Genomic DNA, 119,803 nt, shown 5'->3' on the forward strand with positions numbered 1-119,803 from the left:
GCTGTTTGATGCCCGTTCCCTTCTGGATAGTGTTTTCATGTTTGACTATACAGATTGTTAGAAGACTCTCCCTTATTTACTAGAAAACATCTGCCTCCCTAAAGTCTTCCTTCTACAACTGTATAAAATGAGAATTTTGGTATTTGACAGCTCTTCAGGAATTAGAAGAAACTTATTCCCTTGGAATCTACTGTTGGAAGACAAACATGCCCAGTTCTTTTCTTTTTAAAAAATATTTATTTGACTGTGCTGGGTCTCAGTTGAGGCACAAGGAGTCTTCCATCTTTGTTGTGAAATGCAGGATCTTGACTTGCAGCATATGAACTCCTAGTTGTAGCACGTGGGATCTAGTTCCCTTGAAACCATAGGTTCAAGAGTGGGACTTGAACCTATGTGCTGGGACTCAAACCCAGCAAAAACCCATTTGGGACTCGAACCCACGTGGCCAGTACTTGAACCCAGCCAAAACCCTGCATGGAATTAGAACCCAGCCAAAACCCATGGAACCTGGTTTCAGGACCTAATGAAGCTCAGGTTCTTGATGTCACATTGCAGAAAGAATCCAGTGAGAGACAAAGTAATAGGTAAGAAGTGGATTTATTCAGATTCACAGAGAAGCACACTACACGGATAGAGTTTGTGGGCCATTGCAGAGGGCAAGTGCTACAGCAAAATGCAGCATGGTTAGATTTTATGGGCTGGGTAATGTCATATGCTAATGAGTGGGAGGATTATTCCAACTATTGTGGGAAAGGGGTGGGAATTTCCAGTAATTGGGCCACCGCCCACTCCTTGGTCTTTTGACAGTGCCTTGGAACTGCCATGATTTAGGTCATACCTGAATGGTCTAGTGGTTTTCCCTACTTTCTTCAATTTAAGTCTGAATTTGGCAATAAGGAATTCATGATCTGAGCCACAGTCTGCTCCCGGTCTTGTTTTTGCTGACTGTATAGAGCTTCTCCATCTTTGGCTGCAAACAATATAATCAATCTGATTTCCGTGTTGACCATCTGGTGATGTCCAGTGTAGAGTTTTCTCTTGTGTTGTTGGAAGAGGGTGTTTGCTATGACCATTGCGTTCTCTTGGCAAAACTCTATTAGCCTTTGCCCTGCTTCATTCTGTACTCCACGGCGAAATTTGCCTGTTACTCCAGGTGTTTCTTGACTTCATACTTTTGCATTCCAGTCCCCTATAATGAAAAGGACATCTTTTTTGGGTGTTAGTATTAAAAGGTCTTGTAGGTCTTCATAGAACCATTCAGCTTCAGGTTCTTCAGCATTACTGGTCGGGGCATAGACTTGAATTACCGTGATATTGAATGGCTTGCCTTGGAAATGAACAGAGATCATTCTGTCATTTTTGAGATTGCATCCAAGTACTGCATTTCAGACTCTTTTGTTGACTATGATGGCTACTCCATTTCTTCTAAGGGGTTCCTGCCCACAGTAGTAGATATAATGGTCATCTGAGTTAAATTCCCCCATTCCAGTCCATCTTAGTTCGCTGATTCCTAGAATGTCAACGTTCACTCTTGCCATCTCCTGTTTGACCACTTCCAATTTGCCTTGATTCATGGACCTAACATTCCAGGTTCCTATGCAATATTGCTCTTTATATCATCGGATCCTGCTTCTATCACCAGTTACATCCACAACTGGGTGTTGTTTTTGCTTTGGCTCAATCCCTTCATTCTTTCTGGAGTTATTTCTCCACTGATCTCCAGTAGCATATTGGGCACCTACCAACCTGGGGAGTTCCTCTTTCAGTGTCCTATCTTTTTGCCTTTTCATACTGTTCATGGGATTCTCAAGGCAAGAATACTGAAGTGGTTTGCCATTTCCATCTCCAGTGGACCACATTCTGTCAGACCTCTCCACCGTGACCCATCCATCTTGGGTGGCCCCACATGGCATGGCTTAGTTTCATTGAGTTAGATAAGGCTGTGGTCCATGTGATTAGATTGGCTAGTTGTCTGTGATTGTGGTTTCAGTCTGTCTGCCCTCTGATGCCCTCCCTCAGTGCCTACTGTCTTACTTGGGTTCCTCTTACCTTGGACGTGGGGTAGCTCTTCTTGGCTGCTCCTGTGCCGCACAGCCGCCATCTAGTCAAGGCTATGGTTTTTCCAGTGGTCATGTGTGGATGTGAGAGTTGGGCTATAAAGAAAGCTGAGTGCCAGAGAATTGATGCTTTTGAACTGTGGTGTTGGAGAAGACTCTTGAGAGTCCCTTGGACTGCAAGGAGATCCAACCAGTCCATCCTAAAGGAGATCAGTCCTGAGTGTTCATTGGAAGGACTGATGTTGAAGCTGAAACTCCAATACTTTGACCACCTGATGCAAAGAGCTGACTCATTGGAAAAGACCCTGATGCTGGGAAAGATTGAATAGAAGGAGGAAAAGGGGACGACGGAGGATGAGATGGTTGGATGGTATCACAGACTCAATGGACATGAGTTTGGGTAAACTCCAGGAGCTGGTGATGGACAGGGAGGCCTGGAGTGCTGTGGTTCATGGGGTCACAAAGAGTCGGACACGACTGAGTGAGTGAACTGAACTGAACTGGAACTGCCATATTGGGAGCCTACCAAACTGGGGAGTTCATCTTTCAGTGTCATATCTTTTTGCCTTTTCATAGTGTTCATGGGGTTCTCAAGGCAAGAATAATGAAGTGGTTTGCCATTCCCTTCTCCAGTGGGCCATGTTTTGTCAGAACTCTCCACCATGACCCATCTGTCTTGGGTGGCCCTACACGGCATGGCTCATAGTCTCATTGATTAGGCAAGGCTGTGTAGTTCATGTGATCAGTTTGATTAGTCTTCTGTGACTGTGTTTTTCATTTTGTCTGCCCTCTGAAGGATAAGGATAAGAGGCTTATGGAAGTTTCCTGATGGGAGAGACTGAGTGTGGGGGAAACTGGGTTTTGTTCTGATGGGCGGGGCCATGCTCAGTAAATCTTTAATCAACTTTTCTGTAGATGGGCGGGGCTGTGTTCCCTCCCTGTTGTTTGACCTGAGACCAAACTATGGTGGAGGTAATGAAGATAATGGCGACCTCCTTCAAAAGGTCCTGTGCACACACTGCCTCACTTAGTGTCCCTGACCCTGCAGCAGGCAACCACCGACCCATGCCTCCACCGGAGACTTCTTGACACTTACAGGCAAGTCTGGGTCAGTCTCTTGTAGGGTCACTTCAGTATTCTTGCCTCGAGAACCCCACGAACAGTATAAAAAGGCAAAAAAATATGACACTGAAAGATGAACTCGCCAGGTTGGTAGGTGCCCAATATACTACTGGAGAAGAGTGGAGAAATAACTCCAGAAAGAGTCAAGAGACAGAGCCAAAGCAAAAACAATGCCCAGTTGTGGGTGTGACTGGCAATGGAAGTAAAGTCTAATGCTCTAAAGAACAATATTGCATAGGAACCTGGAATGTTAGGTCCACGAATCAAGGTAAATTGGAAGTGGTCAAACAGGAGATGCCAAGAGTGAACATCAACATTTTAGGATTCAGTGAACTAAAATGGACAGGAACGGGCAAATTCAATTCAGATGACTATTATATCTACTACTGTGGGCAAGAATCCCTTAGAAGAAATGGAGTAGCCCTCATAGTCAACAAAAAAGCCTGAAATGCAGTACTTGGGTGCAGTCTCAAAAATGGCAGAATGATCTCTGTTCGTTTCCAAGGCAAACCATTCAATATCACAGTAATCCAAGTCTATGCCCCAACCGCTAATGCTGAAGAAGCTGAAGTTGAACGGTTCCATGAAGACCTACAAGACCTTCTAGAACTAACACCCAGAAAAGGTGTCCTCTTCGTCATAGTGGACTGGAATGCAAAAGGAGAAAGTCAAGAAGATGTTGGCAATTTGATCTCTGGTTCCTCTGCCTTTTCTAAATCCAGCTTGAACATCTGGAAGTTCATGGTTCACATACTGTTGAAGCCTGGCTTGGAGAATTTTGAACATTTGCTCAAGACCAGAAGCTGACTGTGGCTCAGATCATGAACTCCTTATTGCCAAATTCAGACTTAAATTGAAGAAAGTGGGGAAAACCACTAGACCATTCAGGTATGACCTAAATCAAATCCTTTGTGATTATTACAGTGAAAGTGACAAATAGATTCAAGGGATTAGATCTGATGGACAGAGTGCTTGAAGAACTATGGATGGAGGTTTGTAACATTGTACAGGAAGTGGTTTTTCCTACTTTCTTCAATTTAAGCCTGAATTTGGCAATAAGGAGTTCATTATTTGAGCCACAGTCAGCTCCCGGTCTTGAGCAAAGTAATGCTCAAAATTCTCCAAGCCAGGCTTCAACAGTACATGAACTGTGAACTTCCAGATGTTCAAGCTGGATTTAGAAAAGGCAGAGGAACCAGAGATCAAATTGCCAACATCCGTTGGATCATTGAAAAAGCAAGAGAGTTCTAGAAAAACATCTACTTCTGCTTTATTGAGTAGGCTAAGGCCTTTGACTGTGTGGATAACAACAAACTGGAAAATTCTTAAAGAGATGGGAATACCAGACCACCTTAATACCTCCTGAGAAAGCTGTATGCAGGTCACGAAGCCACAGTTAGAACCAGACATGGAACAACGGACTGGTTCCAAATTGGGAAAGGAGTATGTCAAGGCTGTATATTGTCACCCTGCTTACTTAACTTATATGCAGAGTACATCATGAGAAATGCTGGGCTGGATGAAGCACAGGCAGGAATCAAGACTGCTGGGAGAAATATCAATAACCTCAGATATGTAGATGACACCACTCATATGGCAGAAAGTGAAGAACTAAAGAACCTCTTGATCAAAGTGAAAGAGGGGAGTGAAAAAGCTGCTTTTAAACTTAACATTCAAAAAACGAAGATCATGGCATCTGGTCCCATCACTTCATGGCAGAAAGATGAGGAACCAATGGAAACCATGACAGACTTTATTTTTTGGGGGCTCCAAAATCACTGCCGATGGTGATTGCAGCCATGAGATTAAAAGACGCTTGCTTCTTGGAAGAAAAGCTATGACCAACCTAGACAGCATATTAAAAAGCAGAGACATTACTTTGCCAACAAAGGTCCATCTAGTCAAAGCTATGGTTTTTCCAGTAGTCACGTATGGATGTGAGAGTTGGACCATAAAGAAAGCTGAGCGCTTAGGAATTGATGCTTTTGAACCGTGGTATTGGAGAAGACTCTTGAGAATCCCTTGGACTGCAAGGAGATCAAATTAATCAATCCTAAAGGAAATCAGTCCTAAATATTCATTGGAAGGACTGATGCTGAAGTTAAAGCTCCAATGCTTTGACCCTGATGCTGGGAAAGATTGAAGGCGGGAGAAGGGGATGGCAGAGGATGAGATGGTTGGATTGCATCACCAACTTGATGGACATGAGTGAGTAAGCTCCAGGAGTTGGTGATGGACAGGAAAGGTTGGTGTGCTGCAGTCCATGGGGTCGCAAAGAGTTGAACGCTAAGCGACTGAACAACAACAACATGCATGTCCATAAATGGGCTTGGGCAGTGGACAGAGTCCAGGCTTTAGCTGGCTGAACACATAGGGGTCAGAGTCCATTCAATCCTTGGGTGGAAAAATCCCCTGGAGAAGGGAATGGCAATCCACTCCAGTATTCTTGCCTGGAGAATCCCATGGCTACACAGTCCATGAGATCACAAAGAGTCAGACAGAACTGAGCAATTAACACACACACAAGGGAGTTAGAAAAGATTAACATTATCATCAGCATCATCAACCTCAGGTTCCAGTTGATCTGATGGTTGAGTGCCTGAGTGGGGGGCTTAAATTCTGCAAAATAGCTCAGGAAAGTGCTTCAGGCCAGTCTTTACCAAAGAACTAGAACTGGAAGTCTTCACAAGTGACCTGTTATCTTTGCTATTGTTACTTTTCTTGCCTGATAACATTTGATCTTTTTCCCCCTTAAGATCATTATTACTGAGGAATATTCAAGGGCAAGCATTGTGGCCAAGCTTATGTCACAAAATGGCTTCTCTTAGGGATTTCTCTGGTGGTCCAGAGGCAAACGTTCCGCTCTCCCAATACAGGGGCCCTGGATTCGATCCCTGATCAGGGAACTAGATCCCACATGCTGGAATTAAGAATTATCATGCTGTGACTAAAAGATCTGTGTGCTGATACTAAAATCTGGTACAGCCAAAGAAAATCGGTTTAAAAAAAAAACGGCTTCTCTTATGCCAAGAAACCCATGCCCGGTTCATTTTTTCTGGGGACTCCCTATCTTATCTGCTGACAGTAGTACCCACTTCTTGTCCTTGGATGTAGCTCCATACAGTAGGCAAAATGGAAGCCCCCCCAAACACGTCCACATCCTAGTCCCTTGAATATCTATCACCTCATATGGCAAAGGGTGTGAGTTATGAGAGGAGGAGTTTATCCTGCATTCTTCAGGTGGACCCTGAAAACATCAGAGAGAGGCTTGGGGATGCAAAAGTAGGAAGTCAGGAAACACCTGGAGTAACAGGCAAATTTGGCCGTGGGGTACAGAATGAAGCAGGGCAAAGGCTAATAGAGTTTTGCCAAGAGAACGCAATGGTCATAGCAAACACCCTCTTCCAACAACACAAGAGAAGACTCTACACGTGGACATCAACAGATGGTCAACACCAAAATCAGATTGATTATATTCTTTGCAGCCAAAGATGGAGAAGCTCTATACAGTCAGCAAAAACAAGGCTGGAAGCGGACTGTGGCTCAGATCATGAACTCCTTGTTGCCAAATTCAGACTTAAATTGAAGAAAGTAGGGAAAACCACTAGACCATTCAGGTATGACCTAAATCAAATCCCTTAGGATTATACAGTGGAAGTGACAAATAGATTTAAGGGACTAGATCTGATAGAGTGCCTGATGAACTATGGATGGAGGTTCGTGACATTGTGCAAGAGACAGGGATTAAGACCATTCCCATGGAAAAGAAATGCAAAAAAGCAAAATGGCTGTCTGAGGAGCCCTTACAAAGAGCTGTGAAAAGAAGAGAGGTGAAAAGCAAAGGAGAAAGGGAAAGATATTCTCATCTGAATGCAGAGTTCCAAAGAATAGCAAGGAGAGATAAGAAAGCCTTCCTCAGCGATCAATGCAAAGAAATAGAGGAAAACAACAGAATGGGAAAGACTAGAGATCTCTTCAAGAAAATAAGAGATACCAAGGGAACATTTCATGCAAAGATGGGCTGGATAAAGGACAGAAATGGTATGGACCTAACAGAAGCAGAAGATATTAAGAAGAGGTGGCAAGAATACACAGAAGACCTGTACAAAAAATATCTTCACGACCCAGATAATCACGATGGTGTGATCACTCACCTAGAGTCAGACATCCTGGAATGTGAAGTCAAGTGGGCCTTAGAAAGCATCACTATGTACAAAGCTAGTGGAGGTGATGGAATTCCAGTTGAGCTATTTCATATCCTGAAAGATGATGCTGTGAAAGTGCTGCACTCAATATGCCAGCAAATCTGGAAAACTCAGCAGTTGCCACAGGACTGGAAAATGTCAGTTTTCATTCCAATCCCAAAGAAAGGCAATGCCAAAGAATGCTTGAACTACCACACAATTGCACTCATCTCACACGCTAGTAAAGTAATGCTCAAAATTCTCCAAGCCAGGCTTCAGCAATACGTGAACCATGAACTTCCAGATGTTCAAGCTGGATTTAGAAGAGGCAGAGGAACCAGAAATCAAATTGCCAACATCCGATGGATCATCGAAAAAGCAAGAGAGTTCCAGAAACACATCTATTTCTGCTTTATTGACTATGACAAAGCCTTTGACTGTGTGGATCACAATAAACTCTGGAAAATTCTTAAAGAGATGGGAATACCAGACCACCTGACCTGTCTCTTGAGAAACCTGTATGCAGGTCAGAAAGCAACAGTTAGAAGTGGACATGGAACAACAGACTGTTTCCAAATAGGAAAAGGAGTGCGTCAAGGCTGTATATTGTCACCCTGCTTATTTCACTTATATGCAGAGTACATCATGAGAAACGCTAGGCTGGAGGAAGCACAAGCTGGAATCAAGATTGCCAGGAGAAATATCAATAACGTCAGATATGCAGATGACACCACCCTTATGTCATAAAGTGAAGAACTAAAGAGCCTCTTGATGAAAGTGAAAGAGGAGAGTGAGAAAGTTGGCTTAAAGCTCAACATTCAGAAAACTAAGATCATGGCATCTGGTCCCATCACTTCATGGGAAATAGATGGGGAAACAGTGGAAACAGTGTCAGATTTTATTTTGGGGGGCTCCAAAATCACTGCAGATGGTGACTGCAGCCATGAAATTAAAAGACGCTTACTCCTTGGAAGGAAAGTTATGACCAACCTAGATAGTATATCTAAAAGCAGAGACATTACTTTGCCAACAAAGGTTCGTCTAGTCAAGGCTATGGTTTTTCCAGTGGTCATGTATGGATGTGAGTTGGATGGTGAAGAAAGCTGAGTGCCAAAGAATTGCTGCTTTTGAACTGTGGTGTTGAAGACTCTTGAGAGTCCCTTGGACTGCAAGAAGATCCAACCAGTCCATCCTAAAGGAGATCAGTCCTGGGTGTTCATTGGAAGGACTGATGTTGAAGCTGAAACTCCAATACTTTGGCCACCTCATGCGAAGAGTTGACTCATTGGAAAAGACCCTAATGCTGGGAAGGATTGAGGGCAGGAAGAGAAGGGGATGACAGAGGATGAGATGGCTGGATGGCATCACCGACTCGATGGGCATGGGTTTGGGTAGACTCTGGGAGTTGGTGATGGACAGGGATGCCTGGCATGCTGTGATTCATGGGGTCGCAAAGAGTCAGACACGACTGAGCAACTGAAGTGAACTGAGGCTGGAGGACAGAGACACAGACAGCAGTGTGACCACAGAGCTGAGACAGCAGTCATGAGGCCACCAGCCTGGGAAGCTGGAAAAGCACGGGAAGATCCTGGCTTGGAGCCTGCAGAGGGAGCACCTGCCAGCACCTCGCTTTCAGACACTGGCCTCCAGACTGACAATGTGAGTTCCTATGGCCCCCACCCCCACCTCCGGCTTGTGGTACTGTGATTTGTCGTTGTGACAGTCACTGGAAACTCAGATGCTCCTGCACTGCTTCTCTGGTTCTCAAAAGGTCCATCAGCACCTCCCACTGAAACTGTTCACCTCACCTTGGGACTCTAACCCACATGGCTGGGACTTGAACCCCTTGGCTCCTCTTTGGCTCAGGCCCACCTGTCCTGGGCACCCCTCCCAGGGACAGCCCCTCCTGCCAGGCATGCTCACCCTCTTCCAATACTTTCACAGGTGCAGGTGGGAGATGGGCCTTTATATCCAGAAAGGCCGGGAATCTGCATCAAGTGGCCCAGGCACACACATGCTTATGTATACACACACATACAGAGGCATGTCAGACACAAACACGTGTGTACACACTGACATGCACACTTGCACATGCTCCTGCACACTGGTGCAGGTCCCCTGGAAATCCCGTCTAAGGTCACAGGCTGCTCTCCTAGACTGTGAGTTTCCTTCCTTCCCACCATTGCTCTGATTTTAGCAAAGAGGCAACTGATGACTGAAGCAGAACAGAGCTGACCAGAGTAGTCTCTGCCCGGTGTGTGGCCCAGCGTGGTCTGATTGTGCCTCATCTTTCCAGAGCCTCAGGCCTGCTCTCCCTGGATGTGGGCAGGACTGCAGACCCCCGCAGAGCCGTGGGAGTGGGAGAGACCTGATGAGTCCCTTGCCCCATTCCTGTGGTCCCAGCCCTGAAAGAAGGGCCCATGGTGGTGGCTCCCTCAGAAGCCCCCCTACCGAAAGTGACCAGACCCCCTTGGGCCCTTGGCTCCCCTGCACCCCCCAACCAGACTGGAAGCAGCAAGATGTGAGGGCCCAGCTTCCATCTCGTGCCTTAGCTCTATGCGCTCTGGACTGGACCCTAACTCCCGAGAGTATAGGACAGCTGCCCCCTCAGAGAGCTGGGGATCTCTCCAGGAAGGAAAGGGGCTCCTGAGCCATTTGTCTCTTTTAGCTCTAACCTGCCTGGCTGACCACATCAGATGGATGGGGTGCTGGTTTTGAAGCCCACAGGGACAGCTGTCCCATCTCCCACTCCCTTCCCGTCACCTGCCTGAGGCAATGGCAGGTTGGGAGGACCCTTGGGCAACCCCTGGACAAAATGAAGACTTTCTGAAAAGGCTTCAAGGACAAAGGACCCTGGTGTGGCCGAGAAGATGGGGTGAATGTCAGGGGGCCCCATGATGGAAGTTATCCCCATGTCCACACCCAGGCCTTTCCCTGAGCCCTTCTTCAGTGCTGAGACCTGTCCACCCTCCAGGGAACCAAGGCCGGGTGGTGTGGGCTCAAGGCAGCGGGGCTCTTGTCAAAAGGGGACAGGGCCTTGTGAAGGCTTGGCTGGTATAATGGCTCCCCTCTCGAGGTCCGATGAGTGGCTTGGGCTTCTGGAGGGTTCTAACAGTGTCCTAGGGTGAGCCCACAATGCATGCTGGCTCAGATGGCTGAGTACTTTTTTAGGCGGAGTGTGCTGGGGGACCTGGGAGCAGGGCACACTCAGAAATAAGGGTGCATCAGACACAATCTGCAACGATAAGGATGGAGAGACCAGGTGAGAAGGAGGACGGTGGCCAATCACCTGGTGCTGCTGGCAACCACAGGGAGGTGGTTGGGAGGGAGGAGGTCCACCCAAGCCTGCCAGGGAAGAGAGCCGCTTCCCAGGCAGGGCAGAGATGCTGGGGAAGCCTTTTCCTTGGAGGAGACGGCGAAGCAGAAATGACACTATACACAGGCTCAAGGATAACTCAGTTTTTATGGGTCAAGCCAAATGCAATGCAAAGTTGTTCTTGTTATTTTTTTTAACCAAAATAAATAAATCAGATTTGTCCCTGTGACGGGTCAGGGGAGCTGGCCTGTTGGCCTTGTGCTGCCCCTCACTCCTGCCCCTCCTCTCCCTCTCTGACCAGCTTTGGCACAGCAGAGAGAAGAATGCTTCGGAGTCTCCATCGCGTTGAAGGGAAGAGGAAAGGAGGTTGGCTTGGAGGTAAAGGGAGAGCAGGACCAGACGAGCAGCTGGCACACCGGCCCTGAGCGGCACCTCCTGGCCACACCCAGCCCCAGGTGGTGGAGTGTGCACGGCCCCGCACATGGCCGGGACCCTCTGGAGCGGTGGAAGTGGTCGCTGCAGAGAGGACCCTCCCACTCTGAGCCAGGTCAGTCTCGGGCCATCTCCCAGCAGCCGTCCCGCAGCAGTGCCCTTGGTCCACCGCATGGTGAGGGTCCTGCCAGAGCCCACCCACCCCACAAACCCTCAGACAGTGATGGCTCCTGCGAGGGGCTGGGGGCTCAGCTTGGGGAGAGAAGGCCACCCTTGTCCAGGTGCAGGAACCCCTTGCTGGGTGACCAGGTCTGCTGGCACAGGGGGATGCCGCATGAGGCCGGTCCTGTGGGGTGAGTTGGGGGGATGGGGTGGGGGCAGATCTGTCCCTCCAGGACACCTGCAGGGGCTCCCTGTCCTCCTCCCACTCCCCACTGTCTCCATGAAGGCTGCTCAGCTGGACAGAAGTTGTAGAGCCCAGGGGTCATCTGGCTTGGGGGGGCAGCCAAGCACAGGAGGGGGCAACAGCCTAGTTCCTAAGTGAACACGGGGCATGTGTGGTACAGATGGGCAGAGGTGCGGGCAGTGCGGAGGCACGATGCTTTAGTTGGAAGCAAGGGGCAGTCGTGAGGTGCAGGGCGGCCCAAGCAGCCCAGGCAGCATCTACGAGAAGTTCTTGAAGGCGTCCAGGTCGAAGGCTGTGTCCAGGAGGCGCTGAAGCTCTGTGAGGTGGGTCTTCTTGTTGCCGGTAGCTGGAGCTGCTGCTGGGTCCCGGCCAGCATACCTGAAGGTGGCGACAGTGAGCGGTGAGGGCCACCAAGGGGACTGGGGCTCGTCACCCTCCCCGGCCCCAGCTGACTGCCCGCGTCCTTACCACACAGGCTTGGCGCGGCTGATGGTGGTTCGCAGCCTGGGCTTCACATAATCGTAGTAGCCTTGGTTCTTGTGCTCCTCCTGGCACCAGGCCAGCTCAGCGTTGGGGTACTTCTGGACCTCCTGCAGCAGGAGGTCGAAGGGGAAAGGCGACAGCTGAGGGGAGAGAGAGAAGCTACTGTCAGGAGAAGATGCTCAGAGTGATGGGCGAGGCTGGTGTCCCAGAGAGGCTGGTGTCCCCAGCAGGGAGCTCAGTGACCCCTAAAAGACATGTGTACCAGAAACTCTGGGAAAGCTCGAGGGCCCGGACACCTGCACTGGTCTGGGGACCACACACCCTCACCTGCTCGATCCTGGTGATGGCCACCTGCTCCACCATGTCCCGCGCTTTGCGCTCTCGGGTGAGGTCATAGTACACTTTGCCAGTACAGAAGAGAAGTCTCTTGACGTTTCCTGGGTTCTGTGCTGCAGGGCCATCTTCTGGGATCACCCGCTGGAAGTGGGTTCCTACGAGAGAATCCCCATGGCCGGGGGGTTTGCTCAGGACTTGGCTGAGGATGTCGAGGGCCTTCCCTCCGTGAGGTGGGGCTGTACCATGGCTGACACCAGAACACGCGGTTTCTGAGGGTTAGGACGCTGCCCCTCCCACCAGCCTGTGATGTCCTTGAATTAATCCACACTGAGAGTGCCTAACAGGCATGGTAACCTCAAGAGCAAGTGACATCGGTTCATCCTTCAGAACGATCTGCCTCAGACTTGGGGGACAGCTAGGACTAGTAAAGCACCCCATGACCGCTCTGCTCAGACTCCTCCTGAGTTTACAAACACCAAAGCTTTCCACACTGGCAACTGTAGCAAATATTCAGATGCTCATGGCCTGAGAAGGCAATGGCACCCCACTCCAGTACTCTTGCCTGGAAAATCCCATGGACGGAGGAGCCTGGTAGGCTACAGTCCATGGGATGGCTAAGAGTCAGACACGACTGAGTGACTTCACTTTCACTTTTCCCTTTCATGCACTGGAGAAAGAAATGGCAACCCACTCCAGTATTCTTGCCTGGAGAATCCTAGGGACGGCAGAGCCTGGTGAGCTGCCGTCTATGGGGTCGCACAGAGTCGGACACGACTGAAGCGACTTAGCATAGCATAGCATAGCATAGCATGGCCTGAACCATCCCTCTGGGAACAAGGATGACTTCAGAAAGCTGCATTCAAAATGAGGGGTTCACTTAGTGACACATATGTAGCACACGACATGCTCACATTCATGCTACACACACAAATGCTAGGATTAGAAGGAAACTACCTTCACACACAAAAAAAGCCCAGATATGAGACACCCACTGTGAACATCATACTCATTGGTAAAAGGCTGAAAGCATTTTCTCTAAGATCACAAACAAGGCAAGAATGTCTGTTCTCACCACTTCTATTCAACATAACACTGGAATTCTAGCCAGGGCAATTAGGCAAGAAAAAGAAATAAAAGGTATCTAAATTGGAAAGGAATAAGTAAAATCATCCGTTTGTTTTATATGTAGAAACCCCTAAAGATTCCACACACACACACACAAACTTGTTAAAACTAATAAATGAATTCAGCAAAATTACAGGATAGAAAATTAACACTCAGAATTTAGTTCTATTTCTATGAACAATCCAAAAGTTAAAAAAAGAAAAAAATCCTATTTGAAACAGCATCAAACAAATAAAATCACTTAGGAATAAACTTAACCAAGAAAATGAAAAACTTGTACACTGAAAACTACAGAACATTACTGAAAGAAATGAAAGAAGATACCAATAAATGGAAAGTCATTTGTGTTCACGGACTGGGAGACTTAACACTGTCATGACATTAATACGACCAAAGCAATCTACAGATTCAATGCAATCCTTATCAAAATCCCAAGGACATTTTTTTGCAGAAATAAAATCCATCCTAAGATTCATTGTATCCCAAAGGATCCTAAATAGTCAAAACTATCTTGAAAAAGAAAAACAAAGTTGGAGGACTCATGTTTCCCAATTTCAAAACCTATTACAAAGCTACAATATCAGAGTGTGGTATTGGCACAAAGACAGATATACAGACCAATGGAAGAGAACAGAGTTCAGAAATAAAACTTCACGTATACGGTCAGATGATTTTGATGAGAGAACCAATAACATCCAATGGGGAAAGGACAGTCTTTTCAACAAATGGTGCTGGGAAAACTGGATACCCATATGGAAATGAAGCTAGGCCCTTACACCACACAGAAACACTGACTCAAAATGGATTAAAGGCAGACAAAGAGTTGAAATTATAAAACTCAAACACTGAATTTGACCAGGATTTCTTAGATGTGACTCCAGAGGCACAGGCAACATTAGAAAAAAATAGAAAAAGTGGACTTTATGAGAATTAAAAAATTTTGTACATCAGAAGACAACACAGGTGGAAGAAAATAGTTGCAAGTCATATATCTGATAAGGCATCTATATCCAGCAAATGGAGAGAAATCTCACAACTCAACAGCAAAATAAGCAACCCAATTAAAAAATGGGCAAGGACTTATGACATTTCTCCAAAGACAACATACAGATGGCCAGTAAGCACATGAAAAGACACTCAACATCACTAATCATTAGGGAAATGAAAATCAAAGTTGCAATGAGATACTACTTCATGGTCACGAGAATGGCTATTGCAAAACAAGGACAGAAACAGAAAACAGTACTACTGTTGGAAAGCCATGTAGAGAAACTGGAACCTGTGCACTCTTGGGAACCACTATGGAAAACAGTACGTTATGCTACAAGAGTTAGCACACGACCCAGCAATTCTGCTTCTTGGTATACATTCAAAGGAATCGAAAGCAAGGACTTGAAGAAAGATTGGTACACCCATGTTCACAGTAGCATTATTCCCAATGGCTGAAATGTGGAGGCAACCCAAGTGTCCACTGACAGATGAACAAACAAAAAGTGTATATACCATACACATACAGCTTTAGAACACTATTCAGTTTTAAAAAAAGAAGGAAATTCTGACACATGCTACGACATGGATGAATGCTGAGGATATCATAAGCCAGTCACATCAAGACAAATACTGTAAGATTCCACTTATATGCAGTTCCTAGAGGAGTCAAACCTATAGAGACAGAAGGCAGAATGGTGGGCACCAGGGGCTGGGGGAGAAGGGGTGATGGGGGAGTTGTTTTTCTTCAACTAGGGATCAAACCTGTGCCTCGTGCAGTGGAAGTGCTGCAGCTTAACCACTGGACTACCAAGGAAGTCCTGTGAATGTGTTTATTAATGTCACTGAACTGTACACTTAAAAGTGGCTAAGACTGTAAATTTTATATAATGCATATTTCACCATAATAATAATAAACAGGAAAAAAAACCAAAGACAGAATTTATCGTGATAGAAGACTAAAGGGGGCTCCATGGATGGCAGCAAGCGGGGATGTGCAGGGCTGCTGTGTGCTGCCAGCCACCTCTGCCTGCTATCCGGGTGAAATCGCAATGCTGTGGGCCTCACCCTACAGCACTGAGCTGGGTGTCATGCAGCAGGCCCTATCCACCCTGTGCCTTTCCTCTGTCCCTGGCTGCTGTCAGCCCCCAGGAGCAGTGCTCGGGCAGCAGGGCGAACTCTAACCTCGGACTCATTTCACTGCCTCTAAGAGGGTCTTAGGGGTGCACCCAGCAAAGGCTGTCGACCCTGGTGGGATAAGAGACATGTTGTTGGACCAAATGCACACAAGCTCTGATATCCTGGCTGCTGTGTTCAGTGGTCTTTACCCAATAACCAAAAATGTGGCAAGAACCGCAGTGAGACTGACAAGCCCCCTATACAGCAGCAGTTAAGACCCCCTCCAAATGCCCGGCTCCCTCGCACCTACCTGGAAGCATCTCGTCAAAGTTGGACCTGGCCTCGGGGTGCCGCAGCAGGGACTTCGGGGTGAAGATGATTAACTGAAACACAGAAGCACAGGCTCATGACAGACCAGGTTCTGAGTATTCCAGAAGGAGGGCAGCAAGGGGCTGCCCAGGCCCGTCTTCAGAACAGGCCCTCCTGCTGCCCTCCTGGCTCTGTAGTCAGGAGGAGCGCAGGTCTGAGGTGAAGAGGAAACAGGATGATGCTGTTTGCCTCTGGGCTCTCTTCCTCTGCCCCGAGATGCTGGGCTCTGCTCAGCTAGACACCCTCTCTTCCAGGACCCGCCCCAGTCTGCTCAGAACCCTTGGCACCACTACCCTATACCTGGGAAAGACACCTGAGCCTTTCCTGAGCGTCCCTGCCTGTGGCCCGGGCTGCCCTGTTCCATGGGCCTGCCTGGCCTGCACGGTGACTGGCAGCAGCAGGAGGCATTCTCCCTTTGGACCCTTCACACATACTCCCACTCACCCTTCAACACCCTACCCAGGAGCCTGCTTCCTGAGGACCCTCTGATCCTTCGTCCCCTGAGAGGGCTCACCTCTCCTCCAAGCTCAACACACCACCTACAACCACCCGCTCATAAGTCCATCCTCCCATTGGGCTGGGGCCCTGGAGTCCATTAGGCCAGGCCTCTCTGAACAGGGACACCCCCAACTGACCGGCTTCCGGAAGGGCAGGAGAATCTGGCGACGCAGCACATGGAAGAAGTTGCCAGGGGTGGAGCAGTTGACGACAACCCAGTTGCAATCGTACAGCTGATTTATGTCAAAGTTGGCTTCCTTAAGGTCCTGTAGCAAAGAGGGAAAAGGCCAGAGGCCCAGTGGCTCTAAGCACCCTGCTGTGGGAGGCACTGAGGCAGACAGCTTCAGAAGGCCCCGGGTCCCAGCCTCAGGCACCTCAGCTCCCTTGGAGATGCACACACAGGGGACACTGACGAGAGCTCAGCCAGCCAGCCCTAAGCTCTGAATGGAATTCTCCGTCCCACATTTATCCCTGTTTCTGAAAACTACTGCCTGGCCTAGGACAGACACAGGGTCTAGCTAAAACCAATTCAGATTTTCCTTAGAAACTGACTCCCAGTAATTTCCTCTCAACTCTTGAAGTTTCACTAAAATCACCCCAGAGTTCTTTCCTCTAAAATGTTTGCCTGGGGAACTCCCTGGCAGTCCAGTGGTTAGGACTCTGAGCTGTCACTCCCAAGCACGCGGGTTCAATCCCCGGACAGGGAACTAAGATCCTGAAAGCTGCAATAAATAACTTGCCTGAATCAAAACACAGACAGTACTACTCCCAAAAGCTTCTGCTGCAGGAAGCAGCCTGGTACTGTCTTCTATGCTCTGAAGAGGTCTCTCATTTCCAGGACACAAGCAGGCTTGGGCCCACCTATGACTCCTGAGAGGGACAGAGCAGTGGTACCTTCAGAGGTGCCCACAAACGCCCAGGTGGTGGCTACTTACCGGCAGGACATCTGGATCATCATTGCACATCTGCAGGAACCTCTCTGGCCTGGCGGAGGAATGTTCTGGGCCCTGGAACCAGACACACAAGTTACAAATAAGGAGCTTCCCCCATGCTGACAGCTGTATTCAGTACTTCTCTTCCTTAACCAACTTGCTCATTTCTGGTCTGAAAAACACCAAGTTATCGCTTTCCTGCTGATAGTTTAATTCCTTCTCCTCCTGCCTATGGAGTGGAGGGGGAGTTTCCACATCAGGACAGGGCCCAGCACTCCTGGCTCATCATGGCTTCCAAACCGGAGTGTTAAGAAAACCCCTCACAGGGCCTGGGGAAGGAGGTGGGGGGCACAGGGACCACCTGAACCTGAGAGGGCCCCAGCCACACCCCCACTTCTTATCCAGAATAGAGCAGGACCTGCCTCTTGCCTCCAAGGGAGGTGGGGAACACCAGCAGAGCCTGCACCATGCCAGTCTTGGGACCAGGGTCCCAGGCAGGCCCTTCCTAGGTCTGCCAGGGAAAGGGCGGGGGGCTCACCATGCCCTCCATGCCGTGGGGCAGCAGCAGCACGATGCCGTTCTGCCGCACCCACTTGGCTTGTCCCGGGCAGATGAACTGGTCGATGATGCACTGGGCTGTGTTATGGAAGTCACCAAACTGGGCCTCCCAGAGGACCAGGGCGTTAGGACTGGCCATGGCAAAACCCAGCTCAAAGCCTGCAGAGCAGGAGGAAGGTTGGAGACCAGACAGCAGTCAGCTGGTGGGTGGGAAGGGGAGGTGGGGAGGAGGGTGAGAAAGGGAAGGGGTGGTCGGGGAAGCAGTGGGGAGGGGGCGGCGGGGAGGACAGGGAGGAGGGCCTCGCGGGCCCCAGCGCTCACCCAGGACCCCGTACTCGGACAGTGAGCTGTTGCACACGGTGTAGGGGGCCTGGTTGGGCCAGAGGTGGTTCATGGGGATGCAGGTTCTCTTGTCCACGTTCTGGTCGTGCAAGACGTGGTGGCGATGGCTGTGGCAGAATAGCACAGATTAGCAGGCAGGAGCCGGCCCTGCACACGGCTCAGACTAGACCCCATGCACAGCCACTGCTGGGGGCACAGAGCCTGGCTCTTAACAGAAGCACCTAATCAGAGCAGGAATAGGGTGCCTCTGGGCCTGAGACAATGGGATCTAATGACTGCTTCCTGGCAGTGATTTTCTTCTGGAAGACAAACACCAGAGCCCTTCTTTTGCGTCTCCTCCGCTCTGAAGGGCCCACAAGAACACCAAGGCCATTACCTAAAAGTGCCCCGCTCCACATCCTGGCCGCTCAGCCGGATATGGATGCCCTCCTTCAGTAGGGAGCCAAAAGCCATGTACTCCGCCAGAGCCCAGTCCACAGTCCTGTTCTTCACCAGCTCCCCACGGGTCTTCAGGATCCGGCTCAGTCCTGCAGAGACAGACGGTGTTCCCCAGCCGCCCCGAACACCCTTTTAGGACAAGAGCTCCCTGTGGCCCCAGCTTCTGGGGTCCAGAGTTGCCAGAAGAGTGGCGTCCAGACCAGGGAGGCTGTGACATCCCATCCCTTCATCCACTGCTCTGCTGGCTGAGGACCACACCGGGGCAGGTGTGAGGCGACAGGGCTACCCTCATCCAACCACCCTTGCTTGGTCTTGAACGAGGCAGGAACCTGAGCCAGGTTGGGGACCAGTCTCAGGCCAGAGGGGAGTCGGCACTACTTCGAAGGCCCGGGCAGTGGCAGGGGGGGGTGCCCTTACCTCCGTGAATGGTGAAATCCTCCACAGGCACAGAGCTGGCCACGTTCCCAATGTGTGTGAGAATGTCCTCCGTCAGGCCCGTGGAGGGGCAAGTCATGCTCCTCGGCTGCCCGTCCAGGGTGAAGAAGCCTGGGACAGAAAGGGCAGGCTGACATAAGGAACCGTGGACATGTGAAATGCTGCTGAGAGGTGGCCGAGATCTTCCCTTGAGAGTGGCAGTCGGGGGTCTGATGCTGGGACCCATGGGGTGTGGGTGGAAGGGGTTCACCAGTGGCATGCCTCACTCACCAGGCCAGGGGGAGTCCAGCCAGTGCTTGATGTGCAAGATCTTTTCGTCCTTGGACCTGGTGAAGGCCTCCTCACAGATCTTGTCATACTTGGAGATCTCCTCCTAGAGGATCGGGCACAGCGCAGCCATCAGGGCCGCTCTGCACAGGGCATGCTGGGCATCCAGCCAGCACACACCGAGCCAGCGCAGACCAGCACTTTTCCCGTGCAGAGTCCCTCAGACCCCACGGACCCCCGGGTTCTCCTCCCAACACGCATCACCTCTGGGAGATCTGTGGGAAGGCTAGTACAGTGTTTCCATCCCAGTGGCTTCTTTTCCACTGCGGGCTATGGGTCCTGCTCACCCTCCCTCTAGTCTTGCTGATGAACTGGTCTAGTTCTCGGGCTCCGAGCACAGCCCCAGGAGGACTGAACCTGAGTGCCATCTTGGCACCTGCCCCCGATCCCAGCACCCCCCTCATTCACAGGCCCCTGATTCTGCTTGCTCATGACCTGCACTGCTCTCTCTGTCACCCTGCATGGGGCTTCCCTCTCATGACCAGCCAGAGAGACCAGCTCGCAGCTGGGTCCCTCACCACCCTCTCACCCCCTCACCCCTCTGCACTGGGCTCCGTGGGCCTCAGAAGCCAAGGTGAAGTCCTCTCAGGACCCACCTCCCTCATGGAACTAACTCCTCAGTAGCCTGGACCTTCCAGGTTATGTGCTGAAATGCTGTAGTTGTAAATATTTCACATGTTCTCACTTGGATCCTAAGTGCTCTGCAAAAGTGAGCACTGGTCCTGTGGCGGGTCTTCTCCATCCCTCCTTGGCTCTGGAAAGGCCCACCAGGACAGAGCCAGGGACGTACCTCGTACTCAGGCTGGTTGACCACGCCCTGTGACACCAGCAACTCTGCGTACTTCTGCAGCACGGGCTTCTGTTTGCGGATCTGCTTGTACATCAGCGGCTGGGTGAACATGGGCTCATCCATCTCGTTGTGGCCGTTGCGCCGGTAACATACCTGGGCATGCCGGGAGACCTCAGCATCAGGGTCCATGTCAGTCGGGACCCAGGACCTATGAGGACCTGTCCCATTTCTCCTAGTTGACACCTCAGTTGACCTCCTCTAGAATTAGCATCCTATCTCTCCTTCACACACTAGAATTGCTTTGACTGTCCCCAGAGATGAAACAAGAGTGACCTGGGACTATCTTGGGACAGGACCCCAACTGCCTTCTTGCCCAGGTTGAGTCACCCAAACCAAAGACACAGGAGCTCTCGGGAGGGGAAGGGAGGTGTCCCCTGGCCCTAGGGAGCCCTAACCCCTGTCTCCAGGACACAGGCTAAGGTCACTCACCAGGTCCACCACCACATCCTTGTGGAAGGTGCTCCTCCACTCGGCTGCAACTTTGCACACATACATGACTGCCTCTGGGTCATCCGAGTTCACGTGGAAGATAGGGGCATTCACCACTCGGGCCACATCAGTGGGGTAGGGCGAGGAGCGGGCCATGCGCGGGTCTGTGGTGAAGCCGATCTGCAAGGGACAAGCAGCTTGGCCGGGGGCTTGGGAACACTGCTAAGCATTAGCGGGACAGAAGTAGGGTGGGCCAGGGCAAGCCTACCCCCAGGCCGATGGCACAGTGGGGACAGGGCTGGAGCGAGAGTGGGTATGTCTAAGGGTGAGGGCGGGGCTAATGGCAGGCAGGGCAGAGCCGAAGGCCACCTGCTAGAGGTCACTTGGCTGCATGTGGCCTACTCTGAGACAGTCACTAAAGCGCTATTTAAAAAAAAAAATTTTTTTTTCTCCCTATTCTGGTAACAAAATTCATACATGTTGAACAGAGTTGGGAAGAGAGTATAAAAATTAAAATCATCTATAGTCTACTGTGTCAGTGTAAATATCTTGATGCTTTCCTTTCTAGATGATTTTCCTTGCACGCATACGCACGCTAATATAAATATAAAATTTCAGATCCTATTATTTCTACAACTTTGAACTCTGTTCACTAACACAAGTATTTTTTCTTTGAAAAGAAAATTTAAAGGTCTCATCACTTAGATACATTAAAACTTAATCATATATTTGTAATTTTATAATCTGCATTTAAAATTTATTTTCATGAACTACTTTAAACATCCAGAAAGTATGATACTACATGGCCCTGAAAGCAGCGGACATAGTTTCCCCATGTTGCTATATGTATTCCACATGTCCATAAACAATATATAGATATCTTCTTAGGTTTGTTGTTGCTGTTTAGTTGCTAAGTCGTGTCCAACTCTTTGCAACTCCAGGGACTGTGGCCCACCAGGCTCCTCTGTCCATGGAATTCTCTAGGCAAAAATAATAGCAGTGGGTGCCATTTCCTTCTCAGGGGATCTTCCTGACCCAGGACTGTAACTCGAGTCTCCTGCACTGCAGGTGGATTCTTTACCACTGAGTCACCAGGGAAGCCCCTTCTTAGGCTTACTGATTATTAAAATTAAAAAGGCTTACTGGTATCATTTCAGGCTCATGAAAAAGTTGGAAGCTACAGAGAACTCCCAGATTCTTTATTCAGATTCAACAACGGTTCCCATTTTGCCCCTTTTATTATTCATGCTCTTTCCGTTACACACACGCACTCACACACACGCATTTTTTGTGAACCATTTTCAGGTAAGTTGAAGACTAAAAGACCATCCCTAGTGCTTAAAACATGGACATTACCTTACCAGCCATAGTGCAGTTCTCGGTTCAAGCAGTTTAATATTATAGAATATTGTTATAAGACCCCTCAGTATACACATTTCATCAATAGTCCTAATGATATCCAGTCTTTCCTGCCTCAGCCCAGCACCCAATCCAGCACTTCATTGTGCATTAGTTGCCACCTCTCTGTGGTCTCCCTTAATCTGGAAGCCTCCTTACTTTTTTTGGTTTTCATAACATTAACATTTTGGAAGAGTATTTCCATGTCTTTTAAACTACAGAGATATACATTCTATGTACCTTATATATGGTAGCATACTCTATATGGTGTACGGATTCTTTGCAACTTGCTTTCTGTTCAAATTTACATTCATGGTTCATCCAGGTTGAAACATGGACCTCTACTTTCCTAGCAGAGCTTGGTGAAATCTAAGTACTAAATGGTACCACAGTTCATTTATCCATTCACCTGTTGGTGGATGTTTTTTCCAACTTATGAATAATACACTGTTACTGTACACATTCCTATACAGGTTTTTTCCAGCAAATACTTGAGTTACCTGCAGTCCTCCTAGGAAGGGAAAACTAAACTACAGGGTCTGAGCTCTACACTCGAACACCCCCAAGCGCTCTCCAAAGTGGCTGGGCCACACACCCTTCCCCAGCAGCAAGGGTGCCCTGCATTTTCACTCACCATACTGTGACTTGTTTCACCAGCATATTTTAATGATTATATAATACTGTTTCGAAAAAGCAAGAGAGTTCCAGAAAAACATCTATTTCTGCTTTATTGACTATGCCAAAGCCTTTGACTGTGTGGATCACAATAAACTGTGGAAAATTCTGAAAGAGATGGGAATGCCAGACCACCTGACTTGTCTCTTGAGAAACCTGTATGCAGGTCAGGAAGCAACAGTTAGAACTGGACATGGAACAACAGACTGGTTCCAAATAGGGAAAGGAGTATGTCAAGGCTGTATATTGTCACCCTGCTTGTTTAACTTCTACGCAGAGTACATCATGAGAAACGCTGGGCTGGAAGAAACACAAGCTGGAATCAAGATTGCGGGTAGAAATACCAATAACCTCAGATATGCAGATGACACCACCCTTACGGCAGAAAGCAAAGAACTAAAGAGCCTCTTGATGAAAGTGAAAGAGGAGAGTGAGAAAGTTGGCTTAAAGCTCAACATTCAGAAAACTAAGATCATGGCATCTGGTCCCATCACTTCATGGGAAATAGATGGGGAAACAGTGGAAACAGTGGCAGACTTTATTTTTGGGGGCTCCCAAATCACTGCAGATGGTGATTGCAGCCATGAAATTAAAAGATGCTTACTCCTTGGAAGGAAGGTTATGACCAACCTAGATAGCATATTTAAAAGCCAGAGACATTACTTTGCCAACAAAGGTTCGTCTAGTCAAGGCTATGGTTTTTCCAATGGTCATGTATGGATGTGAGAGTTGGACAGTGAAGAAAGCTGAGCGCCAAAGAATTGCTGCTTTTGAACTGTGGTGTTGAAGACTCTTGAGAGTCCCTTGGACTGCAAGGAGATCCAACCAGTCCATCCTAAAGGAGATCAGTCCTGGGTGTTCATTGGAAGGACTGATGGTGAAGCTGAAACTCCAATACTTTGGCCACCTCATGCAAAGAGTTGACTCATTGGAAAAGACCCTAATGCTGGGAAGGATTGGGGGCAGGAGGAGAAGGGGACGACAGAGGATGAGATGGCTGGATGGCATCACCGACTCGATGGGCATGGGTTTGGGTAGACTCCGGGAGTTGGTGATGGACAGGGAGGCCTGGCATGCTGCAATTCATGGGGTCGCAAAGAGTCGGACACGACTGAGCAACTGAACTGAACTGAACTTAATACTGTTTCCTACAGTTTTGTCAAAATTTATACAAAGACTTGTTGGTTTTGATAAACATTCTTAATACAAAAATAGTTTGCATTTGATGGCTTCCTTAGGAGAAAAATGTAGAAGGGGAAATCCTAGGTGTGTTCTTAGAGAAACGAGAGCGTCAGCCAAGCAGGCCTCTCTTTTCCTGCTACAGATCTTAACTGACCCCACATCATGACAGATGGTACCAAAAACAGCAGAAAGACCGAAAAAAACATTGTAAAACTGTAGGTTTTTACAGAAGTCTGAGAGTTCTTTATTTATGATGAATTGCTTTTACATAAACTCCTTTATCACACTGACTAAAGAAAAGATTAGAACTAGTCAGACACTGATGAGAACATTAAAAAATGATGTACCAGTGAGAATTCTGATGAACACATACAGAGACTGTGCACAATCCCATGGTCTATCTGGGACTCCCCACAGGGAGATGTGGGTGGGCACCAGGCATCATAACATGCACGTTACAGCTAGAACCTCACAGAAAGTGAACTGCTTTGAAGTTTTGAGATCTCAGTCCCCCAGACCCTCTCCCCAATATCTGCCACTGTTACTGACTTCTGTATCTTTAAGCACATATGGTGGGTATACATGCACCCACTGACACACTCACTCACACACACACACACAGAAAGAGCTCTACTCTACATTCTGCTCTACTTCTTTTCCCCCATTTAATGCATCTTACAGATGATTTCAACAATATATACAGATCCATTCTTTCACACGGCTTTATTACACTGTGGTTGCTGTTAACTTACATTAGTGCTTATTTATGCAAGCGTGCTAAGTCACTTCAGTCATGTCTGACTCTTTGCGACCCCATGGACTGTGGCCCACCAAGCTCCTCTGTCTATGGGATTCTCCAGGTAGTAATACTGGAGTGGGTTGCCATACCCTCCTCCAGGGGATCTTCCTGACCCAAGGATGGAACCTGTGTCTCTTATGTCTCCTGCAATGGCAGGTGGGTTCATTATCACTAGCGCCACCAGGCTCTATCCTAAACACTCTATGTATATGTATATTGATTTATATGTATTAATTCATTAAAGCTTTGTTAACATATGTATAGATCTATCATAAATTACTCACCAGCTTCCTACTGATGCAGTGGTACAAGTTTTGGTTTCCAGTCTTGCTGCAGCAGTGACAGCTTCCCCACAATGCCCCTCCATATGATTATTTATTTTAGCTTTATATATTTATGTCTTTCTTCCAGTTTCATTAAGATATAAATTGTGCAGCAGTGATACACACACACACACACAGACAGACACACACACACATACATATTATGACTGAACTGTATGGCTTAGTTCCCTGGATCTTAGTTCCCCAACCAGGGACTGAACTCGTGCCCCCCTGGAGTGGAAGCATGGGGTCTCAACCACTGGGCTGCCAGGGAAATCCCCTAAACAAAATTTTAAAAGTCTTTGGCACTTCTCCTGCCTGCCAGGATCCATAAGAGATTATCAAGTAGATTCTGCCATCAGAATATATAATCCAAAAAAAAAAAAATCTCCTGGGATGAATTCGTCTGACTCTGGAGACTACGTATAGAAAAACTTTTCTCTTAAAAACAAAAACCAAAACCAAAACCTCCCTGTGTCTTGGGCTTCCAATCCCTTTCAATGATCTTTGCTGTACTCTTTCCAGACTGAAGACCATGCTGCTGGCAACTCAGCTCCTACCCAACAAGCACTAAAGACTATCTGTGCTTGGTCATCTGTATAAAACACAGTTCAGTGATGCACTGTTTTTTAGACATTTCTCTTTCTTTGGCGTTTTTCTAATACTGTTTTTTAAAAGAAGCAATTCAAGTATCAACTCTCAAGCAAGCTATTCAACTCTCTGCTCAATTTTCTTCTGTGTAAAATGGGAATGATAGCACCCACCACATGGGTAAGACAGGGATCATGCTTTAAGTTAGAGGCTGTGAAGTCACTAATTTAGTGTCTGGCACACAGCAGGCACTCAATAAGCAGTAGCTGTTATATTGTGTGTTACATTCATCCTCAATGCTTCTCGTCTTGTTTGTGTTTGACATTGTACATTTTAAGTTCTTAGGCATTCACTATGTACTGACTACCACATTTACTTTCATGTTTAAATCTTTCCTTCTTCCTCTCTATTTCTTGCTGGGACAGTTGCAACTGTTTGTCTTCCTCTAACTCATTCCACATGTATCAACAAACCATCTTCACAAATCAAACTGTCTCATCACTTCCTTGCTTCGGTCCTCCGAGGACCTCTCAACACATCTGGAGTAAGACCCTCTTTCTTGGGGGCCATGTGGAAGCAGCTAATGGCTGCTTTCTCTCAAAAAAAACTCTCAAACCTTAGATGTGACAGCCTCATCACCTCCCTTGGACAGAAGGGATCCTTCCCTGACTTGCTCTGCTGCCCCCTAACATTTGCCTACCTGACCTTGCATTTCCACCTAAAGGTCAAATCCTCAGAGAAACATCTGCAGGCTAACCCAATACCTGGTAGGCCCCTTGCCCCCCTCACCTAGAACTATAAGCTCCATAATGACAGGGAACGTGCCCTTTCTCTGCCTGTTACCTGACACAGTGCCAATACTTAAAGGTACTCAAATATCTGTTATAGTGAAAGTTCACACAAGTTGGTGAGATGAACTCTTGCATGCATGGCACAGGAAATAACAGATATAACCATAATATGTTTTAGAGTTGGGCAGAGATATTTACTTATAAGAATGTTCAACAAGCGTTATTTAAAACTGTGAAAAATGAGAATCTTAGTTAAAAGTCTAACAACACAGCAATATGTTTTATGAAACAACCTATAATGTATATTGTCATCAAAATTAATATTTTAAGAATATATAATGACATGAGAAAACACTGTGGTAAGGAGTGGATGTAAAACTGTGTATATAGAAGCCCAGTTTCTTAAGAAAGAAAAGCCATCTAAATGCTTGTGGGTCTAGAAGAAAATATTCTAAAATAATATCACGCTCTTAAAACAGCATAATTAAAATCTCTCTACTTTAAAGAAAGTATCCTGTTTGTCCAAGTTTATTAATCAGAAAACAACAAATGTACTAAATGATAAGAACATGCCCCTCTAAGTAAGACTGATGTGAGCACAGAAGCCTCAGGACACAGTCTAATTGCTGCTGTGGCCTCCTTAGCCTTCTCTGCTGCAAAGACCCCAGAGCCACCCAGGTTACCTGGTTGTTGACGACCACGTGGACAGTGCCATGAGTTGTGTAAGATGGCAGGTCACTCAGGTGGAAGGTCTCGTAAACGATGCCCTGGCCAGCAAATGCAGCATCCCCATGCAGAAGGATGGACATGACCTACAGATCAGGCAAAGGAGAACCCAAATCTGACGTGGTCCTGGCCACCATGTCCACAAGGCACGTAGGAGAGTACGTCCTGATTCACTTTTCAAAAAATGATGTAGTATTTATTTATTTTTGGCTGTGCTGCGTCATTGCTGCTGTGTGGGCTTTTCTCTAGTTGCAGAGAGTGGGGGTTACTTTCTAGTTGTGTTGTATGGGCTTTTCACTGCGATGGCTTCTCTTGTTGCGAAGCACAGACTCTGTGGCACAAGGGCTCAGCAGTCGTGGCTCCTGGGCTCTAGAGCATAGCTCAATAGTTGTGGCACACAGGCTTAAATGCTCTGCAGCATCTGGGATATTCCCGGCCCAGGGATCGAACCCATGTCTCCTGCACTGCAAGTGGGTTCTTTACCACTGAGCCACCAGGGAAGCCCCAAAATGATGTATTTTGAGATCATTTCAAACTTAGACCCCCAGGCCCCTCCCAGACCCCTCCCCTGTGTCCCACCATGTGTTCCAGGTGGTGTGCTCCATGTCTGCACACCTGCCACCCCACCACCATCTGCTGCAGAGCCAATGCCCACCGCCCCTGAACCCACCACACAGGACCCTTTCATAAGGAAAGCAATGCTGGCCCAGAGCCCATCCTCCCCAGATCCCGTGCAGAAGTGCTCTCAGGGCCACGCCTCTTCAGCTTCTCCGACCTGGAGCAGCCCCTTGTCTCTCCTGTCTCCACATTCTGGACAGGCCTTGGGCTCCAACAGTCCTTTGTGAACAGACTCAGGAACGGTGCATGCCACACCTGGGCCACCCGAGGTGGCCTGCACCATGTGAATGCGGACAGGTAGTTGTCCAGGTTTCTCCCTTTAAACTCACCATTTCTCCTTGGTAAGGAGCACAGTGAGGAGAACCTTTACATCCTGCTCCTCACCACACCCCCACCCACCCAGCAGCCTCCACGGCACCTCCCGGATGCTGCCAGGTGTCACCCCTACCTTTATGCACTCGTGTTACATAACAGCGTTCTCTCCTCGACTTTTATTTGTATTAATATGTGCTCACAGATTCCTGTTGTATTCAATGGGCTATAATGACTAATATCAGTAGTTACTTTGACACTCACATTGTCCCGGACTTGGCGTGGGAGCCCCATGCCGTCTGAACAGGCCTTGGGGTTCACGGGCGGCGGAGGGGGCTCCCTGCTTTCTGGCGCAAGAGCTCTTAGGCTCCTGCCCAGCCCTGGAATCGGACATTTCTCTAAGGAGCCTGGTTCCTTCAGTGGAGGGTCGCATTTAAGACTATTTGTGTGTTCATTACTACTAGAACATCATCACTTCTAGGCTCTTTCAGCCCAGAGCCAAAAAATGGATACTAAGTTCACGTACAGAGATTTCTAGATTTATACACTATATAACTACAACACCTCCAATTCCAATCCTTTTTCTGTGCCTTCCTCCTTCCACATTTATAAACACCTCCTGCACCGTGAGACACCATTCCCACTGTCCTCAATACATTACCTGCTGGCTTGGTACCCCCATGTCCCTGCCACCCCTATTCGTTGATGCCCTCTTGCCATGTGTCCTCAGCTCCTGTCACCTCCCTGGTCTTCACGCCAGGAAAGGAAGGTCCATGCACTCTTCAGAGACAAAAATCTAGATTCTTTTTGTAGCAGACCTTATGTGTCCTGCCACGGTGGATGCAGGAGTGCTCTCTAGGACAGGTAGAAATAGACACAAGTGTTGGGTTTGTACAGGGACCGCCTTGAGGAGGGAAGCTTTGCCAGGTCCCAAACAACAGGGGGACACCGCGCCTCTCCTTGATCACCAGGATGCAAGTCTCTTCTCTGCAGAGCCTTCTCTATACAACCTCGGCCTCCTGCCTTTGGGCACTTCAGGCTAGCCTCCCCTCTCCTCCCTCTATTTCTCTTGATCTTCTGGTGAAGCTGTACTGGGCCACTTGCCAGGCTACTTCCCATCCCTGTAGTCTCCAGTGTGCCACCGGCTGCTGAAATCATACTCCTACCTACTCCTGCTAGGAGTAGGTTTCTGCCTGTAGCACTGGGGAGCTGTTTTCCCACATGAACGTCCCAAGGGCCAACCCTGAGCCCAGCTGGGTCAGGCTCAATCTTGCACCAGAACAACCTTGGCTACATTTATAGAAATTACATATTTTTTTTCTGAAACACTGAAGGTTATGTAACAAATACTCCAGCTTCCTGGATTCTGGGTTTAACAGAAATCAGATAATCGCCTAGAGGTTTGGGATGAGTAGCAAGGACGGCAAGTGTGGAGGACTGGTGAGGTCTGACCCGTCCACTGAGCAGGGTAAGGATGGGCTCAGAGAGAGGGGTAAGGCTGGAGGCCTGTGGGCACGGGCCATTCACACTGGGAAGGGCACACCCATGGACCGGGCACTCCCTCAGACAAGCACCTGGCAACCACATGGGGCTAACCAGCCTCTCCTGGCCTCACAGGATTGATTGCTGCGGTCATCTGGAGCATGTTAGATATCCTCCATCACTTTTCTCTAGTTATTTCATTACTTTTCAGGGTGTTTCCAGCATTCTGAGCAAGCGATACCTGAATGGCTGTGTCTATAATTTATGAATGTGAATATCACATAACGTTTTCTACAATCTTGTCCACCCCCCGGCCACAAATGCCCGGGCAAGTGTCCTAGCCACGGACAGCAGAAATGCTGGAGGTACCAGTCACTGAGGTTGCTCTCCTCCCATCCCTCCCCTGCCACAGTGTCACTGGTGGCCTCGGGGGCTGCACAGGAAGCCACTTTCTGCCTGTTTGGAGTTTCTGTGGCACTGTCCAGGCTCCTAAGCCCAGGGAAGTAACTCTCATGTCCCAACATCCTCCCCATGGGCTATACTCTTTCTCTGTGGTGCAGGAATCACTTCCTATTCCCAATGCCACCTCCGGCTGGGACTCCATTACCCTCAAACCATCCAAACACAGTATGAATAGGGTTACAGTGTCTTGAATAAAGAACCTACTAAACTAATAATTGGCTCCACCTCTAAAAAGTCTGAGTCTCACCAGGGCATCCTTCGGCCAGGCTGCCTCCCACCCACTTCCTCCCTGCTCTGCCCATAGCACCTCCCCCACCTGCCACCATCTTTGTCCATCTTTCATCTCCAAGGAACATTCTTTTCTTCCCATCTACTTAAGTCCTGCTGTTTCTTTAATTAAATATGACAACTATCTGCTCTATCAATGAGAAGATTTGACTGCCTTTCATTCCACTTCCTTCCATACCCATGTATCTCTCTTCTGAAGTTCTTTACCAGTTAACCTGCAGCTTTACATCACAATGTGTATGTTCTATCAGCTTTCTCACATGTGACCCTGTTTCTAGGAAGAATGGATGCTTGAGAGCACGGTGGTGAGGCTGACTTCAAACACACCCCAGAATGCTCACACAGACACTACAAAAAGTTGATTTTCCTGACTGCTTGGCTTTGAGGTTGTCATTAGTAAGAACAATATAATTTGTAAAAGACAGACTTATACTTTGAGATCAAACAAGGACAAACAGTTACAATCCATTGAGGATTTCTATATAGCAGGAGGCTGGCTAATCAACATTAAGCATTTACTATCACATATCTGGAAAATGCTGGTACTAGGGCCATCCAGACCTCGAGCTATTCTCCACCTCTGTACTAGGACAATCCGGACCTCGAGCTGTTCTCCATCTCTGTACTAAGGCCATCTGGACCTCAAGCTGTTCTCCATCTCTAAACGGTGCCACCCTAATACTGACTGGGCCATCTTTCCTCCTATCTGTCAGCTTCACAATTCCTCCTTTAGGCTCACCCATACCTCTTCCATAAGACCCTCTCCTCTTATTCAGTGACAAAACCTCTTTGACCATCATGATTATTTTGCAAGACTAGCTTCTCCACTGATGTGGTGACAACGAAAGCAAACTACTCCCCACCTAGCCCTGGGAGGGGCTAACTTGGGAGGAAGCATATCTGTAACTGGGACTGGTTTACTACTGCTACTCTTTGGAAGTCCACTCAGAACATTTTGTTTGATTCCAGAAACGTGAGGTCTGGGGCATGCCTGTGGCTGTTGAGCCTGTCCTGGACTGTCTGGCCTCCTGGACTGTCTGGCCTCAAGACTGCCCCCGGCCAGCCCATGTGGTCTCACCTTCTTCCCCTCGGTGTCCCCGCAGTAAAACTGCTCAGCTTTGGTCTTGCCCATCACCACGGGATCGGCAGCCTCCAGGTGGGAAGGGTTCGCCACCAGCGACAGGGTGATGTTCCTGTCAGTCACACGGTTGATCCGCCGGTGATACATGCCTAGGTGGTACTTCACATCTCCAGAACCCTGCCAGCACAAACAGTGAGGCTTTTACCTAGGCAGAGAGACGCTTGCTCTCTGTGACAGCCCTGTCCTGTGTTATTTCTACACCCATAACTCTCATTCCTAGAAGGATGGAAAGGCTTTTTCCAGAATGGCTTCACCCAGGGTACAAGGAGGAGGTCCCTCAACTAGAGGGCCACATCCCCACCCCCGGCGGGGAGAACTGTGGGGGCTGCCAGGCCTCTCATCTCTCTTTTCTCTAGGAGGTCAGCCACTGGCCACTTCCTGTTTTTGTGAGTGGTATAGAGGATCCCAGACCCCATAAGTCCTTCTGGAGAAATAAATGAAGCCAGGGTCTGGTGTGGGTTGGAGCTACGTTAGTTTCTAAAAGAAATCAGGTGTCTCACCTCATCAGCTGCCTCCAGCTTTGAGTCGAACTGACAGAAAATCTGCTCCAGCTCCTTCCTGATGACGTTTGCAAGCACATTCAGCCTCCCCCTAGACACACAGGAGTGAGCAGGGCCTGAGCTGGGCCCTGGGCAGCAGACAATGCTGTTTTACCCCCTTACTCCCGTGAGGGACAGGCAGTGCCTCAGTCTGCAGCCCAAGAGGAGCTGAGCCCAGAGCTGATGGGGGACACTTGGCCTCTGCTTGCCTGGCATCCAAGGCCGTGATGAGGTAGGAGGAAGAAAAGCAGAAGATAGAGAGTGCTGCCAGCCTGCAGTGAACGCTCCATCCTCGGCCTCCTCTGCCTCCTCAGCTGAGGTCTCTGCTTCGTGTCACCAAGCCACCTACCCTCTAGGTTAACCTCCCTCCCCTGTGATCCCAACATGGTCATGAGGCCAAGATGTCTGTCTACAACCACCTATGGCCTCGAGTGTGACACTGACTGCCCAGTGAGGGGTTGCTGTGACGATGGTCATCTGGGGGCAGGGATTAGGGTTACTGTATACCAGGCTTGCCCAGTGCCCCGCCTCTGTGCTCCGGACGCTCACAGAGTGGCCAGGTACCTGTGTGGCATCCCCATGATCACGTAGTCCACTCCATTCTCACTGGACTTGTCAATGATGGTCTTGAGGGCAGGAATCAGTACCTCGCAGCCTTCCAGACCAAAGCGCTTCTCAGATGACCACTTCCGCTGCAGGAACTCCTCAAACCTGGACAGAAACTAAGCCACCCTGAAGAGGCATGTCAGCAGGGACAACCTTGCTCTCAGACAGCTGTGGCCACGCCCCAAAACCACCCAACCCCATCAACAGACTGCACCACTCAGACGGGGCCAGTGCAGCCCTGTACCTGGTGGAGCGCACGAGCCGGGCCAGCAGGGTTCGCTTCTCCTCGTTGGTGAACTGCATGACCCCGGGTGTCTCGAATTTCTGCCGGATCCACTGGCACTGCTCCAGGTCATTGATGAACATGAATTCTACCCCAATGTGCTGGCAGTAGGCCATCTATATTTAATGCACACACACACAAACACACAATCAAGGGGATGTTCACCCAGGTATGTTTACTGCCCACTTAGCCAGAAGGTTGGGAGGAACAGGTGGCCTCCACTTCAGATGCAGCAGAGCTAGCTGTGACCTGGGGCACCAGGCCTGGGCCCGGGACCTCCTCTCTGAACTTGGCCATGAAATGCTTCCTCCACGTAGCATGGAGCCTAGCGGGCAGGGAAGGGAGAGTGAGAACCCCTGGGTCAAGGTATGCTCCTTTCATGGGGGGAGGAGAGAATCACCAGCCTGGGGACAAGGAAGCTGCTGGGAAAGGCAGCTTCTCTGACCTCAAGGTCAGACTGTGCCCAGCACTGTGAGAAAAAAAGGCCCTGTGCTGCTGGTGGATATCATAGCTCAAAGGCCACTTAACTGTAGGCGGGCTTTCAAATTCTACATCCTTCTTTTAACAATTGACTCCTCTTGGGGATATCAGGCTCTACAGAAGCATGACTGCACATATACAAAAGAAAGCGTCCTGAACAGAGCAGGCACTTCGTGACACCACTCACATGTCACAGCTGGGAAGGAGGCCGTGCATCCTGTTGAAAGCCTAGGGTGACCTGGGCAGTATGCATGCCAGAAAATCAGAGTGAGAAAAAATAGGAAAGGCACGGGAGAGCCGAGTGTCAGAGAGGCAGCCCTCTGGGAACCCCTCATGGGGACTGTGCTGAGCAGTCTCTGGCAGGGCACTGCGCTGAACTGGGGGCCCTCTCTCGTCTCTCCTGACACTGACCAGACAGAGGCGTCTGCTGGGGAGCCATCTGGAGGGGCCCACACAGCCTTCCTGAGCCAAGTGATCAGTATTTCTCTCCCCCATCACCTGTCCTGGGGTCAGAATGAGGGGCCAACAGCAAACCCCAATCAGTGTTGGAATTAAAGAAGATATGCCCTGATGTGACACTAAGTCTTAATTAATTAATATTTTGGCCATGCCACACAGCTTGTGGTATCTCAGTCCTCCAACCAGGGATCAAACTGTGGCCACAGTAGTGACAGTGCTGAAGCCTAACCACTAAGCCACCAGGAAACTCCCAACAGTAAGTTTTAGGGCCCACAAATGCCCTTACATGCCTTTGCAGAAGCCATGCTGACCAAGCGTGCTGGGTTCTGCTTGGTGGTTCTGTCTGTGATCCTCTTTGGTTTTCACAGCTAACATGGAAACTGGCTGGCATGTTGTAGGGCAAAGATGCGCCTGGCATCCCAGTGGTGGGCCCAGACCTGACACCAGGTCCCTGCTCTCTTACTCCCGCCTTCTAGAGCAGGGGTGAGCACCTCTGCACATTAGCTCTGTGATAATGAAACAAAGGGACATTTGCCTGAACTCAAATAAAGGCCAACCACAACACTCTCGCTATCACCCTAGCCAAGAAATGAAAAGAAGAAATGGAGCTGGGAAAGACCTTGATGTTTAAGGTACTTTCACTAACCCCAAATCCTATTTCCCTGATGATACTTCACATGATAAACCGCGAACTTCTAAACTGGATGTACAAGAAGCCCAGGGATGGGGTGTGAGGGCCTGCCTACCCTGACTTCAGAGCCAGGGAGGGTCACCACTTCCACCTGAGCTATACAGCTCCCTGATCTACTAAACTGCAGAAGATGGCGTATTTCTGCACAAACACACTTGAGAAAACTCAGCCCAGACACAGTTTGTAAACATGAACCTGGAATCTTCCTCCATGAGCTTAAAATGGATGAGTCTTCCTTGGGACCCAAGTTTGAGCTGCAAGCCTAGTAGAGAGGAAAGGAAGGGGTGGAAGGAGAGGGGAGGGGAGGGGAAGAGGGAGAAGGAAGGGAAAGGCAGAGAGAAGGGGGGGGGGGCTCTCTCCTCATCTTTACACACCGAGGCAGGAGAACCCCACCCATGCTCCTTATGCCTGACTTACGCTTGATGGGGCAATATTTCCATTACTGAACAATTAAAAGCTCAAAGGAAACTATTACACCAAAAACAGTATGTTTCTATCATTACCAACATGAATTCAGCTATTAACTTGGAACACATAGTTACTGGGCTCCTGGATCATGTTTTGTCTTTCTTGTCTTGGCTCAGTCCCCAGAAGGGAAGGGCAGGGAGTTTCAGGTGCTGACTCTTAGCTTCTCTATGTTAGGAAGACAAGAAATTGCACTTGTTCTAAATTTTCAAAGAGCTACAAGTTGACTATTATGTCATGGGACCAAGAGCACACCAAGTTCTGTCAGGTTACATAGCAGCCTAGTGTACGCACGTATCATGTGTAAACATACCTAATGCACCATCATCGGGTAACTTAACACAATATCTGTAAACCATGAGAATGAGGTATTCCATGCTACGACAAGCTGGAATGGGAGGCTCTCTTGGAAGAGCCCTGGATGTGGGGCCCTCCAGGGATAGGGGTACTATGGCTGGGACCCCTGGAGTACAGGTCCAACTATCCCACAAGAGCCCAACTCCTGGGCTCTGGCAGACTTGAAATGAGAGGCGCGCAGGGCTCTCTGACCCTTTCAAATGCTAGAATCAGGACAAATGGGGACTCAAGCAATCACCTGCAAACACAGCTATGTATCCCAATTTCTAGATTTGTAAAAATGCATATTTCCAGGCTCCAAAACTGGAACTGACTCAATTGGTTGTGGGTGGGCCAGGGCTTTCCCCAGGTGTTCCTATTCAAGCAGGCTTGCAAACAGCAGTCTTTGTTTACCTAATGCTTTACAACACATTTTTTTTAAGTCTTAGAAGCAAATTTTGCTTTTTTTTTTTTTATGGTTGATTGTAAAAATACAAAAACACGGATTTTCATCAATAAAATAGCAAAAAAATAAGTTTCTTCCCTTACATTAAAAACATATATAGGATCAAGGGAAAGAAAACCACCTAGTCTGGAGGCTTCCACAAGTTTTCACAAGTTCCCTGGAGCTTTCAGAAAACAGCCCAGCTTTCTCACCTCCAGGCGTCGGATGATCTCCCGCAGAGGAAGAGCAGACTCCTGCCCTCCAATGAACGTGGTGGTGGGCAGGTGGAAGACCTTGTCCAGGTCAGACTCGTCCAGACCGTAGAATCCTGCCGGGGGGAGGAGAGAGGGGCACAACCACACGGGGGCCACCGTTTAGGAAAAGGGGAAGGGGCTCCCCAGAGGAGAGAAAAGAGAATAGAAAAATCATAAAACCTCTGTTATATGTGAAAATAAATACTATCTTATAGCCAGAGACACGAACTTTAGCAACAAACCAAGCTGAGTATATTACTGGCATCATAGGAAAATGAGAATAAAATTCATATTACGCATATATTAGTCCAGTGCACCAATTATTCATAATTTAGAAAAAAAATGTATTTCAAGGTCCCAAAGACACAAAGCAGTTTAGGTTTGAAAAGGCATTAGGTAAGTCAATCAGAAGGCAAGTGAAAAATAGTTAACGAGAAAATTCAAGTAGAAAATGAGGAACTGGATTAGAACTAGGTCACCTACACCTATGTCTTAATGGCAACAACATTTGGTGGTGGTGAGTGACAGGAAGCTAGGAGACTGAGAAGTGAGGGACAGTCACCAAGAAGCTAAGGAGCCTGCAGGGAGAGCTGCCGGGCAGCAGAGCAGAGGCTCCCACAGCCATCTGATGAAGGATGGTGCCTTCTCCTGGAAGAACTCTAACTGCACATAAAAAACCATTCTCCAAACAGCACTTAGCATTCACAGATCTGATGCTCGCTCTCCCCAGTCCAATACTGACACATATTCACTGACTAATCGCTAAGGAATTTACTGTATCACTGACTATCACCGAATCATCATTGCTATCTGCTGAGCACCACGAGCATGGTGCCTCTCCATCTGAAAGCATATTTCAAGCTGATGAACACGTGGAGCAGGGGCTTTTTTCCAGGCATCAGACGCTTGTTTCATGTTGCAGTAAATATCAAAGGGGAAGAGACCTGGAGGAAAACTGTCAGGGGACACTACATTAGGCACCCTCTCCCCAGAACACTGGCTGGAGTGAGGAAAGCTGCAGTTCACAATCCCAGACTTCATGAAACATGAAACTCTAACCGAGCATCCAGTCTCCAACACCTGACTGTGCAAGATCAGACCTTCTCCCATTTCCTGACCTAATTAAGTGTAAATAAGAAGCAGGGCCCATTAAGGAACTCAAAGAGTTGCTTGCAAACACAGCTGTGTATCCAAATCTCTGGAGAATCTGGGAGAGTTGTAAAAATGCACATTTCCAGGCTCTAATGCCAGACCTTGACTCAACTGGTTATGGGTGGGCCATGAAGCTCCCTTTCCCAAGCTGGCTTGGGAATGACAACCTTTATTCATCTAAAGCTCTTGGGAATGACTACCTTGATTCATCTAATGCCTAGGATCCTTTTTTTTTTTTTAAGCAAAAGCAAATTCTGTTTTTCAACCTCTCCCCCTTTTTAAAATTAAAACAAAAACAACCTGGCCTTTTCACCTTGGGGTGGTGGTAGTGATGGTTGAGTGGCTTGGTTATGCTATGCACCTGTTTCCTGCTGTTATTCTATCAAGAATGAGGATGGGCCATCACATGGGTCTGATCAAGCATGGCCCTGGCCATTCATAGCCCAGCTCTCAGCATTTAGGAGGAAAACCAGAGTTACTTGGGGGGCATTTTTCCTAGCTGGTGGAAACACGTAGCAGTGGGGGCTCAGGGAACCAGAGTATCCAAAGAGAGCACATTCTGTCAGGAACACTTTGATTGTGGAGTTAACCAGGTGACCTGTGTGTCCCAGAGAAGAATGTGGGCTTGTTGTGGAGCCCTCACCGTATGTGTGATGCTTCACTTCCCCCACCCTGAACTGATCATTCTTGGACTCAGTTGCTTGGATCATTACTGAACTTCAAAGCTGCCAGCCCTGCTTCTGAGTCCCTCAGTCATTTGATAACTTAAATCTATAGATGTCAGCTTCTGGGAAGGTAGCATAGACATATTCCTACCTATTCTCCCACTAAGTGCAACTTAAAACCACAGATATCGCATACAAAACAAACGTAAGACAATGCCAAAGGGTGGAGTAAAAGGCCAACCAGCCAAGGAGGTCCCTTGGGTTTCCTTTTGGGCTCCCATATCCGAGACCTGGAGCAAAGAACATGGAAACTTCTACTGGTGTAGATTAAAAAAAGAGCCCCAACAAAAGCTGCTCTCTTTAAAGAACCAGGAGAAGGCCAACCTAGCCAAACAGAAAACTAGACTGTAACTGCTCTATTCCACCCAAACATACATAACACACTGCAGCCCCATCGACACCCATGCCAGGCTACAATGCACTCTGACCTCTGACCCTACTTAAGGCTTTCAAAGAAGGCCCAAGAGGAAGCCTAAATTTTCATTCCCTCTGGGAGGGAATGCACTGGTCCATCCCCCTACCCCAAAGTCAACAGAGACTTTGGGGCCCAAAACATCCATCCATTCCCACTGGGGAGTAGTGGGCCCCTCCCTACCACAGCAGTGTTTGGAGGAGCCCCGCTATAACAAACATTTAAACAAGATCCCAAGTCTTGTAATACCCAAAATGTCCTGGTTTCAATATTAAAAAAAATCACTTATAACAAGGATCAGGAATATATCAGATTGAATGAGAAAAAATAATCGACAGGCACTAACACCAAAATGACACAGATGTTAAAATTATCTAATTAGAATTATCTCCTTCTCAAGGAGTCATTATCAAATTATTTCAGTGAGCAATTAAAACATGACAGAGACATGAAAAAAATTAGGTCTCAGTGTAGAAAGTCTCTTCAAAAATTGAAGATACAAAGAAGAACCAAATGGAAAATTCTGAAATTGCAAAATATAATAAACCAAATGAAAACTCAGTATGGCATGAGCAGAGGACAGAGGATCAGTGAACTTAAAGGCAGAACAATAGAAATGAACCAATCTGAAGAATACAGAGAAAACAGACCAGGAAGAAAAAAGGGAACAAAGTCCTGGGGACACGTGATGCTGTGACAAAAGATTTCAAAGTTGTGATGATGAATCCCAGAAGGAGAAGAAAAAGAGGGAGGCTGAAAACTTTTCAAATATGGCAAAAGACTTAATCCACAGGCTCAAGAAGCTCAGTGAACTCACAGAATAAAGCCAACGAAATCCATGTTGAAATATGTTACAATTAAACCTCTGAATTTAAAGATAGAAAAAATCTTGAAAGCAGCCAGAATATAGTGACACTTTGCCTAGAAGGCAAAACAACTTAAATAACACTGGATTTCTCTACAGAAGTCATGGAAGCCAGAAGGAAATGGCACCACATATACCAAGAGCTGAAAAAAAGAACTGGTTCCCCAGAATCCTATATATAGTGATAATATCCTATAGAAATGAAGGAGAAATCAAAACATTTTCAAATGAAAATAAACTAAGAGAATCTGTCATCCTAAATGAACAGCTAAAAGAAGTTATAAACAGAAGGGAAATGATTATCAGAAGGAATGAGACAGGGGACTTCTCTGGTGGTCCAGTGGCTAAGACTCTGTGCTCCCAATGTAGGGGGCTTGGGTTCGATCCCCGGTCAGGGAACTAGATCCCATGTGCTGCAACTAAAGATACCAAGTGCCACAACTAAGACCCAACAGAGCCAAATAAATAAATAAATAAAAAGGAAGGAATGAGACAGGAGGAAGGAAGAAAGAATATGGAACTAGAAAATACAAGTAAACAAAACAGACTTTCCTTCTCCTCCTGGGTCTTCTTAAGTATGTTTGACAATTGAAGCAAAATTTGTTAATACTATCTGATGCTGTTCTGAACACATGTAGAGAAAATATTTAACAAAATTACATATTATATGTGGAGAGAATGAAGGGATGTAAAGGGAGGCAAGTACACTTTACATGAACTGGTAAAATGATGACATCATTAAATTGCGACAAGTTATGTACATGAAATATCATATACCTACACAACCACTAAAAAGGCTAAAAGACACTAAAAACACAAAGAGATATGATCAAAACGACTTTATACAAATAAAAATGGAATTTTAAAGTATAGGTTTAAAAATCCAGAGGAAGTCAGGAAAAAGAAAAGAGATGTAAAGGGACAAACAAAATGAAGGATAAAATGGTAGACTTAAGCCCTAACATATCAATAGTTAAATATAAATGATCTAAATATACTACTTAGATGACAATGATTGACAGAGTGAATTAAAAAAATAGGACCCAACTATATGCTTGTCTACAAGAAACTGACTTTTCTTTAATCAATAATCTATAAGGTCTTACCATAAGGACTTAGAGAAAGAAGGAAAAAAAAAAAAGAAAACCAACACAAAGAAAGCAGAAGTAAAGAGATGATCAAGATAAGAGCAGAAATCAATGAAATTGAAAATAGCAAAACAGAAAAATCAATGAAACAGGTGATTGGTTCTTTGGAAAGATCAGTAATACTGACAAACTTGTAACAGCACTAACAAAGAGAGAAGACACAAATTACCAACATCAGAAATAAAACAGGGTATCACTATAGACCCTCCAGATACAAAAAAAGATACTAAGGGAATACTGTGAACAACAGACACATTTGACAACTCAGATACAAACAAATCATTCTTAGAACAACACAAACTGCTGTTATCTACCCAGTATGAAACAGACAATTTGAATGGCTCTGTAATTAGTAAAGAAATTGAATTCATAAATATAAAAAGCTTCTGAAAAAGAAAACTCTAAACCCAGATGGTTTTGCTGGGGAATTCTACTGAATGTTTAAAGAAGAATTAATACCAATTCTACACAATTTATTTCAGAAAAAGTGTAGGAAGAAAACTTCTCAACTTACTTTATGAAGTTAGAATTACCCTGATACTAAAAACAAAGACAGAAAAAAAAAATTATAGAACAATATCCCTTATGAATATAGATGCAGATATATATATATGTGTATATGTCTATACACACATACAGAAACAGCAATATGCAAAAAGAATTATATACTATGACCAACTGAGGTTTATTCCAGCAGAGTCTGGTTCAACATCTGAAAAAACAATCAATATAATCTACCATTGATCAGGAACAAAGCAAGGATATTCATTCCCATGACTCTTGTTCACCACAGTACTGGAAGATCCAACCAGGGCATTAGGCAAGAAAAGGAAATAAAAATGAGATGATCATCTATCCAGAAAATCCTAAAGAATCTACCAAAAAAATAAAAGTCCTAGAATAAGTAAGCTTAGCAAGGTCATAGGGTACTACATAAACACAATCAACAGCATTTCAAGATATAAGTAACGAACAGGTGGACATTAAAAATTTCTTTTAAAAGGGAAATACTGACAAGTAAATCTAACAAAACATGTACAGAACCTGTATGTTGAAAACTACAAAAAGTTGATGAAAGAAATCAAAGATGATCTAAATAAATAAGACATACTATGTTCATGGATTGGAACACAATATAGTAAAGATGCTAACTCTCTCTAAAAATTGATCTACAGGTTTAACACAATTCTTATCAAAATGTCAGTAAGAGTTTTCATAAACATAGACAAGCTTATTCTAAAATTTACAAGGAAAGAGGCCTTAGAACAGCCAAGGCAATTCTGAAAAAAGGAAAATAAAGTTCAGCAGCTATAGTAATTAAGACGATGTGGCACTTGTGGAGAAAGACACTTATTAAGGGAAAGAATAGAGAACCCAGAAACAGACTTACCAAATAAGTCCAACTGATTTTTGACAAAAGTGTGAAAGCAATTCAATGATAAGAAAGACAAACTTTTCAGTTAATGGTGCTGGAGCGGTTGACGTTCTCAGGCCAAAAACAAACCAACCTTGATCTAAATTTATCTTATTCAAGAAATGAACTCAAAATGGATCACAGACTTAAATGCTAAAAACCATAAAACCTTTAGAAAAATACAAAGGAGAACATCTTCAGGAACTAGAACTAAGAAAAGAGTTCTTAAACTTGATACGAAAAGCACAATCCATAAAAGGGAACATTGATACACTGGACTTCAGAGTTTAAAACTTTTGCTCTGGAAAAGACCCTATTAGCCAAAGAACAGAAACTACACAAAGGTCCTTCAATGAGAAATTGGTTAAAACAACTGTGGGACACCTATGGCAAGGAATGTTACTCAGCAAATAAAAAACTAGTGTTAGAAAATCATGCTGATTGAAAAATACCAATTCCAAAATGTTACATATTGTGATTCATACAACATTCTTGAAATGACAAAACTATAGCAATGGAAAACAGAACAGTGGTTGCCAGGGGTCAAACATGGGGGGAGGGGACGGAAGGAGAGTGAGTGTGGCGACAAAAGGGCAGCTGAGGTGATGCAGACATTTGTGGCTTGACTGCTGTCAGCGTCAGCATCCTGGTGTGAGGTACAAGATGGTACCATTGGAGGAACTGGCTAAAGGGCACGTGAGAATGCCTCTTTTATTTTTCATATCTGTATATGAATCTATGATTATCTCAAAATGAAAAGTTTGATTAAAACTGGAGTCTCACAAATATTATCAGTAAGATGGAAGAAAACGAGAACTTCTGAGTAACGCCTGGCATGGAAGGAAGACTAGCCACTAGGGTGAGTGACAGCAGGCAGAGGACCCTTGGGCACCCCACTCTGGATTCTTCAAAGGTACTCTGCCCAGAACCAAGGGTCATTAAGAAGTCCTTACTTCATTAAGTAACTTTTTATCAGCTCTTTACACATGGGAAGATCAAAAGAGAAACTGTGTCAAAAATGCCCAGGAAGCAGAATCTGAAAGAATCCAGAGTCCAGTCAAAGGCACAGTGCAGAACATGGAGGAAAGGATGTGCCAACATGCAGAACATAGTGTGGCCTCAGGTCCCCGCTGGCTACAGCAGGAGCTAGAGACAGCCTACGTCGAAGATGGAAGCTCAGCGAAGCGATGGTGAGACACATGTGAAGGTGAAAACGCTCTTCAGAACACAAATGGACAGAAGCAAAAATGACACAGTAAGTAGGTCTACCTGCTGGGTAACAGCTACAGCTAAATGATAGGGAAAACATATCTCAAAATAATGAACAAACTTCAAAACACTCGACAGAGTTGTGTCAACTTTCCCCAAATTGCATGCTGGGGAAAGTTGCACGTCCTGTTCAAATGAAGTCCTCAGCTCCAGAAAAGTGAAAGGCTCATTATTTTCATACCTCCTACTGTTAGCATTCGAAGTCGTTCCTTGAAAACTGCAAGATCTGAGAGGCAGAGTGGGATAGCATGGGTGAGCGCAGAGGGAAAAAGACAGGTAAGAGTTAGTTTTGAAAAAAAAAACCACCCAAACACCCAAACCCTACACCACTGCAGTAACGGGTAGCACAAACACTGTCACACAGACATAGACACTGAAGGAGAACAGGGGGGTGGGTGGGTATGGTCTGAGAGTGACTTTGGTGAACATGGAAATGGTTCATGAACAGCTGGAATAAGGTGAATCTGAAGGAGGGAGGGGCTGCTTCCTGAAACTGAGAAGCCACTGCGTGTGGTGGCTGAGACCTCCTCACGTCCCCATCCTGAACAAGTGGCTGACACAGAGCTCTCCTGGGAAGTTGAATCTACCCAGTCTAGACTGATTCGAGATGAAAAAACTGGGGAAAAGAAAATGGAGAAGCCTAGTTTTTAAGGCCCATTCCTCAGAACTGGAGCGTCAGGTGGCAGACTAGACCCTAAAGCTCAAGCTCCTTCTAGATTCTAAAGAGTGGAACATGAGTCCTTGGACTCCCCTCTCGAGAAGGCGGAACCAGGATGGAGGAACTCGGTTGCTGAGAACGCAGACCAAGAGCCACAGGCCTGCACAGCTGCACACACTCCTGCCCACACCTGGAAGCTTGCCTGCGCTGGTTAAACTCAAGATGTTGACCTGGACACACAAAACACTTGCTGACCCTGCTTTCCTGGGTACGTGGGCCTGATGACCGAGGGGTCAGAGCGTGGTCACCAGCACTGTGGCTGCTCCCCACCTTGGCAGTGCAGCAGAAGGCCAGACAATGCACCCTTGGATGCTGATGGCAAGAACTCTGACTCAGAGAGGACAGGACGCAGGGACGCCAGCTCTTAGTGGGTAAAGCTCTCCTCTCCCTCAAGGACAGTGAAGGACCACCAAAGACCTCAGAGCCAATGGCTCTTAAGACAATGGAACACCTGGGCTCTGCACAAAAGCAAGGATGCACTGCTTAAGGCAAGGATGAAGACTCTTCATTTATTCCTTTTAATCCTCAGAATCAAGACATAGGACCATCCCAAAGAGCCATCAGTGCTGCCTATAGGACTCCCCCCAGCCTCAAAATGAACTGTGAATGTGTATCGGTTAAAGAAATCTAAAGGCAATATGATCAAAAGTTTATAACTGCTCACTCTGGGTACTGGGCATGTAGTTTTATCTGCCCTTCTTGAGTATTTTAAAAATAAAATGTGAACAAAAGACACAAACCAAAGGAAAGTGTTAACAGTAGATATTCTGGTTGTCACTTACAGACAGCACATGGGATTCCCTGCACCTGAGTACTTGAAAACATTTTTAAAAATTACTTCTTGATGAGCACAAGACACTCTGCTGGAGAGACAGAGCGGCTGGGATTTGGCCAAGGTGTTTCCAAGGGAAACATAGCTGGCAAGAAGCAGGGATGCGATGCTAGGCCTGGGTGTGTCTTGGTCTGCCAGCTCCTGGGCATACAGGAAGGAGGACACCTCTGCAGGCAGACGTGCATGTGCCCACCATGACCTTAGCTTGGCTTGCCCACCTGAGTCACTTGGGCGATCTGATCCCAACTCTTCACTCGGAGGTCTGGTGGCACCCCAGGCTGCACACAGCATTTATTGGTATAAATGCTATGTAAATTGCTCTCCACTGCTCTGAAATTACTAAAGTAGATTAAAATTCACCTCTGTTTTTAGCTCATTCTTCCCAGCCATCAAGGGGACAAAATTCAACCAGAAAGAGCACTGCGGAAGGTCAGAAGGGTGGGGAGACTTCATGTCCTGCTGTGCTGGGGATGAACTAATCCACTTAAAGTAGCAAAAATGTTGCCATAATGTGGACTTCTGAATTGTCCTTTTAACTATGTAACTCAAGTTCATTTCCTAAGATTGACAATTTGCAAACACTAATGGTAAACAGATGTTTCATGCCTTCTTTAATTTTATTTATAGAATTTGTTTTGAGTTCTCCTTTAATTATGTTTCAATTTGACATTTAAGTACATTTCAATCTTTTTCTGTCACTGTGAAGAGTTATACTACAGAATCCATACAGAAACCACTCCATGGCATTTTAAAGCTGGAATCTAACTCAAATGCTGCACTTGGAAGAGGAGAGCAAATTGAGGGTGAGAGTTAACAAGAACTTTCTCCACATCCTCACCCTGTCCAGGGCAGTCCTGCTTGGCCCAGAGACAAGACTTCCTGATGCCCCTTCCCCACTCCAGCGAAGTAAAGACTGGATGCCAGTACAGGACTGGAGACTGGAGATGAGAGTGCACAGGCTGCCTGCAACTGATCGGTTTCTACTTAAGGTGGCAACAACTCTGACCCCTGACAAAAGCCACACTCTTGATCCTTCCTTAGGGTCAACCAGGAGAGGCCTTGCTAGGAAATCTGATCTGGCCTGGGGACTTCCAGCACCTCCCTAGGGAGGAATGTGGATCATGTGACCAGGCATCTCAGGTTGGAGCTCCCAACCCTCTTCAACTGGATGGGCGTAGGCTCAGCCTGGCTTAAGTTAAGATGCATTTCTAGGGACCTGGAACCCAGCCCCTAACATAACACATCCTCGCAAAAGGTCTCCTGCTTCTAGCAGTCACCGCACAATTCTAGAGCATAACCCACACCTAAAAAAACCCAAACTGTTCTACCATTAATTTTTAGATTTTCATAATAAATAATCACTAACCCCACCACCTCAACTATATCTGTGCTGCATTCATAGTACAGTCTGTGTGCACACGTCTGACGGTAACCCTGACAGGCTGGGACCACCCTGGAGCTCTGCATGGCGGCCAAGTCTGCTGTCTACCTGCTACCTGTTAATTCTCTCTTCTCTCAACCTGTCATTGCAGGGGTTGTGAGTATTTGGGTAAGAACTCAGTAGAAACTTTTCACATTTTCCACTTTATTTAAAAAAACTCTGAGGGGACATCAGCCCCGCTCGCCCTGCGTATCTGTGCTGGCCAGCACTGCCCTTGGGAACAGCTTCCTGCCTTCAGCCAGGGCTCGAAGCTGCTCCTCTACCCCTGTGCTGCCCCCAGTCACATTACCAAGTGCTCTCAAATGGATGGGGAGTAGTCACCGCCTGGGCCTTGGTTTCCCCACAAGGGAATGGAGAAATTGTGCTGCATCTACCAGAGAGAGGTAAGACAGCTGGAAGCGTCGTGAGAGGGATGCAAACTTGAGGACAGTGCTGTGTGACACAGCATACCCCTGCAGTCACTCACTCACTCAGACCAACATGCGGGCCACGCTCACCATGCCGCGTGAGCTAGCCTGCTTTGTTGTCACTCAGGCTTCACCCCAGTCCTTACTACTAACTATGGCACCGACTCTGGGTTATTTGCTCCATTACTCTATCTCTAAATATCCATTTTTTCCAGAGACGTCAGCAGCTATCTATCTAAAAAGACTGTTAATAATCACAGTAGCTCACACCTTCATGGAACTTAGTAAGCTCTAGGCACTATTTGAAGGAGTTTACTTAATACTGCAACAACCTTACAGGTGAGAAGACAGAGCTAGTCCTGGCCGAGTCCGGCTTTCCATGTAGGAAGCTGGCTTGAGCCCAGGCCTGAGGGTCGGATGAGATGATGGGCAGGAAAGCACTCTAGGGACTATCTAGTGTCCCCAAACAGAGTGCTTCTGTTCATCCAGCTGTTTTTGTAAAGACCTACATACATCAAGGGTGAGATAATTCAAGACTAATTTTCCTACAGATGCAAATATCAATATATATTGGGTTTACACTATTTCCATGACTTTTCTATCACACTATTTTGAATTCTCAGGATGAAATGCACTTTTCTCCTGCAAAGGAGGGGGCTGCTCCTCAACTTTCTCTTGACGTTTCTGACAGGCTCCAAGCCAGAGGATGAGCTCAGGAAGCGCTGGGGCCACCTCTGTGTGTCTCTGGTTTATAACATCCTCCTGCTGGTTCACCCTCACTGTGTTGATGCTGCACTTTAACAGAAGCACAGATACTTGGGGCACTAATTCAGAGCTGACTGTAAGGGGAGATCAAGATGGCCTAGAAAGGACCCAAAAGAATGACAGAGGCCCTATCTCTGTGCCTGCCCCATGAGAGCTGTGAACTGAGGAGGCGGGCAGCATCAACAGGGCTGGGGGCTCTCAGGCTTCACAGACTCCTGGGCTGGGACAGCCTGGGGGCTTCCAAGAAACCCTTCCCAGTGGAGCCAGTGGTGCATCCCACCCTGACCAACCTCAGGTAGGACAGACAGGAGCTCTAGGCTCCCCAGGCAGTTCCAGTGAATTGGGAACCACTGGGAAAGGTCTGATCAGTTATCAAGAACCTGGCAATCAGGGACGGCACAAGAACAGGGGAGATGCAGCGTCAGACACCTCCCACCCCCGCCCCATGCCTTTCTTGTTTAAATGCTTGACTGTGCACAGGAATACCAGCCTCTGTGGCCCATGCCCTGCCGGGCCCCACAGTCAGGGTCCTTCTCTGGAGAGACAGCCCCAGGGCATAGGACCTTAAGCTGTTCCTCAGGCAGCCAGTGCTTGGGGGCTCACAGGCCTCCCAGGTCGGGTGGGGGTGGGAGGTCTGCCCTGCCCCAAGCACCTGGAGGGGACTTGTGGTGCCGATGGGCTTCAGCACAGGTGAGTGCTGGTTGGGTGGGGTCTGGGTGCTTTGGGGGCTACGTGGTAAGAAAGAGGAGAGAGGCTCCAAGTATCCTGGGGGACAGTGGAGAGAAAAGCCAACCTCTGGGGTGCACAAAGCTGTCACCACTCAATAAAGCAGCAGGGTTCAACTCACATCCTATCAACAATCTGGACTGGCCCTATTTTATATTCAGAAGAGCTGATCTAATCTTTCTTCCAAAACCTTTATGCAGTTACAAAGTAGAGGAAACCCTGTATCCTCTAGGAGTGTTTCCAAAATGAAGATAGAGCAGAGAAAAACCTCTAACAGCAATCCTGGGGCCAATGCTATTTTAACTCCAGTATTACCTGACTAGCGCCTGACCTCTCAACTCACAACCAGACTCGCCTCTGGGGGGCATCATAAACTATTATTCAGAGGAGGTAAATTCTGTCCCCTCCCAGAGCAGCGTTAGGCAGGTAGGTAATCATCAGTTTTATTAGCATGCACAGTGTTTCTCGTAAACAACCTGGCTATTTAAAAATTAGTCATGTCATCATTTCTGCAGCATAGGTTAGCAGCACGGTGACTTAGAGCAGGTTAACTTCTGAAAGCGACCACAGGTGTGAGCCCCGCCCGGCCCCTGTGCTCACAACAGAACGGGTACGGGGGTCATGGCTACAACCGCCTGTGTGCCACATGCGCCTCCCTGCGCGTGGGATGCCTTCCAAAGTTTCCTCAGTGTGATCACCGGCATTTGAGAATCGAGACCCCAACTGCACCCCTTGCTCTGGAATTTGCCCCGTCAAAGGCAGGCTGCACTGTGCTTCAGGGCGTGTGACAATGATTCTGAGCAAGGCCCCATCTGGGCACAGGCTGCGCTGCACTGCCCTGAGATTTGGAAACTGAAGCCAGATGTGCTAGTCTCTGGAATATCTTGGGGACCCGCCTGCCTGGGTGGGTCATGTCTTCTCTGTGCCACTAACCTTTTCTGCCCCCAAATTTCACTTTCCAATTTTCAGGCTTAGACAATTGAGCTCATAGGATCTGGCTGAAAAGCTGAGATTAAAAATAACTTGCCCAAAACTCACTAAGGCTGCATGACTTATAAATGTCAAGTGATCAGAACGAAGGAAACTTAAGAGTCTTTCCCTTTCGCCTGTGGACATCCTGGCTGCCACGAGCTGGGACACACAGAGAGGAGCCAAACAGCGCAGTGCTGGCCGCTCTCAGACCCTCACCAAGTTTGTCTGTGGATGAGATAATATCAGCGGGCACGGACGAGTCCAGATCAGCATCCAAAATTCCCAGGGGGTCCAGCTGTGCTACATGGTGCCCTCGTATCTACGAATGGGCCAGCGATGGAGAGGGAAGGACACACACAAAAGGACAGGAGAAAAAAAAGAGGGAAGGGGTAAAAAAAAAAAAAAAGTAAAATTACATTAAAATTAGTGTTTACAGATTCATTCTCACCCACGTTTGAAGAAACAGTTACCGGAGCATCATCAAAATTTACACAACTAATTCCGAGAGGATCAAGTTTTGCAATGTGGTGACCCCTGACCTGGAAGCAATAATACAAGCAGTCATTAAGCAGGTCCTGTGGGCTGTGAGGGGGGGTAAAAGTTACATTTGATCAAACCTTTTCCTGAGAGCCCAAAATAAGCCTCAGAATAGTTTATTTTAAACTATTCCCCCAAAATAACCCCAAAATAAGCCTTAGAATAGTTTATTTTAAATATTGGGCATAAAAGGCTTCCTAGGTGGCTCTAGTGGCAAACAACCTGCTTGCCAGTGCAGGAGACATAAAAGACACAGGTTCAATCCCTGGGTTGGGAAGATCTCCTGGAGAAGGGCACGCAACCCACTCCAGTATTCTTGCCTGGAGAATCCCATGGACAGAGGAGCCTGGAGGGTTACAGTCCATAGGGTTGCTAAGAGTCAGACGTGACTTAGTATGCAGGCATTGGGCATAAAAGCACTTCTATAAAAAAGGGATAAACTTCTCAGGTTATGATAAACTTGGCAGTCTAAAAGGACCCATTTCCTGGGATCCTGACACAGTCTTCCTGGATAAACAGAAATGGGAAATGCTTGGGACTTTAACTTGAGTGTGAAGCCACTCAGCTTAGAACACCCTGAAGTCCCTCAGAAAGGTGCGGGTGGCACTGCTGTGGGGTCAGGGCAGTGGGCACAAGAGCAGGCAGCGGCACCAGGGACCGCAGAGTCTGATCGGAACTGTTTACAAACAAAAGGACAGGGAAAATCCCTCCCAACTTCCAAATTTGTGTCTTTAAGTCTTGGACATTTTATTCAGTTTCCTGCTAGCAATTTGGGAAGAGGAACAGCTGTTACGAAGTCACTGAAAGACTGAAGAAATGACTGAGGCTGAATGAGTCAGGCAGTGGTCAGCACACACCAGCTGTGCCTCTTTTCTGCAGAAACGCCTGCTGTGAACAGCACCTGAGAACACATGGCTATCTATTCTCACTTGCCTTCGGGAGAAAGCCTGACTGGCCAGGCTCCCCCAGCGGGACAGATCCACTCTGTGCTGCCTGTCCTGACACTTGTAACAACTGACCAGGTGGGCAGAGGAGAACAGTCCATATGGCCGTTTCCAGGAAAGAGAACAGTGAAGGGATGAGCACTCCACAGTGGGACTCCCCTGTGAGGTTGCAGCGATGCCAGGAGAGGCAGCAGGGGAGCCCAGATTCTGGGGGCTCCCAGAAGGGCTCCTCTGGGCCCAATTGCTCCTCCTCTCCTCCTGAGAACTACTCACAGAGCAGATGGTAAGATGTGAATCCCAGGCTCTTCTCCACTCCAGGCAGATATCCTGGAAGGGGCTTCTGGGCTCTGAGCAAGGCCATGGGATCCACTGGTTCTGCCCAACCCTCCTCCAATGGGAATGCTTGTGGAAAGATGGCCCCTCTGGAGGCTCAGCTGCCCCTCCCTGCCTTTCCCTGCTTCCATGGGCTCTGCTTCTGTCCCCAAACCCTACAGGTTTACCGTCTCTTTTTGTATTTGGGTGTTAGCAACTGAGAAGGGGCAGTGCCTGAGGGAAGAGCACACCCTCAGGGTCACTGCTCCCTCCTGGGGATCAGCAGTTCCCTGGCCACGTGGGCATGGAGTGAGCTTCCCTGACCACAAATCATTCCTGCCAACTCATGGAAAGAAATACGGACAGGCGCCACGGGTGGCAGAGGATCTGCTCAAATGGCAAGAGGATGTCTGGGCTCCTTTTCTCTTGTCATATTTCATTTTTGCCTCCCTCCACCCCAGAGCAGGGAAAGAGTACCTAGCGTTTGGTAGGGGGTGAAAGTTAAACGACTACCTTCACTGGGTCGGCAGGGTGCCGTCACAGACGGCCGCCCACCGCCACCTTACCTGGTAAGCCCTGATGAGTGACTGCACCGCCAGGTGATCCTCCACCAACTTGTCCACGTTGGGCTGGGCCTCCACCAGGGGCCGTGCGCTGGCCACAGCGGACAGGGAGCCAGGGCTCAGGGGGAGTGGGCTCTGGTAGGCGGTGCCTGGGGGCGCTCCGGCATTGGTGTTTCGGAAAAAAATGTCCCATGACTGAAGACAAAGAAGGAATACACATGTCACTCCACTGCTCTCCTAAGGCCTAGGATGCATTTTTAGCCAAAAAGAGAACTTCTCTTGGCAGGTAAGTCCTGATTATGTCCATCTACCAGTAGGCTGGCTCTGTCAACATCTTCATACTCTGGACAGCTTGCTTCTACCCTCACAGGGTGGGTCTCTCAGAGGCTGGGTCCCTGCTTTCATCATTCCCTCGTGACGGGCCTCCTCACCCTTCAACCCCATGACGCACATGCCCTCCCATCAAAACCCCCAAGACCCAAGGCCAGGCACCTCTGCTCCACTTGCATGTGCCAACTGCTTCCACACAGGCAGCCCAGGAGGGGGTGACTGGAGGCCTTCCTGCCCCATCTGTTCCCTCCTGGTTATCTAGAAGACCAATGTTCTTGGCACTCTTGCCTGAAGGGCTACAACTGCCCCAGATCCTCAAACCCCCACTGAACCTCCTGAGGAGGACAAAAGGTATTTAGGGCTGCTTTCTAGACTCCAGGGGCTTGGCACAGCCTTCAGGGCCCAGGCCTACCTGCTCATGCTCACTCCTTGAAAACAGAACAGAATCAGGGCCTGTATGTGAGAGGCAGTCCAGGGCTCAGATGTGTGAAGCCTCAAGGATCCCCTCACTGACCCCTAGAGAAATAGCCATGTCTGTACTTCAGGAGGCTGCTTGGGAATTACGGGTTCAGGCTGGGTTATCAGGGGCAGAACCTTAATTCTGAGCTCTGAGATCTTGGCAAATAACCTAAATTTATTTGCTCAGTTTTTTTCATCTGTAATGAGAACAACAAAAAAATCTATATTCTTCACAGTTTTTTTTTTTTTTTAAATAAAGACTAAAGGCATTCAGCACAAAATCTGGTAGGCAGTTCATATTACTGGTAGTAACTGATAATACTACTGGCTTCAATTTCCTTTGTGCTAATGTGAACTAACTCCTCTTCCTATTATTTTTGACTATTTTGTGTAGGATCCTTTTTTTTTTTTGTCCATGCTGTGTGGCTTGTGGGATCTTAGTTCCCTAACCAGGGATTGAAACTGTGCACCCTGCAGTGGAAGTTCGGGGTCCTAACTACTGGACTGCCAGGGAACTCCCTGATTCAATTTATAATTTGCACAGATACTGTGAACTATAATAGCTTATCTCAGATGAAGATGTGAGGTTTTAAAAAAATGTAGAGGTCAGAAAAACTAAGATTTAATAAAACTTCATTGCAAAAAAATATATAGTAAAACTCAAGCAGTTTAGACCCTGGAGAAGGAAATGGCAACCCACTCCAATATTCTTGCCTGGAAGATCCCATGGACGGAGGAACCTGCTGCGCTGCAGTCCACGGGGTCGCAAAGAGTCAGACACGATTTAGCGACTAAATGACAACAAGCAGTTTAGAAACGTGAAAACACTGTCTTTCTTCTCTGCCATGCATTTTTCCAGTTTCTAAGATTCTTCTGTCAATGAACTCTGGTGAGACTCCTTGAAAAAGCTGGAGAGGAGAAACTTCACTAGATTTGTGTGCACCTTCCTAGTAAGTGCGACCAAGATGTTGTTCAGCTGGGCTTGTCTGGGAGCTTGCGCAGGTACCGAATGGGTCTGTGTCTGGGCAGAAACCTTGAGATTGGTCTTGAAGGTCTGGCTTTTTCGGGCAGGTTCTTTATGACGTGTAGACAGATGACTTGGACAGTCCAAGAGACGGCTGTGTGCTACTGCCAGTCACAACCCTCTTGGGATGGGCACCGGCCTGGACCATCACACAGGGCAGCCCGGCCTCTCACTAAAAGTGTTTCTGAGGGGAGTGCTCCAGAGCATTTATATCATTCTACAATAAGAACATATTCCTTTTGTATTCAGAAAAATTAATTTAAAAAAATCCAACTATTAGGGAGATGATTGTACAACATGGTAAATACACAAAAAACCAGAACTGTATACTTTTTATGTGAATTCTATCTCAGTAACAATTTTAAAATGCTTTAACAAATCTCACTATTCAAAATTTTACTGTTTTTACCGTTCTGGTTACTTTTTAGTTTGTCAGTTGATGGTAAAAGGGAGATCTGGGGTTCTCTCGTGGCGCCAGCCGTAACACCGACTGTAGAGAACCTCACATCATGCAACCTGACAACCAAGGGCATTCTTCATCTGGGGCATGGAACTCCAAGACCAATCTCTCCCTCTGAGTTCTCTAACAGGAGTAAAAGCAGTATGTCCACCAGAGAAAGCAACTGACTTACTCCTGTGACAGAAAAAGAGAGTATGTCTCAGGATCAGCAGCCTAGGGCAAGGTAAGGCTGCCTTGAGCTCGGCATCCACCTGGTTCCTTATTGAGGGCCTAAGGAGCAGACATGCTGGACACCCCCAAACATTTCCAACTTTGTGGAGCTTGAACAGCAGGCCATGCAAGCTCCATGCATTCTGGGAGCAGCTCTGGCTCCCACCCATGCCTCCAGTAACCGAGGGCCTGGACTACATGGAGCCCCGCTCACACAGCAGGCAACAGGGAAAGAGTCAGCCCAGCCTTGCACGGCAAGAACCAACAGCCTTGTAAAACCCGATCTAGTTTCTACTTTGCCCCCAGCTGGTTCTGGCACTGGAGTCCCCACCCTTACTTGTGTCCACACTGAGTCCTGCTGTGGACACACACCCTGGGGCTCTAAGGGGGGGTGGGGCTGTGCCCTGGAGGGCAGGGCATGACCCTGAAACCAAGGAGCCTCTGGAGAGCAGCGCACTTTCTTCAGGCCTTAAACACCATCTTCTGCCTCACAGAATACATGAAGACGTGTCTGAAATGCAGTGGCAATTGCCCAACATCAAGACCTTGGGTAGAGAGGGTCCCCTGGCTGCACGCCGACCCCTCATCCTGAGGGGTATCAGCTGCTAAGAGATCCAGAGCCAAAAGGCACAGCAAAAACCACAAGTTCATCTCTCTTCAGAAAAATCAGCTTTGACTAACGAGAACAGTGTTGGCAGCTGAAGGGGTGGGGTGGGGGGGCAAGTTATCACACTGATGCTCTGAGCACCTGGCATGCCAACCACACCCTCCTGGGAGAAGTGCAGGCAAGCAGGACTGACAGAGTGGCCACCAGGCAGAGATGCTGATCAGGTTAAGTGAGTCAGAGCAGGGCAACCCAAGTATAAACAGCATCTCTCAGGCTGGCTTACCCTTGCCAAAGCCAGCAAACAAAAAAATCAAAGAATTCCCAGGGCTGACACCCGGAGGGCACAGGCCAGGCAGACAAAGGCTATAGGACTTTCCAGTCCAGGACCAGAGAGGGGGGGGAAATCGCAGTTATCGGGCCTCCTCTCTCTGACCTTCTTTTGTGCTTGGGATAAAACTCCAGGTGATTTTCAATTGGCTGAGGACAACAACGACGGAAATTCTGCTCAAGCTGGAGGCAGTCAGAAAAAACTGGTTCATACCGGTATTGCAGAGAGCTGGGAACCATTGGGAAAGAATATGCCAGGAATGCAGCGTCCTTTCCTGTAATTCACCCCCACCACCAGCACCACCAGCACACAGCAGCTGGTGTGCAGGTCTGCTCCCCTGCAGCTTGGCCAGGCCCTCCCCCATGAGTTCCAGGCAGGAGGGGCGGGCACCTGTACTCAGGTGACTGCCCAGCCAAGGAGCCCACCCCAACGACCAGCAAGCCCCCCTTCACCAGATCTGATCACTTGGTGACAGAAAATTGTTGGTGGCACAGTTTGCAAAACCTTTACACTGCAACTTAAAAACAGGTAAAGTTTAATGAAGTCAGACCTCAAAAAAAGCTGATTTTAAAAAGGCTGTGAAACATTGTAAAGCAATTATACTCCAATTAAAAAAAAGAAAAAAAAAGGCTGTGGCAGTGAAGGTTTTTGTGGCTTGCAGGTTTCACCAGCCCTGGCACTCTGAGCCACGCTTCCTCTCCCTGCTGCACTGTTTCCCAAGGTGCCCCTTCTACCCCACCTCCCCCACACCTGACCTGGCTTCTGCATTCATTCAGTCGTCTGCACACCGCACCCCACCCCCACCCACTCCTGCTGCCCAGGACACTCATCTCCAAGCTGTGATGCCCGAGATGTGATGCATAGCTTTGTCACTATCTGGAGAGGATTTCCCTTTGGATAATCGCAGCTCTCATGTGTACACAGCTCAGCTTGACACTTTATTTACCTGTGTGCGTACCTGCTGCCAGTTCTGACTCTCTCCCTGGCAGCAGCTTCCCTGCTGTCAGAACCAAGTGTCTGCAGACCTACTGCAGGGACAGGTGACCATGAGGCTGAAGTGATGGGTCAGTGTGGGGCCCCTTCCCAAATGAAGAAACAGGTGACCACGAGGCTGAAGTGACGGGTCAGTAGGGTGCCCTTTCCAAATGAAGAGAAAGCTTCAAGAAGAGGATGCCTGTGTGGTCCATGTGCCCCCTGCACCTAGAGCTTTACAGCCTTGATGGCATGGAGGTGAGCAGTCCTGGCCCTCAGAGGAGCTGTGGGGCTGGCCACCAACCTCCCATGAGTGGGTTTAAAGCCACCAACTTGTTGCTGAAACAACTTAAACCAAAACATGATAGATTTCAAGTACAAATAAGGATAACATTCTGGTTGAAACGAAACCAAAGTTCTTATGTTTGCTTTTAGATAACTAAAAGCATTTAACTGTAGTACATGAAGCTTTGTTTTCAAAAGCCCTCACTCACTATACGGCTCCATAAAACCTCCCAGACTTCTTACACAGGCCTGATGGGTTTTCCCTGAAGTCATCAGTCCTCTTCTCCCCTATTAGGGGGAGCTCTTCAAAGCTGCAAACACTTCTCTAACGTCTAAGGAAGTTGGTCTGGTGCCTGGCACGTAGGAGGTGCTCAACATACCTGCTGAGTTAAGGTCAGACAGGACCAGGCTCCTTCACATCCTGATAGGTGTGGTGTCAGATGCAATGTCAGGTGCGCTGGTAGTGCTGGTGTGATGCGAGGTGCTGTGCTCAGTGGGGTATCAAAAATGGTGCTGGGGGTGGTTTCAGATCCAGTGTTACATGGGACGCCCGGTATGCTGTCTGGAGAGGTACTAGGTATGGTATCAGGTATAATGCTAAGTGCTGTGCTATCGGAGTATCAGGTGCAGTGGTGGATGTGGCGTCAGCTCTAAGAACGTGGAGCGTCCAGAGTCCTCATCTCAGACGAGGTGCTGACCTCAGTGAGGGTGGCAGTGCTAACCGGGGGACACGGGCATCAGCGGTTCAGTGAGGCAAGCAGACTTTACCCTGTTGATTGTCAGCAGATTGCAAGAGTCTCAGGGCCAAGTTCCTGACTGTGAAGGTCACAATAGAGACTTGTTCACGAAGGGTTTGGTTTTGGAGGGGTTGCAAACACACTACCACAGGCCCTTTCCCCTGCTTCAAAGGCCTCCAATTTGTGTCAGATATGTGGGCCAGCGCAAGTGTGTGACCTCACAGGGCCACACACACATTGAGCCCACAAGAGGGGGCCTGCCTGCTGCCTGCCCACTCATGGCGGGTTGGGAGCCCCAGTCTTGCCCCCTGCAGGCTGGGTGAGGGTGCAAGTCACTTCAGCTGTCTGTGCCTGATTCCTTGCCTATAAAAGTACAGAGCACAGACTACTTAGGAGGACAGCCCTGTATTTGTATAGCGTTTTATACCCTTAAAAAAAGCACCTGCAGGTATACTCATATTTGTTCAAGAAACTGATGATCAAAGCTTAACCCTAGGGTTACTTAATGCTTCTTCTAGCTGCTCAATTCTGTGACTCTGGGTTCTGGACTGACCAGACTGTTTTCTCTTGTCCAAAGTCCCCTTCTGATGCCACTCCTGCCGCCACACTGCCGTCTCCACCCTCACTATGGAACAGTCCTCACCCACCCGCATTAGGCACCCTGGTACGGAACATGATGTCACCTGATAGCCACCACCACCCTGTGCTGGGCTCTCTGCCAAGGACACTGACGTAAAACCACCCTGGGCAGTGGGTGCGGGAGCCTCTGGCCACCTCTTGGATGGACCAAACCCCAGGCTCAAAGGCCATCACAATTGATAAACGAATGACTGCCAGGTCTGGACGTCAGACCCCAGTACTGTCACAAACAACTGTTTCACTGTGTTCTGATGCTGACAATGCTTTTTAACTGCCACAAACATGAGCTTCAGGGGAACAAGTGACCAAGGAAAACTCACGCATGGCCAAATAAGGGTTTGGCGTGTTCAGGCTAATTCAGTCAAATAAATGTACAGGCAATGGCTCTAATACTTTGGCCACCTGATGTGAAGACCTGACTCACTGGAAAAGACCCCAATGCTGGGAAAGATTGAAGGCAGAAAGAGAAGGGGACGACAGAGATGGTTGGATGGCATCACTGACTCAATGGACATGAATTTGAGTAAGCTCCGGGAGTTGGTGATGGACAGGGAAGCCTGGCGTGCTGCAGTCCATGGGGTCACAGAGTTGGGACATGAATGAGTGAACTGAACTGAGTGGCTCCTGGAGCCACAGACGGTCACCCATGACTTGCTGGCCAACAGATGCGGCTCCTCAAGGATCCCAGTGCCCTGGAGAGAGTGGGCACCTCTCTGAGGCTGTCTGTCTCCCTAGTCACCCCACACATGGTTCCTCCCCCTTAGAAAGTGTACAAATAAAGCACCCAGCTTTCTGTGCACACCAGCCCAGCTACCATATGGAGCTGAATGATTCATGTCTCTGCACTGGGCAGTGTCTACCACCCTCCTGGTGTGCGCCATCTGTGCTAACTGCTGGGCTCCATGCCTTTTCTGAAAACACCACATGTGACTGTCCTAACGTCCTGACGAGATGATGCCCAGGCTGAGGGGAAGAGGCCGCCCTGGGTGGACTGCCACAGAACCTTCACCAAAGGTTTGTGCTTCAGAGCTAAGCAGTCTTGAAAGATATGCACAATGCTGGACTTCAGACCCCTCCAACCAAGGCAGGGCCTTGTTCAAACCATCCCCAGCTGAGGACGGGCAGGGCCATGCCCCGACCCAGCTCACTGCCCACCATCATGTCTAGGAGGAACCAGTATCTGGGCCTGCCAGACCTGTCACTACAGAACTATTTCTATAGTTAAAACCAGGGGCTCTGCTTGGGGATTCCTCAACCACAGAAGCCAAGTGAATTGTGCTTGATTAGAGCAACGCCATGTTTTTTTTAAAACCACAGTGTTGTACAGGCGAGAAAACATCTCCAGACAAATTCTACTATCTTCTCTCTGTATCCATGTGCCGGTAAAATGCAAACACACAGGATTCGCAAAGAAAAGCCATCCTGGCTTAGCCCTAACTGCTGATAGGGGAATGATGCTTCCTGAGTTTCCGCTCCAGACTAAGGGTGGTGGCCCCATCATATCATTATAGAAAGTACTGTGGTAAGCTGCCCAGTGGCCACATGTCCTTCCAGGTCCACACAAAGGCCCCATGCAGTGGTTGTGAGGCTCCTCCATTGGAGGCATGTCCCTGGGGACTGACCTGAGATTTGCTTTGACCACAGCCATGGGTGGGAGTGGCAGTGTGTAAGTTCTGGGTGTGGCAACCAAGGCCAGCAGGCACTCCTCCCCTCCCCACTCCTCTCAGAGATATGCTGAGGCCTTGTGAGGGGGTCGCTCTGGTCCCTGGATGATGGCAGGGCCCAGTGAACAGCTAGCACCAAACGCCAGATGTGAGGGGGTCCTTTGTGAGGCTGCAGCCTGGCTGAACCACAGCTGCACGGGAGCTGGGAACCAGGAGAAAGATTTCGCTGGTGGTGTTTTGAGTTGCTAGGTTTTAGGGTTATTTATTTCATGAACACTCACAGAAACCAGATTTTTATTGCAGGAAAATATTATATGCAGGACATGCGTGACCACTCTCACGAGCAGTCTTCCTGGGATTCCTCAGCAAGTGAGAGCCCATGCCCTCTGCCTGGCTGTCTGCAGCCAACAGTGCATTCTGTCAACTCAGTGTTACAACTTCTGAGGGCACCCATGTGGGACCACAGGCACATCTGATCCCCCATGTGCCTAGTGGGCACCCCACCTGGAGGACTCAGCCCAGCCAAGCCAAGCCTCGGGCCCAGAGAGAACTGTATGTCTGCGAGTCATGACCACTTAGAGAGAAGGCCCTAAACTTACAACCTGCTCGCGGACAGCAGAGCCCAGAGCCTGGCAGACCCTCAGTGGGGCCTGGCACAGATGGAACAGGAAGAGCCACTGGCCTAGAGGCTCTGAGCTAACGCTGATCACCAACCACCACAGCTCCTTTCTGGGAAAAGCCCCAAAGGACCCCTCCCTCTGACAATGTTTCCTTCCTTCCTTTCTCAGAAAGGAGGCGCTGGGAGAGTGGCCCAGGCGGAGCACACCACTCCCTTCTCAAGAGCGAACCCAGCCCCAAGGATGATGCTCCTTTCTTGCTTCTGGTGTCCTCCTTCCCCTTGTGGGCACTCTGGATCCCTCTCTGCAGTTATCACTGACATTTAAAAACCCCCTGTTTTTGCTTAACATACAGTGTGAAAGGGTAATCATTAAAAAGTCACGCTCCCAAAGATGCAGCACGCTTTTATTCCAAGTCCACCCTCCTCTCCCACAGGCTCAGCTCTGTCAGCACCTCACCCTCTTCCAACCCCTGAGGGGTCCACGCCCCTATGGCGCTTCACAAAATAAGCAAACACTCCTCTGCTTGACCCCTGGGGCCTCTCAACTCATGTCGCAGCTCAAACTTTTGGTTTTCAGCTCAAACTTTTGGTTTTCACGTGCTGCCTTTGGCTCCAGGCACCAAGCCCCTCAGGACCCTCTCGAGTACTGAGTGCCCCCCTCCCCGACCCTCTGTTCCTCTGCAGTGCCTTTCCTGGGCACAGGCACAGTGTCCCTGGTCAGGCCCCTTCCTTACCCCTCAAAGTTCAGTATGACTGGCACTTCCCTTCAGAAGCTGGAGGGGTTTACCCTGTGTTCTAACTGTGCTTTGCTTATAGAATTTTCACAGGACTGCGAGCTAGAGGGCCCTGAACGCTCACACCTCCTGACAGCAACTCAGTCCTCCAAAAAAAACTGTTGTGAGCTGCAAACTGCCACACATGTAAAGTGAAGGTGCTGCTTCATGACCCCTACACTTTTTAAAGGTGCAAATTTTATTTCCCTGACTGCATAAACACGATCCTTTAAGAGTAAAATACCATACTGAAGTTAGGGAAGATATTCTTAGCGGTTTAGTTGATTTAACACAAAAAGTCACCAGGGCTGAGATTCCTCCTGATGTAGGAAGCTCAGTGCGGAGGAACTTCAAAATGCAACTGAACAGCCTTGCTCCGAAAGCCCATTAAGCATACCACGTGCATGTTCTTCTCCAAGGCCAGCAGAGAACTAGAGCACACCAGGGCTGTTTTTAAAGTGCAGCCAAGGCAGTTTCAAGTAGCAGGATGAAAAGGAATGGTGTCACTGCATACTGGGGACAACGCATATCTGTTTCTGCTTGGCTTGTCTGGTTCAATTACAGAAAATTACAGGATTGTGTTTCATGAGCAGGGAAGAAAGAAGGAGAACAGCGTGGGCCTGAAGGGCGGCGTGGCCAAGCTCAAAGAGGTGGGACCGAGAGTCTGGAATTCACACCCTGAGTCCCTACAGAGGTCCTGTCATGACCATGCTAGACAAGAGAGCTGTTATTACACTTGGCAGCAGGCTGACAAAACGCAGGAGAGGAAATGGACTCAGCAGAGGAGGAAGACAGGTTTTCAGGAAGTGGGCAGAGGTCACTCAGAAGGCCAAGCAGGGGAAGCAAGCTCTAATGGACAAAGGACAGCGTGCAGGCCCAATCAGAAGGGGCAAAGAGGGTACCTCGGGGAGGAGAAGGCACAGGGCCTGACCCTGGGTCCTCCTAGGCAGGGCTGACACCACATGATGCCTGTGGGTGGGGTCCTCTGAGGGTTCAGCAGCTCTCAATTACCTGTTTGTCTAAAACACTAACAAGGACAATGTGGCTTTGACTCTGTATTTTAGATGTAATTAAAAATAAGACGCCACAATCTAACTTATCCCCAACATGGCCAAGACATTAATGAGGGGGGGCTTTGCATACTGACAGACCAAGCCCAGCTGAAGGTTCCTAAAAGGGTCATGTAGTGAGCTGCACTTGACAAGGTGTTTAAGACTGAAGTGCAGAGGCTGGACTGGAGAAAACGATGGGGAAGAGATGGCTGTCCAGGAAAGGACCACACCAAAGGATAGGAAGACAAGAGTACAAAAGCAGATCCAGGGCCGATCAGGTAACTGGGCGCAGAGGCGCAGGGAGTGCCCGGGGGCTTTGCACCCCTGAACTGTTCGATTACCAGAAACATAACTTTCATAATTAGACATCCAGAAACAAAAGTCTTCTTTAAAAATAGGGATACAACAAAACTATAAAGTAAATTATAAAGTCAAAAATGAAATACAGACTGAGAATCAGACTACAGTATTAGAGAATTATCTTGCTAATTTTGTTAGGTATGGTTAAGAAACCATTCCCTTGTTAGAGTCACTCAGGTACATTTATGACAGAAATAATAATGGTTTGAGATTTGCCTTAATAAACCCAAGTGGGGAGTATTTTACAAAACAAACCAACAAACAGAAAAATAAGTAGGGAAGGAATAGATTTTTAAGGACTGGCAAACTGTAGAGAGCTACTGAAGCCGGGTACTGGGTCTCCTCGTGGAAGTTCATTTTACACTTCTGTCAACTGGGGGGGAAAAAAGCACAATGTTAGAGTTGTGAGTTACATTTTACTTGGAGCAATGTGAGCACTATAGCCAGGGAGTCAGCATTTCATATAGTTCTGAGAAACTGCTCCAAGGAGGTGCGGGGGTGGTCACTGTATTTGTAATTTTGGTGAAGGGAGAGTATATGCAACCAAGCACTTATTTTTTGCAGAAGGCTGATGCTAATCTTGTGAAGGTTACTGCTAGTCACGAGGAGCAGACGTCACTATGAAGGAATTTAGTGCTTTTCTAGATATGAGGAGATGAAAGAACTGGGCTCATAAAATCTTCCCTGGAAAATAATCTAACTACCTGAAGACCTGTCCTGCCAGTTTTTTCCAGAACCCAGAGCACCCGCTTTCTGACCTCCTCCTTGAACTCCTTTCAAGCGGTGTTGAAGGTTAGCGGCTGCAGAAGCTCATAATTTGATCCTTGGGGAGGTAGACAGCAAGTGCGAATTTGCAGTTGACACTCCTACATGTTTGAAAAGGTCATAAAAAGTTTAAGAAATAACAGGAGAGCAGAGAGGCAGAAATGCTAAATGTGTTCTGTTTCTGCTGAAAAAGGTCCAGTCCTAGCAGTTCCCCATGAGCCCTCTGGAAATGGAGGGAAGAGCACAGCAGAAATGAGAGATCAGAAAGATGATCAATCCAAATCTTAAAAGCTAACTTTCGTTAGATCTCCCTAAACTATTTTTTCTAACACAGACCAAAATAAAGCATTTTTAACAAAGTCAACAATTTCCAAGATCTTTTGTGTGTCATAGATGCCTCTGAAAATCTGAGGAAAGCTCTGGAACGTCTCCGTCAAAAAGTAAGCACACATCAGGAATTGGGCCGATTTCAATGTGGAGAGGTGATCAAGTCCTTTGCTGGGAAGGCCGAGAAGGGGCACTGCCACTGTACATGTCCACTGATTTACACCATCCTGTCCCTCTCCCTCTAGGATATGCTGAGTCGCCTAGAGAGCCTGACAACAGAAATCAGCAGATAAAATCTGGCCCAAAGATGCCAACCAGCATGTATTCTCTTATTAAACTACAAAATCCTTTTTGGAGATCCTTTACCCACACCCCTACAGTCTCTCAAAGACGGGCTTGCTCTGACCTGTGGAACCCAAGGACCCAGCACTCACTCTAGATGCTTCCTCAGAAGGCTGCATCAGTTTTGTCAGTAGCCCTCTCACTGTGCTGTCCTCACTGTCAGGATAGACGGACTCCATGACCATTCCACCCAGCCTGAGAGCCCCCAAGTGCTTCCCAGTTATCACATGCTACCTTTCTTGACGCTATGTGATAGAAATCCTTTTCAAGAATTGGTAGGGGAAAAAAAAAGAATTAGTGGCGCAAAGAGCACTTTTAGGGTGGTGAAAATACTCTGTATGATACATTGTAATGGTGATACATGTTGTTACGTATTTGTCCAAAACCACAAATGCATACCACCAAGAGTGAACCCTAATGTCAACTATGGGCTTTGGGTGATGATGACATGTCAGTGTAGGTTCATCAATTATAAGAAATGTTGTAAGTCTGGTGGGGAATGTTGATGGTGTGGGAGGCTGCATGTATAGGGGCAAGGAGTATATGGCAAATCTCTATACCTACCCCTCAATTTTGCTGTAAACCTAAAACTCCTCTAAAGAGTAAATTAAAAAAGTTTTTTTTTAAACAATAATAACAATAATGATATTAACACAAACACTAATCGTGGTGACAGTCACTGTGATGGTTTCAGCTCCACTTTTCAGAGCTCCGCACCAGAGTGGTGTGCTTCTTCACTGCAACCCATTCCCGTAACGCAGGGCATCCATACATGGACACCCCCAAGCCTAGATCCATATTACCTCGTAAGAGCGCATTCTGGTGCTATTCCCCTCTAAACCAAACAGAACTTAAGAAAACTTGTTTGGTTCTACAAAGAGGTTATATCTGAGAAAAGGAAGGTGAGGGACAGCCTGGACACAAGATGAAAGTCTGATTCCAAAATCTTTGGGCTAAGTTTATTTGAAAGAGAACCTTGCAGCAACTGTCCTCAGAAACTGCTAATATCTGACATCACTGACAGGGCCAGTTTTACAGGGCACTTCTTTCTGGGTAGTGCATTTGCCCACCGTCTTGGGAGACACATCCCAGATCTCCTCCCATAGAAAACCAGATCTCACCTTGCTCACGGAGCAATGCAGCTTCCAGGTTGCCATGAAACAGGGAAGGGAAAGACCTGGCTAGATGTCCTCCTTTGCCGGGCAAGGAGGTTCAGACCAAGAGGTGGCATTCCTGATAAAACAGGGTAGGGGGCTCCTGCAGTCACACAAACATATCCAATCCTAAATGTCACTAACACTTCAGGGTAAAGGGTAAAGATTATACTCGAAGGCCTGACAGAAGCAGGCTGCTTTTTGAAGACAAGTCCCTAAAATTCACAAGGAAAGAAGAGGCCAGATCAACAGAGATGGCAGCCAGCCTCTAATGGGCACTTCCTCTGTGTAGACCCTGAGCACCTTGCATATACTGTCTCCTCAGATCTCCCCACACCCTGCAAATGGGCCACAAGGAGCTGAGCAGCTTGGGGACCCACCCTCTAGCGCCTGCACTGGGCCAGCTGCCTGATCCGAAAGCCAAGAAACAGTTATCAAAACTCATAAATATCACTGGCCAAAATGCTCTGAAGAAGTTCTGCCACCAGGCATGCTCTGCATCAAGTAAACATGTGGAGAGAGAGGTTCCAAGGAACAGCCTCATACGTCAACACAGAGAAGTTAGAAGGAAGCCTTCACAGAATTTACTTTTAAATACAGGAGAGGGACATGAACGTGCTGATCTAAAATGTCATTTGTAGAGAAATCACATGAGATGGTTTTCAGGTGTTCCGAGGACAGCGGGATGGAGGAGATTCCTGAAGGTCCTTCCTTCCGTGCGCTTCCGCCGTCCTGCAGCTGCTGTGGTGACGTCCTGGGAGCGGTGCTAGTGCTTCGTCACCTCCGTGGGGGGTTAACATATTGGCTGTTCCAGGGAGCAAGGCCTTGAGTGCGCCGCACATGGAGAGAGGGAAATGCCCCTCCAGAGAAGGTGGTTCCTCTTGGGCCTGGGCTGACGGTCGAGTTGGGCTGATGCAAAGAACTCGAGTCGGTGGGGCTTCTAGCCACCTGCCTAACTTCCTTCTTGAGGGTCCTGAGAACACATGCACTTACCTGGACGGCCAGCCACCACCGGCCAAGACTCCAAACACGAAGACACCTGCTCCTCTGAGCCTTACCTTGTGTACACTTTTGGGGTTTTCCAACCAAGCATAGTACATTTCCTCCACATAGTTCGAACTAGTCCCGCTGAGGAAAGGCTCCGCAGCAACGGGGGCAGTATAGCATCGTATCTGCCCAAACGTCCTAGCTGCTGCTGGTCTGTTTTGTGAAAATGTCTTCACAGTCTGGGAGGCCGTTAACGGCCTCAACTTAGCAGCACAAGTCCTTAAGTGAAACATTCTTGTCCTGAAGTCTCTCACAACTGTCTGCACCAAAAAAAAGAAAGAGAAGTTAGAAAGTGCATTTTAGCAGACAAGGCTACTGGGGGGAAAATCTCTCAGACTCTGGCTGGAGGAGAAAGAGTCTGTAAATGCATGTATGGCTGCATGTTCTGCTTCAGAGAGCATGGCAGAGCATGAGGTAGTCAAGCGGACCAACCTTCTACATACAGGGCCTGCACTCAATATGGTGAGGCAAGAGCACAGCTGCAGAGATCATGTTCTCCACTTGCAAGTTCTGATCTAGTTTGGGGGCTATGATATATCATGACAGGGGCGCTTCCCTGATGGCTCAGCAGTAAAGAACCCGCCTGCAATGTAGGAGATGCAGGTTCAATCTCAGAGTCAGAAAGATCCCCTGGAGTAGGAAATGGCAACCCACTCTAGTATTTTTGCCTGGGAAATCCCATGGACAGAGGAGACTGGTGGATCCCTACAGTCCATGGGGGTCGCAAAAAATTAAGACATGACCGAGCACATGTAAGTTTATACGTTGTGTAAAATAACTATAGGAAAAGGCAACAAGGATGAATTAAGGATTAGGTTAGTATTAATTGCAAAAGGAGAAATACTTTCTAATCTATCCAGAGACTACCAAGCCCTGCTGGACTCTTGGTATTCTGGAGAACACAGAGACACTGGGAAAATATTTTGCTCACCCTCAAATAATTTATCTTTGAGCAAAAGAAAAAAAATATATTAAAAATAATTGCAGCAAAAGCACTGAGCACTTGAGAGGCACAGAAAATACCAACAAAACTCCACTTCTCCTAAGTGCTCCTTTCCAGCAGCCAGGAAAGTTTGGGGAAGGGCACGAACGATAGGGAGGACTTCACTCTGAAGAGGAGGGGAAGGAAGGGAGTCTACATAAAAGAATCAGTAGGAACAAAGATCAGAGAGATGGAAAAGTTTGAAGAACACAAGGGAGGAGCAAGAACTGTCTTGGCCAGCAGGAGGAATAGACTAGCTGGACGGCCACGAGTCCAGATGCCATGTTTCCTAAAACTGGAGCCAGGAGAGGGCCAACAAGAGAGGCAGGTGGCTCTGCAAGACAAAGGCATGGACAGCAATGACCACAGAAGAGTCTACCTACCTCGCGCCACTCTAGTAGCTTGACCTGTTAGGACTCTTATGAACCCACCAACTCCCTCCAGGCAGGTGTTAGCTCTTCTGCTTTATAGGTCACCTTTCTGAGTTTGTTTACATTTTTCCCAAGGTTGAATGGACCTTGAGTTTGATGGTTGTAATTTTACTAAATGTAATATATAACTCTAACTACACTATCCACTTTACAAAAGCATCTGATGCACCCACCAGACCATGAAAGAGTTTAGACTGTCTGGGTTGGGAAGATCCCCTGGAGAAGGGCATGGAGCCCACTCCAGTATTCTTCCTGGAGAATCCCCATGGGCAGAGGAGCCTGGCAGTGCTACAGTCCATAGGGTCACACAGAGTTGGACATGAATGAAGTGACTAAGCAGCTGCAGCGGAGGGTCTTGAACCACTTCCAATCATGTGTAAGCGTTCAGATGCCTCTCGGAGGGGACAAGGACACTGTGCTGCTTCTCTTCCCACAAAAATCCCAGCTGCCCAGTGGTCTCTTCCAGTCATAGCAAAAGAGGCTGGGGAAAGGGAGGGGAGCCGTTGGGCAGAAGTGAGGCTCTCCATAGCCCTCTGCCCTGGGAAATGGTGACTGATGGTCTGACAAATGGTTGGCCTTAAAGCAAGTGCCCTGGCTGTAAAGTGGGAATCACACCCCACCTCCACTCCTGCCTGAAGAAAATCCAAGCTCTGAGACAGGCTGAGAATTACCCAGAAATAAATGTTACATAAACTATCCTCTACACTGTTTGTAAGAACCCCTTCTCTTGACCCAAATATGATCAGGATATGCATAAAAGACACTGGCCTGTTTGGCTGCTTGGAAAAGACAGGTCAGCAAAAGCAGAATTTAAAAGCTAAACAACAAACAAAAACTTGCTCCTTAAAAATTAAATGCAATCTTTAGGATGGTATCTTAACTCCTTTTTTTAAAAAAACCTTAAGTAACTTCAGTAGTTCTTCCTACTGCCAACTCTATTCCAATTTTCTCAGCTATTAAGTTTAAGGCACACAAAGAACTATGAAAGACACTGATGGCAAAAATACTATTACTGTTGCTTTCCACGTTAATTTTTTAAAAAATCAGGCCGACACTCATCTTTTTCCTCCAACGTCATTATTATCTAGGCAGCTTGAAACACTCTGAGTTGGCGTTTTCTCCTAGAACACAGCAGTATCATCACCTCCATTAACAGTCATTATTCAGTTGCTGCAATACCCAATTAACAGGCACCACAGTGACAAGTACAAAACTGTTCATTTCATCTCTTCTTCCTAAAGCAGTCCTTCCAATATGATACAGTAAACAAACCACGTTACTGAGTTATCTGCAGTCATAAAATCTGACAAACAGCTCAGCTCAATGCTGCCCAGCACAATTACTAACAATCTTCAAACTTCCCTTCAGATGACTCATAGGAAAACTTTCCCTTCAGCAGACAGCTCAACATCCCCCTGCCTCCACCCTAGGATGACCAGGAACAGCTGTTCCCTATCCGCAATCTGAGCGATCCACAGAGCAGACATCAGGTATACATTTCAGATTCTGGAAGGTTCTGATTCCATCCTTCCAATTCCAGAGTCAACATTAAGAATAGCGCATTTCTGGTAGGAATGCTGAACCATTCAAACACTTTCATGAAAGCTTTGGGTTGTCAAAAAAGTCCAAGTGTTCTGACTTGTGGTTGAGAACAATATTTCTACTTGATAGGGGCGCCAAATATTCTTAGTGGGGAAAGAACAGTCTTTTCAACAGATGGTGCCAGGGCAACTGGAGATCCACATGTGAAAAAGTGATTTTGGACCCCTGTCTTACACCATACACAAAATTAATTCAAAATGGATCAAAGACCTAAATGCAAGAGCTGACACTGTAAGACTCTTAGAAGGTTTCTAACTTCCAAAATGGAGTAAATCTTCAGCATCTTAAGTCAAACAATGTGTCTTAGGACACCAAAAGTACAAATAACAACAACAAATTGGACTTCATCAAAATAAAAACTTCACTGCTTCAAAGTGAAAGCCACTCAGTCGTGTACGACTCTTTGTGACCCCATGGACTATACAGTCCATGGAATTCTCCAGGCCAAAATAGTGGAGTGGGTAGCCTTTTCCTTCTCCAGGGGATATTCTCAACCCAGGGATCGAACACAGGTCTCTCACATTGCAGGCGGATTCTCTACCAGCTGACCCAGAAGGGACAGCTGCTCAGTGCTCAGTGCTTCAAAGGACACCATCAAAAAAGGCAGTCTAAAAAGGAATATATGCAAATTATATAGCTAATAAGGTACATGCATGCAGAATATAAAGAACTCATGACTCAAAAATGTAAATATAACTCTATAGTGAAAAGTAACCCAATCAAAAAAACTGCCAAAGGATACAAATAGACATTTTCCCAAAGAAGACACACAAACGACCAATAAGAATGTTAAAACATACCCAACATCATTAGTCATAAGGCAAAAAAATTTGCAAATCAAAATCACAACAAGATAGGACTTCAGGCCCACTAAACTGGATATAATCAATACAAGCAAGTGTTAGGGAGAACACGAAGAATTAGAACTCTCATACAATCCGGGTGGGAGTGTAAACTGGTGCAGCCACTTTGGAAAAGTTTCTCAAAAAGTTAAACATAGAATCACCATGTGGCTCAGCAACTCCACTCCTAGGTATACAACCAAGAAAAACAAAAACATATGTCCACACAAGCCCTGGTACACAGATGTTCACTGCAGCATTATTCATACTAGCCAAAAAGTGGAAACAACTCAGAATGCGTTGGAGCCATATTATGCAATAGAACTAAGGAATTTTTTTGAAATACCAATACATCCTGCAACACAGATGACCTCTGAATATATTAAGTGAAAACAGTCATTCACACAAAAAAACCACAATATTGTATGACTTCATGTTATATGAAATGTTCAGAACAAGCAAATCGATACAGACATAAAGCCCAGGGTTGGGTGTGGTAAGGCTCAGACAGGACTACTAACGGGTATGGGCTTTTTGCATTGACAGGTGGATTTTTTACCACTGAGCCACCAGGGAAGCCCAGGTATGGGTTTTGGGGGGAGGGGGATGAAAATATTCTAAAACTAGATTATGCTGATGGCTTCACAACCTTCTGGTATACTGTAAGACATTAAACTGTACAGTTTAAATAGGTGAATTATATGGTACATGAATTATACCTCAATAAAGTTTTTTTTTTTTGGCTACACAGAACAGCACGCGAGATCCTAGTTCCCAGACCAGGGACTGAACCTGTGCCCCTCTCCACCTCCATGCGATAGAAGTGTGGAGCCCCAACTGCTGTGCCACCAGGAAAACCCCTCAATAAAGTTGTTTTTTAAAAAGTCTAAGAAGAAACATGAATCTATCGATATCAATAAAGTACACAAAGTGACACTGTTTATAACCATTAATTTCAAGACACAAGTATATAAATCTATACATTTGAGAAAAATAACATTTAAAAACAAAGCAAAAACTAATGCAAAATTTGTTTTTAAGGGTTAGGTGCTCTGCCCTTAGGAAAATAAAACAGAACTTTATCTGTACCTAACCATTCCCCAGTCAGGCAGCACACACTTTACCCAAGGTCACCTCCCCATTCACAGGATGGGGAGATAAACTGACTCCTGACATCTATGACCGTCATGCTGGCTAGGCAGAGGAGTAATTAGAGGTAAAAACAGCTTGGACAGTTTCTCAGGACATGAGTCTTTGAGGGAAAAGCACATCCATAGTTAAATGGTTGTTACCATTGTATGTTGCCTGAGAACCATTTTAAAAGAACAACTTACCTTGAAAGGTGGTTTTTGGGGGGGGGCATTTCAGACTCAAGATTCTCGTGACAAGTCAAGAAAACAATGCTTGCTACACACCCACGGCTGTTACTCCATTATTCTAGCTTTAGCAGTGATACAAAGACATTAGGTACAGAGAGAGCACAAATACCAATTCTCTCTTACTGGCTGAGAATCTAAGGAGAATTCAACATCTTTCACCTGTGATGCCTCATCAAACATAAACTGAGAGAGGGAGGTAGTGCAGGTTACTCTTAAACTGCAAAGGTATTCTGCTGTCATTAGATGAAAGCGGTGGCTAAGTCTTCAGGGCAAACAAGCAGAATGACCCTTACTATGTGAGCCTTAAATGTGTCACCTGATCTATGGTCAGTTTCCTCTGCCATAAAGTGACGGGAACAATCACTCCTGCTTTCTCAATATCTTTTGTAACTATGATACAAAAATGAAAGAATTTTACATACTTTAAAAATACTTTTATGACTAAAGGACAATTTACCAGAAAAACAAAAAACCAATCAACCAGCCAAATAAACAAACAAAAAACAAGAAAAGCAACCCCACAGCTAACGCTATCTCTTAAAAAAGCTGAAATTTCCAAGGTAAACCTAAACAGAAGTAAACTTGGAGTGGGTAACTGACCAGACTGTTAGAGGGGCTTCCATCTCTGAACCAGGAACCCCAAACAAGCTTCAGTGCACAGGTCTGAAGATTGATCTGTCCTTCCCCAGACTGACACTGTTACCAGAGGTGCCCTTACTGTGGTGTTGCATGGTATAGGTAAGCTGGCATTTTTTAAAGGTGTTGGTTAAAGCAGAAATTATTAAAATTTTATGAAAAGCAAGGGCAGTTGTCAATATTTATTAAAAACTTAAAAAGCATATACAGAACTTCTGTTTCCCACTACATGCAGCTAAAAATAAGAGATGTTTCATTAAAAAAAAACAAAAAAACAACATGATTCTGAAAGGTGGAGAGGAGACAGACTGGGAAGGGACCTTGGGGCCCAGAAGACTCAGAATTGAGTTCTCCTTTTCTTTTTGCCTCATATATTCCAGGCTAGGTGCTGAAGAAGTTGGCAACCCAGAAATACCAACTACTGTAGACTCAATAAAAGCTGCAACATAAGTCTGCCCTCTCAGGCCAGAGGACCGAGAATGGGGCAGTCTAGCAGGACAATAACCACTCTACTGCAACCAACCCCACAGAAAACATGGCGGCCCACTCCTGCTCCACCTGGTAGCATCAGAGGAGATCAGCGACTTTCATCCCCACCAGTGACAATGACCCCCTCCCCCCAACAACAATAGTAGAGGCCATGAGGGAGCCTGGATTTTACTGCCCAGCAGCACAAGGCAGAGTGGAATCTCCCTTCCCAGGCAGGGTGGAATCACAAAGGTCTAACTGAGAAATTATACCCACACAGCAGTGACAAGGAATCCCTACCCACAGATACCAAGGAGGCCAGGTGAGGAGCCTCCACCTCTACCCAGTAATAACCAGGCAGCACCTCCTATCCCCCCAGCAGTGTCAGAAGAAGTCTGTTCTGTTGTGCTCACCAACACTAAGATGACACAGATTAGAATTATGTGGCAACATTTTAGAAGAGCCAGCATCAATATGCTTCCACAAGCAACTATGAACATGCTTGAAACAAATGAAAATAGCCTCAGTAAAGAAAGAAAAGATATAGAGATGAACCAAATGGAAACTTCAGAACTGAAAATTACAATAACTAGCATAAAAAACTTGATAAATAAGTTAAACTAAAGAAAGAAGAAACAATGAACATGAACAAACATGAACAAAAGGAATTTCCCATTCTGAACAAGAAGAAATAGACTGGGGGGAAAAAACCAGGGCCTCAGGGACATGTGGGACTATAACAAAAGACCTAATGCTGCATATAAATGGCATCAGAATCTCAGGAGGAGCAGAAAGGGGAAGGGGCTGAAAATGTATTCAAAAAAATAATAGCTGAAAACTTTCCAAATTTAGCAGAAGACATAAACTTACAGATTCAAGAAGCTGAGAGAACCCCAAACAAAATAAACCCAAAGAAATACATTCCAAGATACATCATAAGCTTTTGAAAACTACAAACAACTGAAATAGTATATTTCTCACCAGAAACTATGGAGGCAAGAGAAAGTGGCACAACACTTTTCAAGTGCTGAAAGAAAATAACTGTTAATCCAGAGTCCTATATCCAGCAAAAACATCCTTCAGGAAAAAGGGGGAAATAAAGATCTTAGATGAAGAAAAACTAAAAAAATTTGCTGGCAGATTTATCTTAAATGAATGGCTAAATGAAATCCTGTAAACAGAAAGTAAATGATAAAAGAGAAACTTGTAATATCATGAAGAAAGAAAGAACAGAAACAAAATATAGGTAAATATAATTTCCTTTCCTCTAGAATCTTGTAAATGATGTGTGATGGATGAAGCAAAAATTACAACACATCTGATGTGGTTCTAATGCTGTGTCTATAGAGGAATTATTTAAGACAATTTTAAGTGGAGTAGGATAAAGTGATGTAAACAGAGATATGGTTTCCATATTTCACTCAAAATGATAAAATTATGACACTAGCAGACTGTGATAAATTATGTACATACAATGCAATACCTAAAAATCCACTAAAAAAGCTACATAGATACACTAAAAAACACTACATATAATTAAAAGTGGAATTTAAAAATGTGTTCAAGTTTAAAAAAAAAGAAAAACGTGTTCAAGTAACCCACAAGGGGGCAAGAAAAAGAAAGCAGAGAAACAAAAAACAAAACAGAAAATAAAGAATAAAATAGCAGACATAACTCCTAACATATCAATTATTACACTAAATGTAAATGATCTAAATACACTAGTTAGAGATTGGCAGAATGGATAAAACAACAGGATCCAATAATATAACAAATTTCAATTGTAACAATACAGGAAGGTTGGAAGTGAAAGAATGAAAATTATGTATCATACAAACATTAAACAAATGAAAGCAGGAGTTTATTTCGTCATCTAATGATACTACTGTTATCAGACAAAATAGACATCCGAGCAAAGAAAATTACCAGAGATACTAATGACAAAAGATTAATCTACCAAGAAAATATAGCAATCTTAAATATGTATGCACCAAACAACATAACTGCAAAATATGTGAATCAAACTAATAAACGTGAATGGAGAAAAAAACAAATTTAAATTATAGTTGGAAACTTCAACTCCTCTTTCAATAAGAGACAGAAAAGCTAGATATAAGGTCAGCAAGGAAACCAAGAAGCTCAAAAGTACAAACTACTAAAACTTACCCAGTTTGAAATAGCTATTCAAGAAATTTCATGTGTAATTTAAAAGCTTCTGAGAAAGTAGACTCCAGGAAATTTCCTGGCATTCCAGTGGTTAGGACTCTTTACTTCCACCGCTGGGGGCATGGGTTCAATCCCTGGTTGGAAACTTAGATCCACATGTGGCAATGCCAAAAACAAAACAAACAAAAAACAATGCAATCTACCATACTAACAGGATTGAAAAGAAAAACTACATGCTCATATCAATAGATGCGGATAAGACACCTGACAAATTCAACCACCATGATAAAAACTCTCAGAAAACTAGGGATAAAAGGGAACTCTAACTTGATAGTAAGCCTCCACAAAAGCCTACAGCTAATACATACTACTTAATGGTGAAAGAGTGACTGCATCTTTTTAAAACTGGGAGCAATGTAAGGATGTCTATTTTCATCCCTACTATTCAACATAGTACTGAGAGCTGTAACCAGTGCAATAAGCCAAGAAAAGGAACTAAAAGGCTTACAGATCAGAGAGTAAAAAATAAAACTACTACTATTTGCAGATCACATAATCGATTATCTATGTACAAAACTTTAAGGAACCTACAAAAACATTTATAGAATAAGTGAATTTGCAGGGTCATAGGATACAAGATAAATATATAAAAACCAACTGCATCTCTACAAACTATCAACGGACACATGAAAAAGACAATTTTTAAAAAGGAAACACTTAGTATAAGTCTAACAAAACATGTAAAAGGCTTGTATGCTAAAAACTACAAAATACCAATGAACAAAATAAAAAAACCTAAATAAATGAGAGACATACCTTGTTCAGGGACTGGAAGATTATCTCCAAATTGTTACACAACTTTAGCACAATTCCTATCAAAATCTCAGTAAGAATTTCTGTAGATAGAGATAAGATTATTCTAAAATTTATAGGCGAAGGCAAAGGAATTAGATTAGCTGAAACAATAGTAGTGGGAAGAACCAATCTACTTAATTTCAAAATTTATTATGCAGCTTCAATAATCATATTGTATAGTACTGACGGTGAGACAGACAAAAAGACTGATGAAACACAACAGAGAACTCTAAAACAGACCCGCACAAGCACAACCAACTGATATTTGGCAAAAATGTAAAAGCAATTCAGTGGAGGAAGAATTGCTTCTTCCTTCTCAACAAATGCTACTAGTTGGATATCTATAGTGGAAGGAAAAAGAAAAAAAAAGAAAGAATGGAAAAGAAAAGAAAGAAATCACTCAAGCTAGAATTCACACCTTATATAGAAATCAACTTGAAATGGATTATAAATTTAAATGTACAACACAAAACTATAAAACTTATAGAGAAATATGTAAGAGAAACGAGAGCTAGGTGGAGTCTTTAACTTGCTACTAAAAGCAAAACCGCGGAGAAGGCAATGGCACCCCACTCTAGTACTCTTGCCTGGAAAATCCCATGGACGGAGGAGCCTGGTAGGCTACAGTCCATGGGGTCGCTAACAGTCGGACACAACTGAGCGACTTCACTTTCACTTTTCCCTTTCATGCACTGAAGAAGGAAATGGCAACCCACTCCAGTATTCTTGCTTGGAGAATCCTAGGGACGGCAGAGCCTGGTGAGCTGCCGTCTATGGGGTCGCACAGAGTTGGACACGATTGAAGCGACTTAGCAGCAGCAGCAGCAAAAGCATGACCCAGAAAAGACAAAGTTCATAAACAAGACTTGACCAAAATTAAAAAGTTTTTGCTCTCCAAAAGATCCCATTAAGAAGATAAAAAGACAAGCTACAGACAAAAGAAAATATCTGCAAACCACATATCCAACAAAGGACTAGAATGCTTAAGAAATTCTCAAAATGAAACATTAAAAACTGCAAATGATCCAGTTACAAAATGGGCAAAAGATATGAATAGGTATTTCACTGAAGAGGCAAATAAACACATAAAAAGACATTCAGTATCACTAGCCATCAGGGAAATGCAAATTAAAACCACAATCACTACGCATCTATTAGAATGGCTAAAATTTTTTTAATGGTATTAAATGCTACCAAGAATATGGAGTAAGTGGTTCACAAATACATTATTGGTGGGAATGTAAAAGAAAACTCTGTAATAGAATGTTAATAGAAAACTCTGTCTACTTTAGAAAAAACTAAACATGAAACCACCCTATGACCTAGTGATTACACTTCTGGGAATTTTTCTCAGAGAAATGAAAACTTCTGCTCACATAAAAACCTGTATATATACCCCATATAAGAGTGCTATGTAGGGCTGTTCAACACAAACATAATAATGTACTTTTTTGAGTGAGAGTTGGCATGTCAAATGCGTCCTCTAGAAAAATAACTGGTATAATATTGAGTTGTTTTCTAAAGTTGATACCCTGGGTTATTTTTGTGAACAGTCTCATGTTTGGGACCTTTTTTTTCTCAAAATTAAAAAGTCCTTATTAAACCAGGAATTTGAAGGAAAAAGAAACCCCAAAAACCTGTATATAAATGTTTATAACAGCTTAACAGTCAAAGAATGGAAACCACCCAGATGTCCTTCAAGGCCTGGAGTCTTAAATCAACTGTGGTACACCAATAGCCTGGTACATCAATAGCATCAAAAGCATAAAAATGAGCAAAACTACTGATATAGGCAACAACCTGTGTGCATTTTCAGAGAATTACACTTAGTGAAAAAAGCTAACCCTAAAAGGTTACATACTGTACGATTCTCCTTATGTAACATTCCTGACATGTCAAAATTATAGAAACGGAAAACAGATTAGTGGTTGCCAGGAGCTGAGGAATTGCAGGCAGGATGGAAGTGGGTACAGCCATAACAAGGTAACAGGAGGGACCCTTGGCATGACGGAAAGGTTCTCTATCTTGACTGTTAATCAATGTCAATACCTGGCTGTGATATAGTACTGTAGTTCTGTAAAAATGTTGTTTGAGAAAATGGGTAAAAAGACACTGGGATCTCTGTGTACTATTTGTTATAACTGCATATAATAGATTTGCATGTACAATTGCTCAAAATTACAAAATTCTAGAATAAATTTCTCAATAATTGTATAATTATTCCAAAACAAAACTACCTAAAAATTTTAAAGAAGATGGTACAGTACTTTTCTCAAATGGGGCAGTGAGGAGTAAGACTAATTAAAAGCAGATCTGATATACACAGATATATATGCAAGATATACATATAACATGGTAAATATCTCACATTTAATAAGCTGTGTGTTCAAATTTAAATGAAATCAACAGAAATTGATGTATTTCTGAAATTAAAGTTAGTCTTTAAAAGTAACTAAATTTTGGTGATGGCTGCATACTATGAATACACCACAAACTAGTGAATTGTATACTTGAAAGAGTGAACAGTATGGTACATGAATTATATCTCAATAAAGCTGTTAAAGGAAAAAAAAAGTACTTGAAATGTGGAAAATGCTCTTCAAAATTTTATCAGGATACTCTAATCTTTCCTCAACTTTCTAAGATCAGCTATTTGCAAAGCTAGAATAGTATTATACATTTTCAGACCCTGAGGGTCTTGCACAAAAAAAACTGCAGTTTGACTGTTGCGTCTCTTGTCACAGTGCAAACAAGACTTCGTCTAGGCCAATTATCCTAAAGCTGCTCAGAGCAGTAAACCTGGGAGTCAGCCTCTAGTCCCTGCTTCCAAGTACAGGTAGAACAAAGCAGAGAAACCCCAGGACAAAATAGAGTTCACACCTCAGGTCTGAGTCATCTCTCCTCTGTTATGGGTGAAGGGCAGAGAGAGCAAGTTCTTGTCTATACTCCGTGTCTCGCCACCAGTTTTCTACTAAGCTTCGGTACACAACTTACACTGACATCAGGTAGCTTTGCGAAAGGGAAAGGGTACACTAGTGTGTTCCTCGAGGAAACGCGCTTCATCTCAACATGAGCTACCATATCCCTGGAAGAGAGAAGCGTACTGAATACAGTAGGGTACCGCAAGCTAGTCTACCCATTAAGGGTGTTGCCCGCAGAGAGTTCACAGGGAGGATGGGTACTGTGGGTACTAAGCATGGAGGGATCCTGAGTATATGGGCACTGAGCACACGTGCAGCAGAGTAACCCATCCATTAAGGGTGTCACCCTGAAGAGCACAGAGAATGGAAACGATGAGCGCTGAGTAAAGGTACTGAGGATAGTGGAGGTACTAAGTGCTGAAGGGTAATTCACTCAAGGGTTCACCCCAGAAGAGCGCAGGGAGGATGGGTATGGGGGTACTGAATACACAGGATACTGTGGGGATAATCCGCTCAAGGGCGTCACCCCAAGGAACACAGGAAGGATTAGTACTATGGGCACTGAAGACAGAGGGGTACTGCAGAGTAATCTGTTCCTCAAGGGGTCGTCCCAGGGGCGAAGGTCAGCCCGGACAGGAGCCGACCAGCGTCTTCGTGCTCTGGGAAAAACGAATGCCCACAATTCACAGCCGGTTCGTCAAGGGCGCGCCACCCTTCCAGCCGTCCAGGCGGGGAGAGGACACAGCCTGATGACTCCCACGTGACGCCTCCTCGACCTTGGGGGTCACCCTGGCCGCTGCGCCCGTTCCCTCACATCCGCCGCGCAGCCCACCCCCCTGCCCATTACAGCCAATGGCTTGCCGCTCCGCGCCCCGCGCGACCTCTGCGCACGCCCGCACCCGCCAATCTCCGCCCGCCAGAAGGCGCCCGCCGCACCATTGGCTGCCACGTCCGTCTGTCAGGCTCCGTCCCACCCACCTCCCCCGTCAGCCCGCTCCAGCCAGCTCCACTCCCTGTCACCGGGGCGGCGGCGACAACGAGGGCGCGGCGGCCTTGCCCCATGCCAAGACCCTCGCCGCCTGCCTGACCGGCGCGGAACCTCCCAAATCCGGCTGGACCCGGCTGCAGCACAAGCCTACCTGTCTCCGGCTCAGCTCCACCCGAATGAGGCGCCGACACCCCACTCCGGGGCACCAAACTCTTGGCCCCGCCTCAGCGTGTGGCGTCAGCACGCCGCCCCGCCCTGAGACGACAGGGGCCGCCCCTACCTCGTGAGCGGAGTCTTGACGTCACAGAGTCGCGCCCACACCTCTTGTGGCATGGCCTTGGGGCAATAGCGTCAGCTACGAGGTTGTGGCTTGCTTTTGGCGTGTCCGGTCCTGACCGGCTTGCGTGACAGTTATGAAAGGGGATCTGCATGTTGCTTAATACTGTCTCCTGCAATAGGCTGTCAGGAGTCTTTTGATGGAGAACGGACTTGGTATGTGCTGTCAGAAACAAACCTTGATCGGCAGCGCGCGCTCGAGGCGCCGCAGGCAGTGACCCGCGGAGTGAGAACCAGGAAGTCATAACCCTGACACTAGGTTTTCCCAAAGTAGGCAACGGGCTCTCGAGAGCCTTCACTTAGTGCATGGATGGTTTATTATGCCATTTCATCGAATACCAAGTGGTCATCCGCTTTTACAGGTTATTTTACTTACTGCTGAAAAGGAAAAAATAAACACTTTTACTGCTGCTGCTGCTGGACACCTCAATCGTAGATACAGCACTATTTTCAAAATGTGGAGGACAAAAATCTCAATTTTGTTGAAATATGGTAAGTTGTAAGCAATCACATACTGAGAAAGTCCTTTCAGTTCTTCAGTCTTTGTTAGCAAGGGAAAAGCCTCATTTAATGCTAAAGTGTCTTTAATTCCACTTTTTCTTCTTTCCCTTTTCTGACCAAGATAAAACTTAGGCTCACAACTTTCGGTGGACAATAATATACGTAGAAGTTACTTGGTCTTCCTGATTTGTGACAGGTTATCTTTGAGATATATGGCAAATAATAGGTTTTCTGATTTACTGTAATGCTAAAATGTTTTCTTTTGTAATAAAAATTTCCATTTTAAGACTATATTAACTAGATACTAGTATGGGAAGGTGGTATCCAAATGACCGACAGTAGGAAAAGGCTGTTCCACACTGTCTTGAATTGTTCCTCTGTGTTTATTCCCCACAACTTGAAGGCAAGGACTGTGTCATGTTGCATGGCTGGGGATACTGGGGTGACAAAGGGCAGTCATCTGGTCATAGGGATCTGACCTTGAAAGCTCCATAGGGGACACAAATGTCTGAATCTGGGCCAAAATTCAGACAAAATTTGCCACCTGCTGGCAAGTGTGATACAGACTTGTAGCAATTTCTAAATTTCTTAAGTGAAGTGAGTGAAAGTCGCTCAGTCGTGTCTGACTCTTTGGGACCCCATGGACTATACAATCCATTGAATTCTCCAGGCCAGAATACTGGAGTGGGTACCCTTTCCCTTCTCCAGGGGATCTTCCCAACCCGGGGATCGAACCCAGGTCTCCCACATTGCGGGCCAATTCTTTACCAGCTGAGCCACCAGGGAAGCCCACATTTCTAAAAGGGAAAGGCAAAGTAGAGGTGGGTTGGTTGGTTTTTTTTCTTTTCATTTTGTTTTTTAAGTAGGAAGTAAGGGGCTTCCCTGGGGCTCATCAATAAAGGATGAGCTTATTGCTCTTGCAATGCAGGAGCCTTTAGTTCTATCCCTGGGTCAGGAAGATCCGCTGGAGGAGGAAATGGTAACCCACTCTGGTATTCTTGCCTGAAAAATCCCACAGACAGAGAAGCTGGTGGGCTGCATTCCAAAGGGTTGCAAAGAGATGGATACAACTGAGTGACTGAACACACACACGCATAGGTGCTTGTGAGAACAAAGTTAGGCTGATATGTGTTCTGAGGATTTGAAGACTAGGAGAAAGTGAAGGAACCAAGGAACAAACCAGTATTTTTTTTTCTTTCTCTTTTTATTGTGGTAAAATATAAGAAAAAATTTGTCCTTTTAAAGGACAGTTTAGTGGCATTAATCACTTTATAATGTTGTGCAACCATAACCACTATCTATTTTACCATTCCAAAGAGAAATTCACAGGAAGCTCAGCTTGGTGCTCTGTGATGGCCTAGATGGGTGGGATGTGGGTGGGGAGTGGAGGCAAGACTAAGAGGGAGGGGATATACGTATGCATATAGCTGATTCATGTCATTGTATGGCAGAAACTAACACAACATTGTAAAGCAATTATGCTCCAGTTAAAAGAATAATAATAAAAGAAATTCTGTAACCATTTAGCAATAACTTCCCACCCCCCTCCCTTCTTCCTTCTCACTGAGTAACCTCTATTATACTTTGTCTCTATAAACTTGTTGACTCCATCTACCTCATATACAGTATCATATGAGGTACTGTATATATCTCATACAGATAGTATTTGTCCTTTTATGTCTTGCTTATTTCACTTAGCATGTTTTCAACATTCATCCATACTATAGCATGGATCAAAATTTCTTTCCTTTTCATGGCTGAGTAATATTCTGTTTTATGGATATACTGTGCCTTGTCTATCCATTCATCAGTTGATGGACATTTAGTTTGTTTCTAACTTTCGGCTTTTGTGAATAGTGCTACTGTTACTGAACTAAACTTGGGTCTACTTGCCTGACTGGCAGCAAGACAAATCTACTGATACCAGGTTATGGTGAAAGAAAATACAGTGTTTATTGCAAGGCCAAGCAAGGAAAAAGGGCAGCTTGTGCTCAAAAGATCAGAACTCCTCAATGGCTTTCAGGAAAGTTTTTTTTTTTTTTTTTTTTTTAATTTTTATTCTTTATTTTTGGCTGTACCATGTGGCTTGCAGGATCCTAGTTCCCTGACTAGGGATTGAACCCATGACCCCGGTAGTGAAAGTACAGAGTCCTAATCACTGGACTGCCAGAGAATTCCCAGGGAAGTGTTTTGAAAGGCAACATTAGGGGAGAGGGTCACAGGGTGCCTAGAGGACATTCTTCTGATTGGTTGGTGGTGAAGTAACTAGGTACTATTTCAGGAGTCAACAACATCAGCCTTCTGGTTCCAACTGGCCTGGGCTCTATGTGCTTGTGTTCAGCATGCAGTTAACGTCCTCCACCTAGTGGGGGTTTTTGTATCTGCAAAACAACTGAAGGATATTGTTCAGAATACTATCTACAACTCTTGAGGAGAAACTATAAAGGTCCTTGACTTTGTTTTATGGCTAAATTATTATTAATTTGTCTTGACTGTTTTCCTTTGTTTTTGCCTTTTCTCACTTCTCTGATTAAATTTGCTCTTTGGAACTTAGGGTAAGCCTAGGGGCTAAAGCTTTTCTACAAACAAGAGACAGAGGAGGGCTTCCCTGGTGGCTCAGTGGTAAATAATCCACCTGCCAATGCAGAAGACATGGGTTAGATTCATGGTCCAGGAAGATCCCACATGCCTATGTGCAACTAATATCCCACATGCCTATGGGCACATGGGAGCAACTAAACCCATGTGCCACAACTACTGACATGTGCTCTAGAGTCTGTGAGTCACAACTACTGAGCCCGCATGCTACAACTACTGAAGCCTGCACGCCCTAGAGCCCATGCTCCTAACAAGAGAAGCCACTGCTATGAGAAGTCCATGTACCACAACTATAGAAAAGCCTGCTCACCACAACTAGAGAAAAGCCTGAACAGCAATGAAGACCCAGCACAGCCAAAATTAAATAAATAAAATTAAAATCATAAAAAAGAGACAGGGATACTGGAGTCTGTCCCTGGAAAGTCCCACAGGGTCCTGCTTGGTTTCATTATAATGATCATTGGGTTACAAGTGTCTGTCAAGTACTTGTTTACAATTTTATTGGGTATTTCCTAGGAGCGTAAGTGGTTGCTCATTTGGTAATTCTATCTCCAGCTTTCTGAGCAAGTGCTAAATGGTTTCCCACAGGGGCCAGACCATTTTACATTCCCACTAGCAGTGCATGATGGTTTCAATTCTTCCACATACGCTTCATACCCATATTAGTATGTGTGAGGCGATATCATTGTTATCTTGTTTTGCATTTCCCTAATGACTAATTATGTCAAAATTTTTATGTGCTTATTGCCCAGTTGTATATCTTCTTTGGAGAAAAGTTTAAGTCATTTGCCCTTTTTGGAATTGGGTTTTTGTCTCTGTTGAGTTGGAAGAGTTCTTTATATATTAACCCGTTATCAGGTATGTGAGTTGCAAATATTTTCTCCCATTCTGTAGGTTGTCTTTTTACTTTCTTTATAACGTTCTTTAATGAACAACAGTTTTAACCTTTGAAGTCCATTTTATCCATGTTTGTTGTTATTGTTGCATAGTTCATTATCTGTCATAGCCAAGAATCCATTGCTAAATCTGAGATCATGAAGATTTATCCTTCTTCTAAGAATTTTATGGTTTTAGCTTTTATATTTAGGTTGTCTATGCATTTTGAGTTAATTTTTGTATATGATGTGCAGTAGAAATCCAACATCATCTTTTTGCACATGGCTTAAAGCTCAACATTCTAAAACTAAGATCATGGCATCTGGTCCCAGCACTTCATGGAAAATAGATAGGGGCACAGTAGAAACAGTGACAGACTTTATTTTGGGGGGCTCCAAAATCACTGCAGATGGTGACTGCAGCCATGAAATTAAAAAACGCTTACTCTTTGGAAGAAAAGTTATGACCAACCTAGACAACATATTAAAAAACAGAGACATTACTTTGCCAACAAAGGTCCGTCTAGTCAAGGCTATGGTTTTTCCAGTGGTCATGTATGGATGTGAGAATTGGATCATAAAGAAAGAAAGCTGAGTGCCGAAGAATTGATGCTTTTGAACTGTGGTGTTGGAGAAGACTCTTGAGAGTCCCTTGGACTACAAGGAGATCCAACCAGTCCATCCTAAAGGAAATCAGTCCTGGGTGTTCATTGGAAGGACTGATGTTGAAGAACTGTATATGATGTGCAGTTGGAATCCAACATCATCTTTTTGCACATGGCTTAAAGCTCAACATTCATAAAACTAAGATCCAATACTTAGGTCACCTGATGTGAAGAACTGACTCATTGGAAAAGACCCTGATGCTGGGAAAGATTGAAGGCGGGAGGAGAAGGGGACGACAGAGGATGAGATGGTTGGATGGCATCACCGACTCAATGGACATGAGTTTGAGTAAACTCCAGGAGTTGGTGATGGACAGGGAGGTCTGGCGTGCTGTAGTCCATGGAGTCTCAAAGAGTCAGACATGACTGAGTGGCTGAACTGACTGACCAAGGAAAGATTGAACTCACACTCTTACCAGTGAAAACATGGAATCCTAACCCCTGGACCCCCAGGGAATTCCCCTATTGCCTCTAATCTATATTATTTCCTTCCTTCTGCTAGCTTTGGGTTTAATTTGCTCTCTTTTTTCTTTCTCTCTCTTTTTTAGTTCATTAAAGTGTAAAGTTAGGTTATTGATTATTGGTTTTTTTGTGTTTTTTTTGCCACATGGCATGTAAGATCTTCATCAGGAATTAAACTCATGCCCCCTTCATTGGAAACACAGAGTCTCAACTACTGAATCACCAGGGGATTCCCTTTCTTCTTCTTTAATGCACACTTTTACAACTATAAATTTTCCTCTGAGCACTGCCTTCACTATAGCCAATGTCTTTTGTTCAGTATGTTTTTTCACCAAAATACGTATTCTGCATTCATTCAACAAATATTTCTACTGGTTTGGTTCTAGGTGCTGGGAATATAGAAGTGAACACAACACAGGCAATATCTAAAATGTCATAGTGCTAACATTTTATGGTAAACCAGCAAGGCAGCAATTAATTTGAAATCTGTAAAACAAGGTGCCGTGATAGAGAATGGCAGTTGCATTGCTTTTGTTTTTGAAATATATTTTATTAAATAGGTAACATATTCACTTGGTTCAGAAATCAGAACAATATTAAAAGGTCTACTTTGCAGAGTCTGCCTTGCATGCCTATTACCATCCACCTCATAGTCTGCTGGCCTCTCAAACCCCATTCCTGCCAAGGGTAACTCTATTTGTTGAATCACAGAGCAATCAAGTATTCCAGGATGAGAGCAGAGGTGGAGGGAATTCAGGGGCTTGGAGAGTGGCCATTTACCAACTAGGACAGAGTTATTTCTTTATTTTAGCTGGCACAACCATGCTGGTGTATATTTACTGAATATTCATGTTACCTATAACCACTTATAGTCTTACATAGTCTTTTAGCATTTTTCATGCAAATACAGACGCTAAAGATAGCATATTAGGTACTCTCTTTGGTACCTTCCCTTGTGGCTCAGCTGGTAAAGAATCCACCTGCAATGCAGGAGACCTGAGTTTGATCCCTGGGTTGGGAAGATCCCCTGGAGAAGGGAAAGCCTACCCACTCCAGTATTCTGGCCTGGAGAATTTCATAAACTGTATAGTCCATGGGGTCGCAAAGAGTCGGACATGACTGAGCGATTTTCACTCACAGGAATTTTTTGGAGACTTCCCTGGTGACTCAGACGGTAAAGCGCCTGCCTACAATGCGGGAGACCCGGGTTCAATCCCTGGGTCAGGAAGATCTCCTGGAGAAGGAAATGGCAACCCACTCCAGTCTTCTTGCCTGGAAAACCCCACGAACAGAGGAACCTGGTAGGCTACAGCCCATGGGGTCGCAAAGAGTCGGACACGACTGAGCGACTTCACTTCACTTCTGTACCTTGCTTTTTTAACTTTAGCAAAGTATCCTGGAGATGTTGATATATCAGTCCATAAAGACTATGTTCATTTTTTCCAGTTATTTGATAATTCACCTTTGTCCCGTGTTGTATTGGCTGGGGCAGTTCTTCTGGAACTGAATGGCCTCATTCTATTAATTGGAGGCTCAGGCTGGACCTTTTATCAGATGGATTCCAGAGAGTAAAAAGGGAAGCTACGAGGCTTTTTAAGGCCCAGGTACCAGAGCCATACAGCCTTTTTTCTATTGTATTGAATGGGTCAGTGCAAGTCATGGGGCCAGAACCAGACTCCAGGGGAGAGGAAATAGATGCCAGCCCTTAGTGAGAAGAGCATGTGGACATGGGGATCGGAGGGATTGTTTGGGTAAAGACTTTGTAGACATTCTACCACATGGTATGCTGTGCTGTGCTTAGTTGCTTCAATCATGTCCAACTCTTTGAGACCCTATGAATTGTAACCTGCCAGGCTCCTCTGTCTCCATGGGATTCTCCAGTCAAGAATACTGGTGTGGGTTGCCATGCCCTCCTCCAGGGGATCTTCCTGACCCAGGGATCAAACCCGTGTCTCTTACATCTCCTACATTGGCAGGCAGGTTCTTTACCACTAGCGCCACCTGGGAAGCTGACATTCTACCACATCAAGGTCCAATCATGGTTCATATGTCTTATTTAATATTATGCATCTTTAGTTTCTTAAATTAGTACATTTCTCCCACTCCCCCCCTTTTGTTTGGCTTCAGTTTTTGAAAGGTTGGAGTCAATTGTTCCATATTCTGGATTTACCTTATTATTTCCTCATGATGTCTTCTAACTTCTGAATTTCCTATAAACTGCAAGTTGGGTAAAAAACCTAATTGAAATTAAACATTACTTATAAAAATATTTTTTATTCATTGATTATGTTTAACAATGATTATCTTTTGCTTGAACAGGTTCAGTTAAAAATCTAAGACAGATCAAGTCATTCCTTATTCAGAATCCCTGAAGGGGATTTCATTTATTTGCCAAGGTCCTTAAAATGGTCTAAAAGCCCTACCTAGTCTTCCCACTCCCCTCTATGACCTCATTTCCTCCTATTTTTCCCCTCACAGCCTCTCGTCCTGCCATACTGGCCTCCTTGCCCTTCCTCAACTCACAAGACACACACCAGCCTTGGGACTTCCACTGTTTTCTAAGGTATCCATGTTAACTTGCCTCTATAGGGCCTCTCTCACATGGCACTTTCTCAGTGAACTTTCCTTGGCCACTCTATTGTACCCCATCCCACATCTGACCAGACACTCCCTGTGTGAAGTTTCCTGGGGCTGCTATAACAAATTACCACAAATAAAGTGCATTGAAAACAACAGAAATGTGAACTTCCTTTTGCAGTCCAGTGGTTAAGAGTCCATGCTTCCACTGCACGGGGTACAGGTTCGATCCCTGGTTGGCATGGCCATGTGCTGCACGGATTGACCAAAAAAAAAAAAAAACCACCCAGAAATTCATTCTATTACATTTAGAGATTGCAGAAGTCCAAAATCAAGGTGTCAGCTGGGGTGTGCTCTCTCCAGAGGCACTGAAAGAGATTTCATTCCTTGTCTCATCTAATTTCTGGTGACTCCAGGCATTGCTTAAGTTTGTGGCTGCACTGCTCCAGTGCCTGCCTCTGTGATCACATGGGCACCTCTTTTTCTGTGTATTTCTCTCTTTTTTACATGTGCAGGTGAGTGGCAGTGAGTACATTTACAGGGTTGTGAAACAGATCTCCAGAACTTCATCCTACAAATCTGAAACTCTACCCAATAGAGTTTTACCCAAAGCAAAAAGCAAAGGAGAAAAGGAACGATATACCCATTTGAATGCAGATTCCAAACAATAACAAGGAGAGATAAGAAAGCCTTCCTCAGTGATCAATGCAAAGAAATAGAGGGAAACAATAGAATGGGAAAGAGATCTCTTCAAGAAAATTAGAGATACCAAGGGAACATTTCATGCAAAGGTGGGCTTAATAAAGGATAGAAATGGTATGGACCTAACAGAAGCAGAAGATATTAAGAAGAGGTGGCAAGAATACACAGAAGAACTGTACAAAAAAGATCTTCACGACCCAGATAATCACGATGGTGTGATCACTGACACTCACCTAGAGCCAGACATCCTGGAATGTGAAGTCCAGTGGGCCTTAGAAGGCATCACTATGAACAAAGCTAGTGGAGGTGATGGAATTCGTTGAGCTATTTCATATCCTGAAAGATGATGCTGTGAAAGTGCTGCACTCAATATGTCAGCAAATTTGGAAAACTCAGCAGTGGCCACAGGCCTGGAAAAGGTCAGTTTTCATTCCAATCCCAAAGAAAGGAAATGCCAAAGAATGCTTAAACTACCACACAATTGCACTCATCTAGCAAAGAAATGTGCAAAATTCTCCAAGCCAGGCTTCAGCAATATGTGAACCGTGAACTTCCAGATGTTCAAGCTGGTTTTAGAAAAGGCAGAGGAACCAGAGATCAACTTGCCAATATCTGCTGGATCATCGAAAAAGCAGAGTTTCAGAAAAACATCTATTTCTGCTTTATTGACTATGCCAAAGCCTTTGACTGTGTGGATCACAATAAACTGTGGAAAATTCTGAAGGAGATGGGAATACCAGACCACCTGACCTGCCTCTTGAGGAACCTGTATGCAGGTTAGGAAGCAACAGTTAGAAGTGGACATGGAACAACAGACTTCAAATAGGAAACAGGAGTACGTCAAGGCTGTATATTGTCTCCCTGCTTATTTAACTTGTAGGCAGGGTACATCATGAGAAATGCTGGGCTGGAGGAAGCACAAGCTGGAATCAAGATTGCTGGGAGAAATATCAATAACCTCAGATATGCAGATGACACCACCCTTATGGCAGAAAGTGAAGAACTAAAGAGCCTCTTGATGAAAGTGAAAGAGGAGAGTGAAAAAGTTGGCTTAAAGCTCAACATTCAGGAAACTAAGATTATGGCATTTAGTCCCATCACTTCATGGGAAATAGATGGGGAAACAGTGGAAATAGTGGCTGACTTTATTTTTTGGGGCTCCAAAATCACTGCAGATGGTGCTTGCAGCCATGAAATTAAAAGATGCTTAGTCCTTGGAAGGAAAGCTATGACCAATCTAGACAGCATATTAAAAAGCAGAGACATTACTTTGCCAACAAAGGTTCGTCTAGTCAAGGCTATGGTTTTTCCAGTGGTCATGTATGGATGTGAGAGTTGGACTATAAAGTAAGCTGAGCACTGAAGAGTTGATGCTTTTCAACTGTGGTGTTGGAGAAGACTCTTGAGTCCCTCGGACTGCAAGGAGATCCAACCAGTCCAACCTAAAGGAGATCCGTCTTGGGCATTCATTGGAAGGACTGATGTTGAAGCTGAAACTCCAATACTTTGGCCACCTCATGCGAAGAGCTGACTCATTTGAGAAGACCTTGATGCTGGGAAAGATTGAGGGCAGGAGAAGGGGACGACAGGATGAGGTGGTGGATGGCATCACTGACTCAATGGATATCGGTTTGGGTAGACTCTGGCAATTGGTGATGGTAGGGAGGCCTGGCGTGCTGCAGTCCATGGGGTCGCAAAGAGTCGGACACAACTGAGCGACTGAACTGAACTACCCAATAGGCAACTCCCCATTCTCCCCTTCCCCGCTTGTAACTACCATTCTGTGTCTCTGAATTTACTAGATACCTCATGTAAATGGAGTCATATATATTTGTCCTTGTGACTGGCTTATTTCACTTAGCATAATATTCTCAAGGTTCATCCATGGTGTATCATATTGCAGAATTTCCTTTCTAAGGCTGGATACTACTCCATAGTGTGTATATATCACATTTTCTTTATCCTTTATCCACCCACTGATGAACATTTGAGTTGCTTCTACTTCTTGGGTATTGTGAATAGTGCTATGAATATGGATGTGCAAATATCTTTCCAAAATCCTGCTTGCAGTTCTTTTACAGATCTATCCAGAAGTGGGATTGCTGGGATATAAGGTAATTTTGGTCTTCCTCGGTGGCTCAGTAGTGAAGAATCTGCCTGCAGTGTGGGAGGCTTGGGTTTGATCCCTGGGTTGGGAAGATCTCCTGGAGGAGGGAATGGTAATCCACTCCAGTATTCTTGCTTGTAGAATCCCATAGACAGAGAGGAGCCTGGTGGGCTACAGTCCATAGGGTAGCAAACAGTCAGACATGACTGAAGCGACTGAGCATGCATGCATGTAATTTTATTTTTATTTTTTTGAGGAACCTCAATACAAGTTTCCATAGTGGTTCAGCCATTTTATGTTTCCATCAATAGTTCACAAAGGTTCCGGTTTCTCCACATCATCTACACTTGTTATTTTCTGTTATTATAATAGTGAACATTTTAAAAATTATTTTTGGCTGTGCTGGGTCTTTGTTGCTGCATGGGCTTCTCTCTAGTTGTGGCAAGCAGGGGCAACTCTTCATTGCAGTGTGCAGGCTTCTCATTTTGGTGGCTTCTCTTGTTGCAGAACACAGGCTCAGTGGTTATCGCACACAGGCTTAGTTGCTCTGTGCCATGTGGGATCTTCCCAGACTAGGGATCAAACCTGTGTTCCCTGCATTGGCAGGCAGATTCTTTACCACTGAACCACCAGGGAAGCCTTGTTATTATTTGTTAATAGTAGTCATCCTAATCTGTGTCTCTCATGAAGACACTTGTCATTGGACTTAGGGCCCACATAGATAATCCAGGAATATTTAATCAAGATCCTTAATTACATTTGCAAGATCCTTTCTCCAAGTAAGGTGACATTCACAGGTTCTGGGGACTCAAACATTCACATGTCTTTGGGGGACCACCATTCAACTCATTATACTCCCTTTATTTTCCTCCCTGATAACTTTCCTCCACCTGACATACTATAAATTTACTCATTTATCTTGTTTATTGATAGACAATAATCAAAATAAATCTGCAAGGACAAGGATTTTTGTTTCGTTCACCAGTGTGTTCCTGGGGTTTAAGTGTCTGGTACAAATGGCTACTAAGCAGATACTGGTTGAATGAATGGCTAGCTAGCCTAGGTCAAGACTTGCAGTAATTTCTTCCTCCCACCTTTGCAGGGTAAGGGTCTGGGACCAGGGGAATTAAGATTACCTAAGACAGGTTTCTTCCTGTGGGGAATGCAATCTTTTTTTTTGGCTGTGCCATGCAGGATTTTAGTTCCCTGACTAGTGATTGATCTCTAACCCTCCTACAGCAGAAGCACGGAGTCTTAACCACTGGACCGCTGGGAAAGTCCCAATAATATCAAGATTACCCATCAATTAGGACAAATTCCAGGGTTCTTTTTAAGAAAAAAAGAAATACAGATACGATTTTTTGCTAAAGTGGTTTAGAATTCCTTGGATAAATGGCTGATTTTATGCCTACGGCAGGAAATGCACAAAATGGAAAACAAGGAAGACCCTAAAGACTACTAGAATTGTGTCAAAAGGTTATAGCAAAACAATGTTTTATTGGAGAATTTGAGCATTAAAAAGGGTAATGGGTTTAACGCACTGAAACACACTGTCTTACTGTAAATCCTCACTGGCTCTAGATTTGTTTGAAGGATATACCAAGGGCAGAGAAACATGTTAAATATCACATGAAGAAACAATCAACCAAATTCAGAAAGTGGAAAATTCTACAGGTCAAATGATCAAGTGGCTTCAATAAGTAGATGGCATCACCATCATCAACAATGGAAAGGGAAGGGGAATTGCTTATCCACAGATTTGGCTTCCTGTGGTCCACAGCAGTCTGAAAATATTAAATAGAAAATTCCAGAAATAAACAACTTATAAATTTTAAATTGCTCGCTGTTCTGAGTAGTATGGTGAAATCTTGCTCTGTCCTGCCTGGGACAAGAATCATCTCTTTGTCCAGGCGTATCCTGCCTGTTTATAGCAGCCCTCTTAGTTATCAGACTGGCTGCACCACTATCACAGTGCTTAGGTTTAATTAACAATGACCCCAAAGTGCAAGAGATGTTGTCAATTCAGGAAAGCCAAAGAAGCTGCAAAGTGCTTCCTTTAAGTGAAAAGGTGAAAGTTCTCAACTTACTAAGAAATAAAAAATCTTATGCTGAAGCTGTTAAGATCTATGTTAAAGGGTGAAACTTCTGTGAAATTGTAAAGAAAGACAAATTCTTGCTGGTTTTGCTGTTGAACCTCAAACTGCAAAAGTTATAACCACATGATTCCTGCTTAGTTAAGATGGAAAAGGCATTAAATTTGTACAACAAAACATTGATACCATATTCACATAACTCTTATTACAGTATAATGTTCTATTTTGCTATTAGTTATTGTTAATTTCTCATTGTGCCTAATTTATAAACATTACCATGGGTATGCATAGAATAAAACACACAGAGAGAGAGATTCTGGCACTGTCTGTGGTTTCAGGCATTCACTGGGAGTCTTGGACCATATTCCCCTTAGATAAGGTATGACTACTATATATCAAAAGAGGTTTAAAAGATGTATCAATGAATGTAGTAAATAGACCTTTTTAACAATCCAAAGTTTATTGAGATGGGGATGGGAAGGAACTGAAAATATACTAAGTACTAGAATTATTAAAGAATTATTTTTGTTTTGGGTGTGATGATGTTATTTTTATCAGTCCTTATTGGTTAGAAATACACTGGAATATTTATAGGTAAAATTATATGATGTCCAGGGAATCTTTAACACACTTCAGGAAAAAAATACAGAAATGAATAAATAAAATAAGGCAAAATTTTGACTGCTGTTGAAACTGGTTGCTAGTATATGAAAGCTCATTGTAACTATTCTATGTGTTTGGAAATTCTCTTAATAAAAATTTTAAGACAAATTTTCAACCTTCCTTTGCTCTAATTCCACACCCAGTAAGGACCTTTCTGGATTCTTTTTTGCCTTCCTCTGTCCCACAAGAGGAATGCTCTCATTAGGAGATGTAAACATGCCTCATAGACCTCTAAGTTTTCCTCAAGACTTTTCCTCAATTTTCTTAGCCCAGATACTAATTCTCAAGTTGCACCAGTTTGTTCAAAGAAAAGAAGGTGAAAGACACAGACCCTTGGAAAAGGGAGGAAACTGCACAGAGGTCATCACTTAAACAAGAAGACTGTCCCCTACTGAATTTGGATGAGATCACATGCTGTCCGCACGACTGACTGCTGAATGTGGCCAGGCTGTGACTTGTTGTCCATTTCATTAAAGCTGAGCCATATGCTAATATTTAAAAATCAGATTTCATACTTAAACTCAATTTCCAGCTTCCAAAAAAAAGAGATCTTATTTTCCGTCCTCACCGCCCAACTGCTGCTGCTCAGGAAGGGTTTCCTTGTAAAACTTCTTTAATGCCACTAGGAAATTTGCCTTGGTTCAATCCCACTTTTTAAGAGATAAATAGGAACATACCCAACACTATGCAGATTACTGGGGGCAGGGGGTGGGAAGAGCCCTGGAGAAGGAAATGGCCACCCACTCCAGTATTCTTGCCTGGAGAATCCCACGGACAGAGCCTGGCAGGCTACAGTCCGTGAGGTCGCAAGAGCCGGACACGACTTAGTAACTAAACCACCACAACACTAAGCACGGTAAGAATGATTTTTATAGGGTTTGTGTTTAGGAAGGATGGGAAGCAGCAGAACAAGCTCTGGGCCCCCACTTGCACTTGTCACGGGCCCATCAGACCCACGAGGCTGGATTTTGTTCTGCTTCACATCTCTCTCCACTCTGAGCCCTAAACCACTGTGGGACAGTGGAGCAGACCCACAGCCCAAGAGACTGCATGTTCCAAATCTTCACCTAGAAGACAATGAGCAGCTGGATAAGTTGTGAGAGAACAATAAAGGCTGGAAACAGGCGGAAACGCCGCCAAGCCTCGCCCTTTGGGTGCAGTCTAGTGACCACTGGACCGTCTCTATTCGTCCCTCCTCCCACACATCTCTTACCTTTAGCCCAATCTCCACTTTCTCTTCCTGGTAAGCACCCCCGAGTGACTATCTGTGAGCACTTCGGTGTATACCCCTAGCAGAGGAGTGTCAGAAAATAATCATTCCAACACTGTCATCTCAAGCAACAAAACCGATGAACTCCTAAAATCTGGAACACCTAAACCTGTTGGCGCCCCACGGCTTGGAATACCGTTTCCTGTAGGTCTGTTTGCAGCCCCACCCAGGTGAGGCCTCCAACCTGGGGTCATGGCTTCTAAAGGCTCGGTGGCACCGAATGCGCCTGAGGCTCCTACACGATTTCTCACACCAGTATCCGCCTAGTCGGGGTCTCGGGAACGGTCTGTCGGTCCCCAGACTCCGACTTTACTTTCCTCGGTGGACCCCGAGTTCGGAAGCTTGCGTCGACCCAATCTTCCAGATATGGGACCCAAGTCTCGGCGCAGGCTGACGGGTAAGCAGCAGGGGCGAACGAGGTGTCAACGTTTCCGTACTCTTCCTCTGCCACGACGCGTTTGCTGGGAGCAGGGCGCCGGCGCGCGCATGCGCACTGAGCAGAAGTCGCTTTTTGGCAGTGGACGCAGCCCACTGCCCCTCCAGGGAGCGGGAAGGACCAGCCAGTCTCCCGGCGTCCTGCGTGTGCGCACTCTCCCCTCGGCCGGGTAACTTGGCCTAAAAGACGCGGGCGGGGCGGGGCGGAGCGGACGCAGAGCGGGAGTCACCGCGCAAGCGCGTCCTGCGCCTGGTCTTTCTGCGTCGTCAGGGAGCGGGGCGCAGGTGCGCGCATGCGCACTGGGCAGAGGGCGCGCGTTGGCAGGTGTCTGGGCTGGGCGTCGGCGGGCAATGGGGTTGCCGGCGTTGCTGCTCCTTGCGCTGTGCGCGGCAAGCGCCCGGGGGCTTTATTTCCACATCGGCGAGACCGAAAAACGCTGCTTCATCGAGGAAATCCCCGACGAGACCATGGTCATCGGTCAGGCGGGGCGAGGGTGGATCGGGCCCTGAGTTGTCCCCAAGACGCCGTCGGGCTCTCCGCTCGCAACGGCACTCTGAGGACGCCGGACGGTGACCGGGCGAGCAGTGCCCCCTTCCTGGCGTCCCGGGAGCCGCGGAGTGTGGGAGCCGGACGGACTAGGCGGGTTGTGACTGCTCTGTCTGTTCCGCAGGGAACTACCGCACCCAAATGTGGGATAAGCAGAAGGAGGTCTTCCTGCCCTCGACCCCCGGCCTGGGCATGCATGTGGAGGTGAAGGACCCTGAAGGCAAGGTAGGGCCACCTTCACTAGGGCTCTTGGGGTGGACAGAGCTCATAAGACACGAGCTTGCACTTGGCGAGGTTAGAGTAAAGGTGTGGGCTTTCACTGACTGCTCTGTTGCAGGTGGTGCTCTCTCGGCAGTACGGCTCAGAGGGCCGCTTCACCTTCACTTCCCACACTCCTGGTGACCATCAGATCTGCCTGCACTCCAACTCTACCAGGATGGCTCTCTTTGCTGGCGGCAGACTGGTAACAGTTTTCTCTTGGCCATAGCTCAGAATCTGTCACTTGGTTCCAAAGTTTTTTGATTTATTAAAGAACCTGCCTGCCAATGCAGGAGACCAAGAGATGCAGGTTCCATCCCTGGGCTGGGAAGATCCTCTGGAGAAGGGCATGGCAACCCACTCCAGTATTCTTGCCTGGAGGACCCATGGACAGAGGAGCCTAGCGGGCTATGGTCCACAAGGTCACAAAGAGTGGGACATAACTGAAGCGACTTAGCAAGCACGCACATCATTTGTAACTCTTTGTGGCACAGTTACAAGTAAGAAATAGATGTTGCCCGTCTGTCCCACAGAGACGAGAGTATGTTCCATAGCCTGGAACAGACCATCAGAGGTTGCATCACTTAGACATCATAACTTCAGAATGGCTCTGACTTTGGGGTCCAACCTTGTTTCCTCCTAGCGTGTGCACCTAGACATCCAGGTTGGGGAGCATGCCAACAACTACCCTGAGATTGCTGCCAAGGATAAGCTGACGGAGCTGCAGCTCCGAGCCCGCCAGCTGCTTGATCAGGTGGAGCAGATCCAGAAGGAGCAGGATTACCAAAGGGTAAGGGCATGTCACTGTACTTGGCCATTGGAGTTGACCTTTATACCCATTACACCTCCTGGAAGTTTCTTCTTGGGACTTTCCCTACTTGGGAAGCAGGCTGTTCAAAGACTGGAATGGAGGGTATCAGTGCAGATAGCCATTTTTCAGCTCTGTAGAATAAAGTGTAGAGAGGACAGTTCACACTCTAGCAATAGCCATTGCCTGCCTCCTTATTTTGGGATCTTGCTTGAAATGGTTTAAGAGTGTGATTTCTGTCCTAGCAGAGAAGCTCATGGAGGGGTGGTGTGTTACTTTTTGGGGCACTCCCAGGGGAATCAGAGGCAGTATTTCAAAAGGTGTTTGGTTCCATAGTTGAGCAGTGGCATGGGAGGGAAGGACCTCACAAACAGCTGAGACTGTCTCTCCCGCACATTTAATCCTGGGTCCATTGTCCTATGCAGTATCGTGAAGAGCGCTTTCGTCTGATCAGTGAGAGCACCAACCAGAGGGTCCTGTGGTGGTCCATCGCTCAGACTGTCATCCTCATCCTCACTGGCATCTGGCAGATGCGTCACCTCAAGAGCTTCTTTGAGGCGAAGAAGCTGGTGTAGAGTCCTCACCACGTGACCCTTTCCTGTCACCTCAATTATTTGGTACTTTCCCCACCCAATATCTTATCCACCTGGATTCCGAGGGAAAAAAAAGTGAAAAAAGAATATAAGCCACATTGGTTCCATGGCAACAAAGCATTCAGATCAGCCACTTGTTAACACTGGTTTTCAAGGACACAGGACACTGGTCCAGGCTTTCAAAGATCTGTCTTGGGGTTTGTGCAGTGTTGGAACTGACCCAGGACTAAGTCTTGCTTCTTTTGCCTCCAGTGATTCCCCTCTTTCTCACAAAATGAGCAAATGAAAAACCCCTCCTACTCCTTTACGCTTTCCCTCCGTCTACTTACGAAGTAGGCAACTAAAATGCCCCAGTGAGGAGGCCTGCCTCACTGCTCTGCTGTCAGTCCTGGGTTCACTCAGCAGCTTTGTGAATGTAAATAGGGGCAAAGGCCCCAGAGGATTGATAAGTTTTTCTATATATTAGAACTATTTTTTGATAAAATTATATATTTTCCTTCCTAGTTGAAGTGTTACTGCCTTTGTGTGACTAGCTGAAAACACCAGTGCAGTCCCTTCCGCATTGTTTATGCACACATTCTTGATAACTAACTACCATGGCAGCTCCTAGGACTTCAGCTCTCAGGGCCAGAGAGCAGATGTCACAGCTGCTTTCAAGGCCTAATCAGAGGGCCAGGCAGAGAATTCTCCAGGACACCTGTGGTTTCCATCACACAGGGCCTGAATTCAAGAGTGAGGCAGTGACAGCTCACACAAGGCAGGACACTCTTACCCTCCCGTTTCCCTTAACTTTTATTTAAGCTCTGGTAAATGTTTTCTTCGCGGGAACCAGATGTGGTTCTTTATACAGATTTTTCCAGTGAAATAAAACGTGTTGTAGTAGCTGTGTTTGAAATGAAATACAGAGGCCGCGGGCAGAGGGGAGGCACAAAAGGAGATGGAAGAAAACCTCTTGGTCTGGGTGCTTCTGCAGCTGACTGGGAGTGGACTTCGGCATGTGGGCTTGTGAGGCTAGGGTGCAGGAACAGACAGTGTAGTGGCTCAGCCATGCACAGAGGGCAACCACGTAGGCTTGTCAGCAAGGAATCCTGTGAAGAGATTAAGTATCTGTTTCTTAGCTCCCTGGAATCATAAGTGTAAACACATCTTAGCATACTTCCCTCATGCCTTTCTGCCATATAAAACTTAATACCATTAGTTGCCCATTCTTGACATTTTATTTTATGGTTTTATTTATTTAAAATACATTATTTATCTGACATATAAAACTAAATTCTTCCCTTCTTGTTTTTATCTTCCATTCTATTCTACACGTGTATCTATTTTTACTTATAAAAGTATAAGCAATTTAGTTTTCTAGACCTTTTCACTTAATATTTTTGTAAATACTTAAGAAATTCCAATTTGGGGTGACCACGTTAACGGTCCAGTGTGGTGAAACACCATAAATGACTCATCCAAAATTATATGGATATTTACCATAATATTCTTCATGTTGGAATTAACACAGGGAAAATGAGGTGGCCTTGAAACTAGTTGGTGTGTAGACCTCTGGCCTGAGGCTCTTTAGGAGCATGGGACATGTCAGGAAGGGAACACACACCTGCTCTGTGGCTGTTACTAGGAATCTACCCAGCAAAGCACACTGGCGTCTAGGCTGTAGGAATACAGGAAGTAGTCTGTCCATCTGTGCATTTCAATTATGCTGATGGGTCAGTAGGTACTCGGTTTCTCCTCTTGTGAATTTTTGATAGGGGAATGGAGTGAAGACTGAGGTGGGAGTATATCACACCTTTACACCGATGGGACAGTTGGAATCTTGATTGCCAGAGGATAGGCTAATAGGTGGTAGATGTGAGGAAAAGTTTCCACATTGGTGTGTGGTATTCACAGACACCACAGAGCCTAGGAAAAATTTTTAAAAATAGTTCAGCTACATCCAAGGAATTCTGGGGACGTTTCCCCCCAATACCACCCTGATTCCATTCTGAAGTTCTTGCTTTCTTAGGTTATAAAACAACCTTACCAAACAGCCTTCCATCCTTATACAAAGGCCGTGGGGGCACAGGAGTCTTTCTACTCATCCCGTTATCCCTGGCCCAGTCCCCATCTCCATGTTTTGGTTCCAGCCTCACTTTACCTGTGGTGCTCTCAGTTCTCACCCTAATAACACCCAGAGCCTGACTTCTGGATCTCATGCTGGGCCCATGTCAGATGCAGAGGGTCACCTGAGAAACATCCATATCGATTCCTGGGCAACATTTATGTCCAGTTTGACTAAGTTTATGTTTGGCATGGTGTGGTAGGCAGAATGGGCATCCCTAGTGGCTCAGACGGTAAAGAATCTGCCAGCAATGCAGGAGACCCAGGTTCAATCCCTGGATTGGGAAGATCCCCTGGAGAAAGGAATGGCAGCCCACACCAGTATTCATGACTGAATTCCATGGACAGAGGAGCCTGGCAGGCTATAGTCTATGTGGTCACTAAGAGATGGACATCCTGCATCTCCCTTAACACACGTTAGGCAGACTAATAACCTCCCAATAATGTCCAACTAGATGTACTAATTCCTGAAACCTGTGAATATGTTACCGAACATGGCAAAGAGAAATTAAGGTTGCAATCATCTGCCTTTAAAATAGGGAGATTATCCTGGATTATCTGGGAGGGCCCAATGTCATAAAGGTTCTTGAAAAATGCAAGAAGGAGGCAAAAGAAGGTTGTAATGATGTGACACAAGGACTCAACCCTCCATTAACACCTTTGAAGACAGACCAAGGGGGCCACAAGTGAAGCTTCGAAAGGCAAAAAAAATAATGATTCCTCTAGAGCCTCCAGAAGGGAACGCAGCCCCACCCACCTCCTGATCTAAGCCTAGAGGCCTTGTCACATGACCTAGAGAACTGTAAGATGGTAAGTGTGTGTTAAGCCACTAAATTTATGATGATTTGTTACAGGAGCAATAGCAAACTGATATAAAGTGGGGACCAAAAATCCCCCCCCTTTTTTTTTGGCTGAGTCTTACTGCTTGGGGAATCAAAGTCCCCAAAAAGGAAATGAATCCAGGCCACAACAGTGAAAGCCTGGAATCCTAACCACCAGACCTGCAGGGAACGCCTAAGAATTCTTATTTTTAACCAACCTGTGGAGGCAACACAGGTTGCTATGTTTGGGAACCCCAGAGCAACCTACCTTCCTCTTTTCTTATGCTACTCATTCTTCCAAACTTCATTCTTGGACAGTTCAATTGTTATAGCCTGTCCTTGTTCTGCCTGTGACCCTAAACCTTAGCCCAACCCCGGTGGCCTCTATTATATGCTGGTACACCCAGTGTCACTTGCTTTTTACTCTGAAAGCCACTGCTGCATTTCAGATTCCCACGTTCCCACCACTGCTACAGGCAAACAACCGTGGAACACAGATGCTGGTGCACTTTTCCTAAGCATAGTCGGTGGCAGAGCAATTACTGCTTGCACATAAACCTGACAGAGATCCCCCGGATGCATAATGGTAGGAAAGGGCGCAGGACTCACCAGTATTTCCCAAATGTGGTAAGGAACCACCCGCGCGGCATCCCTTTTCTTAGGTAATACACAGATGAGCATTCTAAACATTGATGTATTTGTCAATATAACTACAACTAATACTGGCATAATTGCTAGGGCGAGGCTGTTAGAAATCAAGAGCTAGATGAAGGTAAAGCCATAAACATGCAACCTGGTGGAGAAACTTGAGGATTGTGTGGCCGGTGTCGGTGGGCGGAGGCGGGCACGGAGGGGACCTCACCCACCTGCACGGAGCCCCGCCTCTACCGCAGGTAACCCTAACCCAGAATGCCATTTGGAGGTAGTATCAGGGAACAGGCAAGGACCCGTTGGCTCTCTGCCGCCCGCCGCCTCTCCCCTGAGACCCCACAACTAGAACGCAGCAGCAGCCGCAGAGCCCAGCCGGAACACCGGAAGCCATGGCCAACTCCTTTGAAACTGATTGGCTGCTGCTGTGACCGGCTCACGCGTCTTCTCGTGCTCTTCCTGTCGCGCCTGCGCGCTGTCACTACAGAGCAGCAGCATGGAGGATCCAGAAACGTTGGGCTTCGAACACATGGGCCTGGACCACCGGCTCCTACAGGTACCCGGGAGGGCTGAGGAGCCCAACCGACGGTGGATGGGAGCGGTGGCAGGGCAGCACGCCGCCTGAGCCGTCCCTTGTCTCTCCTAGGCCGTCACCGATCTGGGCTGGTCGCGACCCACGTTGATCCAGGAAAAGGCTATCCCGCTGGCGCTGGAGGGGAAGGACCTCCTGGCTCGCGCCCGCACGGGTTCCGGGAAGACTGCCGCTTATGCCATTCCGATGCTGCAGCTGCTACTCCACAGGAAGGCGGTGAGTCGGGGTAGGGGCCCCAAAGGCCGAAAAAGGGAGATGCAGGCGTTTGAGTTCCGTTGTGCCCTCTTGGAAAGTTGTGCCGGCCACCCTCACGCACCCAAGTCTTTCCCAAGAACCGGGTTTTCTTTGGATCTCTTACACATGCTGCTGCTGCTGCTGCTAAGTCGCTTCAGTCGTGTCCTACTCTGTGCGACCCCATAGACGGCAGCCCACCAGGCTCCCCCGTCCCTGGGATTCTCCAGGCAAGAACACTGGAGTGGGTTGCCATTTCCTTCTCCAATGCATGAAAGTGAAAAGTGAAAGTGAAGTCGCTCAGTTGTGTCCGACTCTTCGCGACCCCATGGACTGTAGCCTACCAGGCCACTGCATCCATGGGATTTTCCAGGCAAGAGTATTGGAGTGGGGTGCCATTGCCTTCTCTGTCTTACACATGAAGGCTGGTCTAAGAGAACCTGATGATTTAAACGCTCTGGGCTGGGATTCAGGTTACTTGGGTTCTGGTCCAGGCCTTGTGACCATTATTCTTTGTACTCAGTTCAGTTCAGTCGCTCAGTCGTGTCTGACTCTTTGCGACCCCATGGACTGTAGCAAGCCAGGCTTCCCTGTCCATCACCAACTCCCGGAGCTTACTCAAACACATGTCCATGGAGTCGGTGATGCCATCCAGCTGTCTCATCCTCTGTCATCCCCTTCTCCCGTCTTCAATCTTTCCCAGCATCAGGGTCTTTTCCAGTGAGTCAGTTCTTCACATCAGGTGGCTGAAGTATTGGAGTTTCAGCTTCAGCATGAGTCCTTCCAATGAATATTCAGGACTGATTTCCATTAGGATTGACTAGTTTGATCTTCTATCTGGCTGCTCCATATTCTAGTTGAGGCATCTTCCTTCTTCCTTACAGCATGTGGGCATCCTTAGTTGTGCCATATGAACTCTTAGTTGTGGCAGGCAGTATCTAGTTCCCTGACCAGGGATTGAACCGGAGCCTATTGGGAGCATAGATAGTTCACCAGTAACTGGCACATTTTAAATAACTTTGTAATGATAAAGTAAGTTATCCTTTTTGAATTCAGTGCCTGGGGAAAGGGCCTTCTGATCTACATTCAGAGGTGGGTAAAGTAAGTGAAGCAGTGATCAAAACACAACTAGATTGTTGTGTTGAAGTCATAGTACATGGTCAGATTGCTTGGAAGAGGTAGAGAAAAGCATCCAGTGGCCATGATGATAACTGACTGGCTGAAGTCTTTAATTTGTGTCTTGCAGACAGGCCCCGCAGTAGAGCAGGCTGTGAGAGCCCTTGTCCTTGTGCCGACTAAGGAACTGGCGAGACAGGCCCAATCCATGATTCAGCAGCTGGCTGCCTACTGTGCTCGAGACATCCGGGTGGCCAACGTCTCAGCTTCTGAAGACTCAGCCTCTCAGAGGTGGGTTAGAACAGGGGGATGAATCTGCACTGGGATGTGGGATAGGGTTTGTGTGAAGCAAAAAGGAGGGCTGATTCGGGGTGAGATCCCAGCTGCTGCCTTCTACTTAATACTGGGGTGTCGCCTGTCTACAGAGCTGTGCTGATGGAGAAGCCCGATGTGGTGGTGGGGACCCCATCCCGCATATTAAACCACTTGCAGCAAGACAACTTGAAGCTTCGAGACTCCATGGAGCTGCTGGTGGTTGATGAGGCTGATCTTCTTTTCTCCTTTGGCTTCGAGGAGGAACTTAAGAGTCTTCTCTGGTAAGGAGAAGGGGTGGTGAACACACAGTAGAGCCTGGAGCGAGGGGGCCAGTTCAGCTGCCCCCGTTAGAGGCCTTAGAATTGGAGTCTGATGGGGCTCTGTTTCATTTTAGTCACTTGCCCCGGATTTACCAGGCTTTTCTGATGTCAGCTACTTTTAATGAGGATGTGCAAGCACTCAAGGAGCTGGTACTACATAACCCGGTAAGGGCCCCGTGGGACCTTCGGGGTACTCAGAGGACTCGCTCCTGCCTTTTCAAAGGAACCCTTTGTTATTTGGGGTGGGAAATTCCTCATTTAGTATTCCTGGTTATGAGGCACTAGAAGTCTTATGTTATTAGGCACTCCTGTATCCTCCAGCCTAAAATCACTATGTAGTCCCAGGTATCTGCTGGGTTCAAACCATGCTTTGCCTAAAGGCCTGATCAGGGACCCCCAAAGGGCAGAAAGGCTGCTCTGAGCAGCAGGACCAAAATTCTCCCCTTATGTGAACTTTACTCTTCAGAAATGTTGCTACTGTAGGGGTTTTGTCCTCACTATAGTCATTTATAGTGTGTTTCACTTTGATTTGTGCCCCAAACTGTGTGTAGTTTTATGTCCTTTGTAGTAGTTAGTATATTTTGAATTCTGACATTACACAGTTGGAAGGGACCCAGGGCGCCCTCCACTAACACATTAGCACTGTGGTTGGCGAGCCAGCGGCTTGCAGTAGCATTTCTGTCTTCTTTTCTTTCCTGACCACAGGCCTGTCCTCCCCTAGGTTACCCTCAAGTTACAGGAGTCCCAGCTACCAGGGCCAGACCAGTTACAGCAGTTTCAGGTGGTCTGTGAGACTGAGGAAGACAAATTTCTGTTGCTGTATGCCCTGCTCAAGCTGTCGTTGATTCGGGGAAAGTCTCTGCTCTTTGTCAACACTCTGGAGCGGAGTTACCGGCTGCGCCTATTCCTGGAGCAATTCAGCATCCCCGCCTGTGTGCTCAATGGAGAGCTTCCACTACGCTCCAGGTATGCCGACTCCCATGTCTCGGTTGAAGATGGGGATGGAAAAGGGGAGACACAGTCGCTCTTCCTGTTTCTTAAGTGCTTAGTGGATTAAGGGCTCTGGGCTTGACTGATCCTCACTGACTTTATTTCTCACAACTCTGCAATACCAACTATAATTCCATCTTCATTTGAGGAGGTTAAGGCACAAAAATTAAGTTGGGGAAGAATTGAAGAAGAGGGAAGAGTCAGAAAGGATGACTGTTATGACCAGGTGGAGGGCGGGGGAGAGGCCTCCAGTGCTCTTATGTCTGACTTTCACCTGCTCTTGGGCCACAGGTGCCACATCATCTCGCAGTTCAACCAAGGCTTCTACGACTGCGTCATAGCAACAGATGCTGAAGTCCTGGGGCCTCCAGTCAAGGTCAAGCATCGGGGCAAAGGACCCAAGCGGGACAAGTGAGTCCACTTTTATCTCCTCTCAGCCCTTGCCAGGGAGACCCACCTTTCAAAAGACTGGGAAACTAGCGTGTGGGGGCAGGGAGTGAAGGGCGCAAAGGGCTGTGCTTCATGGGCAGCATGAATTGCCATACTGCCTGACTTGTTGGCATGGTGTCATCCTGTAAGGAAGGTGGCCCAACCTCCACTGGCTGTGACTTGCAGGAAGGATCTTTCTTCAGGGGAAGGGGTGCCCCTAGTCTCTATCTGCCTCTTGAGTGGGCTGGCTCGGAGTGGTTCTCCGGTTGCCCTGTGGGCAGTGAGTTCCAGGGTTTGGCTGCCCCGACTACCGTAGTTCCTGGAACAGTTATGATGTTTAAGAATCTTACTCATGGCAGTGTCTGTAATTCCATGCCAGGCTTTGTTTAGCGATCATGCTGATTAAATAAGTTTGTGAACATGGCCCCTGAGGAGAGGAGGGCTCAGTCTGAGGTTGGCATGTTTTCTTACAGGGCTTCTGATCCGGAGGCAGGCGTGGCCCGGGGCATAGACTTCCACCACGTATGTGCTGTGCTCAACTTTGATCTCCCCCCAACCCCCGAGGCCTACATACATAGGGCCGGCAGGTAGGAGAACTGAGGCATAGCAGGCTGGGCACCTGGACTGTGGGCACACTGTGGGACACACATCCAGAGACACAGGCTGGGTTGTCTCTCCTTGTAGGACGGCACGTGCCAACAACCCCGGCATAGTCTTGACCTTCGTGCTGCCCACAGAGCAGTCTCAGCTGGGCAAGATCGAGGAGCTTCTCAGTGGAGGTAAGAGCCTCGCCCTCACTGACCTGAGAAAGGGCCAGGCTTCTGTTGTGACACTTTATAAACTTCAAGGTCTGGTGCTCCTTAGTGCTCCGTGGCTGTCATTGCACATACTTTGTGGCTAGAGTGGCCTCAGAGTAGGAGAGTGGGTGAGTGGGCAGGTCCTAAGGCTGAGAGATGTGACAGGACCTGGGACGTGGGGACAGGAAACTGCCCTGGCTGCAGCAGGGTGGATCTCCTGTCGTGAACTGTCCATGAGACCCAGGTTTTTTAAAGCTGCATGTGTGCATTGTGGGGAAAGAGTGGGCTGGATCCCCGGCTGCCTCACCCCAGGGAGTGGACGTGGGAGGTTCTGAGCAGAAGGCCTCCATAGACCCTGCCCAAGCCTTCAGTCTGCAGGACCCTCACTGCTGTCTTCTCTGCAGACAGTGGGGCCCCTGTCCTGCTTCCTTACCAGTTCCGCATGGAGGAGATCGAGGGCTTCCGCTACCGCTGCAGGGTGAGTGGGGCCCTGTGGGGATGTGGGTACTTGGGGCTCATCTAGGACCCAGAGTCAGGCCCTTGTTGCTCAGCACCTTGGCAGGAGGGCGGGCTCACGCAGCCCTGCCATGTTGACCTTTGATGTCTGTCCCCAGGATGCCATGCGCTCAGTAACTAAACAAGCCATCCGCGAGGCAAGGCTGAAGGAGATCAAAGAGGAGCTCCTGCACTCAGAGAAGCTCAAGGTGAGGGGCTGTGTTGCAGGGGGAAAAAGGAGGCTTCAGGGCATCGCCCTTCCTGGAGGTTGGCGGCAAAGCTTTGAGTGTGAGAGGCAGTGAACTGGGCAGCAGACCGTGCCTTTAGCAGGTCATGGGGAGGAAGCAGGCCAAGAGTGAGTAAGGATGCCAGCTGTCCTGCTGGGAGGTGAATTGGCCCAGTCTCTGAGGTGGACAGTGGCTGTGACCATCAGAAGCACAGCTTCTGGAGTTTATTCTCTTGACACAGTTATAAGAGTTGTGTGAGCTCACAACTGTATGGGTGCCTGCGTTCCATTATGATTCCCAAGGTGGAAACACCAGGGAGTCCACCCCGGGGACGCAGTAAACCAAGTCAGGTGCATTCAGGCAGTATGTGTTATACAGAAAAGGAGGAGGCAGCTGTTTATGTGTCAGTTGGAAGGTGCACGGCCATGGAGTGATTCCTGGTGAGGAGGGTGTGGCGTGCTCCTAACTGTCCCCACTGAATAGGGAGTGGGAACAGGGACACATGCCTTCCTGCGTGTGCAGAGCACTTGAGGGGATATGAGCAACCAGATATGGAGCTGCCTCTGGGAGGGGGCCCCAGTTACAAGGCAGTGGGAAATCTCAGCCTTAACAATTGGAACATGGGCTGCCTGTTCAAAAACTCCCCCGTGAAAAAAAAAAACAAAACACCCCATGGAATTACAAAAGGAGGACCAACCATGCAGTGCCTGCTTCTCTCCCCTGCCAGACATACTTTGAAGACAACCCCAGGGACCTCCAGTTGCTGCGGCACGACCTGCCCTTACATCCTGCTGTGGTGAAGCCTCACCTGGGCCACGTCCCTGACTACCTGGGTGAGCAGGGCTGGGGGCGGGCTATGCATTCATCCCTGGGCTGCCGTGCACTGGGGTGACACAGAACCATGGGAAATGGGCAGCGAGCATGTACACAGACATAACTCTGCACAGTCCCCCTGGGTAGGCATTGCTCTCTATGTTGGGGAGACAGGAAACCAGGGCAGCACTCTGCCTTCAAGGCCAGGGGTCTCACATCTAGAGCCCGATCCTATGAAAGAGCAAGCCAGTACCTGGCCAAGCAGCCTCCTGTGTGTAGAAGGGAGTGACTGGGTGTGATGTGGGAGTCGTGGGTAGGAGGCAGTGCTACTCCTGCTGGAGGAAACTTGGGGTTAGTGACCAGGCCAAGCTGGGCTTGGTTGTCTGAATCCAGAACATTTGACCTGAGCCTTGTGGGGATGAGGGATATCGGGATCACAGTTATGAGGTCAAGGGTGGACCCCAAGAGGGACTTCCCTGGTGGTCCAGTGGTTAAGACTCTGCACAGGGAACATGGGTTTGATGTTCAATCCCTGGCCAGGGAACTAAGATCCCACATCCCGCATGCTGCATGGCACAGCCAAGAAAAGAATGGATCCCAAGAGTAGTTTCTATGGTATAGATGAGGCCAAAGCCCAGCTGATGTGTTCAGGAGCCTTGCTCCCTTTGCACCTGGTAATGATACTCCTTGTGTCTTTGGTAACGGGTATGTGTGACTTTTATGCTGAAGATGCTTAAAGTGGATTAAAGAAGCAGAGCAGTGAGTGTAGACCCCTTTCCCTGGTACCCCTGTGGATTAGCGTAAGCTGGTGGATGTGTCAAGGAGAACCCCAAGCAAGTGGATGGGAAAGATCCAGGAGAGATGGGAATATGCCAGAGAGATGGAGCCAGGTTCCCCAGGAAGTGAGCTGTAAGGGATACCAACCAAGGTCCTGGTCTGAGGAGTGAAGAGGGGGAGAGGGGGAGGAGTGGGTGTGATCTTGGGTGGCTTTTGGATGGTCTATGTGGCAGCTTGAAGTGGGATCCCAGTTCCCTGAGTGGGAATTGAACTTAGACCACAGCGGTGAGGGCGCTGTATCCTAACCATACTAGACCACCCAGAGACTTGTGGCTGGGAGCAGGGCCCTGGCTCTTGCCTGGTTTGAAGAAAAAATTTGGGAAAAAGTTAAACAAAAAAAAAAAGGCAAGTGAAGTGTTGATTAGGAGAGAAGAAAGATGTGGAGAAAGGATGGGTGGACTGAGAGAGAAGTAGCCATGAGTTTTTTTTTTTAATTAATTTATTCTTGGTTGCTCTGAGTCTTCATTGCGTTTTCTTGGGCTTTCTCTAGTTGCGGCAAGTGGGGGCTACTCTTCGTTTCATTGTGTGGGCTTCTCATTGCCATGGCTTCTCTTGTTGTGGAGCACCATGGACTTAGTTGCCTCACGGTCCATGGAATCTTTCAGAACCAGGGATCAAACCTGTGTCCCCTGTATTGGCAGGTGGATTCTTAACCATTGGACCACCAGGGAAGTCCCTTTTGGGATGGTTTAGACCACTTATGTGGAGGCAGTTTTCTGATTTTCATCTGGCCAGTCACCTTGCATTATGTGGCCCCAAGTCCATATCAGGTCTGACTCAGGGCCCTCCTGGATGGGCAAGCACATCTTTTAGATGTGAATTCCAGTGCAAGGCTTTTTGGGAGGTTGGCAGATGTTAAGGTCTAGTGTCCCCTCCCCTGAGGAACCTTTTTGTGCTTGCACAGCCTGGGAGGTCTCCTTGACCCCGTGAATGAAGAATATGTGGTCTCCTTAATTTTTTACGTAAGCAGGGCTTACTTAGCTCCTTTCTGTTACTGCTGTTCCCATTATCTTGAAGTGTCGGCAGGAGACAAAGTCCAGCTACTTAAACTGTTCCTGTTGTTATTTTTACTTTCAGAGTGTAAACAGGAAGCTAGTTGTAAATGTTTGACCTGGGGCCCATCTCTCTCCTGCCTCAGAAGGGAATCCCGTCCTCTCTGTCACACAGGAGCAGAGTCATTGCCCAAAACCTTTGGCCTTTAGGGGTCGGGGTGACGTGGGAGGGTGTGGCGGTGTGGTGCTCAGAGGCCTGTCAGGACCTATGTGGCCTGGCTGGATGGGACCCTGAGCTATGCCCCGGGTGGGTGAGAGGGCAGAGGCCAGGGGTCATATAGCAGGTCCTGAGCAGTGATGGTGGCACCTGACAGGTGAGGAAGGGTATGGGAGGAAGGGTCACATAGGAAGGAATTACGTGAAGGCTGCTTTTCTATTTTAGCAGCATTTTCTTTCTTAATTTTCCTTCTTCTGTTTCACACTTACTGTGATGTACTGTAGAGACGTGTTTTAGTGGACATCCCTGGGGACAGCGGTGTGACACTAGATAGTTGTGTGTTCTTAGGATTGCAGTGAGGATCGGAGTGCCAGGCCCTGGGTCAGGAGGGGAGAGTGCGCTGGGCGCCGCTAGAGGTGGAGCCTGCGGGAGAGGGGGTGGGAGCAGGCACACAGGGCGGAGGGTGGGGGGGGCAGCCGCTGAGCCGGCCGTCTCTTCCAGTTCCTCCTACTCTGCGTGGCCTCCTCCGCCCGCACAAGAAGCGGAAGAAGCCCCCCGCCTCTAAGAAGGCCAAGGTATGTCCCCTGGGGCCTTGGTGATGGCTGCAGGCCACCCCCCCACCTCCCCAACCCCCGCCCATCTGATTCCCTTGTCACCAGGGTGTGCTCGCCCCTTGTTCTCAGGAGGGAGGGAAGAGGTCCTGAGAACCGGCCCCAGACCCCCGGCCGCTGGCCAGAGATGCGGGGGCCGAGGCTTTCCCTTGGCCACTACGAGCAGCTTCCAGAGCAAAGGAAGACCTGCTGTCCTGTCCCCACCGCCCTCCTCGTCCTCCAGGCTGCAGGAGGGGGAAGGTGGGTGCCTGCAGTGCCGGAAGCAGCACCTGTCCTTGGCTTGCAGCCTGCGGGGCCTGCCAAGTAGCAGTACCACTCACTTCTCTGAGTCTGTCTCGTTATGTGCAGACAGACGTCTGCTCCCCACAGTTAATCGGTAACTTTGCCCCCGCAGAAGGCAAAGACACAGAACCCACTGCAAAGCTTCAAGCACAGAGGAGAGAAACGCAGACCCACAGCAGCACCCTCCTGAGGTTGTTCAGACAGCCTTGGCTGCCCTCCCAGCCTCTCCCGGGGCTGGAGTGTGGAGCGGGCCTCCCTGCTGCAGGGAGCTGGATTCTCAGACTGGATGGACTGGATTCGGGGCAGGCGGAACTGTGGCCCTCTAGATGGATGGCCAGGATGGTGCTTTGCCTGTAACAACAGAATAAAGATTCTAGCTGCCCTAGTTTGTGCCTCCTGCCTGTAGAAGGGGCCATCGAAACCTTGGGAATCAGAAACCACTTCCAGGAAGCAGCACCTGGCTCTTTGCCTGCTGTGCGCAGTGCCTCCTTGGCCAGGAGAGGTCAGCCTTGCAGCACTGCAACCTGGCAGCCCTCAGGCCGGGAGACACTCGTCCACATCTGGCTCTCTGGCCTCACCACCAGCTGCTCCTGTGGCCTTCACCTCTGGGATCAGGCTAATGCCTCCCTTCTCTGAAGCTTGGGAACGACTTTTCGCCTCCTGGAAATATGGGCCTGCCTGATGACACCTCTCTCTCCATGGCATGTTGTAAATTCAGCCTTCTACTCCCTCAGGCAGCCAGGGACAGCTGTCTCTGCTCCTGAACTGCTCTGCTCTGTTTGGCACACTTGTGTGTTTGTGTGTGTTTAATTAATTAATTAATTTGGCTGCAATGAGTCTTAGTTGCGGCACGTGTGATCTTTTTTAATTGTGGCATGTGGGACCTAGTTCTTCCTGACCAGGCATCAAACCTGGACCCCCTGCGCTGGGAGCGTGGAGTCTTAGCCACTGGACCACCAGAAAAGCCCCACCTGGGTGTGTTTTAAGTGCATGAGTGACAGTGTGACACGCACATGCCCTGTCCATTTGCTCTCAGCCCAACTGCAAGGTTCTGACAGGGGAGGGTCCCAGTTCACAGCTGGGCCTCCCAGCTGCTGTCTGGAGGAGCGGGATGCTGCTGCTGACTGTATTGTGCCCACTTATCTCAGTGTCACCGTCACCCACTTATCAGGCCTCACAAGACCCAGCTGGTGAGAATACTTGGTGGAAGAGGGTCAGCAGGGTTGGCAGGGGAGCTAGGAGGAAATTGGGAAGAAAGTTGAAAGTGCTTGAGTATTTCATTCCGACAGAAAACCAGGTAGTGGTACCAGCACAAGCTGGTCTGCACAGTGAGGAAAGCTTGGGTCTCTGGCTGCTGTTAGGGGGTGGTGGGACCTCAGGTTTAGGGTCTCCACGTTTCTGCCATTCTGAGGATTTCTAGGGAGTCAAGGTGCATATGGTGGGGCTTGCCGCTCAGGTGGGATTGTCAATGAGGGAAACAGCAGCCAGTACATTGCCACCGGGTTCCTGAGGCCTGCCATGGCTCATGCACCTTAAGGAGATGAGCTAATAGAGCTGAACAAAGATGGCAACTTAGCATTTGTGGGACCCCAGAACTGCACCAAGAGCCTCATGGGTGTCACTGCCTTGTTGAAGGGGCCAAGCTTGGAGAGCTTCCTGTACCCCTGCCTGGCTGCTGGCTGCAGACCTCCCGACCTGCTGCAAGAGGCAGGCCTGGCCCTGGGGACCCAAGAGCCTGGGACATTGAGGTGGCAGTCTGCTCAAATGGTGTGCCAACCTTGTTCCTCAGCCTGCCACCTCCAGGTGTCCTAGCCAATGAACTTAACGTTGAGTCTGCACAGATGCAGGAGAGTGGGAGCCTTGGGTTTCTCCAGTGATGTTTCTTTTCAGAGGGGCCTCTGCTGGTGGGTTCCTGTCTGGGAACAGGGCTGGGGCCTGTTGGCCACATGCTAGATGCAAGCTATGTACTGAGACCTGCGCTGAGTGTTCAACCAACATAGGGGCTACTCCCAAGTTCTGGGTGAGGGGGCTGAGGCTCAGAACTCACCTGGCAACAGGTTACAGGGTGGGTGAAGAGGACAGGATTTGGACATCAGCACAGGCCTGCTCTGGTGTCCCAAGCTTGCCCACTGTCCACCCCCGTGAAAGAGTAGCCTGCTCTCACCAGCTGGGGAGCAGGTGCCATCCTAGGCACTTTACGTAACCCTGGGCTGTGCTTATATAACCCACACTTGGCTGGAACAGGCCCTGGCACTTGGTGGATCTGTGAATTGGGCGGGGTCAAGAGAGTGGTGTGTTCCTGTGGCCTGGACCTGCAGAGGGAAGGTGTGTAGACGTCTCATACAATCACACAGCCCTGGGTGGAGTCTCTGCTGTCCACATATACACAGGGAAATAGGCTCTCAGGGGTTGAACTTGTCTATCTGATACCAAAACCTCTGCCCTTGATAAGTGTGTCCAAAATAGAACAGAACAGGCCCTGGGACACAGGCATGCACGCGATAAGTGAGCTGGGTTTGGAAGGAAAGAGGTCACTGAACAATAGATAAGCTCGGCAGTTTTCTGGCAGGTTCCAGGCTGGCTGACGTACAGGGCTCATGGCAAAGGGGTCAGCAGAGTGCAGGGAAATTCCACACCTCTGGCTGGCACAATCCCACCCACGCATAGGCTTGAATGCGTGCCCTTGTGTTTCTGGCTCTGTGCTTGGACCTAGGGGAGATGGACAGAGCTCAGTCCCTGCATGCAAGGAGCTTTACAGGGGTTGAGAACCAAACTTTCAGTGCATCCCAACTTCTCCAAGCTGCAGACTCTACAAAGCATCTGTCTGCTCCGCCATCACTTGTTGGGGCTGCCAGGTGTAGGCGCTGGGCTGGAGGCGGGAGGGAGTGGGTAGTGCCCTCCAGCCAGGCACACTGGTGGCTAGATCATCTCCCTTCTGGGACACCCAGGTGCCAGGAGAGTTACCTGGGGCCTCACTCTATTGGAGGAGTCAGGTGAGACTGGAAGAGGGGTTGGGAGCAGGGTGAAAGTGCTCCAGGGGGGAGGGTGCCTGGCACATTTGAGGATAAAAAGAAAACCAAAGAGATCATCACTGAAACAGGCAAAAACTGAAAAACTAAACTGATGTCTTGTATTTAAATTTTTTTTATGTTTTGGCTGTGCCACACAGCACATGGGATCTTAGTTTCCTGGCCAGGGATCGAACCCACATTGCTTGCATTGAAAGTGTGAAGTCTTAACCACTAGACCACTAGGAAAGTCCCTGAATTGTTTTTAAAGGACAATACAGCCACATATTAAGCATTCAAAAGGTGCTGGTGGATTTGAAGCAGGGGAGCACCCTGATCAGATAGCTGAGTAGCCATGGTGATAACGCACGGGCAACAGAGTGTCCCTAGAAACCTCTGGACCCAGAGCACAAACCAATTCAAGTGCATTTCCTATTTCAGCTAATTCTCTCCCCCATCTGTTGAGGATCAGTGATTCAGCATTTGGGGAATTAGTTGGTCTCGGGACTTTGGTCTGTAGGGGCAGTTTCTCCTGGAGGCAATGCCAGTTAAGTTGAATTTGTGCCAGGAGGTGCCCCTGCCAAATGCCATCCTCTTTCCCCCAGAAAAAAGCCTTGGGGTGTCCTGGCTGTCAGTGGGGGTGGGAGCTGCTTCTCGTTTGTTTGCCACAGTGATTTTTATGTGGAAAAGGAAGTGATCCTTCTGGGCAGGAAAAGGTGCTTCTGCCCAGCCTCCCATGGTGTGCCAGGCACCTCGCTGGGCAGACTCAACCTCATTGAACCTCAGAACCTCTTCAGAGCTTGAGCGACTGTCCATGAGTCCACCCACAAGGCCAATGAGAAGCAGCGAGATTAATGTGGCATGGCTGAGCTGGAGAGCGTGGGCACATCGAAGGTCTTCAACCCTAACAACTGCCTTTGTGGCAGCCAAGCTGGGCCAACCTGACCTCCAGGGAGGCATCTCGCCTTTCTTGGCCTCTTCTGGGGTCTCAGCTGTAAGTGCAGGTAAAAAGTACTCCCTCTGAGTGTCTGTGTGTATGTGATGTGCCAAGGAGGCCAGGCAGCCTGGGAGCCCTCCCTGCAACACTGTGCCTGACTCTGTGTTGGCCTCTGGATCCCGTGGGGTGGCTCTGCCCACAGCACCCTGAAACTTAAATGCACACCCGGATCACAGAGGCTTCTTCTCGGAAGGCAGGTTTCATTCCAGCAGGCTTGGGGCAAGGCCAGAGATTCTGTATTTCTAACAACCTCCCTCCTGAGGGAGCCTGATACTGTGGGATCCCAGACCAGCCCTTAAGAGGCAAGATTCAATGTCCACACACCTACGCCATTTTACAGATTGGAAAACTGAGGTTCAGAGAGAATAAGTAGGCAGCCTAGGGCTGTCCAGTTAAGTGGCAGAGTAGGAGGGTGCTCAGATCAGTGGGCTCTACTCTGGAACCCAAGGCTCAGCCCTGCCCTGTCCCTTCTCTGAGTCTGACCTTGATCTGTGAGGTACACTGATGAAGCCTATAACTTTCTAACCTAAGTATATCCCATGCAATGTTTATGACATACTAAAAAATTATTAGCTGCTTCTTTGAAATTTAAATCTCACTGGTCAGGACTTCCCTGGGTGTCCAGCTGTTAAGACTCTGTGCTTCCAATGCAGGGATACAGGGGGCTTGGGTTCTATCCCTGGTCGGGGAACTAAGATCCCACATGCTGTGTGGCCTGGTCAAAGGAAAAAAACAATCTCCCTGGGTGTCTTCCTCCATATTTACTAAATTTGACAGCCCTGGAGTGTGAAACCTTTCTGGCCTGGACAAGGCCTCCTCCAGGAAGACTGTCTGACTTCCAGCCTGGGCTGGGCATTTTTTTCTCAGTATGTATCTAATACTGCCCTTGACCTCATTAGGCTTGTCTCTGGCCCCTTGTCTCCACCCTAGCCTGGGAGCTCTTGGAGGCAGGCACCATGCTGAGTTGTCAGTGGGTTCCTGGGCTCAGGAACTGGGACTCACAGGTGTTGATAAAAGCTTTTCCCCTGAGAGTGTCCCTGGTCCCTTGGGGATCATTCATGTTCATAACCCTCTCTCCTCTCCAAGTGAGGCTCTTGAGCACTATTTCCATTTAAAAGTGAAAGGAAGGATGTGCCAAGCAGGCTGGACTCTGCTCCCCAACCCAAAGGGCTGGACACTCCCTTCGAGTCACCTCTGTGACTCAAGGTGGAGACTGGGCTGTGGTCCTGGGCCATCCTTTGTGTGGACCTGCAGGCCTTCCCTGCCTCAGCAGTGGGCTGGGGGAGCAGGCTCCCAAGATGCTGATGGCTTCCCCGCACGGGATGGGGACAAAGGGCCAGACAGCCTTGAGCTTTCTGGCTTCCACACCAGTGCATCCAGACCACGACTGAGTTCCAGGGAAAGACAGTCTCATACGTTCACTGAAATGCATAGATTGGACCCTTATATGTGCAATATCTTCCAGGAACCAGGAACTCAGCTTCCAAGAGCAAAACACAAACATAAGGCAACAGAGAGGCCAAACGGTGTGATGGCTGGAGCATGGCGACCTTGCATGGGCCAGGGATTGTGGGCAAAGTCCCCACCGTGATGGAGAATTCCATGTGAGCTGTGAAGGACAGGCACGTTTGGGGAGGACTTGGAGGGGGCTTTGTGGCATCACAGCTGAGCTGGGGGAAAGGGACCCACAAGCACATTTGCAGAGCAGTGAGCAGGTTAGCTGGCTTGGCAAAGGCTGCATAGGGCCGTGGTTCTCAACTGGGGTGATTTGACCCAACAGGGCCTCTGGCAAGAAGTGGAGACAGTTTAAATCATCACATGTGGGAGTGGTGGATGTTCCTGTTATCTATGGGGTTGAAGCTAGGGATGCTGCTAAATCCTACAGTGCCCAGGGCAGCTCCCACATTGAGGAGTTATCAGGCTGAAAATGTCAATGGAGTCCTGCAAGCAACAACAGGGGAGGGCATGCTGAGAACCAGGTGGGAGAGAGCAGGGGCTTCCAGGCATGTTACTCAGAAGTGCATATAGCTGCGGTAAGAGAAACTCCACGATAAGGATGTGAATGAACAGGGGTCAGAATAACTGGATGACTGTGGACTTGGAGCAACGTCACTGCAGTACCATTAGGGATCCAGATTCTTCCATCTTCCTGCCCTGCCATCTATTTTTTTTGTAAAGGATACATAACATAAACTTGATCATCTTAATCATTTTAAGTGTATGATCCACATTGCTGAAAGGTGAAGTATATGAAGTAAATTCACATTGTTGTGGATTCACTACTGTCCATCTCCAGAACTTTTTCACCTCCCCAAGCTGAAACTCTATACCCATTCAATGATAACTTCCAACCCACTCTAGGAGCCCCTGGCAACCACCATTCTATTTTTTGTCTCTAGGAGTTTGACCACTCTAGGGTCCTCATATATGTGGAATCATACAGTATTTGTCCTTTTGTGTCTGGCCTATTTCATTTAGCTCAATGTCTTTGAGTTTCATCCATGTAGTAGCATGTATCAGAATTTCATTCCTTTTTTTGTGGCTGAATAATATTCCAAGCCTGTATATGCCACATTTTATCCATTTATCTGTTGATGGACGCTTGGGTTGTTTCCACCTTTGGGCTGTTGTGAATAGTTCAGCAATGAACATTGGTGCAAAAGTATTCCTGCTTTCAATTCTTCCCGAGTTGATTTTTTTGTAATGACACATTTTGTCTCTGTTCTTGTTTTCTCTTGTTTATAGTGTATAGCTGTGTTTTTTGGTAGATATCATGGACATTACATATAAATCCTAAAATACAACCATCTAATCTGAATTGATGATAACAATGCCAAAGAACACAAAACTCTATTCCTATACAACTTCGTCTTCACTTTATATTACTGATGTCACAAATAACATCTTCTTACAGTGTTTGACTAATAAAATTAAATTATAATTTTCATGGATTTGTCTTTTAAATCATGTTGCAAATTAAAAAATACAGTTACAAACCAAAGTTGCAATAATACTGGCTTTTATATTTGCACATATATTTACTTTACCAGAGACCTATATTTCTTTAAGTATCTTTGAGTTCTGTCCTTTCATTTCAACCTGAAGAACTCCCTTTAGTATTTCTTTTTTTTTTTTTTTTCCCTTTAGTATTTCATGTAGGGCAGATCTAGTGGTAATGAACTCTCTCAGCTTTTGTTTATTTAGGAATTTCTTCATTTCTTCCTTACTGTTAAAGGATAATTATGATATATATAGTATTATTGATGTTACTTTCTTTCAGGACTTTAAATAAGTAATACCTACTGCCTCTGGCTTCCAGAGTTTCTGATGAGAAATCACTTTATAATCTTATTGAAGCAAATTTATACATGATGCGTCACTTCTCTCTTGCTGCTTTCAAGGTTATCTCTTTGTCTTTGGCCTTTGACAGTTGATTATAATGTGCCCTGGTGTGGGTCTCTTTGTGTTTATTCTACTTGAAGCAATCATTTATATCTTTCAGAAAATCTGGGAAGTTTTTTGCCATTAGTTCTTCAAATAATCTTTCTTCCCTTTTCTGTCTCTATTCTCTTTCTTGGACTCCCATAATGTATATGTTGCTTTGCTTGATAGTGTCCTAAAGTCTCATAGTCTTGTCATTTTTGTTTCATGCTTTTTTATTTCTGCTCTATATTCAAGTTCACTGATTATTTCTTCTGCTTACTCACATCTGCTGTTGAACCCTTCTAATGGATTTTTCATTTCAGTTATTATAGTTTGAGCTCCAGAATTTCCTTTTGATTTCTTTTTAGATTTTCTCTTTGTTGATATTATAATTTTGTTAATACATTTTTTCTGATTTCCTTTAGTTCTTTGTACCTTCACCCCCCCCCCACTAACATTGCCTTCTTGAGTATATTTTTTAAGAAACTAAACATTTAAAAATATTTAATTATTTGGCTGCGCTGGATCTTAGTTGCAGGACGTGGGATCTTTGATCTTTGTTGCAGCATGCAAAATGTTTAGTTGCACCATTTGAACTCTTAGTTATGACATGTGGGACCTAGTTTCTTGACAAGAGATCGAACCCAGGCTCCCTGCATTGGGAGCATGGAGTTTTAACTACAGGTTCACCAGGGAATTCCCCAAAATAGACTTTAAATAAAAAAGTTTACAAGAGACAAAGAAAAACCTTGTATATTAATAAAAGATTCAATACAAGAAAAATAATTGTATATAAATATTTCTGCACCTGATGGCAGACCATCAAAATCTATGAAGCAAAACTTGATAGAACTGAAGTGAGAAATAGAAAGTTCTACAATAATAGCAGGAGATTTCAATATCTCACTCTTAGGAGTAAGGAAATAGAGGACTTGAACAACACATTAAACCAACTAGATCTAACAGACAAATACAGCACACTCTGCCCAACAATAACAAAATACATGTTCTTTAAAATACACAGTCTTTTCAAATATAATGGAATTAGGTCACAAAGTCTCAACATTTGAAAAGATAGATATGATGTGATGTATATCCTCTGATCAAAAAACTGGATGAATTTAGAAATAAATAATAGAAGGAAAACTGGAAAATTTGTAAACTTGTGGAAACTGTACATTAATTTTTAAACTCTTAATCAGTCATTCAAAAAACAAATCACAAGAGAAATTAGAAAATAATTAGAGATGAATGAAATGAAAACATAATATACTAAAACCCATGTGATACAGTGAAAGTGGTGTTAAGAAGGTATTTATAGTTGTAAACACTAACATTAAAAAACAAGAAAGATTACAAATTGATAGCCTAACTTTACAACATAAAGAATTAGAGAAAGAGGAACAAACTAAACCCAAAGCTAGCAGGAGGGAGGAAATAATGAAGATTAGAGCAGAGATAAATGAAATGAAGAATAGAAAAACTGTGTAGAAAATTAATGAAATCAGAAATTGGTTCTTTAAAAGCATCAACAAAATTGACAAACCTTAGTTAGAATCAAGAAAAGGAAGAGGGAAGACTCCAATTATAAAATTTAAAAAATGGAAGTGGGGACATTACTACAAATTCTACAGAAATAAAGTATTATAAGAAAGTACAGTGAGAAATTGCATGCCAACAAATTAGATAAATATAAATGAACAAATTCCTAGAAACACAAAATTTACCAAGAATAGATTTTAAAGAAACAAATAATCTGAATAGACCTAAAACTAGTAAGCAGATTGAAGCAGAATAAAATGTCTCTCAACAAAGAAAAGTTCTGGACCTGACAGCTTCACTGGTGAATTCTACCAGACATTTTAAGAATGAACACTAATACTCTTCAAATTCTTCCAAAAAATCAGAGGAAGGAACACTTTCTAACTCATTCTATGAGAACAGCATTGCCCTGACACCAAAGCCAGACAAAGGTACAAGATAAAACTACAGAGCAATATCCCTCATGAAAACTGATGCAAAAATCATCAACAAAATATGAGCAAACAGAATTCAGCAGCATATTGAAAAAAAATTATACAGTATGACCAAGTGAGAGTTATTTGTTAAATGGAAGAATGTTTCAGCATACTAAAATCAATCAATTTAATATACCACATCAACCAAATGAAGGGAAATAAACCCACTGTATCATCTCAATTGATGCAGAAAAGAATTTCACAAAATCTAATATGATTTCATGATTTAAAAAGAAAACACTCAGTAAATGAGGACTAGAAGGAATACTTCATCACAATAAAGGACATATATGGAAAAACCCACAGCCAACAGTGTACTCAGTGATGAAAGACTGAAAGCTTTTTCTCTAAGATCAGAAACATGGCAAGGATACCCACTTTAACTACTTCTTTTCAACATAGTTCTGGTGGTCCTAGTCAAAGTAATTAGGCAAGAAAAAGAAATAAAAGGCATCCAAATTGGAATGGAAGAAGTAAAATCATCACTGTTTGCAGATAATATGATCTTATATGTAGAAAACCCTAAAGATTACACAAAAATACTTGTTAAAACTTAATAAGTGAATTCAATAAAGTTGCAGTATACAAAGTCAACCCATAATCTCCATACATGATCCAATTCTGTACACACAATTCAGAAAACAATTCCATCTACAATGGCATCAAAAGGAATGCAATACCAAGGAATTACCTTCCTTAGTAAAAAGGAGGTGAAAGATTCATACACTGAAAACAACAAAACATCATGGAAAGAAGTTGAAGATGATGTAAATAAATTGAAAAACTTCCAGTGTTCACGGGTTGGAAGACAATATTGTTAAGATGTCGATACTATCCAGAGCAATGTACAGATCCAGTGCAATTTGTATCAAAAACCCAGTGATAGCTTTCACAGAAAGAGAAAAATACACCCTAAAATTTATATTGGAACCTCAACAGCTGAAACAATTTTGACAAAGAACAAAGACAGAGCACTCACATTTCCTGATTTAAAGAATTATCACAAAACTATGTATGCAAAACAACATAGCATTGGCATAAAGCCAGAGAATAGAATAGAAAGCTCAGAAATAAACACCTGCATGTATGGTGAAATGATTTTTTGATAAGAATACCAAGACCATTCTTGGTATGGGGGAATGGACAGTCTTTTTAACACGTGCTGGGAAAATTAGATATCCCCTTACAAAAGAAAAACGTCAGACCCATACTAATACATATGCACAAGAGACCAAAGACCTAAACTTAAGAACAAAACTCTTAGAATAAAATATAGGACAAAATTTTTATAACACTGGATTTGGCAATGATTTC

The 119,803-nt window shown here is 46.6% G+C and overlaps 3 protein-coding genes and 3 long non-coding RNA genes across 19 annotated transcripts; 3 read left to right on the plus strand and 3 right to left on the minus strand.

Annotated features, from left to right (window-relative positions):
• Positions 1–10,807: 10,807 nt before the first annotated feature.
• OGDH (oxoglutarate dehydrogenase) lies at positions 10,808–78,943 on the minus strand. Of its 12 annotated transcripts, none has more exons than XM_081535246.1 (25): positions 78,283–78,607; positions 77,689–77,893; positions 74,770–74,849; positions 65,459–65,707; positions 51,297–51,488; positions 49,154–49,256; positions 36,050–36,165; positions 32,923–33,077; positions 32,637–32,783; positions 32,034–32,124; positions 31,471–31,650; positions 27,188–27,316; positions 20,746–20,925; positions 20,257–20,409; positions 19,410–19,512; positions 19,122–19,250; positions 18,643–18,793; positions 18,246–18,373; positions 17,905–18,083; positions 17,370–17,441; positions 16,572–16,700; positions 15,878–15,950; positions 12,328–12,491; positions 11,986–12,140; positions 10,808–11,895 (listed from the first exon to the last, which is right to left on the minus strand). In XM_081535246.1, the coding sequence occupies exons 4-25, from the start codon at positions 65,678–65,680 to the stop codon at positions 11,775–11,777; spliced, it is 3,072 nt and encodes a 1,023-aa protein (XP_081391372.1). In that variant the 5' UTR covers positions 65,681–65,707; positions 74,770–74,849; positions 77,689–77,893; positions 78,283–78,607; the 3' UTR covers positions 10,808–11,774. The 12 variants fall into 12 exon arrangements, with proteins under 12 accessions (XP_081391372.1, XP_081391371.1, XP_081391374.1 ...); XM_081535245.1 differs by having other exon boundaries at positions 78,410–78,582; XM_081535248.1 differs by lacking the exon at positions 49,154–49,256 and adding an exon at positions 49,386–49,476 and having other exon boundaries at positions 78,374–78,577.
• On the plus strand, positions 56,980–62,938 carry LOC145523971 (uncharacterized). The gene is made up of 2 exons (XR_014067000.1): positions 56,980–61,730; positions 62,377–62,938. It is a non-coding gene; the product is annotated as an uncharacterized LOC145523971 (long non-coding RNA).
• A 14,205-nt stretch (positions 78,944–93,148) lies between the features above and the next one.
• Positions 93,149–94,262, minus strand: LOC145523970 (uncharacterized). The gene is made up of 3 exons (XR_014066999.1): positions 93,880–94,262; positions 93,510–93,585; positions 93,149–93,363 (listed from the first exon to the last, which is right to left on the minus strand). It is a non-coding gene; the product is annotated as an uncharacterized LOC145523970 (long non-coding RNA).
• A 49-nt stretch (positions 94,263–94,311) lies between these two features.
• Positions 94,312–97,089, plus strand: TMED4 (transmembrane p24 trafficking protein 4). 2 transcript variants are annotated; one of them, XM_081535251.1, is made up of 5 exons: positions 94,312–94,479; positions 94,673–94,773; positions 94,886–95,011; positions 95,450–95,596; positions 96,040–97,089. In XM_081535251.1, the coding sequence occupies exons 1-5, from the start codon at positions 94,353–94,355 to the stop codon at positions 96,187–96,189; spliced, it is 651 nt and encodes a 216-aa protein (XP_081391377.1). In that variant the 5' UTR covers positions 94,312–94,352; the 3' UTR covers positions 96,190–97,089. The 2 variants fall into 2 exon arrangements, with proteins under 2 accessions (XP_081391377.1, XP_081391378.1); XM_081535252.1 differs by lacking the exon at positions 95,450–95,596.
• Positions 96,976–100,122, minus strand: LOC145523969 (uncharacterized). The gene is made up of 3 exons (XR_014066998.1): positions 99,741–100,122; positions 98,000–98,112; positions 96,976–97,295 (listed from the first exon to the last, which is right to left on the minus strand). It is a non-coding gene; the product is annotated as an uncharacterized LOC145523969 (long non-coding RNA).
• Positions 100,123–100,264: 142 nt separating this feature from the next.
• On the plus strand, positions 100,265–109,428 carry DDX56 (DEAD-box helicase 56). 2 transcript variants are annotated; one of them, XM_081535249.1, is made up of 14 exons: positions 100,265–100,335; positions 100,426–100,587; positions 101,849–102,009; positions 102,144–102,314; positions 102,428–102,518; positions 103,075–103,319; positions 103,635–103,754; positions 104,246–104,359; positions 104,457–104,551; positions 104,974–105,047; positions 105,184–105,273; positions 106,019–106,124; positions 108,652–108,725; positions 109,156–109,428. In XM_081535249.1, exons 1-14 carry the CDS (start codon positions 100,276–100,278, stop codon positions 109,231–109,233), a joined length of 1,641 nt encoding a protein of 546 aa, XP_081391375.1. In that variant the 5' UTR covers positions 100,265–100,275; the 3' UTR covers positions 109,234–109,428. The 2 variants fall into 2 exon arrangements, with proteins under 2 accessions (XP_081391375.1, XP_081391376.1); XM_081535250.1 differs by lacking the exon at positions 103,635–103,754.
• The last annotated feature ends 10,375 nt before the right edge of the window (positions 109,429–119,803 follow it).

The sequence above is a fragment of the Giraffa tippelskirchi genome, chromosome 10 (genome assembly GCF_054371585.1).
Source record: "Giraffa tippelskirchi isolate mGirTip1 chromosome 10, T2T-mGirTip1v1.2.pri, whole genome shotgun sequence".
Lineage (NCBI taxonomy): Eukaryota > Metazoa > Chordata > Mammalia > Artiodactyla > Giraffidae > Giraffa > Giraffa tippelskirchi.

Excerpts from the sequence above, each read along its gene's own strand:
- OGDH (XM_081535236.1), bottom strand. The coding sequence starts at position 65,680 with ATGTTTCACTTAAGGACTTGTGCTGCTAAGTTGAGGCCGTTAACGGCC. Across the intron at positions 31,651-32,033 it reads AGCTGGAGGCAGCTGATGAG|GGTTCTGGAGATGTGAAGTA; the intron begins GTGAGACACCTG and ends TTGTGCTGGCAG. Across the intron at positions 27,317-31,470 it reads GGGACACCGAGGGGAAGAAG|GTCATGTCCATCCTTCTGCA; the intron begins GTGAGACCACAT and ends CCTGATCTGTAG.
- TMED4 (XM_081535251.1), top strand. The coding sequence starts at position 94,353 with ATGGGGTTGCCGGCGTTGCTGCTCCTTGCGCTGTGCGCGGCAAGCGCC. Across the intron at positions 94,480-94,672 it reads CGACGAGACCATGGTCATCG|GGAACTACCGCACCCAAATG; the intron begins GTCAGGCGGGGC and ends TCTGTTCCGCAG. Across the intron at positions 95,597-96,039 it reads AGGAGCAGGATTACCAAAGG|TATCGTGAAGAGCGCTTTCG; the intron begins GTAAGGGCATGT and ends TGTCCTATGCAG.
- DDX56 (XM_081535249.1), top strand. The coding sequence starts at position 100,276 with ATGGAGGATCCAGAAACGTTGGGCTTCGAACACATGGGCCTGGACCAC. Across the intron at positions 102,519-103,074 it reads AGCTGGTACTACATAACCCG|GTTACCCTCAAGTTACAGGA; the intron begins GTAAGGGCCCCG and ends GTCCTCCCCTAG. Across the intron at positions 104,360-104,456 it reads TACATACATAGGGCCGGCAG|GACGGCACGTGCCAACAACC; the intron begins GTAGGAGAACTG and ends CTCTCCTTGTAG.